The sequence below is a fragment of the Plectropomus leopardus genome, chromosome 11 (genome assembly GCF_026936395.1).
Source record: "Plectropomus leopardus strain MGB_pleo_1.0 chromosome 11, ASM2693639v1, whole genome shotgun sequence".
Lineage (NCBI taxonomy): Eukaryota > Metazoa > Chordata > Actinopteri > Perciformes > Serranidae > Plectropomus > Plectropomus leopardus.
Genome location: NC_142186.1, coordinates 1,916,619 through 2,029,798, shown reverse-complemented (window position 1 = coordinate 2,029,798; position 113,180 = coordinate 1,916,619). Strand labels below are relative to the sequence as shown.

At 39.6% G+C, this 113,180-nt stretch overlaps 5 protein-coding genes across 7 annotated transcripts; all 5 read right to left on the bottom strand.

The window, feature by feature from the left end:
- Positions 1 to 6,216: 6,216 nt before the first annotated feature.
- On the bottom strand, positions 6,217 to 22,442 carry popdc1 (popeye domain cAMP effector 1). Its single transcript, XM_042489479.2, has 8 exons — positions 22,289 to 22,442; positions 18,916 to 19,168; positions 15,240 to 15,364; positions 13,151 to 13,338; positions 12,329 to 12,437; positions 10,414 to 10,581; positions 8,838 to 8,979; positions 6,217 to 8,037 (listed from the first exon to the last, which is right to left on the bottom strand). The coding sequence occupies exons 2-8, from the start codon at positions 19,142 to 19,144 to the stop codon at positions 7,922 to 7,924; spliced, it is 1,077 nt and encodes a 358-aa protein (XP_042345413.2). The 5' UTR covers positions 19,145 to 19,168; positions 22,289 to 22,442; the 3' UTR covers positions 6,217 to 7,921.
- An 840-nt stretch (positions 22,443 to 23,282) lies between these two features.
- On the bottom strand, positions 23,283 to 35,145 carry popdc3 (popeye domain cAMP effector 3). Its single transcript, XM_042490477.2, has 3 exons — positions 34,479 to 35,145; positions 30,856 to 30,964; positions 23,283 to 28,734 (listed from the first exon to the last, which is right to left on the bottom strand). The coding sequence occupies exons 1-3, from the start codon at positions 34,982 to 34,984 to the stop codon at positions 28,456 to 28,458; spliced, it is 894 nt and encodes a 297-aa protein (XP_042346411.2). The 5' UTR covers positions 34,985 to 35,145; the 3' UTR covers positions 23,283 to 28,455.
- Positions 35,146 to 44,248: 9,103 nt separating this feature from the next.
- Positions 44,249 to 56,442, bottom strand: stx12l (syntaxin 12, like). The gene is made up of 10 exons (XM_042490212.2): positions 56,288 to 56,442; positions 54,594 to 54,730; positions 54,397 to 54,466; positions 54,188 to 54,287; positions 50,509 to 50,646; positions 50,348 to 50,391; positions 48,832 to 48,937; positions 48,674 to 48,746; positions 47,806 to 47,888; positions 44,249 to 45,478 (listed from the first exon to the last, which is right to left on the bottom strand). The coding sequence occupies exons 2-10, from the start codon at positions 54,691 to 54,693 to the stop codon at positions 45,386 to 45,388; spliced, it is 807 nt and encodes a 268-aa protein (XP_042346146.1). The 5' UTR covers positions 54,694 to 54,730; positions 56,288 to 56,442; the 3' UTR covers positions 44,249 to 45,385.
- A 17,732-nt stretch (positions 56,443 to 74,174) lies between these two features.
- Positions 74,175 to 85,030, bottom strand: LOC121945349 (CD5 antigen-like). 3 transcript variants are annotated; one of them, XM_088084951.1, is made up of 10 exons: positions 84,858 to 85,030; positions 82,700 to 82,732; positions 82,296 to 82,577; positions 80,198 to 80,512; positions 79,819 to 80,103; positions 78,490 to 78,798; positions 78,115 to 78,396; positions 76,636 to 76,962; positions 75,569 to 75,657; positions 74,175 to 75,444 (listed from the first exon to the last, which is right to left on the bottom strand). In XM_088084951.1, the coding sequence occupies exons 1-10, from the start codon at positions 84,898 to 84,900 to the stop codon at positions 75,337 to 75,339; spliced, it is 2,073 nt and encodes a 690-aa protein (XP_087941077.1). In that variant the 5' UTR covers positions 84,901 to 85,030; the 3' UTR covers positions 74,175 to 75,336. The 3 variants fall into 3 exon arrangements, with proteins under 3 accessions (XP_087941077.1, XP_087941078.1, XP_087941079.1); XM_088084952.1 differs by lacking the exons at positions 82,296 to 82,577; positions 82,700 to 82,732; positions 84,858 to 85,030 and adding exons at positions 80,770 to 80,828; positions 81,047 to 82,181; XM_088084953.1 differs by lacking the exons at positions 82,296 to 82,577; positions 82,700 to 82,732; positions 84,858 to 85,030 and adding an exon at positions 80,770 to 81,022.
- Positions 85,031 to 101,550: 16,520 nt separating this feature from the next.
- LOC148188181 (uncharacterized) lies at positions 101,551 to 102,198 on the bottom strand. Its single transcript, XM_088084877.1, has one exon. It carries the CDS (start codon positions 102,196 to 102,198, stop codon positions 101,551 to 101,553), a length of 648 nt encoding a protein of 215 aa, XP_087941003.1.
- Between the last annotated feature and the right edge of the window lie 10,982 nt (positions 102,199 to 113,180).

Here is a 113,180-nt window from a genome sequence, read left to right as displayed (position 1 = left end):
GATTTTAGGTTACACTAGCTTAGCTTCACTACCAGACCATAAAAGGCTACAGGGACTGTTTGGTAGAGTGTGTTTTTTAAAAATGATTTGATCCTTATTAGATATATTTTTTATTTTTTACATGAAGTTTCATAAATCTGTTCAGTAAGACCTCTGAAACTCTAACATTTTAATAAACATCTATGTTTGAGATTCCCACATCACAGAGCCCTTATGTCTGGTGTGATTTCTCTTGTTACTATCTGTAGGAGGCAAACTGAAAAGGCAGACTGTTTTAAGACACAGCGACATCTAGTGGACTTTTTTTTAGCATAACGTACCTAAACTGAATGGTAGAGATAGCTCAATCAGGTTCAGTGCAACACATTTTTCATGAAGACATAGTGACTCAAAATGTGCTCTTCCAAGCGGCTGAGCAGAACACTAAAGGCATGTTTAAATTTAAAGGAAACAAGATGCTGGACATTTGTTTAATGTGTAATGTTTAATGTACACATTTGACGAGTACAAGCACCTGGGAATCCATGTAGACAATAAGCTGGACTGGACTAAAACCACAGATGCTGTGTACAAGAAAGCCCAGAGCTGCCTGTATTTTCTCATGAGACTCAGATCTTTCAGTGTCTGCAGAACCATGCTGCAGATGTTCTGTCACTCGGTGGTGGCCAGCATCATCTTCTAGCTGTAGTGTGCTGGAGCAGCAGGCTGAAGGCCGCTAATGCTGTACAACTCCTCTCCCTTCTGTAGGAAGAAAAAATGGAGTATATTTTGTGCAATAGTACTTTAATTATGTTAATGTGCAATTTCAAACTCCAGGTGCAATATTGCTTTTTACTTTTAAACATTATTATTAGACAGTTCGTATTATATTTTCACTTATTTGATGCCCTGTTGTATTCTTTTTTGCTACTGTATTTTTGGAGCAATCTGGAACACAAATTTACTTTAGGATTGATAAAGTTCTATCTTATCTTATCTTAAATTATCTTATCATCTTTTTTTATAATTTTATTTTTACCAGGGAGATCATACATAGTCTAAGGTAGTATATAAATCATTTCACATATAAATTATTTTATGAATACATAGTGATGTAAACATCATTCAGATAAATGTACCAATTCATTTGGCAACAAAGCTTTCCTTCCCTTTATTGCTCTCCCTTTCATTTTACTTTAAAATATGAACATCTGAACAAATGAGCAAAAGATGTCACACTCACTGATTTATACATAAAGATCCATTCACAACACACTCTTCTTGGTAATTCAGTAGGGATGGCAATTTAACAAAGTATTTCAAGTAAATCTGGTCTCCGTGGGCTAATGTAACTGACCCATTTTGACCACAATCCTTTAAACTTGTCTGATTGCATTTTTATAGAAAATGTTAGTCTCTCCATTATGTAAATTTAATGGACCATTTTTAACCAGTACTCTAATGTTGGAGCATCTGGTTGTAACCACTTCCTAGTCAGGGCTTTCTTCTCTCCGACAAGTAGTATTCTCATTAAGTATTTGTCTGCTGTAGACTGGATATTCAATGCTATAGTGCCCAAATGTATTGTCAAAACATCAAATGGGATAGAAATTTGAAATACAGTTTCTAAACACTTAGGGACTTCATGGCAGTAGAATATAATTTTTGGGCAATCCCAAAATAAATGATAATGGTTGGCTACATTTGAACCACATAACCTCCAACAATTTGTTCCAACACCTTGATGCCTCTTCTGAGCAGGAGTAATGAAGTACTTCATGATGCTCTTCCACCCAAATTCCCTCCAGCTGTGTGAAAATGTTGTTTTCCATTGCAGTTTACAAATATTTCCCCATTCCTCCTCAGATATAACCATTCCTCCTTCTCTTTCCCATTTACTTTTAACATGCTGTTTGTTTGAATTCAAAGAGTCCAGATAACTTTTACATTATTCAGATATTAATTTACGTGCACTTCCAGATTTAAAAGTTATCACAAAGATATTTAGTATACCACTGTCTACTTTTCCCAATCCCTCAGGCAAAATTTAATTAATCCGATGTCATACTTGTAAATATCTAAAAAAAAAAAAAAAAATCTTGGTTCTCCAGTCCATAATCTCTTTTGAATTTTTTAAAACTCTTTCAAATTCAATTCTGCATAAAGCAACAGTATGCTGTCAGCACTTTACTCTTTCACATGTTGAATCTTGTATCTGTCTTGTTTGGAATAAAATCTATGTAATGTGCACACCATCTGAATTTTTTTTCTGCCCCCTTCAAATTCTACTTTTTAACCACTTTCTACCAGGTTTTTAAAGTAACTTTTATCCAAGGATTGTTTTTATCAGCCAAACTGTGTCAATTTTTTATCTGCTATTGTGGCTTGCAATAGTGTAATCTTTTAAATTTGGCAACGTCATAGCCCCTTTTTCTTTGGATAACTGTCAAGACTTTGTATCTTATTCTTGGTTTCTTACCCGCCCAGATAAAATTGGAAATTAATTTATCCCATTCAGTGAATTGCTGATCTTTTATTTCAGTTGGCAGGGAATGGAAAAGATATAATAGACAAGGTAAAATAACCATTTTAACTGATTCAATTCTTGAAATTAAAACTGACTTTATTTTGGAGTTTAGGGGGGTGTAATTGGCTTCAAATAGTTTTGTGATACCTGAGTAAGATTAATCCTTAAGTACTTCATTGATTTTTTGTCACTTCTCAAACCATATTTAGTGAGAAAGTGCTTGGGTAGATCAAAGTTGAAGGTCAAAATCTGGGTTTTCTGATAATTGACCATATTTTTCCAAGATTACATTAAAGATGGTAGAGATACTACAGGTTGAGTTAAAAAAAATTAACATGTCATCCGCAAATGCATGAACATTTTAATGTAAAGGATTTTGAGAGAGACTGCCATTGATTTTAATTCTAGCTGCTGGGTTATCGTGTATTGTTTTGAAGGCCTCAATAAGTGTTTTGTGAAAGCCAAACTTATCCATCACCTTATACAGGAAGGTCCATCTGACTGAGTCAAAAGCCTTTTCTGCATCCAATCCCTTAAGCATAGCTTGTGTCTTCTTTTGATGTATATGCCACATGATATGTAATGTCCTTCTCAAAGTGTCTTGAGTCTGTCTCTGATGGATAAATCCCGTCTGGTCCAGGTGGACAAAAGACGGTAAGATTTTTTCAGTTCTCCTAGCTAATATTGACATGAAAATTTTATAATCCACGTTTAACACTGAAATTTGTCGGTATTGCTTACAATCTAGTTTGTCTTCACCTCCTTTAGGTATTACTGCAATTATGGCTTCCACCCACAAGGCAGGGATCTCTCCCTTTATGAGAGCCCAGTTACATATCTGGCGTATTCTTGGAATTATCTGTTCACCAAAAGATTGATACCATTCGGCCGTGAAGCCTGGACTCTTGTGTGACTTAAGTCTCAATATCGCTGCCTTTACTTCACTATCCGTGATATCGGTAACCAGGGCTTTATTTTGTTCCTGTGTGACTGTAGGCAAGTTCAAATGTGGTCAAGGTGTGGTTGTGAGTATAGCTCTCTATGGTATTTTTCAAAACTTTGCTGGACCTCTTGTAATTTATACTGTATTTTCTTAGTTTGAGAGCATCTTATTTTATTGAAGGTATTGTCTGCCTTCTGTGTCCTCAGTATATATGCCAGTAATTTCATTGCCTTACTTCCTGCCTCATAATATCCCTGTTTTAGAAACATCCGTTTCTTTTTAACTTCCTCTGAATTTATCTCATCTATCTCATTTTGTATTTTTTAATTGTTACTTCCTTTTCTGGTTCTGCTCTGTTCTTATGTTCTTTTTGTAATTCTTTAAATTGGCGGTACAAATTATTGAGCCTCTCTTGTTTGCGTTTCTTGAGTGATGAGGCATAGGAAATGATTTTCCCCCTTAGTACAGCTTTGTATGCATCCCACACCATAGGAGGGGATACTTCACTTTTATCATTATCTTTAAAGTAATTTTCTATCTCCTTTTTCAATTCTTCTTTTACCTGAGGATTATTCAGTAAGTTTGAGTTAAATTTCCATAGTGTCGATTTTGGGCCTTGAACCGGCCTCTCTTAAATGTGAAAAAATAATCAATCGTAGAGTAAGTGGATTGTGGTGCAGAAAAGTAGGTGTAGCCATGACTAGTTGGGTAGAGATCCCTCTAAACATCAGTAATACCAATTTCTTCTATAATAGAACTTATTTTACTGATTAAGGATTTACTATGTCCTAAACTGGGACCAGATGAATCCATCTTTGACAATCTTATATTCATATCACCTCCACATATAAGCACTCCCTGAGATTTAGTAGATATCATGTCAAATAATCTTTTATAAAAAGGCCAGTCGCTTCCTGGGAGAGCATATATGCTTCAAAGTGTTACCATCACCCCTTCTTTCCTTATGATCATTATATATCAACCTTCCTTGTCTTTAATTTGTGAAATATATTCATATTGGACCTTATTCCAAATGAGAATGGCAGCTCCTCATCTGTGCCCTGATTTATGGGAGGGGTAAAATACATGTTTAAAATCTCCTCTTCTCAGTTTTGCATGTTCAGTTTCTGTTAGATGTGTTTTATCTTATCTTATCTTATCTTAACTCTAACTCACTGAGAATCTGGCAAATATATAATTGTTGTGTGTTGTTTTAATAATGCAAATGTCAAAGGCAGGGAAAGGCTGCAGACAACGGGTTGAGTCAGTGATACATTTTTACTTATTTTCGAAAACAATTAAAAAGACAAAACAGAAGGTGCTGCAGTTATTTTACCCATCATAAAATAAATACATTTGTTTCAAGGTTTTGTATAAGATCGCTGTCGCTGTCATATAAATCATTAAGAGGGATCTGTCATTTTCTGTCCTATTTAGAGAGACTGACACTTCTCAAAAACAACCCTGGGGCCCTGTTTGTCACCTGATGGCAGAATGGTTTCTAGCAGAAGTCTCCAAGGCTGAATAAGAGAGAATGTGCCGTTATCTAAGATGGATGCCTTCTCACTGGATTTGTGGGCTGATGATTAATGAGCAACGACTTCACAGTAATAAACTAAGTATGGACTGCACAGCATGGCCACAGGAGAGCGCTGTGCTCCTACAGATACAACAGCATCACACTTCCAACTCAAAGGTCTAATAATGTGGAAAAGCTAACTGAAACTGGAGATAATTGGTTTGATTTGAATGAATAACCCCAAATTTAGCAAGAAATTTGTTTAAAAAATAAATAAATAAATAAATAAATAAAAAAGAAGAACATTTTAAAATAAGGAAATGACCTGAAAAAGGTGCTTGAAAAATAAAATAATTCTGTAACATAATTTTTAACATGCAATTATTATCATTATAAATGTAGTTTTTCCCTAGATATTTAAAAATAATTTTCTAAATCCACCAGTTTGTGGAACATTTCTTACCAAGTTGCTCATTGCTTTTTCCCCATATTTTAAAAATAAATCGAAGCAATTTGCTCAAGGTTAAAAGGTTTAAACGGCGTCTAAAAGTGCAAATGGGTGACATGGTGAACATCTGGGTTATAAACTAAATATGGACTGCACAGCATGGCCACTGGAGGGCACTGTACTCCTGCAGAAACAAGAACATTACACCTACGACTGAAAGGTCTAATAATGCGGAGAAACTAATTAATCATTCAATTCAAAGAATTAAGCCTTTGGAACCTGAGAGACCCGGTTTTGATTTATTTTAAAAACATGGGAGGAAAGCAATGATCAACATCAGAATTAATTACCCAAAATATAGCAAGAAATTTGTAAAAAGTTCAAGCAAATAACCTGAAAATTCAGGAAAAAAAAGTTAAAAAAAACAAAAACAAAAAAAAAAACAAGCAAATAAGGAAATTACCTGAAAAAGTGCTTAAAACTTATAATATTTCCATAACATAATTTTCAAGCGGTAATTATAATTATAAATATAGTTTTTATCTAGCCTTTTTCCCCAAGCCATTTTTCCCTTGATTTTAAAAAAATAATTTTCTAAATCTACTAATTTCTTGCAGTTTTTGGAACATTTCTTACCAGGTAGCTAATTGCCTTTTCCCCCTATATTTTTAAAAGAAATCAAAGCAATGTGCTCTGGGTTCAAAGGTTTAAACACTTGTAAAAGGTGTTAAGAGGCAGCACAACAACAGTGATGCTGATCCATGTTTCAAAGGGTTAACATACAGTAAAACAACAACGCATTTCACTCAGAATCTTTATTTAACACCCAAAGGGCTCTTTTCTCTGTTTCAGACATTTTAAAAAGAAAACATTGTTAAATAAAATTATATTTCCAAACAAAATCTTCACTAACAAAGAAAACTGTGAAAGTTATCAGTATGATCTGCTGCTCATAAGTGACCAAAGAAAACAATAAATGCAGCTTTAAAATAGCTTGATGATAATATATAAGCCTTGAAAAACACATATACAAAGCAGATATGCACATTTTGCAACATTTTAAAGTGTAAAAATAAACCTGTCAGTGCTCTGTGGAGGACAAATTACATAATGGAGACAGTGTTTCTAAATGACCTCAAACATATAGTCTAGCAGGGGACACAGGTTTCCATGTACCCACATTGCATCTTTTTGACATTTATTTAGGACTCTAATGATGTGTTGTTCACAATGTGCCTATGTGGTTTGTTTGGCGGCAATTTTGAACTGATGTCAGTTTTCATAACATGTGAAGCAGACAACATATAAAGACAGAAGAACCCACTTTTTCATATGATTTTGACACCACGAATCAAGTAGAAATGTCCTCTCCACATTGGTACAACCACTCTTTTTGTTAAAAAACAAGCAAATGTTACATTTTTGGCCCATAACAACACAACTTCCACAATGTTGTTTCCCAGTTGTTTCCTGCAATAGCCAAATGAAACTAGACGAACAAGAAGGAAATCCAGGCATTTCAAAAATGTGGCAAAAAGCATGAAAAAGGAGGAGGATTTACATTAATGTTGTTAAAGCCCTGACGAAGACCGCTAGTGGTCGAAACATGTTGACTTTTTTCTAACGATCTAGCCACTATACTAAAGGCTTTTTAGTGTAATTCCTCCTTGTTTTCTCACATTTTCATACTTTTTGAATGCCTGGATTTCATTCCTGTTTATACTGTTAGTTGCTTTTTTCCATGAGCATCGGACACAAGATTTTGACCTACGTTTGATTGTGGCCTTCAGAGGAACCAGTCATCTCTCTCTTTTGCCAAATGAAACTACTCTATTCTCTAATAACAATTGCAGGGTTATTAAAGATTATTATGGATGAGGTCTATGGCACCAGGATGAGTCAGTTCCATGTTGGTGAGGAAGACCTAAAACCAGACCAGGTGCCTGATGAAGTGGGAATGATGCTGCTGCAATTGATATAGGAGAATTAACTAGTTTCATCTGGCTATTTCAGGAAACAAAGTAACAGAAGTTAAAGGTCTAAAATGTGTAATTTGCTCTGCTTTTGACCAGTAAAGAGTGGTTGTACAATGTCAATGACCCTCCCATTTGATCACTAGTGTCAAAAAACTGCGATTAAGTGCTTTCATTTGTATTTGTTTGTTGTCTGGTTCAGAAGTTATGAAAACTGACGGCTTTTGCCATTTGTGCGGACATCAATTCAAGATGGCAGCCAAATGAACCTCACTGGCCATGAGTTGACTTTAGGAACAAGGAAAATTCTTCACTTGACACCACTAGACTCCTAAAAAAGAAACAGGCTACAAAAAGATGGGGACCTGGGGAGACCTATTTCTCCTGCTACACATTTGTTGCCAACATGTGGGCAGATATCCATATCTGAAGGATAACGGCACCACCATATCTGTGGCTCTGCTGGTTAGCTTTCAGACCTAACAGACCTACATTATGTACATTTGATCTTGTGCATTCTCTACCATGCTGCCTACACTTCATTAGTGGAAGTGCTGGGCATACGGCAAGACTCTTCAAAAACATCATCCTCCATTCCTTCTGCTATGGGCTTCATCTTGGTGGAAGTCTTTGTGCCAGGCGATTTTTCTAAAAAATAAATGGATAAATAAGAATCTTAACTAAATACAATGGTGTAATATGTGTTTTAAAATATTAAAAAAACATTTTCCTGGCTCAGAACTGTGAAGACAAGTGCTCAAGTGTCACAAAAGACACAATTATTACATTTATTGTCAAAATTACGTCCATACACATAAGCCCCTCCCCCCAATCCCCCGCTCCCGAGGCCCACAAAGAATGCAGAATGAGATGAAACCAGAAAAAGCCCCGTGAATATGTTTCCATTATCACGTACAGTTGCTGCATAGAGCTCTTATGCAGAAGAGAAATGGAGCCGCTCCTCACCACTAAAAGCATTTTGAAGAGCAACACTTCACACAGGTGCTTTCAGTCCAAATCCAGGCTGTTACAGACACAAATATTTGGCTTCACAGTGTCTCCTTCAATACAGACGTGATGCTTTTACTGTATGGGAGAATATTAATGTGTGATGTCACTGGGTTCAACAAATATGGGTTGTAGAAGGAAGAAGAGGATAAAAACTATCAAGAGGTCTGTGCCAATGTAAAAACAAATAAATAAATTTAAAAAATCAATCATTTTGAATTTATATTTTCTCACACTGTGATCTTGTCATGATATAAAAACTTCTCAAGACAGCTTTTACAAAAAAGACAGCAAACCCCTGTGCTCAAACTCAAGACACTCACTGATCAAACATGTTTAAAATGCTATGTATATCATTACATACATTCAGGTCTGTTTCCACTGACAACATGTAAACTGGAACAGTTTGAGAACATGTTTCAGGTGATGATGTGACTTACGGAGCGATGAGCCAGTTGATCCTCCTCGTAGGATCTGGTTAAGAACATCATCAGTGTCGCTGGTGCTTGCCATGCTGTTCCTCATCTGCATCATGGACAGTTGAGAGCACAGGCTGGGCTGACGGTCCATCTTCTTCACCGCCTGGGATACATCCAGCACATACAAAATCATCATCATCATCATCACCATCATCATTCCTGTCATCGCCATCATCATCGCCGTCATCATCATCACCACCATCATCATCGCCATCATCATCACAGTCATCATCATCATCATCATCATCATCATTATTTAAAATAAGTGCCTTTGTGCAAAACAGTACACAATACAGGGTGCTTGACAATAAAAAAGAGAAACAACTATATAAATAAACAGTGCAAATACAATATATAATCAACAATACAACAAATAAGAACACAATAAAACAAAGGATAAAAAGACAGGGGAAGAGGGGTAATAAAATATAGAATTATGAAAATGCTAAGCCAAAAAGGTAAGTCTTAAGATTTCTTATAAGGGTGTTTAGTGGTTGGGGCTCCACTGGCAGGCTGTTCCAGAGGACCATAGACACTAAACGCTGCCTCCCCGTAGTTATTAGTCCTCACCCGTGGAACAACTAAGACCTCAGTGTCAGAGGACCTTCGTGGTCTGGATGGAGTTTACATTAAAAGCATGTCTGATAAATATTAGGGGGCTAGTCCATTGAGTGATTTAAACACCAATAAAAGGATCTTAAAATCTATTCTAAAATTAACTGGTAACCAATGAAGGGACTTTAGCACAGGTGAAATGTGGGCTCTCCTTCTGGTCTTGGTTAATACACGTGCTGCTGCATTTTGAATAATCTGTAGTTTATGGTATGCTTTCTGAGGGAGGCCAGAGAGAAGGGCATTGCTGGTGATAAAAACATACATGAGTCTCTCAGTATCTGTCCAATTGAGAAATAATTTAACTTTGGCAATATTTCTAAGGTGGTAAAAAGCAGTTTTAGTTAGGTTATTAATGTGGGATTCAAAATTTAAATCAGGGTCTAGAAACACATGGAGGTTTTTAACTAAGGGCTTGGTATTTTAAGCTAAAGATTTTAAAATTAGAGCAAAGTCTCTCTCTATATGGGTTTTGGCGCCAACAACTAGAATTTCTGTCTTGTCTTTATTTAATTGTAGGAAATTATGTGACATCCAACTGTTGATGTGATCAGTGCATTGAACTAGATAATCAATAGGACTGATGTCATCAGGGGACAATGGGATACATAGTTGTGTATCGTTGGCATAACTATGGAAATTAACACCATGTTGTCTAATGATACTTCCCAGTGGCAGCATGTACAAATTGAACAGTATCATCATCATCATCATCATCATCATCAACATCATCATCGTCATAATCCTCATCATTATCATCATCACCGTCATTGTCATCATCATCTTTATGGTTGTCATCATCATCATCAATACACTAAGGACTGTTCTAGCTGGCATACATCACGCTGTTGTTGATGTGTTAGTACTTCCAGTTTTTGCACCACTAAAGAGCTTTTCATTAATGTGAGAGCAGAAGTGGACGCACCTTGTCACTGAGTGTGGGGTCATTCAGAGAGTACAGTTTGTTGGTGATGTCTTTGCCGATGAGGTACCTGAACACCTCGTTGAGGAAAGCATCTGACTCCAGGAAGTAGGTGAGCCTCTCTCGAGACCAGCACAGGAACTTGCAGTTTTCCTCTGCCATGATGGTAACCTGTCAGTCAAATACAACAGTGGTGTTTCAAGAATTCTTGATTGTGTGATCTATCTATTAAACTGAAATGACAAAGCAGGCAGGTCCTTTTTTTTTTCTTTTTCAACCCAAGGGGCAACCTCTAGGGCTGAAAATGAAGTCAATAATTAAATTACAAAACCTGCAGTTCCTCTAATGGCCACTTGAGGCTGGCTCCAAAACACAGTCAATCACCATAAACCCTCATGTTAAAATGCCTAAATTTAAAGCAGAAATAAACATGTTTACAGCCTCCTACAAAAATGGTTTTGCCCTCAACAGCTAAATGAATGGGAGTGAATTTTTATGTAACTCATCCATTTAAATGTTATTAAGGCTTAAAGTTATGCATAATAAAGAATGTGGCCACTTTGTGTGACGTGTGGGAGGTGTCCACTGATAAGTTCCTACTAAGGCAACAACGTTGGTTAGGTTAACCAAGGCGTAAGCCCAGATTCATAGAGTATAAGTGTAGCTGTTGCTATTTCGGTGTGTTTTCATTTTATGAAAGTTAATTGAAATATTTTGGTAGCCTAAAAAAGTCTTGTTCAAACTTTGCTTGTACTAAAATACAGTGTAGAGAGAAAAATATTCAGTTTTTCCATATAGTGAACTACATTTTGTTTTAAAGGTCCCATGTGTAGAATTTAGAGACATCTATTAGCAGCAATTGATTATAATATTTAAAACTAAATTTTCATCAGTTTATAATAAAATAAAAAAAGATGATGATTAAAAAATGACAAATAAACCTACGTTGTATCTTGTACATTATAATAACCTGAAAATAATAATTGTTGTGTTTTTGTTATCTTAAAATGAGCCATTTATATCTGCATACGGAGCAGGTCCTGTTCCATGGAGTTTACCATGTTATTTCTACAGTAGCCTATAAAGGACAAACCAAACCAAACACTGACTTTGGAGACGGCCCCTTGCATTTTCTTGTAGGCCATAATAGTTCTACAAGCTTGGCACATGGGAGAAGTTCTAGTTCTGTAACCTCACTGCTAAATGCCACTAATCCACACAGCATGTTCCCATCCCAAGTCATCCAACATATTACATTCAAGGTGTCCTTCTGTGTCTGTTTTTTCTGTTCCAGGATGCTGCTACCATGATGTCAACACAAGCACATGGTGGGATGACTATGCACATAGTCATGTTTAGGCAACAACAGCACATGGCAACCAACGCCAGGACGTCAACAAAGACACTTTCTGGCACGGACGGTTTAGGATTAGGATTAGGGGAAGGAAGCACATGGTAAGGTGTTGAAAAAAAACATCGCATTCAGACGGGAAGCGAACACTGAACCTCTGCATGAAAGTCTGGGATTTGTTCAATCCATCCACTGCCCCTCTGGCCTGCCCTATAGGCGCCCTCGCGCTCCTTATGTTGTTACCATCAGAATTTCAACCTGACGTCATCCTGCCACGTTTTATGTGGATACAACTGGTTCAGTCCAGCCACATTCTCAGCTGACACCTTCCAGCAGTGTTTCACCATTTTTGGTGTTGCAATCTTATAGCAAAAGCACATTCAAAGTAGTGATATTTTACATCGTCAAAATGAGAACTGGTCAGTACACAAACCAATGGTTGACGTCAGTGTGTCTGTTATTTTACACACTCTATGGTTTAATCTCAGAGACGTTTAATTCTTGATGCAGTTATGCAGTAAAGAAACGAAAGGTTTGTTTATTTCATTAATGTGATTTCCTTCTTACCTGGAACTTCTCTCCTCGGTGCATTTCAGTGGACCTGAACTCTGGAGAGTCAATGAATGAGTTGGTATAGATGTTGTGGAGGAAATGGCCTCGGTATGACACCTTCATCCTGTCACACAGAAACTTCAAAATCAAAACTCTGATTCATGTTATGAACAAAAATGAAATGTCTTCTGGATGATTTTAAGCCTTAAATCTTTTAGTGCTAAAAAAAAAGTGAAAGCTGCTTATGCTGGTTGGTGAAATCATAGGATGAAGTCTCTTAAAGTCTTAGTTTCTGTGATGACCATCTCGTCTGAGTCCTCAAATACTCACAGAAATACTAGAACAGTCACAAATTCTCTCTCAAAATGATTTAAAAGTTCCAAATTTGCACTCAGATTTCCCAGAATAATAGTCGAGATGATTCAAAAATGTTGAAAATTCTCTCTCAACAATAGTCATATAGTTCAAAATTCACTTTTTAAAAAAATGATTCAAAAGGCAGAAATATACAGTCAAATGATAGACTTTACCAACAAAATTACTAAAAAAAAACCCATATTATCTTAAGAGAAAATGTAAGAGAAATTTTATTGCATGAGGCCCAATGCATGCCATTTTAACTGAACAACCAAACCGTTCTATTACAGTAATAAAAAAGATATAGCATGCACGTAAGAGAAAACTTCCATTCAAAATCCATTCACTTGTGTGGAAGACAGACAGTGTGGTATTTACAGTTCCTGCAGGATAAATCATTATCATTACATAATTATGATAAAGAGACGGTGGACAACACAGATCAACAGCTGCAGTCAGATTCAAACGAACAGCACATACTTTCCTTTGAGCAGAATGCTGAGACGTTCATCCACAGACGTCTTGTCCTCAGCAGCGTAGGCCTGGCCTTTCTTCAGTGTCTGGATGGTGCAGAACTGTCCAGTGAGCCTTTGGAACAGAGCCTCCTGCACATGGAGGGGCTCAAACATCCGCTTGTAGACCGAGCGCAGCTCCCTGTCGATCTTAATCTGTCGGTACAGACACAGACTGAGCTCAGCAGTTGAATGGAAATGTAATAGAATGCACAATATTAACAGAACATCATTCATATCGGCAGATAATGGCTTTGAAATTAAAGACATTTTTGGCAATACTGCAATGGAAATACTTTTTTGTCTTTTCTAGGTCACATGATGCTATGGCTATGTGCTTGTAACTGGCTCCCTCATGATGCAACAGGCGCTACAAGAGCAGTTATTGCATCACAGTTATTGCATCACTTAACTCTTCAAAAGTTTTGAATCCACAATGCCTCTGTGAAATGGAGGACTATCACCTCAGAAATCCCTCATACGTGGCCGCTCCCACGTAGAAGGGGCTCACCTTTCCATTATGGCTCCATAACACGCCTACGTGGCCTTGGAGTGGAAATAATGACGGCTAGCACGGTGGCTGCGGTAGGAATAAAGCTGCTGATGTTTTGAACATCCATCACCATGCTTCTTGGAATATTATCGCCAGAGGAGAAGTCACAGAACATCAGTCAATGGAAACAAAGTCATCTTACAATTGTGCTTCATCGACATTTTGTATATAATCACTTAAGTTTTGTGCAAATCTGTGATGGAAAACAGCCTATTGACTAAGTGAAAGTGTGGCCAAACTGGCTTACCACAACAAACCACAGAGAAGCTCAGATTACAACACACAGAGGGAGCATGACCTAATTCTCTGGACGCCATCACTCCACTATATCTTTACATACAAATGTTGGTTTGCTGCTCTGAACGTTATCTTTATAAGTTCATTATTCAAATGGTGAGAACGATTACTCACAGGTACACTAATATTCCACTATTATTCCAAATATGACAGGGGTTGTGTAAACAGCATATTCTGCTTAGGTGTTTCAATTTAGCATTTAGCAAATGTGGCATTTTCTGATTGAGAGGGGTGGAATATGCTGGTATCATTTGGGTTTTTGGAGCATTTTTGGACATGTATACAACCCATTCAGAATATGTATCTCAATTAGGGTATTTTATGACAGTTTGTGACACACAGCCTTGTCATATCTGTTTACAGTCAGCACTATGCCGCTGTACACAAACCAACGGTTTGAAGGCTGTGGTGATGCATGCCCAAAAGAAAAAAACATATTTTTGGTCAGAAGATGAAACTACTTTTGGACATTATGAAAGACCTAGATATCAACTGGTTTTGGATATGAGCAGATATCACAGCTCTGACTTTTCCAAGAACATGTTTAAAAGAATGAACGAGGGAGGCTGTGTTCGTATGGTCCAACAAGTCTGCCATCGCTGTAAAACTCTGAATAAATCCTGGCAAAAGCTTCAGCTGTTCCATTTTTCCATGTGTTGACATGATAAATGATGAGTATGCATGGCTGCATGTAAACATAAATATTAGTGAATAGCCATCTAAACAGCTGAGCAGGAATAGTCTTTCGGAACGACGGCAACAAGCGGAATCTTTTATGTGTGTGAATGTAAATGTAGTCGCTGTGTGCACACAGGTCAGCTGGAGCACCTCTCTACCAGGAGTGGCAATGTCTGCTGGCTCTGACCTGATTACAGACTCTCCTACAGTCATGCTGCTGAACTGAGTGGTTGAACTGAAGTGACAGAGGAGGGCAGGCCTCCTGCGTCATTATGAAAGTCCTGGTCTGATTCTATCAGTTTGCTGGCCCTCACCTACACATGGATCGTATCTGCATGTCGTTAGCATAAAGCAGAGCAGACCGCGGAGGATATGCTGCTTCCTGTCACAGACACTGAGACTCAACACAAATGAACACAGTGTTCCGCCAACACCCGGAGCCCGTATTTCACTTTAGTGAAACCCTCAAAGAGCCTAAATGTAAAGCGACTGTCAGACTGTGAATGAGGCTCGCTGGTAGAGGACTCACCGGCCTGCGCTTGTACAGCAGGAAGGATAAGTGCATGAAGTTGACCACCAGAAACACCACGTTCCAAACCATCACATCAAGGTTGCACCTGTACAGAGTCGCCCATATGATGAAGAGACCACACCCTGTCAGGAGGACACACACAGCAACGTGAAATTAGGTTAAGATATGTCTAGACATCCAGTGTTAACACTGAAAAATCTACATTCACAGTTGAATACTTCGGTCTAGTTTCATATCCATTCACAAAGATAACATCCTGTATAGCTATTGTTATATTTTCAAGAAGTTCATGTATTGTACTGTGCGTTATTACTGTTGGTTTGTTCTAATGAACTAAAAACATAATTAACCAAATAATAATCATAAAGATCGAATCCAGTGTGGCACACTGAACAGCAAAGACACAGACTAAAGTCAAATTTAAACAATAAAAAAGCATTTACACAAAAATGATGACATGTATAAAACACTACAATGTATAACTACACTCATTTCCAAAGTGGTTAATCAAGACTAAATATTAATCTCCTACATAAGAGATCTTATACATAGGAGATGATATCTTGTACGAAAGATATAATATATCGTATGTGGGAGATAATATTGTACATCAGAAATAACATCTCATATGTAGGACAGAACTTCTCATACCCAGGAGATCTCATACATAGGAGATAATATCTTGTACAAGATAATGTCTCCTACATAGAGGAGATAAACTTCAGGCTAATATTGTCTGTAAAGCAAGCAAACAAAAAGAAATCCATCTTGCCTGTAACGGTTTCTGTATAATTTTTTTTTAAAAATTTAAAAAGCGAAAAATGTTAATATGATTGTGATTTTTCAAATAATATGTGTAAATTACTGAGGAGTTATCAAGTAGTGGTATATTTCACAAAAAAAGAGTAGATCCTAAATGGCAACATAACAAAATAAGACCAATGCACTGACAAGAAAACAAATCCAAATTTGAGACCGTATCTTTCGGCCTGACCCGGCGGGGTGGATTTGAGTCCGTTCAGACCTGCCACACTGCCTCTGCTTCCTCTCTCTTTCTTTCTTTTCTATTACTGCTCTCTGACATTCATATTGAAGTCGTAATTGCTGATCAGTGACTCTAGGATCCTCATTTATCTTATCCTTTTTACTGCTCACCACCTTGGTTCTGTTGAACTGCACTACACTAATCCTGTTGCCTCTCAGGAGCATTCCTGCTCCCTTGTTTCCTAGTTTTCCTGGATCCTGGCCGTAACCTTGGCTGTGCCTGACCGTGGTGATAGCTGTGCTGATGCTGTGACCCTGCCTTTGGTTGTGCTCGTGCTGTGGCTGCACTGATACTATACCCCTGCTCGCCCTGATCGTGATCTGGTCCTGGTTGCGCCAATGCCGTTATCATGCCTTTGGACACCTCCCTATCAACATGTGCATGAGACTTTTATCATCACCCTCAACATCATCATAGAGTGCAATTAATAATTTCACACCTACCGTTATTGTAATATGACATGCGTCTGTTTCTATTATTGCTGTGCCTCTCTCCCCCTCTCTCTTTCTCTTTCCTTTTTTGTCATGAATGTATTTCATTTGTTATTTACGACATCTATTGCTCGTTTGTCCGTCCTGGAAGAGGGATCCCTCATCATCCTCTACCGCTCTTCCTGAGGTTTCTTCCTTTTTTTTCCCTGTTACAGGGGTTCTTTTTCGGGAGTTTTTCCTTGGGTGATGTGAGGGTCTAAGGGCAGAGGGATGTCATACACTGTAAAGCCCTCTGAGGCAAACCACGCTTTGTGATAATGGGGTCTATAAATAAAATTGACTTGACATGACTATGCAAAAGGGATACATTCAAAAGTTTCTGTTGTCATCAAACCAATGAAACGACAACACTAAATGTGGTTTGCAAAAAACTCTCATACAATGTATTCTTTGGTTTTAGAGCCTAATACATTGTTAACGCTTTGAAACCTGAGCAAATTGACTTGATTTCTTTCAAAAGTGTGGGAAGAGATTACAAATTACAAGTGACAGGAAAGCTATCTGGAAGTGAGCAAAAAAGAAAAGAAAAAAAGGTTTAAAAAAGTTAACGAGCAAAACAAAATAATAGAAAATAAATATATAGACAAAACAGTTAATAATCATTACATAATAATAATTGTGGATATAGTTTGTGTGACTTTTTTTGCTATTTATGTTATTATTATTACTAATAGTTTTATCTATTACTTAAATATTCAGGCCATTTTTTTTGCTATTGGTGGGACATTTCTTGTCAAATCACTCATTGCCTTTTTAGCCGCAAACCAATTTGCTTAAGTTTTAACAGTTTAAATGTTTGTAAAAAGTCATTTGAATGCAGCTGATATCAATCCAGGTGCTAAAGGGTTAAATATAATTTTCAAAATGCTGTTTCAAAGCCATCTCCACACTGCTGAAATGGAATGAAAGGCTGTTGGGGAAAACAGTGATTTTGTTATTATATTATTGGCTTCAAAGTTGTAAAAATTAAACAGAAAAAAACTAAAAAGCACTAAAATTACTTAATTCAGATTCAGCGTCTACCTTTTCTTTATCAATTTACTAATAAGGTGAACAAATTTATTTCGTTGTTTATTTTATCTACTGTAGCTCAGTTGGTTTAGTCTTCTTCTTCCTCTGTTTCTGTTTCACTGTAAAACCCTGTGAGACTGGCCTCTTCCAAGGGGCAGTATAAATAAATTTACTGTCAAAAGATCCCATAAATCCAGCTGCTTCCTGCCTCCACTCTGCTTCCAAGCACAAGATAAACATGTTGGAAGTTTTCCACTCTCTCCTTACTTTATCTGCCATTGTCAGAGACTTTTAGGGCCTTAGCTCTGAGGAGAGACTTCTTATTGCAGAACAACTCTTAGAAAACATAAATCTTCCAAATGTTAACTAAACTCAACCAAATCCTCCACCAGCTTAACAATACTTCACTGCACAGGGCACTTCTAATCAGAGTTAAGATCTGTTAACCCTTTGAAACCTGAAAAAAATGGCTGGATTTCTTCCAAAAGCAAGAAGGCAATGATTAATGAAAGAAGAAATTACAAAAAAAGCAAGAAATTAGTTAAAAAAAAAAAAAACTTTTATACCCCCCCCCGACTTTTTTTCTCTAGCTATTTTCCCCTATTTTTTTAGTTTTTTAATTGGACAAAAACAACAAAAAGCTAAAAATACAGAAATAATTTGTGTTACATAACTCCTAACATTCCTTTTAATAATGTTGGAAAATAATGAGAACAACTTAATTTATGAATAATCAACATAAAAAACTGTGAGAAATTGTTTATGTTAAATTGTTTGTTATAAATTGTTAAGTAAACACTTTAATACCTGAGATTGTAGAATAAGAGCTTATTCCACTAACTCAATATAGTGCGTTTGCTGCACATTATTTCATTAGAAGTCTAAAAAAGATTGATGCAAACTATTTTATTTTTTTTTAAGCCATAAAATGTTGTTTTTAGAGTGTGTCAAGTTGCTTATTGCCTTTTTTCCTTGTTTTAAAAGAGACTACAGAAATTTGCTTTGGCTTCTATGAAAGTAGCAAAAGAAAAGTGATGTGGCTCCAGGTTTCAAAGGGTTAAAGCTGTGATTATATTTAGTGTTATCAGCAGAGGAATGGTGTCAGCAGGAGGCGCTGTGGACAGACCTGTCATCAGGAGGAGGCGCAGCAGGATCATGTGCAGGCTCAGGGTGGTGGGGATGACCAGCCCCAACAGCAGGGACAGGCTGCCCAGGTGGAAGAGGAGGTGGTGGGCCTGCTCCCACTCCTGGCAGGAGGTGGCATTGAGCTCCATGGCCGGGATGCCTGGAGTGGCCGAGGGGAAGGTGGGCAGCGTGGTGAAGAGGGCAGTGGGCAGCTCTGGGGCGGAAGACATCCTGCAGCAGGGTCACCTTGAAAACTAGGACGAGGTTAGACACAAACCTGTGAGAGGAGGAGGATGAATGGCTCCGGGCGAACAGGAGACATGATGATTAAAGTGTTTTCTGCTCAGTTTCAGTTTGTTCTATTTGGCAACGCTAACTTAGACTCAATGTATTCAATTAGATCGTTCAGAATTAGATAATCATAAAACACAAGTGGTAAATGGACTGTACTTGTATAGTGTTTTTCTAGTCTTTTTGACCATTCAAAGCACTTTTAGAGGACTTGTCACATTCACCCATTCACACACCGAGGCTACACGCGCACTCACATTCCGATGACGTGGCACTGGGAGTTAATTGGAGTTCAGTATCTTGCCCAAAGATACTTCAACATATTGCCTGAAGGTGCTGGGGACTGAACTGCTAACCTTCTGATTAGAGCACAACCCACACTACCTCTGAGCCACAGCCATCATTCAAGCATGAGGACACATAGATATTTAAATAGATGAAGGGCTTTTTCTATTTTGCAACATTTCAATTATCTTTTAAATAGTTTATCCAATTTAGAAGAGCATTAAATATGGGAGAGGGATTAAGAAAATGACATTTGTGAATTAAATATTTTACCAAGAGAATCAAAGTATTATTTCCATTTTTTTTTGCTCTCCATTTGAAGACAAAAAGTGATTAAAAAAATAAAATTAAGGACATACATGATAGCAGCCATGTAGATGCAGCAACCTGTAACTCCTCAAATCCTTGCTACTTTTTTTGCTACATTTTTCTATTTTTTTCACACCATGGTCCCTTCTACTGAAGCACGACTTTTCTACGATAGAGAAGCACCTATTAACATAAGGGAAAGTTGTGTGGGATTTGAACTGAATGCAGCAGACCATGAGAGGATCCCCACCAACGACATACGCCAAGAGGCCAATCAGACCAGAAGGGAGAAACGAAACTGAAAGTGCCGGATGAAGATAGGAAGGAGAGGCGGCATCAGGGTGAGGCTGACCCGACTTGGACAGAGAGCTGTTCCTCTACCAAGCCTTCTTCTGGATATTGTCCGGCCGCAGGAGAATCAAGTGGATGAGATGTGATTGAGGCTCACTCAGCAACGGGAATCAGATACTGCTCTGCTCACATCTTCACAGAGACATGGTTAATCTCTAACATCCCGGATCAAGCTGTGGCAATGGATCGGGATGGACCTTCTTCAGAGCTGACAAGACACAAGTCACTGATGCAGTTCCAAAAAATGCACTGCAGGAATCGTATGATGCCACCAGCAGCAACATGCCTGAACAACCAGAAGGAATCTTCATAGTAGCTGCTGATTTTAATCAACTCATCCTTTCGCTACGAAGATGTAGCGAAACGAGGACAAATTCTAATTTCAGTTTTTAAACTATGTTTAAAAATGACTAATAAATCTACCTTGTGTACACTGTACTTTGATTTCCTGTTAAGTGCTGAGATCTCTTGTGCACATAGTGAAGATCTTACTGCACATGTGCGAAGGGAGGTCTTATTGCACGTGCGCTAACTGCAGCCCGGCGATCTTAAGCTGTTAACAGTACACATGTTAGCAACACACGTTTGCCTATTTACACACTCATTCATTCATTCATTGGAGTTATGTTTGCGGCCACCTGATCAATGTCCAATATTCACACATCGGTATGATCTTAACAAAAAAAATACTGGCTCTCTGTTTAGTGGTAAATTGGTCCACAGTGTTGTTCATCTAATCACTCACTTTTGCTGCATTCGTGCAATGTAAGCAGAACAGAGAGAACAGGAAATCCTCCCATCATGTTAGTGAAAAATTCTTAGATATAATTGTAGTCACACCCAATATATGGCCTTAATTGCCATTTTTTATTGTGCAACATACTTGCAGAGCTTTTGCTTTTTGCAGCTTTGTTTTAATCATCTGACTGAAGTTAATATGGCTTATATTTACATGTATCTGCCAGCAGTGATCTGCAGTCACAGGCCTGCTGATGTCTCTATAGTTGCAGTAAATCGGGAGACAATGTAGCTGTCTGACAGTTTCAATATCTGTGGCTTGTGTGAGGTCGAAGTGATGGTTTTTAGCCTAAATGCAATTGAAACTAGGTCACCTTTTTACCCTCAGAGCATTGTTTTGTTTTTGTTTTTGTTTTTTTTTAATAAGTAAGTGCCCCTGGCTGGCAGCTTTTTCTTCATTGTCATATAAACTAGTTTCATATAAACTATATTAACAAGTGCAGCTTTAAGGAATCTCCTTGTTCAATACTGTTGCTGGACTTGTTAAAAAATCCACACACAAAAAAAGAAAAGAACGAGGACTATAAATGTAGATAAAATAACATTTGCATCTAAAAGACACTGATAGATTTGCCCCCCTTTTCCTCAAGTACACCAGTGTTTGTTTGTTGAGTGCATCTCAGTTTTTAATGGAAAATCATTATTACTCTGGTCATGAACTTAACTGTATTTATTCAATAAGTTGATTTCTACTTTTCAATTGTACTAATATTTTTTAAATATTTTGTTGTGTTTTCTTTTTAATTTTGTCTTATATTTTTTTTATATTTTATTGCTTTTTTTAAAAAATTCCTATATTTTTATATTTTGTTGCCCTTTATTTATTTAATTTTTTGTATTTTTAGATTTTGTTGCTTTTTCTTCTTTTTTAATTTTTCTTTTCTTTTGTTTTTTTTTTTTTGTTACATTTTGTTGCTTTTTATTTTATTTTCTAATGCAATTTCAATCTAATATTCTGCAGTTCTGGTGTGTTACATTTTTGAAAATGTCAAAATGTCATGTTCCATCCTGTGATAAAGTCATTACAGACTTACACAAGAAATCTCCTTTCAGTATTTGGCTTTATGTGTTCTCCTCAAAGACTACACATTTCAGTAGGCTAGCGTACACGTGCTCACAGATTCATATTCTCGATTTGTTGACAATGAAATATACATTCTGTCCCCTGTGGCAGCTCTCAGCTGCTGTGTGTCTCTATGTCAGGCTGATGTGCTGCAGCTCTGGGAGCTCTCGTGTAAAAATAGCTGTGGGGAAACATGCAGGCAGCCCAGGAATCTCTCTCACACACAACTTTCTAACTGACCGTCAAAGTACGAGAGGAAAAAGAGTCGTTTACTCACCGATACAGCAGCAGCAGCAGCAGCAGCCGGTGGCAGCCTGCAGTGAAGAAGGAGGACTGCTTTCTGTGAAAGACCTGAGACTGAGCTGGCGCCTGCAGGCTGGGACCTCAGATGGGGGCTGGACCCTGAGACGGGCTGCACAGTGTGCGTCGCACATTCCACACAGCTGACAGGGACAGACTAAAATGGGCAAGAAGGGGAGAGCAGAGCGCCTGCAGGAGCCGAGAGCTCCGACAGGAGGAGACAGAGAACAGATGAATAAATGCAGACTGGCTGCTTCCCTTTCAATCGGCTCCGCCAAGCCTTTGAAACAAGCACAAACTGGCTTGATTGCCTTTAAAAAAGCAAAAGAAAAAAAAAAACATAGGAAAAAGGCAGTGAGCAATTTGAGAGGAATATATATATATATATATATATATATATATATATATATATATATAATAAATAATTAGTAAATAATAAGTAAACAAATAAATACGTAAATAATTAAATAAAAGACAAAGAGGTTGACCAACAAATGAGGAAATGAATATTAAAAAATAATATTGATTCTGAAACAAAACATTTAAATATGTAATAATGACAAATATAAACATAGTTTTCTGGACATTTTTCCCTAGCTTAAAAAAAGTCAAGAAGTACAAAATCTTGCAATTGGTGTAGATTTTTTGTGAAGTTGCTCATTGCTCAAAAAAGACAACATTAACAAAGAAACAAGGAAATGCCCTGAAAACCAATCTGCTCAGAGTTTGAAAGCTTTAATACTTGTAAAAGGCATCTGAACAGAGCAAAAACAGGTGGTCAACCCAGGCTTAAAGGGTTAAAATTCTTCATATAAACTATATCTATATATAATCCACCTGTTCAGCAAAAATGACAGACTTATCTGATATCTGTATAAAAGAAATAAAACTGCAGCGTTAAATGTGTTACACAAATCCAACATATAGTTAATTTACTGACACTCCAAATAAGAAAAATCTCCACCATGAAATAAACTCAAGTGTCATTTATTTTGAAATTATAATACATGTTTACATCTTTACATCCACATTTTACATCTGCAGGTTACAGTAACAATAGGAATAACCTGTCTCCATTACACAATACAAGACACTGCAGCCACCTATTTATTTCACTTTATACATTCATTATTTATACATCCAAGTATTGCTGCTTTTAACAAAAAAAATGAGTTAATGCTTCCCTAAACTACAACTACCACCTTCCATTTGCATCTTTGAACCAGTCACTTTGCACTTACAGTTTACATCGATGTCTGTGAAAACATGAACGCTAACACACATCTTCCCCCCGGCAGCACAGAATTTCTCTATAATCAGCACAGTTAACAGATCAGTGTCACCAATTCACTATCTGACCAAACCAGAAAAGTCAGAAAAGTGTTTTTGCAGAACATGATATCACAGTGAAGTTGACATTTGACCTTTTGATATGTAACATCCTCAATTAATTGTTCTATCCATTTAGACATTTATGTGAAAGTTTGTCATAATTAGGTTTGGATTCTTGACCTTTGACCACCAGATTCTAATCGGTTCAGTCTTGAGTCTAAGTTGAGGTTTGTGCCAAATCTGATGAAATTCTGTCAAAGTGTTCTTGAGATATCGCATTAATGAAAATGAAAACGATGTAAGGTCACATTAACCTTGACCTTTGACCACCAAATTTTAGTTAGTTAATCACTGAGTCAGAATGAATATTTGTGCTAAATTTGAATTAATTGTATATGGTGTTCTTGAGATATTGTATTCACAAGAATGAGAGAGACACAATGTTGCAGTGACCTTGACCTTTGACCACCAAATTCTCAAAGTCAAAATGGATGTTTGTGCTAAAATTGAAGAAATTCCATCAAAGTATTTAAGATATTGCATTCATGAGAATGAGACAGATTAGGTCACAGTGACCTTGACCTTTAACTACCAAAATCTGTTCAGATCATCTGTCACCTGGATCAACACCAGTTTTCTTGTATAGCGTTCAAATACTTTTTTTCAAATATTTAAACCTTTAAAAATAGTATTTCTTTCAAGAAAGAAAATGCTATCAGCAACTTGGCATGAAATGTCCTGCATATTGACATTTTTTTTAAGGTGACAAGTAAAGTAAACAAAACAACAAGTATTTATTTTTTATTTTGTTTTAGCACTTTTTAAAGGTCATTTTCTGTTTTTGTTTTGTTACTTTTCTTTCCTTTTTTGTGCTAATTTCAGGTAATATGCTTACAACTGTTTTCTTTCTTCAAGTCTTTAAGTCTCTCTTTCAAACTCGGTGCAGACAACTTTTGTACGATTCTTTCGATTACTGGTTGGATAGAGATGGTATTTTTTTTTGGTGGCACGTCATTGTTTCACACTGGCAAAGGGGTTAAGAGTAGTGTGTCCACTCAAGTGTCACATTTCCATTGCTGCAGGTTGAAGCCAATCAGAGTTGGAGCCAGAGGCGATAAATACCCACTAGAGGGAAGTCGATCGCAACCTTTCCCATTTAATACAAAAGCCAGATGTCAGTGAGTGTTAGTGGGTTTTTGTCCAGTGGGAAATGGGCTTTAGGCCACATTTACACGAGAACGGCCCTACTAAAAATGGAAAAGTCTACCCTTTGCATTTAAAAAAAATCCAATAGTACTGTGAAAATGATCCTTGAGTACACAGATCCAAAAAAAAAAAAAAAAACGCTTTAGTATGCATGTCAGGCCAGTATTTGGTGGTGTTACTTTGTAATGACACACCACAGAAGAACACCACGCACATGTCCGGCCATGATGTCATCGTTTTCACAGGATCCGCATACTGCCGGTTTACACGGTGACAAAAGAGGTGGCATTTTCAAGAGAACTAGAGCCCAGTTTCAAAAGCATTTTCAGGCCCCCAGAATGCTGTCATCATGTGAACGAAAGGCCAAACTGCTACAAAAATTTAACGTTTCATGCAAGAATTGTTGCCATGTAATTGGCCTCTTAGAGACCTCCTCTGGCTGAACCAGCTGAGAATACATATTGGACTTCTTGCTTGAGCTGACTTGACCAATGATTGATTGTTGACTCCTCTCTCTCTCTCTCTCTCTCTCTCTCTCTCTCTCTCTCTCACACACACACACACACACACACACACACACACACACACACACACACACACACACACACACAAAGTCTTTCCCAAACTGGACTCTTACTTACCACTGCCACTCCGTCAGAGTGTAACTCTTGTTATTAACCCCCTTCCCGGCTGAATGTAATACCCTTGATTAATGTGTAGGCTATAAACACAGTGGCAAGCTTTAAGAGGAAGTGCCAAAAACTGCAGTTCCACTAATGTCCTCTTGAGGCTACATGGACCTCCATGTTAAAATGCCCAACTTTACAGCAGAAATAAAGAGTTTACAGCCTGGTACAAAAACACTTTTGTTAGCTAATTAGCTAATTTCAACATTCATGACAACTATACAGGGGAGATTTCTTTTTTTATAACTCACCTGTTTACATTTTATTAGGGCCTCAAAATTCTGCAAAAATTAGGGCAAGGCCTATTTGAGGGACAGGCTGTCGGTGAGGTCTCACCTTGTGTTTTCAATAAAATAAATATGATATAGATATATATATATATATATACACAACATTGTCGTGACTAGACAAGTGTATATTTGATCCTAAATACAATGTAAGTTGTTAACATCTGTATGACGATATTAAATGTATATATTAGTTTGAGCAGTTTGTTTGTCTGGTTAGACACAGAACTTTGAAGTTTGAATACATTATGGTAATATTGCTGTTGGAAGGTTTTATTAACCTTTTCCACTCGCCGATAACAGGTGTGAGATGACCCTACACAGAGTGAAAGTGGTAGGGAGAGGGTGGGGGGGGGTGGTTTGGGAAGAGCCCATGAATAGCATGAAAGGATCTTTGTGACATTTAAGTTTATCCACCATCGAACAGCTGTTCCTTTTGTCTGCGTTGAGTTAAGATGTGCCCTGCGATGACTGTTGTCGCAGTGAGGCTGCCAAGTTTTGTGTCATCATACAAATACAGAGACCAACTGTACTAACAGAGTGCATCTGGCAACCCAAGTCACTGCACAGACATAGTGAGTGGATGAGTAGAAGTCAAGAAATAGTTTTAGCAATAACTCTCTCTAAATACACAAATTGTCATTTAAGTATTTCACAAATATCAAACAAAGACAAACATTTCCCCAAAATGTTCCTTAAAGCAGACATTGGCCATGAAAGGTACATCATCATCACTGGTCAATACCTGGGGATATGTGCACCGCAACTACGACCAGACTTCAGGGGATTACGCACCACAACCTTGTGCTGACCACAGATTTATATACTGGTGCGGACTTTCCCAAAATATGCAAATAAAGGGGCTTTAAAAAAGCTGCTCTGTCAGCCACTGCTTTAGCATAATGGGTTAAAACCTGTTCATTTTAAAATGGATGAGAAGATACATGAATGGGAACAAAAAAATAGATCTGTCTTCATTTTATTGCGAAGAGGTTAACTTTTGGGGATCATTAACAGTGTGCACTGTTTTGTTACATGACAGTAACACAGGTTTTTAAACACTGAGAAAGAATGAAAAAATAGCACTTTATTTCTCATTCAAGCTGCAACTCCACCTTCAACCACAGTAAGGGTTGCAATGGCAGAGTGGTGCTGTTGGTGTTATTCATTGACTCCACGGGCTGAGAAAGTAGCTAGTCAATGTTATTTATGAAGTACTTTTATACAAAATAGGCAGTAGAAATGAGACACCGGGCTTCGTCAGTCTCTAGCTAAGGCAATTCTAAGTGCCCATTTGAGATTTCAGATTGACTGGGCAACCCATCGAGGAGAAAAAAAACGGACTTTTCTTCATTTTATAGCAGGATATCCGTTCAGAAATAATCTGCCCAACATGGTAAAAGTAGGGATGTCCTGATCACATTTTTTGCCCCTGATCCCGATCCAATCTTGAGTATCTGCAGATAAGTCCCAAACCTGTTTTTATTTTTTAGATAACACAGCTGCACTGTGCACATTGTAAGTAGGCTTCTTCAATGAATAGCCTATGCTTGACAGTATGAATAACTGAAAAGCTCTGCAATGCATTAGCCTATTATTGTATGTATTTTACACAATAAAGCATAAAATGACAAAACCTCCCTTTAATCTTATTGGTCTTGTCGCTGTCTCAAGGGAACGACTGTCCCTTTAAGAGATTCTCCAGCGTTTTTGCTTCAGTGCAACGTGTGTCTGTGTTAGCTGAATGAACTGTATTTTAGAGTGTCTGTCTTTGTCGTTCGCACATATTCTTGGCAGATCTAGATTCATTAATACGTAAACCATGTTGGATTTTTGCTTGTGCAGCTTTAATTGTCCTTGCAGTGGTGAGTGAGGTTGTAGTAAGCTCTGCATTGCTTTCCTCTCCTCTTCTCCTCCTCACTACTCTGAGCAGGGCGCAGAAACACAGTGTGCTATAACCAAAGGCAAAATACAAAAGTCTCAAACTGAGCTGAAATAAAACAAGTGCTCAGAACTTGGGTAGCTAATGTAAATAAACAATCTCACACTGTGTTTAATTCATGGTGTGTTTGCTCCGTGTTGTTGCATTAAATTAAAACACCTGCGTGATAGTCGACATAAAACAAAGGATCAGATAACTTTATGAGCTAAATATAGCCGATTTGGATCAGTCAAAAAATGCCTTGATCAGCCCTGAGTCCGATGTTTAAGATTGGATCGGGACATCCCTAGTTAAAAGGCTTCTATCTCAAAGTACATGACAAAAAGCTACGTTCAAACAGTATGAATAACATCAGCCTAGTTGGTAAGGCTACAAAACAGTAGCCCACAGATGTCCCAGGCTGTCTATCAGTCACATGACCCTGGTCTATTCCCCAGAGAGTATCCTCTTGACCTGACACCATGTTTGTTGACAACTGCACCTACCAAATCTACATGTTGAGATCAAATGACAACGCAAGCAGATTTAAGATAACATCACTTGAAACTCACTTACCACACATGGAACAGATAATACTACACCATGCCACACCCAACTGACACATATTCCGTCATGCAAGGAGTCAGTTAAGTGTTTATGGCTTGGAGCTGTGTGTGTGTGTGTGTGTGTGTGTGTGTGTGTGTGTGTACACTCAGGCAGTCCTTGTCCCCTGCACTGGCACTTGCAGGAAGCCATCTGCCTTTTCTAATTCAGTCCCCGGCATGTGGCAGTAACTTGGTAAGCGGAGATCGAAACGGTGCCCTGCCTTGTTGGAAGCCTTGTCATTAAGGGAGAACAACTTCTCTGCAATGTCGTTGCGCACGACCAGGGCAAAGATCTTAGCTATGTAACGATGCTTTGCAAAAAGCAGATAGAGTTTCTTCCTCCTCCACGCCACATATCTGCAGGGGTTATCTGCATGCAGGGTCACCTGTGGAGGATACAACAGACAGAAGAAAGCTGGTGTCATGTGTGTCCATTAAAGGCCTCAAGTTTATTACAACAACTAATCTTGTAGTTGTAATTTCTGTCACCTGGAAACAACTCCATCGGACTAAATGGCCACCATCTTGGGGTCTGGTATCTAGTTATTATACATCTAATGTGTTAACTATATGCATATTGGATCCCAAAATATATAATTAAAAGCCACTCATCGATTTGCCTTCCCCAGAGTTAAAAAAACAGAAGAACATCAAAAGAACAGAATTTGAAAAAGTTTTCTTGATCCCACTGCAGTTTTTGGCAAATGTTATTGCAACAGGAGGAAACAGTACATTTGTATTTTTTATTATGACCGGTATTGTTTTTTCAGGGCCAATACTGCTACCAATTAGTAGTTAATGAGAACGATAACTGATATTTGGAACTGATGTGCATTTACCAAAACATATTCTGTCAAAATTTAGAATTTGGAATACAACAAACTCCAACACAGAACTTTGTGCAAATGCCTTTAGCGAATGCTTAATCAAAACTGCAACTTTTATTTTTTTATTATTTTTCATAAAGTTCAGTGAAAATTTAAATTAAAAATGAATGAATAAAAACAGCTCCCTGAGGTTTTACAAAATAAAAGTTCCTCCCATGCTGACACTTTCTTTGCATATATTGCAGACCGCCTTGCCTGGTGTTGGTTGAGTGTTATACGCACACTTTTGCATTAATTAATTTTACCGGCAATCATTAGAACAAAATGCTGATTCAGATAATTGTCAAAATACCAAATGTTTGCCCCAATAATCGGCTAGACCAATAATCTGTCGACTGTTAATCATAAATGCTATTTACACCAGATTGCATATAAAGATGGACAACATGACAGCTCACTCAAAGTGTAACTTTTCAATCTGGATCGCCCCCTGGTGTCTGTCTGCAGTATAGGTCATAAAGCCCGCCCCTCCATGTTAGTGAATGGACATAGGCCAAACTAAAAACTCAAACACGCCAAAAAAGTTTTTCCCCATAAATGGTTTCTGTCACTGAAGGTAGTTCTCCTCAGTCTGATGTTTGTTCAAGTGATTGTTTTTTATATCAGTTCAATTTTAATAAGTTAATCAATTCTACAAAAAGGGGATTTTCCGCCATGATCGACAGCTGTGACAGCAAATCCTTGCGCTTGTGGGGGCTACTTGTGATTGGTCAGACGGGTGTTTTGCAGGGTTTTGCATCTTCACTGGTCTCACAATTCGATTTGATTACAATAATCATGTCAACAGGTCAATTGGATTAGATTCCATGATGCATCATAATGTATTGCATCATCAGTTTTCTATATTAGTACACACGGTTACTTTTTCATCAATAAATACAAGCAGTCAGCTAGCTCTGCTCTCCCACAATTCAATAAGAAGTTGCTACCATATGGCACTGGTTGCTACCATACGACGCTGGTTGCTACCAGGAAGTTCTCTTGAACTGAAGAACTTTACTGTCCAGCCGCAGCCAGAAAATCAACAAGTAGTGTTACGTGGCTATAATCGATTATGTGCTGTCACTGCATCGATGCAGAATCGTCCACGTCTGCATCACAATGCATCTTAGAAATGATCATTTTAAACACCCCTTGTGTTTTTGCGGGAACTCTACTGCTACTGTGCAGACTCTGGCTCCGAATGACCTCATAAGCACAATATGGCGGAGGCTGTATTCGGGATATTTTAGCTTCACTTAAGCATAGCCGGAGTACGTTGGGGTTCCTCGTCCATCTTTATATACAGTCTGTGATTTACACCTGTGTTTCTCAGACCATGACATGACAAAAATTGCTGTTGTGCGAAAGATCCATGCAGGTCGATGGCACAAAAAATAATATATATGTATATCAGGCTTTGGATGATGATTTGTTGACCACAACATTAATACAGGATGTGAAGTGGAGCCTCTTCCTTTAGCTGCACATAACGCTGAGTAAGACATTCTTGTTGGGCCACGAAGATCTAAACAAAAATTGTGGTTACATACTTGCTGGCACAGGGTTGAATGAATTGACATTCCTGAGTTATTAACGGCTGAAAAGTTATTTTGCACATGCACATGACTTGACATGGACCTGGAAGACCCCCTCCTCTGATGGTCTGAGAGAGTCCCACTCAGGTGAGTCCAGAAACTGGAACGGGTAGATGTAGTGCAGAAACTCTCCGTTCACTGTCACACGGATTCTGTGGGAGAACAGATGCAAAGTTGATATTAACAAACTCACTTTCAAATGGGAAACACAATAAAATAAAGGGCAGGTCAACAATACACACAAAACCTGCTGCTAAAATGGGACTCAGTTGTAGGGTTTCCATTACAGATTTGCACAAAACTTAAGCTATATTTTTCAAAATTTCGATAAAACATAATTGCAAGATGACTATGTTTCCATTGAGTGACGTTATGCAACTTCTCTCGCGATGTTACGCAACGTTCCTCTTGCGACAACATTCCGTGAAGCACAGCGATGCATGTTGCAAATGAAAACATTAGCAGGTTTATTTTTATTGCAGCCACTTGATAAAACCAATCTAATATCGCGGTCATTACTTTGTCCTGTGTAAGCGTTAAGAAGAGTCTCGGTCTCTTCCTCTATATTTTGTAGAATGTTTTGTAATTGATCCTACTTGTAACTATTTAGGTTAAGTGGCGTTTGGCAACCCTAAAGTCACATTGGCGCCAGCCAGTGTTAGACATCATATGAGCTATAAAAGCAAAAACAGTGTTTCCATTGCAGTTTTGCAAAATACGGCTCTTTCAAATTGCCTTAAACACCTCATGTGAGCGTAAGAACTTTTTTGCGTTAATGTTTTGCTAAAATAAGTAAATATGTTAAAATGATATATGAAACATTAAAACTGTGAGCCTGATTAAAACCTATTTAAAAAATAAATAAATAAAATATAAAATAAAATAAAGTAGAATAAAAGTTCATAAAAAAATAAAAAGTTCAGGTGAAAGCCAAACTAAGAATGCAGGTTCTGAGGGAAAACAGCTGCCAGTTCAGCCTTTCATAACTGCACACTGGAATCAATACAGTTCAGCATGCTATATACCGTATGTTAAGTAGTCTGGCAAATATCTACAGGCTGGCAGTGATTTCTTTCCTTTTATTTATTTATTTATTAAAACCTACCTCTGGTGTTACTTTTTTGTAATTTGATGTGATAAGTGATGTTTTATATCATGTTTTAACTAAAAAAATGACATTGTTGTTTGTGTACTTCTTTTTCAAAGGCCTGTTTTGGGCAATGACAGTCTCTGAAGAAGTCTCTTTTCTTATTATTGTACTACGTATAGGCACTCTGGCGCTGTGAGGAAAAACTCTGTTTTCAGTGTCTCTGTCACTGTGCTGCACCGTCAGTCTGCTGCGATCTATCCATCAGCTGTGTGATCAGCAAAATGTGTCATTTGTTTTTATTAAGCTTACTTGTTTTTGTCTGTTGTACAAAATAGTCAAATTAATCTCTTGGGCTCAGTCACTTTAGTTCATACAGGAATGTGCAGCTCGAACTGCACTCAGTAGTATCCAAATGTGCAAACACCTGACTCAGAGTCTGTATTCAGGCGCGTTTCATTAAAACAAAACTATTTCTGTGCATTTTCAGTATGCACTCTTTAATCAGCTGCTGCATGTTGAATGTTCAGGAAAACACAGGTGAAAGTAGTAAAGACTGTGCACCACAGTGTGTGTGTGTGTGTGTGTGTGTGCGGTTTGACCTACAACATGATGATAACCTGGTGAGTTGACAGCAACACAGGTCAGTACATCACCTGACTGTTTCATCTCAGCTGTCTTCCACTTTTGTTTCTTTTGAGCTAAATGACGCCACTACGCTCTGAAGACAGCGCAGCTTCCACCTGACCGAACGTAACCGAACACATGAGCTGTGTGTGTATGTGTGTGTGTGTGTGTGTGTGTGTCGGGACAGAGCCCTGTGTGAGCGGAGGAGATGAAGGTGATGCAGTAGAGACTGAAATATAAATAAAATAAATAGCCATAGGCATATCTGGGGAGGGGTTTTCCTCCAGTATAATGGTAAGGAAACACTGATTACTGTTAACACTTACAAATGGCGATCCATCAGAAGTGTCTGTGCTGTGACAGGTCGGTACGACTACATGTATAATTGTAACACCCCTAAAATTGATATATATATATATATATATATATATATATATATTTTTTAATATATATATATATATCAATCTATCAATCAACTAATCAAGAAATCCTTTATTCCAGACTCAGGGTCCATATAAAACAAAATTTAAAAAGTAGATATATGTATATTTCAAGAAAATGGGACAATTGTAGGCAGACCAAAACTTAAGAGTGTGCACAGAACTCGGTCAGCACCTGTTATGTTGACAGGATTGTGTTTTGAAGTTGCTTCAGCTCATACAATAAAGGTTTTTGGTTACGTTTTTGGTTACATTTTGGTTAACATCAGCGGGCTGTTGAAAAGTGACATTACTGACTGGTATTGGTTTTAGGGCATTCATACTACATTAATAACAGTATTGTGTGAGATAAAAATATCAATTTTCTTTGTGCATACAAAAATGCACAATCCCAGAGATGCCCTGAAACTAAAAGAATTACCAAAAATCCAAGAAATGTCCCAAAATCCTCAAAAAACATCCCAAAATTCTACAAACTTCCTGAAATCATATGTCCTAAAATCCTAGAAATATCCTAAAATTCTAAAAACCTCTTAAAATCCTAAGGCCCATAAATCCAAGAAATGTGCCAAAATCCTGTTAATGTCTTTAAATTCTAGAAAAGCTGTACAATTGTGGAAACAGACATGTCTGGATTGCCGCTCTTCCTGAGGTTTCTTCCTTTTTTTTTCCCCGTTACAGGGGTTCTTTTTCGGGAGTTCTTCCTTGATGTGAGGGGCTAAGGGCAGAGGGATGTCGTACACTGTAAAGCCCTCTGAGGCAAACCATGTTTTGTGATAATGGGCTCTATAAATAAAATTGACTTGACTTAACTTGACATGTCCTAAAATCCTAGATCACCCTAAAATCCTCAAAACACCCTAAAATCCTGGAAACGTCCTAATATCCTAGAAAAAAACCTGCAATCTTAGACGTGTCCTAACGTCCTGGAAACTTTCCAAAATCCAACAAACATCCTAAAATTTAGAGACATACTATCTAAGAAATGTCCTTAAATCCTACAAACGTCCTAAAATCCTCCAAATCTGATAAGGTCTTAAAATCCTAGAAACATATAGCATATGGGGCTGAAGTGACTGGCCCCTGGCGTCCTGTAATTTTGTAAACATGGCCCCTGAGCAAAACCGGTTGAGTATCCCTGAACCATGGATCTATTAGAAATGTGGACACAGCCCGGCCTCATTCATTCCTATGAGAGCGGCCCTGAACTGGGCTCCAGAGATGCAGGATACATGATGTTGACGTGATCACGTGTCATCATTATGCTCCTGGTCAGCTGAATCAGCCTCTGCTGTGTAACAGTGACCTGGTGACCAGTTACTCTGCATTACTGAGGTGATGACAGAGGCAAAACTAAATCCAAACTATTTACAATATCCATGCCGAATTGACAGGACCGGTCAAAAAGTCATAATGTGTTACTTTTTGTTGTTTTTCTTTCACCTTTTAGCCTTATTTATAATAATTCTGAGATGTATGAATGCAGTTTGGCGGAGGAGTGATGTAAGTCACCTGCCGGACAGCAGCACGGACAGCTTGTCGATGGCAGTTTTTCCCTCCACGGCGAAGCAGTGGTCCTTCTCTAAGGTGTGGATGTCTCCGTCACAGCAGGCCACTATCTTCCCAAATTGTGTCAGCGACACCCCGAGCTTCTTGAACATGCAGTTGTAGAGCTCCTGGAACTCTTTCTCGAAGGAGACGCTCCTGAGGCGGTAGGCAACGTGCAGCACCTGCCCCAAACACACACCGAAGAGCGCGAAACTCCACAGGAACGAGTCGGTGGTGCACGCGTCGGTCCACGCCCACAGCGTGCAGCAGAAGAAGCCCAGCGTGAGGAAGCTGAACAGGTAGATGAGGCCATAGAAGCCGCTGCCGCCCATGAAGCCGAGGAAGAGGAAGATGTGAGCGAGGTGGAAGACGGAGCCCTCCGAGGAGTCCCTCCACTCCTCACAGCGCGGGTATGCTGCCTCCGCCGGCTCCACCGTGAAGTTCATGGATTCAAAGTCCGGAGGCTCCATGTCGAAGAAAAGTGTGTAAACTAGCACAGCATTTCACTCAGAGTCCTCCAGAGTCCACCAGAGCCCGCAGACATGTCACAAAACACCGCAAACACAGCACCGCACAGACACTCCGACACACACTTGACTGACTGCGTCGACAGCAGCGAGTTAACGGTTAACGCGAATACAACCGGAAGGTGCCTCGATCTACAAAATAAAATGGTAGGCATTTGTTCATCGGGGGGAAATCTGACCACATACACTTGGTTGGAGGCAGTTTTTTTTTTTTTTTTAAATATATAAAGCCCTATTTATATTCTTTAAAACAAATTATGTACTCTGGCCTCCTAGTTACCTTTCAAAATCTTATATTATTTATTTATTAATTTGGCTTTTGCTGTCATTATATATATATATACTGTATATAGGACAGCTCAAGTCATATATTCCTCAAAAGGGGGGGCAGAGGGGATGACATGCAGCCAAGGGGAGCAGGTTGGAGTCTAATCCACCGTCACTATGGCAAGGATACAGCCTCTTTATGAAACTTTTTTAACTGCCAGATTAATTATGAATTGTGAAAAACAATATTAGTAGCTGTTAGTTATAATTATTGACAACATAATACTTAATAGAGATGGAAAATAGTTTAATGTATGTATTTGAATGTATGTATTTATGTTAACAGTAGTGGAATGTAGAATGTAACTGCGTACATTTAGTATCATACAACAATTAGTTCCGACCAAGCAATTTGATTGGTCGAGAGGCCGAGAGTGCTGATATAGGAGTACAACACATGGATGTATTATAGGTACAACATCACTGGGAATGTTAACTTTTAGCTCAACTGCATGTATCACTCTGCTTCACAGCTTTTCAAAATCCGTTAATTAGTGTAAGAGTGAAAGTGGGATATGTTTCTAGTATGATGTAAGCACAGGTTCAAACAGCTAGTTGGTGGAGTTCACGTAGCTGTCAGTTGGTCAGGTTGAGGGAGGAGAGAGAGAGAGAGAGAGAGGGGGGGGGGGCGAGAAAGAAAGGATGGTAATTTGAAGTGTGTCTCGAGCTGACTGTACATGCACTGGAGCTACTAAAAGTTATGAGGAAGCCCAGGAGGGGGCAGCTGTGACGGACGGGTTTTGGTAAACCGCCGTTCACTGGGAGTAAACCAGCTGTTACAGATGTTGCAAGGATGTGCAGTGAGACAGGGACACACTCGTCTGACATTGTCCACAGCCTGAGAGACACCGACACTCACACACACACACACACACACACACACGCCGTCTGATACGGGACTCGAGGTGACGGAGATCACGGCAGTGAGCGCACTCACACTGCAGCGACGATGAGTCTGATCAAACTAACTCATCTGAATCTCACAGGCCGCCAAAGTGTCTGTGAACAGCCTCTGATTTCACTGAAAACACAGAGATAAATGTTCATGATACTAAGCAGCTGCTCTGTGCATAACATGAAGACCGAGCTAACACAGATTAGCGTGCAGGAAAATGTTTATGCGTTGCTAGGCAACAGCTGTCACGTCCAGCGCTTGCGGACCTATATGTGTCGGCGGAGCCAAAAAATTATTAAACAAACAAACAAATCATAATCTGTTGTCGCTTGTTACTTTTAAGAAAAAAAAGACGCGTGTAGAACTGTTGTAAAAAAGCAATATTACACACGAGGTCGTGTGTTGTGCTGTATATCATCAGGGCTGTGATAATATTCGGCACTCGGCCTGCGGCCTACGACCGAATCAAAGCCGTGATGATAAGGGAACATGCGTGTTTGGCACACATCCTGGGAAGAGTCATTTTTTATTTTTATTTTTCAGTGAAAATGAAATGCAAAAAGTACCATTCACACAAAAATTCTGAATAATATAGCAATATCTGTCTTTATCATTGTAATAGGTTCTCTGCTGCATATCGTGCAGACCTCCAAATATTTGCATACACATTCAGCTGCTCAATTTGTGGGCTATTGGTGAGCCTACCAGCAGATCTGTCTCTGTTGGCTTCTGAGGGTCATGCCAAAAACAATGTCGGTATAAATAACAGCACTTTTATTTTGACAGTCTAAACGTCTAATTTCCGGCATGTCTGTCTCTGTGTGACTTGACACAGCATAATGTATCAATATAAAATAATCTAAAAATAATATTAGTGATCCTCTTGTTCCTGGCAGTTTCCTGAGTCCAAATATGAATGTCATGTAGTGTGTTGAAAAATTAAAAGCAATAAAATAATGTCATATTATTATTATTATTATTATTATTATTATTATTATTATTATTATTATTATTATTATTATTATTAATATATTCATATTAAGTGAGTTAACAGCAGCGGTGAGAGAGGGTCAGAGAGCAAGTGGACTGATTTCTCCTCATTAAGCAGAACTATGAGTGTTATGAGAGGGACCAGAATAGCAGCATCCGTCCCCCGTGCGCCTGGTGGTCAAGGTGACTTTGAGTGTTTGCTGGATGGGAGAAAGTGAGTGTTGGTGAAATATCTGGGGCAGTAGAGAAGGACACAGAACCCCTGGGTGTGTTTCATATCCTGTCAGACATAAGGAGCTATGCAAAACCATTCGCATTAAGTCTGGCCCTGTTTTTTCAGGTGAGGATGAAGGAAAAGCAGATGCCAGTTTTGGAGCTATTTTTTTCAGAGAACATGGTAGAATTGTAAACTTTGTGTATCTGGAGGCGAGCCAGAATGCAGGGCAACATGTCACCAAACACTAGCCACCAGAGAGCTCAGATAGCCACAGTTGACACTCTGTCAATTAGCACTAGTGTTGGTGTGTATGTAGGAAACACGGCCATACTGTCACTGCTGTTGGGAAGCAGATGTGTCACACACACCAGCTTCCCCCCCAAAACACACTCCTTAGAGACACACAGCAATCATGATTCTCCTTCAGAAGACGACCCATGGTGTTTTCTGTCACTGCTCCCCTATTTATAGCTGTCCCTGGACAGAGCTGACTCTGTTGGGCAGGGCAGCAGTTGCAGCGATCCATTCTGGTGCCAGAAGCTCTCAGGTTCCATCTCATAACTGACAGTCATCCGTTTGTGTTGACCAACTCATTTCCAAAACTCCATTACTTGCAGCACAAACACTTAATCAAGATTTTATTAATTTGGTTTAAAGAGATAGTTCAGATTTTTAAAGTGGGACTGTATGGGCTTCTTTCCCACAGTCAGTGTATTACATACAGTAAATTGAATTTGAATATTAAGTTAGCCACCTCAAACAAATGTATAACAGACCCCTTGAAACCTACATCAACATTACTTTTCTTCTGCTGCATTCAGACACCTTCACAAGTATTTCAACCTTTAGATCCAGAGCAAGTTGCTTTGATTTCTTTCGCAATTATGGGGGCAAAGGCAATGAGCCTCTAGGCAAGAAATGAGTCGATTTAGAAAATTATATTTTTGAAAAAGCTAGGGAAACATTTTTTTAAAAAGAAACTATATTTAGGCTATAATACCATAATTATTTATTGCAAGTATATTATTATAATTGCATTATTGATATATTATTATATTTAGAATGATGTTATGGAATTAAAATTATTTTTAGGCATTTTTTTCAAGTCATTTCCGTGTTTGGTTTTCTTTCCTTTTTTAGATTTAAAAATTCCCGAAAACCATATTTATAATGTCATAATTATTAACAATACATTTATATTTATTATGTTACATAATTATAATTATCTAAAACACTTTATTTTATGTCCACCCTATGTTTGATTATGTTTATGACTTTACTTTTTTCCCCAGGTAATTTTTTTGTTCTTTTTTTACCTTTTTTTCCCTCAATTTTTGAGTGATTTCTGTTGACTTCTTTCTACATTTCAAGAAGCAGAAGTCAAGAAGCTGGGGTACTTTTCCATCCAATTTTTTTCATGCCCATTTTTAATTTGCTCATAAAAGAAAAGCCAAAAGTTTGAATAAAATCTTAGAGAGTAGTATTGCAAAAAAAAGTTTACAGGCCCACACTAGGGGGATCTGGAAAAGTTGTCAGTATTCAGTACAATGGAAACAAGTTCAGTAAATCTTTTTGTTGTCTCTGGATGGCTTTTTAACAGCTGATGTCTGCACACAGGACTTTTGCAGAAATCTCCCAAGAGCACACGGCTCAGTTATTAGCTGTTCAAAACTATCTGTTTCTATTGTTAAGTGTGCTTTCTTCATTGAGTGCCCCATGACATTTTTCTGCAGGCCAACCTGCAAGCTAGCGTCGCCCTGGTTAAGATTAGGGGAAGGAGGCACATGGGTAGAAACACATCTCATTCACGTGGGAAGTGAACACCAGACTCCCGCATCAAAGCCCGGGTTTGTTTGACCCATCCACCACCCCTCTGACATCCTCACACTTCTTGTTGTACTTGTTACCAGCAGCATTTCAACCTGATGCTGTCCTGATGCATTTCATGCATACACAGCAGGTGCTGTCTGACTGCCAACCGGTGTATAATTACACTGTGACAGGTTCTGTCTGGCCGCGATCTCACCTGACGCTGTCCAGCGGCGTTTCATCTGCACGCAAAAGATGCTTTTTGGCGTTGCGCTCTTACGTCACTGATCAAGCGGTGCTACTTTAGGAGTTTGGAATGCGAGCAGGCTGAGAAATACAATGTGTTTTTGACTTGTCAAAGCAAAATTGTTGTATGCTAAATCAACGTACTGCTTACAGTGCGTCACTTCAATGCTCTTATTTTTGCATTTGTTTGAAGTTGTCAGGGGAGCTTCCAAGTGAGCAGTCCCTACACAGCCTGACTTTCCCACACTTCTAAGCTAAGTCATTGTAAACCAGGAATAGTCAGGGCAATGCACAATGTAAGTAAACACTAGTGGCAAGATGGCAAATTGCATTGATTACCTAAAAGCCCATGTCATGTTATTACAAGTATCTGCTTTTATCCAAATATCAAGCATGGACCAACTATTAACGATAAGAAGATGTAGAAGATGACATGCAGGACTCCATCTGCTCTTTTCAACCTGCAGAATATGACACGTCCACTGATGTTTGCACTTCAGGTCAAGAAAAAGCTGCTGGTAATAACCTTTTTGGGCTCTAAATAAATGTATTTGTCTGTTTTTGGAAATGCTCCAAACTGGTAAAATTCGGTGAGGGAATGAAGGGAACCTGTTCCAAAGTGGTGGAAAAGGGGGTATCAGGGAGTCCCTAGAACCTTTTGGTCTAAAAATGCCTAATGATAACATGATCGGGCTCACATTTACTTGTTATATCTTTGGGTGTTGGCGGCAGGACATTTGCTCATTAACTCTGAGACGAGAGATTCCTCCATGGCTTGCTTTAATTGACCCTGGTCTTCTCTCCATGTAATGCATTCCTACCTCTGGCAGAACAATGAGACACACTCCCACCTGGAAGACAGTGCACCGCAGCTGAACTAACTAGTCCACAGATGTAGTTTGACAGGCCTGTTGTACCTTGTTAGAGAAGCGGGGACCTACAGGGTCTGCGCAGAGAAAACCTGACATACATGGTGGCTGAAGAGGGACTTTAGGTGGGCTTTAGGCGTAGGAAGACAAGATATGAGGGTGAGATCAGAGATTAAGAGGCAGGTGACGGGAAAGTGGTGAGTGACTACCTATTACCCTTTCCTTAAAAGCTTTTTGAAAGTGTGAGGAAGGCAAACGGTTCAGGGTAGGTGCTCAGAAAGAGGTTGTGTGCTATCTGATCTGAAGATAATATCAAAGAATTTCAGAAACCTTTCCCCCCTTTGCCAAAACCCATCAAACATCCATCCAGAGACATGAAATCTGTACCTCGAAGGAAAAGAGAAGCCCATTCACACTTCATTTCCCTAAATAAAGACAGTCTCTCTTGTCTCCTCTCATAAATAGAGGGAAGAGCATTGTCTCTCTTGCTGTCTGTCTCTCCATCAGTGTAGAACACTACAAATGATGTGTGTTCAAGTCTTTAGAACAGAGGAAATGAAAGTAGAGCAAAGACGATGGGTTCGACCCCCAACAATAGAGGATATGGAAAGCAGATTCACCCTCCTTTTATCCTCCCTGCATAATGAAAGAAGAGCAGACAGGCGATTTCTATCTGGCCTTTTTTTTCTGGGTTACCCTAGAGACGTCTATTCTTTCTGGGAACACAGACTTCCTCTACTCTAAAGGCCACAGGAAGCAAGGAAGAGAAGGCTAACGTTGTTACATGGACCTCTTGTGTGTACTCTTAAAACCACAGAAATGACACAAGCTCAACATGTAAAAGCTGATACATATTCACAAGTACACCATGAACCCAACAGACATTCAATTATATGATCTGAAGATATACTCAGAAATATACAAGTGAGACTATATATGAGGAGACTACATTTTGGCAAATGCATGGACTGTTTATCTGTCGCTTTAACGTGATTGGCAGTCATACTCAGACTACAAACAGACTACAAACAGACGGAAACCGGTATGCTTCCAATACCAAAATTGTATCCCATGGTCTACACGTTCATATACAGCTTTCTTTTTTTTTATAGAAATTAGCTTGTTGCTAACTCTGTCTGTCTGCCTTTTAGTGCCGGCGCGTCAGCTTATTCTCATCTGAATTCGTTGAATACCAGGGCTTTGTCAGTGAGTTCGGTGTCAGACATTGATGATGAAAGCTACCTTTGGTGGCAGCATGATACACTGCTGGGTGGCGTCAGTTTGTAACGTGGCCATATGGCACCTGTTGTGTATGAATGAGACGCCGCCAGTCGGCCTGACAGCACCTTACACGGCAGTATGATATGCAGACGGGTGGTGTCAGTTCATAACAGGGCTGGCATTGAGGGCTTGAGCATTGAGATCAAATTTGGGATGTTTTCTTTTTCGCATTGACATGGGCATAATTGTGTGGATCCAAATATCTTTTCAGAATCAAATCCGGAAAAAAGCGTCCTGTTGGCAAAGTTTTTATAAGTGATCAAACTATATTTGTCCTCCACCTTTCCAGAGCTGGATGCTTGTGATTGGCTGATAATCTATCATTAATAAAAGGCTGGTGAGAGTGTGCTCAAAGTTCACAGCACCATGATGAGTGTTGAGTCATGTCGGTGGGAGAGCAGCTGTGACCTTACAGAGATTCTGAGGACCACTCAGCGCTCCTCCACAGCCCCAAGAAGGTGTGTAACCAAGACAACTCCATCCCACCACTATCTCATTACTACTGCCTATTAATCATTCTGTCCACACTCATGATGCTGAGTGTCTCATTCAGATATTTCAGTGCCGTCTGTCTTTTGAACATGCTGACTTAAAAAGACACCAGAACTCACATAAATAACAAAGGCTACCATATTGTAACCCAGTTCTATCAGCACAGGCAGAGCCCTTACCACAAACATGCTTGTAATTAGAGGAGTCCTACCCAAAGAACTAAATATCTACAGTCGTCAGAGTAAATATTATCATTTTCATCACATCCCAAGTCGTCACATATTGCCATTTTGCAGTGGACTTCCACATCTACATATTACGCTATAGGTATCCTTCTGCGTCTGTTCTTTACGTTCCAGGATGTCATCATAAGCACGTGATTATGTATAGGCAACAACAGCACATGGCAACCAATGCCAGGAAGTAAACAAACACACATGCTGGCACAGAGGGTTAGTATAAAGCAACAAAGTCACTAATGATTACGATTAGGAGGCACAAAGGGATGCTACGAATTCGGAATGAGAATGGGAAGTAAACACCAGGGTACCGTATATAAGTCCGGGCTTTATTGGACCCATTCAGCTCTCTTCCCACCTGCCCTAAAGATGCCCTCCTGGTCCTTATATTATGTTGTTACTGGCAGCATTTCAACCTGACACTGTCCAGCTGTCTACTAGCGTATAATTTAAGCACAACCATTTATGTCTGACCACGTTCTCACCTCCTAATGACAAAGTCAGCTCATATACTATACATATACACTACTATATGATATGTAGCATATACTTGGTTTACGGAGACATATAGTGCCAACATTTTCTCCCTATAACTGGGCTGCAGTATAATAACAGAAGCCACTGCAGAGTGCAGTTTACAGATGGTTGCTGTCGAGTAGACCCAAAATGACAAATCAGCCTTCTGTAGAAGTCTTTTGATGACATCAATTGAAGCTCCCCTTTAGTGGCTACAAGTGCAATTCAGGATTGATTAAATTGGCAATCAAATCATCACAGTGATTAGCTGACCTAAGAGGTGCTCTATGTGCTGCACTAAAAACAGTCTTTAAAACTTTATGTTTCCATGGAAATAGTACACAAAAGACAGCCAGACCTAATTTTGTCTACAGTAAGTCGCTTCACCAACTGTAGAAAATGCAATAATCCTAACTGTAAAAAAGAGAATTTCTTTTTTTATTTACTGATCACATATGTGTTTGAGTCATATTAACCAGTTACTGCAGTGATTTCGTACTGTAGGCATACTTCCATGGAGCTGGACGACTTGCAAGGGACAGATTAAAAATGAATGACTCCTCCCTGCTTTTCCAGCAGCTTTTCTGCCACCAATTTCAGTTCCAAACATCATCTTTTCTTAACCCCAACCAAGTGGTTTTTGAGCCTAAACCTAAACACACTACATCATTGCTGAGAAACATTCAGTTTCAATGTATCAACAAGAAAATTATGTTCAAAGGTAACACAGCTACGATTGACAGAAATGTAAAATGTGAGTTTTTTTTCTGGGCAAGGGGTTGCAGTTGTTATTGCATTGTGTTAAAGTGTTGAGCAGTGTGTGATGCAGACAGAAAACAACAATATACAACACTTATGTAACTTGTGATATTTACATACTCTGTAGATTTACAAGTGTAAGCAGTATGTTCCTTCTGTGGCACTATTACTAATGAAAATAATGGCTAGAAGTATTTCTTTTACTGCTTGGTCTGTTGTGTTACGCAGGTGTACTGCTATTTTATGCTTTTATTCACTATGATTCAAAGAGGTTTTACTGGTGTGGAAACACTAACATCTGCAGTGCCAGAGCAGGATTGAAATAAAAACAAAAAATCTATGTACAATAATTGAGGATCTGCCATAATTTGGTTTATATACACATTGTTGCTGATTGGGGACACCACCGACAAAGGAAATGTACCTCAAAAACCTCAATCTGGAAAACAGCAAAACCTTGCACAGGTTTCTGAGATTGAGCGCCGTCGCTGTTGAATACATCCTGCTGACTCCCAAAATGCTCTGCTGCCCTCTGGTGGACAAAATGAGACAGAACACATTCAGCACTTCAGGTGGAACTGTATTTTATTGTCTGTCAGGTGGGCACATCCTGTGAAACAAACACGTTACTGAGGACACACAGTCTGATAGCTGCTAACAGTCCATACTTCCTTCAACATTCTCATTGGCAAGACACGCAAATTCAAATTCATATAGACAGGGGTACTTAGTGTATATAAAAATGTGCAAGGTTGCATTAGATAGGACAAAGTCCCACAGCAGTGATAAAGGGTACACTGAAGAAAATGCTCCTTTTTCTGTTCCCACCCAAATCAATACATCCACAGTCAGCTACACACAGAGACTGAATACAGGAGGAGAAAACTTTTCTAAGCTTTTTTGTGTTGGAATGTAGGGCTCATTTTACAAACTCACAATAATACACACACTCTCTCTCTCTCTCACACACACACACACACACACACACACACACACACACACACAGAAAGCTAAAGCATTCTTTCCCCTTGAGATAAATATTCTTTGCATATTAAGCCACCATCCCACATTCAGTGGGTTAGTACTATCAGTAACAGTAGTCACACATGAGCTCAGTGAAGTTTTAAAGGGATAGTTCAGACTTTTTTTATTCATCGACACAATATTAAACTGATATTATTGTTTTTAAACAGGTAGCTAAAATATATTAAAATTGCTGACCCCTTCATAGCAGTACACTGTTTATCTTGGAATCCAGTCTGCTTCTCCAAACTGGGGACACGCTGACTGCCATCTGCTGTCTGTAAGACACTGTCTGTGGATAAATACCCCAAACAACCCTGCTTCCAAAAATCTGAACTATCCCTTTAATGTCCCAGAAATAATAAGAAAGTCTTGAAAATATCTCAAAATATCTGCAGATTAATTTTGTTGTTAGCCTCGACAAACCCACAAACACCCGCTGTTGTTCCCACACATTTATCCCAAATAAATACATCCACATTCAGTCACACACACACACACACACACACACACACACACACACACACACACTGACTCTACAAAGGTAAAAGAAGGAGAACTCAATTGTGTTGGAATGTAGGGCTCATTTGTCCAAATCAGACTGATGCACACACACAGCTCTCTCTCTTTCTCCCTCACACACACACACACAGGAAGTCATCTAATGCTGTGCCTCTCCTCTTATTTGATGGCCTGCCAGATGATGATGATGAGGATGGTGAGCACCAGCGACAGCACCATGGCCAGCATGCACATCCTCTTGCGGGACTTCCTCTGCACACAACACAGTATCATGTCAGAGGTTTTACATGAGAGCAGCAGCAGCTGCACGCAGGCTGAGGACAGGACATCATTTTACACTCATTAATTCTCTTAAACCACATGGACCAACAGGGCTGCTGATATTCTACATCAGTGATGCTTAACTTACAGCCCACAGGCCATATCTGACACCTGATTGGGTGCTGGGTGGGCCCCCAACCATTTTCTCATTGACAATAAAAATAAAGTGATTCACACTGGGGATTGTTTTTGTACTTTTAGTATCCATAACGTATAAATCAGCATCAAAATAGAGCTTGTTGATCAAAGAAAGTGCCAGTGGAGGATCCCCCACGCCCCCGACAGAGGCTCTAGCTGAGCCCCCAATGCCCAAAACCCCTAGTAATGTCCTAAAATCCTAGAAATGTCCCAAAATCCTAGAAACATCCTAAAGTCCTACAGATACCCCAAAATCCTTGACACATCCTAAAATCACACAAACAACCTAAAATTCTAGAAATGTCCAAAAGTCTTACAAATGTACTAAAATCTCAGAACCCTCAAAAAATCATGAATATGTCATAAAATCAGAAACATTTTAAATAATAGAAACAACTTAAAAATTATAGAAATGACTTCAAATCAAATAAACAGAGAAATTTCCTAAAATCCTGTAAATGTTCTAAAACCCCCAAAACATTCTAAAATTCTATAAATGACCTCAAATTATATAAACATCATAAAGTCCAAAAAAAGTCCTTAAATCCTAGAAACATCCTAAAATCCAAGAAATGTCCTAAAGTCCTTCAAATGTCTGAAAATCATAGATGCGACCTAAAATACTATAAATGCCCTAAAATCCAGAAATTGTTGTAAAATCAGAAAAATGCCCTAAAATCCTAGTAACATGTATGGGGCTACTGCGACTGGCCCCTGGCCTCATGTCATTTTGAAAAGTGGCCCCCCAAAAAAGCAAGCTGGGTATCCCTGCTCTACATTTTTCTAATGATCACATCATATGAAAAGATCCAAACCAAAATTGTGTTAGTGTGTCTCTAAATTCTTTATGAAGTACCTGCTCTGTCTTCCTACTGAAGACAATATTTTAAAAACTGACCAAAAATGTTTGGTTTATTTTTGAAAAGGAAGAAATAGTGCATTAGTTGAGTACTATTTTCAGCAGTGGATTAATCCACATTTGGTGCTCTAGTGAGAATTTGTGGCAGCAGGCGGGTGTTTGTGGGATTAAATCCAAATAAACAGTGTGTGTGTTGATGCTAATGAAGAAACATGCCATCAAGTGATCCAGTATGGCTCATTAATGTGTTTTTAGCACAGCACAGCACAGGGAAGACATGAGTCTGGGCAGACATGAGGCTATGACAGACACACTGTACTTGTTAGTGGTCAAAAATCATGCTTTGCTATTTTCACAGAGTGTTAGAGGAGGAGGATCGCACACAAAGACAAAGGTTTCATCAAATCCTTTTTTGTAGATTTCAGCAGCACTGTGTTGAATCAAAAGTCATGAATGTGTCTTTATCAGGCACCAAACAAACGTTTAATCCATTTCTAAACAGGCACCCTACTGGTCACATTGATCCCTTCCCTGGTAAGCAGGTCATCATCAGTATCACCTGCTCTGCCACCTGCGCTTCTGCTTCACATCATGGCACCATCTTGTGGTGAAATGAAAACACATCTATCCAGCCAAAAGAACCAAAAATCCATTTCCAATATCGATCCATATGACAAATGATGATTGATTAATCTTTTGATTACCTATTCCTATGATTAGTATTGATTCCATCACTTCAATGGGCTGTAATCAATTCTGTCAGTGAGCTGTCATCTGACTGCTACTTAGTTGATGTGATCAATCTTTCGTTGTGCAGAGAATTGTGGGTAAAAATAACTAGAAAATCATGTTGGCTTTTATACTGCTAAATACGTCCAGATGCAGTAGGACGTCTTGGTATTTTTGGCGTACTGCATTAGGCATACTTTGTACTGGGAGTGGAACACCGTAAATCCTTTTGTTGGCGTGCTGGATAGTGTGGTATAATAGGATCTTGGACTGCAGAGACAGTGCTGTTAAAAAGGAGATGAATGAAACAAACAAGTCTGTGTGCAGTCCTCCTCCTTCAAAGACGAGTTCTAAGACTAGCATCACAAATGGAACGGCTTTCATGTGTTTCTTCATCTAATTTTATGGTATGCAGAATATCAGCAGACTTTCTTTGAAAATAGTGGATTACATATTTTATCAGGACCTGCATCTGCAGCTGACTTTGCAAATGTCTTTCCTTGCAACGCTGCTATATTCCTTTCTCTCTCACCTGGTAATATGCAGCCTTCTGCAGCTGCACGGCTCCTCTGTCGACATGAACCTCAGCACTCTCCACATTGGCCTCGATGCTGTCTGTCAGTCACAACACAGAGAGAGATTCACCGTCAACTAACATGCACTGTCACATCTAAGAATGTTTTCACATGTAGTCCTCTTTAAAAGAGCAAAACCCAGTCCTCTTAAAGTGGACCACAAAGTGGACTAACACAAAAAGGACTCAGTTCTTTAAGTGTTCCCATTGTCGGGTCAACAGAGAGTGTTCAGCTCTGACGGGGTCTCACTCCCCTTTCTGTTCACACTATAGCCTGTATACATCTGCCTCTATCAATCTATCTATAGATAGGGGTCGCAACCCCAAGGTTGGGAACCAGTGTGCAGAAACAGTGGATAGAATACGTATAATTACACTGAGGGGAGAGTTAGTTAATTGCATAAAGTATACTCAGTCATAAAGTACTTTGTGCTCCTGAAGCCTCTCTCTGTCATACTAAAAACTGGAGGAAAACCCTCTTTCTGTGCGTCGTAAACTGTTGTGTTTCGATGTGTTTTTCATTATATCCGGACATGCAGTATCTTCCACAGATCAAACTCCTCCTGGTCCTCCTTCTTACTAGCGGTACCGGCCAACATGGTTCCATCTGTGTGTGGTTTTTTGAGCGTCCCAGTGCAGCAGCATGTGATTTGGGCTGAAATACGACAGCAAAGAGCAAAACGAACCCACAGCTCTTTGTGTTCACAGTGCAGAAATAAAGTGAACTGTACCACAGAACCTGGGGTGGGGCTGTGAGTGTGGTCTGCTTGCTGACTGCCTGGCTGAAGGATCCACTCACTGCTAACCCGAGTTACCCCTGACTTACCAATCATCTCTCCCTGATCGTGGATCATCACAGCCAGGTCCTTGAAGATCTGGTTCACATCCATGATGTTGGCCTGCAGAGGACAGCAGGGGACGGGAGGAGGAGAGTTAACTGGTGAACAGAGCTCCATGGGACAGTATGAGGGGTACAGTTTGTACCTCCAGCTGTTTGATGTTGGTCTCCCTCTCCTTGATGATCTCCAGGTCCTCCTCTGTGATGGCGGGCTCCTCAGTCTGAGTCTGGCTCTGACCCCACTCATCGTCCCTGCACAGTCACACACGTCCAACTTTATCTCACTGTAACATACAGCTCAAAGCAGCATTCAAACAGGCCCGGGTTACAGTCAAAGTTTACGGAGCAATACTCTGGGCAGAAATGTGTCACTAGGAAAGGGATTTGAATGATCTGTATTTGTACAGATAATTTATAATTTATTCATTGAAATTGCTCTACTTGAACATTGCATTGAAAATATGAATCTGAACAGCAAAATTTGAAATTGAATATATTGGTTTGGAACTGGTTCTGAATAAACTTAATACTGGAGGTAAACTGAATTCAGATGCTTTGAAACTAATTTTGATCTCCACTGAGAATTCAGCTCTCTACTTACTTCCACATTCTGATCACATCAGTCAGTTTCTGTTTGCTGAGACACACTTTGGTGGTTAAGGCAGAGCAAGCGAGTGCAGAATCATAGAACTCTTCATGGACTGTGTCAACTGTTTTCGCTCAATGATATCAATCACTGGGAGTTAGAAATTTTGAAAGCCTGAAGTGTTTTCTTTATTCTGCATAACAACTGCAGTTTTATGTCTGGCTTTTCTGGGGAAAAATCCGTTTTGTGCCTGATCCATCGTCATGGTAACCTGAACCCAGCTGGCAAAAAAGTGCTGGCGGGGTAAGAAAAGAAGTGTGGTGAAGTTTTCACAGAGAAATATCTCTAGGATGCAAAACTGCCTTATGTAAAGGCTTCAACTTTGTTCCCACCACTCACTGTGACCCTTTTGAGACATCATAGCTTTTGAGAAGTTTTTTTGTAACTTTGAGACTAAGAACGTTATTTTCTTGTAATAAGATACATAATAAAATTCAAGAGGTGATGCTGCATTTTAAAACACAAAGATTAAACCACAGAGGTCGAATGCCAGCTGTCAGATCCTATCTATTCTGAAAAAAATTGCTAAGGATCCAAATAATAAAAATGAAATTAATTTGAAAGTTTTAAAGTTTTAAAGTTCTACTACAAACAGGTTAAATTACAAAAAAAGGGTGAATTTTTGAAGGTAGCCCACTCCATTATGTCGGTGATTTACACCCTAAAGTTCACAAAAGCCTGGAAATCCCCCTGGTAGACTATCTTGATTTTTTAAAATAAAACCATTTTTCACAGCCCTCTCTTCATATGTGTGTGATTCTATGGACATGATCAACATCTTAAAAACAGTTGATCTAAATAATGATAAATATCTAGTCACAACCTGAACCCAGCTGCCAGAAAAAAAAAAGGTGGCATTGTATGTTTCTGAAAAACAGTGATATCTTAAAATTTGTACGTTATTATGGAGCAGATTCATAGAAAAGTTAGGCATTAGGCACAATAACCACTTGGTTATGATTAGGGAAAGATCATTATTTGAAGGTAAAACATATAAAAAGACTGAAGAAACGTACTTTTCAAATGTGACCAGCTGTTCGCTCACATTGCCTCCGTCTCCCTGTAGACAGGACCAAAGAAGTTTAATCAACATCAGCTCATTGTCCATCATGTATGCAAATATATCAGAAGTCATTCAATAAATCACTGTGTGTCCAATGAGAAAGCTGCTATTCACCAGGACTTTGGATCCAGCGCGAGCTCTGGCCACTGACTCCTTCTCTTTTTCAGCTGCTCTCCGCTGCACCACCTGGAAGTTGTTGAGAGCTGCAGAGAAATCGTTCATCAAACGCTCCTTCTGCAGCTTCTGCTGCCTCTGGAAGCGAAAAAGAAGAAAGCAATACCTTTCATTTCAATGTTTTTGCAGCTAAGTAGTTACATATTACACCTGTAAGTGCAGTGCCATTTACTTGTTTTCAGGTAATTTTCTTGTACATTTTACTAATTTCTTGCAAATCTTTGTTATGTTTTCATTTGTTGCTCATTGTCTTCTTCCCATAATTTTGAAAGAAATCAAGCCTTTAAACTCTTGTCCTTTTTGGCTGCATACGACTCCATTAAGGTGTGTTAGAGGCCATTTAAAACATGTCTAAATATAGTCTATAAATCATAAATAAGAAGACTAAAGCAGCCTGCATATTTGTCTCACTTTTCCATGAGATACATAAATTGTTCAAATGCACAAATAGGTTACAATGTTACAGAGCTTGCTCTATTAATTATCATGCCATAAACTGGCACCTGATTTATGTGGCATTTTAATGCAGGCTGACTCTGGAGAAATGTTGGTCACATGATGATCATGCATCACTGTGAGTTGGCTGTGTGATTCTGCTCTATGGCCATGCATGGTTATTTTATTTTCATTTTTTATGGATTTGATTCACTTTTAAGGTCAGTTGATGGCTTTGTTTGATGCCTGCAAGTTGTACCTCATACTGGGTGCAGCACGTTGTGCCTTCACCTGGAATGAAATGTACTGTGTAAATTAAGTTTTGCTTGCTTGCTCACTTACATACACTTTGTAAATGCCATGGATTGTACAAACTGTATATAAAGATGGACAGCATGACAGCTTCCCCAAGTATAGCTTTTCAATCTGGATCCCCCTGGTGTCTGTCTGCAGTATAGGTCTTAAAACCCACCCCTCCATGTTAGTGAATGGACATAGGCCAAATTAAACACTCAAACCACACGCTAAATACATTTTTCCCAAAAATCATTTCTGTCACTGAAGGTGGTTCTCATCATCCTGATATTTGTTCACATGATTGTTTGTTCACGATGTCACTGGGGCAAGATGGCAGCGGCCGTATCTGGGATATTTTAGCCTCACTCAAGTATAGCGGGGATAAGTGGGAGCATATCATCCATCTTTATATACAGTCTTTGCTACATACTTACAAACGGGAATCTGAATCAATGCTACAGGTTGACGGATATTGTTTTTACATGGCCAATACCGATACAGATTATTAGTAGTAAATGAGATGAATATTTGGAACTGATATGCATTCACAATAAAAAAATAAAAATCTTTCTGTAAATATTCAGAATTTAGAATATAAAAAACTCCAACACAAAACTCAGTTTAAATGCCTTTAGCAAATGTTTGACCAAAACTGACACATTCAACAGCAAGTTCCCAGCATTTTGTTTTAATAAAGTGAAACTTTAAATTTAAAGATGAAGAAATAAAAAATAGCTTTCTGAGGTTTTACAAAGTAAAAGTTCAACTCATGCTGACACTTTCTTTGCACTTTTTGAATAACTAGTTTCACCAGTGATCATTAAAATAAAACGCTGATACAGATTATTGTCAAAATGCCAAGTTTCGGCCCAGATTATTGACCAGGTTGATAATCTGTCAACCCCCAATCAATACATTACAATAATCATAACATCTTATATAAAATTATAAGTGATGACTGGTAGAGAAGTTTTGTTGGGTGGGCAGCATTAGCTGTTGAATTTGCACGGACTACTTCACAGTGTCATGGAGAACCTGACACCATATTTTGCAAAAAAGCTTCAAACTACAGTTTCGTACACTTTCATGTATCAGTTCGAAGGTACCAATACAGTGAAAAGTCAGTCCACCCTTCACTGCTATTATCAACATATTGTTAACTTTACATGATTGTATGTATTGATTTATAACCATTTTAGCTCATCTAACAGTGGCTCAAACAAACAGTTCACACAGTGGTGCAACCCATTTTCTAACAAAGAAGTACAGGCAGCACATGACTCTGGTGTTGCCCTCGTTGATTCTCATCATTTTAATTATTTCAGTCTTTAATCAGTCAAAATGACCATCAGTCTGTGGATCCAGCTTTGAAGACCTCACCTCTGATTGCCATTTTTCATTATTTCTTCACATTATATGGACTAAATAATAAACCAGTTAATAAATAAAAAAACTGTCAGATCCATTGTTAATGAAAATAAAGACAGCATTGGTTTGTAACTGCAACGCATATCAGACTAACTTGAGGCACTTCAAAGACAGAGATTGATTTCTAAGCATGAAATAGTCCAGCCCACTTCACGTGACTGAAACATGTCAGTAAATCAGCATAATTCTCTCCACATTCCTTTAATGATGGCTCACATGATTTGTCCATCATCTTTCCATAATTGATAAATAAAGCACACAAGTTTTGCACGCCAAAGCTGATGTGCTTCAGTGCCTCAGTAGAATCTTTTTTTTCAGGAACTAGTTACAAGAAGTTTGAGAGACAGTAGATAGATGACATGGTTATTTTGCTGTACTAGCTAAATAACCATATAATGTAATGGTAGATTTCATTACAATCCCATGACGGCATTTAGACATTTTTTTTTTAAATCATGATATTGTGAAATTTGATAAAATTATGAAAATTTATGTCATGGGCTGCTTACATGTGTTACTACTACTGTGTAAACTGACAACTGAGCCATACTGCCTGCACAGCTACATGAATTAGTGAAGTATCAGCTTTTAATTGTGAAAAATACAATAGTCAAAGCTCTGCAGTACCAACGCGGAACATCTGTGAGTTGCAGCAGTTCAGCAAGGTAGCTGTCACACGCGGCTCACGCATGCAGTCTTGCCTGGGCGTAATGTTGGCAGGTCTGGAAGTCAGAACTGTTCTTTGTGTTTGCTGTGTTAACAGTGATGTCTGTTAGATTTGGTTAAGTCAATATAAAATCATCCACATTTGCTCATTGCATCTTAATTTTCTTACCCTCAGGTGTGCAAAAATCACAGGTTTTACACTTCTTTTTAAAATACAAAAATGTAAGATTATCGCCTATCAGTATCGGTTGAAAATGAATTGTTGTGCATCCCTTATAAATATACAACACTTTTTGCTATCATTTATGGCAGCAGGTTTCAATAGCAGGTGGGATGCAAAGTGGAGAAGAGATGGAGAGTGTAGAGTTAACATCAGCTGCACTGCACATCACAGTGCCTGAAATCCTTACCAGTAAGAGCACGTGTGTGACAGCTGATGTAGAACAAAGGATCAGATTGGGCTCTATAAGCTCGATACTGCAAATCCCAGTTGGTTAAAACATACCTTGATTGACCCTGATGCTGGTCTTTATGAGCCAATCAGGAAATCCCTATTTCTGACAGGTTTGTAATGACAGATGTATTGCCTCCCAAACACCAATCTGACAATGGAGGATGTTTACCATTGTTTATTTTAGCTCTATGGCCCTCTGAGTCAGTAAACACTACCTTACTATGACTCTACTGAAGGGAAATGTTAATGCTCCAGCATACACTGATATGTTCATTTAAAATATGATAAATCTGAATATAAAGTTTGACTGATACATTATGACAGCATCTGCAGACTGACCTGTTCAGATGGAGACAGTGGTGGGGGCAGAGAGCCCAGCTCCTTCATGTGTCTGTTGGTTTCTTTGGCCAGCTGGTTGGTGTAGTGCTGGAGCTGCTGGCTGCAGGGGAACACACACTGCTGAGACCTCTCTAAGAAGGTTTCACTGGTCACACACTTGCTCAAATATTTTGCGAGTCTAGTTTTTTCACAGCCAAGCCAGTACTTACAGTCTCTCCTGGAGTTCTGAGGTTTCCTGTCTCGTCCCGAGCTGGTAGAGGAGATTTTTGATCTGACCGGCTGTGGAGAAAAGGAACGACATCAGGAAACATGCAGATCTTATGAGGAAGTCATTCATGTACAGAAGTGTTTGCTGGTAATGTGCTCATGAAGAGGCTGTTTTCTGCTCTGTGTGTATGTGACTCACAGTTTTGGCTGATCTTCTGGATGTTGGAGCTGCATGTCCGGATCAGGCTGTTGAAGTCCCCTGACTGGGACCAGCCGCTGTCTGCGCTCATGTAGGACATCCTATCTGTAGAACCACTAGCTCGTCACACACACAACCTAAACAAGAAGACAGTCACAGCAAATTATTTCTCTAATTCAGTGAATTGAGTTTTGTTCCTTTATAACCTAAGTAAACTGTCTTGATTTCTTTTAAAAACATGGGCAGAAGGCAAGAAGCCATTTAAGAAATGGCCCCAAAATTTGAAAGACATTAGAACAACAGAACAGAAAATACAAACAAACAAGAAAATTACCTGAAAAAAGTGCTAAAATTAATTCAAATTAAATGACATGCAGACACACACACACACGCACACACACACACACACACATAATATAATTGTCAATATAGTTTTCATAACACATTTTCCCTTTTTGAAAGCAAAATTTCAGTTAATTTTCTTGTCACCTTTTACTAATTTATAACAACTGGGGGGTATTTCTTAATTTGTACATCACAAAGCAGATTTTGCCAATAATTAAGTTAGGAGATCTGCAAGTTCTGTCTACTTAAATACAAATATGACTGATTAGTTTGCAACCGTCAGAATACAGATAGATGGCAGAGTAAACTTGGTTTACTAAAATTGCTAAACTTGGAAAGATTAATTTAACTTGTCATATTTAAGCTGCAACAACTTAACAGAATTAAGTAAATATAACAACGTTTTAAGTAAGTAACCATTAGATAGAATTTAAATGCAAATTAAGACAAATGGTTATATTCATTTACATTTTTCAAGGCAATCGGTTTCCAAGAATATTTTTTAAGTAAAATTATCTTGTCATTAGCTTTATACCTTTTTCCCCTGAACACTTTTCCACAGCTTAAAAAAATTCTACTCATTTCTTGTATTTTGTGGGACATTTCTTACAAAGTTGCTGATTGCTTTTTTTTAATTTTTTTTTTTTTTTTTAGGATTAAATCCATTTGCTCCAGGTTCAAAGGTTTAAATACTTGTGAAAGGTAGCACAGTAAGTGGTCCAGGTTTGAAAGGGTTACATGTAACATTTAGCATCTCGAATATGTAAAGTCATAATCCTGTTTTCATCCATGAGATGACGGAGTGAGAGCTAAAATTACAGCGGCATGTGTCACTGCGCTTTTCTCCGCTGCCTCCTCATCACTGTACTGCACAGCTGTGTGTTTTCGACCTCTGTGATGGTTTGGCTTGAGAGAAAGATGTAAAGCTATATGTGTGTGTGTGTGTGTGTGTGTGTGTTTTGTTATTTTCCAGAGGCAGGCAGCTCACTGCATTGACGAGCGAGAAAAACAGAGCGCGAGCCAAACCCGAGTCATCACGTGGATTAACCTCGTAACACATAATTCTGGAAAGAAAATAAACCAACCAGCTATGCGGAATATATCACACTAACACAGCACTAAAACCGTCTTTCGCTGCTTACTTCGTCCCAAAAAGCTACAGTAACGTAGCTAACACGTTCAAAGTGTCATAGGATAAAGCTCGTATCGTCAGCGGTAATAACAGGTCGCGGTGTGTGTCGTCAGTCAGCCTCAGCCTGGATATTAGTGTTAAATACAGCCTGCAGCGGGTTAAACTGCCGTCTGCCAGTTAATATAAATGTTATTAATGTTCACAGGCAACTTCTTACTTTGTGTTGAAGATGACGCCGGCTGCGCTTTTGGCTCCTTACGCTCCTGATTAATGTTTCTATATCAGAATTAGCAAACCCAGCCCGTCTGTGACGTCACACGTTCACGGCCCTAATCCGACGTAAAGTGATGCTGCGTTCACTGTCTGGACAGAAGATACAAATTGTTGTTTTTTTCCTGTTTTATGTTTTTTTATTTATATTTTATAATAGCCTGATAATAATACTTATTATTATTATTATTATTATTATTACTAGTAGTAGTTTCATCCTTTTTTCACTCATAATAATAACAACAATAATAATAATAACAATAATGTCCGATCTAAACCCAACCCACCCACCCCCAAAAACCTTTTAATTAAATTTTCTTTTCTTTTTTTTTTTTTTTTAAAATGACCATATTTATTTATTAATAAGGAAAACTTAAATATTTTTTACTCACCTCGTCCTTGTGTGTCTGTACCCCTCTCTATGCATTAACAGGGGGAAACTATTCACGGGGGCTTCAGCACAACATACAAGCTAAATTTTAAAATCTGTCAAATCTTATAAAAACATGGTACTTCCCACTGGTAGTTTTGAAAATCTACAATAACCGAAATTGTTGCTGCAGTGTGATGGTTCAGAATCTCTTCCAATAACCCCATGACTGTCTCATGACTTTCACACCGACTCTAATAATCAGCCTGAAAGTAGCAGAGTGCAGCCCTGCATGTGACTATACACCACTCACTGCATCTGCAGCACACACACACACACACACACACACGCCACTCATTGCATCTGCAGTAGACACTAAGCAGTATGAACCACTGGAGAAAACTGTCAGTGCAGTTACACATTAATAATAATAATAATGATAGCTTCATTGCACGTGTCAAAACAGTGTTACAAAGTGCTTCACAGATTACACAAAATATTACATTTAAAAAAAAGCAAACCATACCCCCCCAAAAAAGAATGAATAAGAAAAAAAAAAGAACAAAACCTCAACCTCAACATCAAACAATATCAAACAAAGTCAAAGTTACAGAAAAGCGAGTTGATAAAGTTGAGTTTTTAGAAGTGACTGAAAAGAAGTCAGTGAAAACGAAAGACAAATTTCAGCAGGGAGACAGTTCCAAAGTTTTGGGGTCCTGAAGGCAGAAGCACAGTTACAGATAAACCTGCTAGAATAGGCTACAGACTGCTTTCCCATTACCAGTGTATGAGGTTTGATTATTGTTTTTCAGATTTTAAGGCAACATTGGCTATTTATTATTTATATATATACAGTATTAACAGCTGGGATTGGCTCCAGCCTCCCTGCGACCCTTGTGAGGACAAGCGGTTATGGAAAATGAATGAATGAATATACAGTATATATCTTAAACACTCTGAAATCAAGAAGGCCTCTGTGAAGCTTTGGTGACCCCTAGTGGGGGTCATTAAAAAGTGCTTCCCCTAATAATTCCTCATGAAGAACTACACACTAGATAATGTTGAGTTATTTGAAAACATACATGACAATCTTATAATAATGAGCATGTGTGAATCCACCATGCTGACCGCTGTCCCCCCAACAACACATTTATATATTTACAACATAATTACAACACATTTACTCAATCAGAATCATCAGAATTAAAGCTCTGCTGGTGAACTGTTTCAAACAAACACCATGTAGACCAGCATTTTTACAGCACATATCACTGCAAAACAACTAAGACAGGACATCACAGTAAGTATTTTTTAAGGTCTAAAATAATCAGGGAATGAAAACTCTACCTATACAATTATTGATGGTCCAGAGGAAAAATTTCATAAAATGCCCCCAAATCTTGACAAAGGTGGAATATTTACCCTGAATTGAGTTTTTCAAAGACAGTAGAGTGTGACAGACCTGCTAGCCAGGCTTGTAAACTCGGTCTGGTAAGAGATTACCAGGATTTGGCTCTGGTGTGTTTTGCTTGGAGTAAACAGTAGATTGTCATTTTCTCATCTGCCTTTAGTTCACAATTTACAGGCAAAATATCAAAAATACATAGTTTGGGGAATACAATTAACTTTACACCTATGGCATGTGATAGGATATCCAATACCTCTTTAAAAAAACAACTTAATATTTGGGCAATCTCAAAGGCTGTGGAACAGTGTGCCCTTGATTCCACATTTACCACATATGTCCCGGGTATCAGGGCTGAATTTAGGGTTTGAGTTATATATGTCCTCATTATCCATTTATAAAGTTTATTATTTTTACATGTGGGTTTTATTATGTCGTTATGTCTTATATGTCTTTTTATGGGAAGCATTTGGTGAATGCAACTCTTTTCATTTCTGAGGAGGTCTGTGAGCCATACATTAGAGTGGTGTTTAACTGCTCTTTTGGCATGCTGGATTTTTAAACATATATGTAAAATGATGCACATTATGTATGAAATGACTTTAAGAAAATTATATGTGAGGATAAAAATGACACCTAAAGACATATTCTCATTATACAATAAAAACAGGCCCACATAAAAAAGCATAGGCCAACAAAACCACATTCAGTAACTTTTTACAGCATTATATTTTGTCATTTGCATTTCAGTTTGGCCTTTGGACTTAAGAAGGAAGTGTTTCAAAAACTAGAAGATAATCTAATGTATCTATGGTACACATTTTTCAAATAAATATGTTTTTATTTATTTGACGGATTAAAGGTGGAGTGGAACTACACATAATCTTGTCTGTGTGTGTGGGATTTTTTCATGTTCTTTTTGCTCGTATGCGCTCACCCAGCCATCTGGCCCTCATATAGCCATCTGGCCCTCATACAGTCAGCATCTCCTGCCAGCAAAGTAATGAAATCAAGGTGCAGATGAGTTCCTGGGAAAGAGATGGAGAGGAGGAGGTGTTCACAAACACTAACAACAAACACAGCAGCTTTTTCTGGTTCTGGTTTCAGTCTGACTCCAACCTCCATAAAAAGACACACTAAGTAATTATCAGCAATATTTCCACTCAAAAAGCCTGAATATGTCAACACCTGTAAATGTCCACAAACTGGGAAAACGATGACAATCGAGAGCTCCTTACCCTCTGAGCAGAGAATGAGATCAGCCGCCATACAACAGAGACAGTAAATGACTGTGATTGACACATTAAGCCATTGTTATTATTTAGAAAGTGTTTTGACACATATATTATAAGTCACACTAGAGGTGGACGCTTATGTGTTGAACATCACGCCTGTCATGCCTCTTTTAATTGCAGGATACCGTGATGCATTGTATAATCACACATGGTGACATGGTGGTGCCAGCATCATGATGCTACCACCGTTTGGTTCTGTGTAAAACTGCAGGGACGGTATAAAGAGGGAACGTCATAGTGCCATCTCTGTGTAAAAGCAGCTATTATCGTTAAAAAGCAGTGGTTTCTGGGTTTGGGGTCAGACTCAAGCTTGGCTTCTACAGAGAGGAAACTGAAACTTCAGGCATCAGACATCATTCCAACACGTTCTCATTCCAGATCTTCACATATCGCTGCTTTGCATTGGACTTCTAGAAGGTAGGAGGTAGATTTATTATCCTTGATCCTGCTACATCTTTGGAGTTGAAGCTGTTCGGCACAGGCCACCAGTGTAGATCCTCTCGTGGTCTGCAGTATTCAGTCCAAACCCCACACAACTTCTCTGGATATTAATAAGTGCCACTCTATCATAGAAAAGTTGTATCATAAAAAAGAAGCAAGGATTTGCGGAGCTACTGGCTACTGCATCTTAAATGAGCTGCCGTCATCATAGCAATGACTTCTTCTTCATCTCTTCTTCGTATTACTTTTTAGGTATCCCTCTGTGTCTGCTGTTCATGTTCTTGGATGCGGCTATCACGATGTCAACACAAGCACATGGAGGGATGATGCTGCATGTGGTTATGTTTATACAGCAAAAGCACATGGCAACCAGCGCTGGGATGTAAATAAAAGTTGATGCTGGCACGGATGGTTAGGTTTAGCCAATATAGACACATGTAGACGGGAAGTAAACAACAGACTCCCTCAGAAAAGATCAAAAAGATCTATCCACCACACCTCCTACTCGCCCTGTAGTGATCTTTGTGCTCCTTATTTTACTTTGTTACCAGCAGTGCTTCAACCTGACACTCGCCTGCTGCATATCATGCTGACACAACAGGTTCTCTCCAGCCGTGTTCTCAAGTGACACTGACCATCCACGTATCATGTGAAGATGGCAGATACTGTACAGCTGTCCCTCGGCGTATGACAACGTGATGACTGGATCTGTCTGCCCGCGTTCTCTGCCGATGACATCAAGTGTCATGTGGGTGTGAAATGTGGCTTTGGGATTGTAAGCCGAAAGCACTGCAAAAGCGGTGGTATTTGACAACTTTGGAGGGATAATGTGCTGTTTACTCCTGTGTTATTATATCAACACAAATGTGGATTCAGAGGCAGCTGATGACTCTTTTTGGACTGAATTTGCATTTATAAACTTCAAAGTACAGTTGTCAACAAAGTGTTGATCACAACATCTGCTGCTGTACCTTTAGCATCTAAAAAATGTAATCCCTCCAGACAGGCCCATACTGAGAACAAGAAGATGGTGCTCACTATTGTTGTCCCAGAAACACTTGTCCTTGGAGTAAAACACCGAGTGGACTGATGACAACAGATGGTCTGAGGAAGTCCTGGAACAATAAAAAGGAGACTTCCAGTACTTTTAAGTGTTCCGTGATTTTGCTTGGAGCTCGCTGAGCTGTTTGTTGTGTGTGTGTGTGTGTGTGTGTGTGTGTGTGTGTGTGTTAGTCCACTTTGTCACCATCTCCAACACTGGAGACACTTTTGGCCTCTGACGAGATAAGTACCCTTTTTGCAAGATGTATTTATTAGTAGCCTCAGAAGCCTTTTTTTTTTTTTTTTTATTTTCTGAGCCCACTGGATGGCGTTCTTGGTTTAAATTTAAAACCTTTGCTGAAAACAAAGCACCATGAAGTGGGCTAATGAAATAAAGAAAATGATTCACGAGGCTTCATTTGGCCATCATTAGTCTTCATGCCTCCATGAGATAGCCATGTTTTTGGGATGTCCATTCCCTTCTTGTAATGCAATGTCTGAAGAAAACATTGAGGGAATTCCTTCAAGTTAACATCGAATTGGACTTGAGAATGAACTGATTAGATTTTGGTGGGCAAAGGTCAATGGTCAAGGTCACTGTGTCTTGTGTCTGACCTTGTGTATTCTTTTGACTACAATATTGAAAGAGGACCTTGAGGGAGTTTTCTCAGATTTGACACAAATGCTGACTACGATTCAGGAAATAACCTATTAGAATTTAGTGGTTGGAGGTCAAAGGTCAAGGTCAATGGTGAACAGCTTTTAAGCCATATATATATTTACATGTAAGCTATACAAACATTTCCCTGCTCACTACTGTGCACAAATGTAGTGTTAGGCCTCAAGAGCCCCTCTGGTGTTGGCAGTGATACCTCCAAAAAGAACCCACATACAGTGAATGGTGGATGGTCCAGAACAAAGCAGTCTATAGGCCTGCTGGTGGATTGCAGTGCTCATCACACTCAGTATAATAATGTGTTGGACAACGTACTGGTTTTGCTGGGGTAGGAGCTTTATCAGTAGTGGGGATAAAACATGTCTTGCATAAAAGCAGTCATATGTTCCATCTGGAGACATTATTTACTCTGGTGATCAGGGGACATGTCCCCCCTACTTTTATTTGGCAGTATGAATTTTGAACTAAAATCACAAGCACACAGACACATGCACACACATTTACATACTCATACTGTACACACAAACATGTTGTTATACTTTTTTTTGCTGGAGCTGTGTAACAGTTCAGACGGTCTCTCTGGGAGAATTACTGGCAAGGTAAGAAGTTCATAAACAGCTACGGGTGGCTGGGTTGCTATTTGTTGCTATCAAACACATTGCAAAACAACACTGTTGCACAACAACTGAAGACAGAAAGAAAGGAGGTGTACATAGATCTGATGCCACTTGACAAATGCAGCACTAAATAAATGATTGGAACAAAGGGCTTAAACATTTTCATGCTCTTAAGGATCAACAAAAAGCATTTTGGGGAAAGAATCTTCATCTGACAAGAACAAGAACTGGAATCTTATTCCAGTTTTGGAATAAGATTCCAAATCTTATTCATCCAGTTGTATGCTCAGGACTTCCCAAACAGAGACAGCTCTCATTGAGGGGAAACGCAACTATCAATTCTATGTGTCCATCATTTCTATCATTCTCATACCGAATTGCCACATATTGCTGCTTTGCAGTGGACATCTGCATCTATGTATTACATTCTATGCATACCTCCGTGTCTGCTGTTGACGTTCTGAGATGCTGCTACTGTGATGTCAATACATGCACATGGTGGGATTATGCTGCACATGGGTGTGTTTAGGCAACAAAAAGACATGCTGGCATGGATGGTTTGCTTTGGTCAAAAGAGGCACATGGTAGAATGCGCGAAGCCTGGGTTTGCGCATGAAAGTCTGGGGTTTATTTGACCCATCCACTGCCCTGCCACCAGATCTTTAGGTGCCCTCCTGCTCCTTATATCATCCTGTTACCAGCAGCATTTTAATCAGATGCTGTCTGGCAGCTTATCATACAAACGTGACAGGTTCTGCCTGGCTGCATTCTCAAGTGATGCTGCCTGCCTGCATATCATGCCACTGGGTCAGGTGACGTCAGACCATCCAGCCATCCAGTGGCGTATCATAAAACTGCGAACAGTTCTGTCTGACCAGGTTCAAATTTATTTATAAAGCCCATTACCACAAACACACTGTCACACAGTTCTATCCAGCTACATTCTCGAGTAATGCCATCCAGCGGCTTATCAGCAAAAGATAGCTTTTGTTGTCTGGATCTTATGCCGAAAGCACTGCAGAAGTAGTGGTATTTGATGACTTCAGAATGAGAACGTACTGGTACTAAAAGTGAAACTTACATATCACTGCTGTCGGGCGTAAACCTCCTATGTCCAAAATTGCTATTTTACAGGTATTAGAAAAAAATCAGTGACTTTAAGAAGGATCCAATGAAGATGGAGGTTTGGTCACAGGCTTTTTTAAATACATTATTGGTTGAGAAATGGTAAAACCCACTGACAGATGCAGAGGGACAGCAATAAATTTAAGTTACGAAAATACATAAAAATTGTGAAATTTGGAGATACAAGGTTTGTCCAATGAAATGCTCAAAATGAAGAAAGTAGTTTGTACTTTGTTTGTGTTAGTTTGGTGTTTTAATGTGTTAGATTGGATCCAACCAATTAGCAATTGAGGCAGCTGTAGACCAGCAGCTCCCGTGTTCAGATGATTAAAGTATCACTTTTTTCAATGCAGTCTGGCTTTTATGAAAGCATGGCGTAAGTTTCACTTTTTGTTCTTGTTCCCGCTAGAAAGGGCTGTCTTTTTGGGAAGCTTTGTTTTGATAGTTTTATTGTTGCCAAACACTGAACTATTTTAATTAATTAAGAATGTCCTGGTTTTGGGTTCTTTGTCCCGAAGGCATGCAAGAAAATCCCCTCTTTTTTTTCGCAAATTCATTGTTACATGGGGGAGTAATTGATATAGGGATGAAGTATTCATTTAAGTTTCACAAGGCTTTCAGTGATGGCACTATATTTTTCAGTCTAAAGAAAATCTAGACTGTAAATCCTTTGCACAACTTTCTAATTACATCAAGATCCTCTAGCTTCTACAAGCTTTCAGTTATTGAGTTCAGTGTCAGTGGGGGCCGAACTTACAACATGAAGAAAAATCAGCCAGTTGGCATTTTTTCCCCCTTGCTGTTGTCGTAAGAGTATGGAAACTTAATGTCTTGAAATTTAGATTAACCCTTTCAAACCTGAGCAAGTTGGCTTGATTTCTTTCAAAAATATGGGAAGAGGGCAATGAGAAACTGAAACAAAATGAAATTACAAAAGAAAAAAAGAAGTAAACAACAACAACAATAAAGAAGGAAATTACCTTAAAAACTGCTTAAAATAATAATTATTTTGAAAGATAATTTTAAATAAGTAATTATGATAACTTAAGTCCCCCCCCCAGCATTTAAAAGAAAAGAATTCTCCAAAACTACAAAATCTTGCATTTTGAGACATTTCTTGCCAAGTTTCTTGTTGCATTTTTCCTATATTTTTGAAAATTAAATTAAACCAATTAGGTTAGGGTCCAAATGTTTAAACACTTGTGAAAGGCGTCTGGATGCAGCACAAGGAAAGTGATGTCGATCCAGGTTTCAAGGGTTAAAGTTTCTTTACTTTCTGAGTGACAAGTGATGCAAAGCTTGATACACAAATAAGCACATTATTTTAACCCAACTAATATAAACAGCACACAACAACATAGCCAAAGCCATTTTTGAGGCAGGGTTATCAGTGTTCAGTTTAAGTATTAGTGCTGGTAATGTATACTGTGCAATGTCAATGGATATAAACTCAGTCTGGCTAATTGAAACTTTGTTAAGCATTCAGCTCTTAGTTAAATAACATCAGGACCATTTCTTCAGAATTTTATTTTTAATTTTATGTTTATTTTATTTTTTTGCATCAGGCAGTGAGTGCTGTGCATGTCTGCAGCTCCACAACTTTTCCAGCAGGGGTTGCAGCTGCCCCACTTTCCCTGGCCCTCGCTGTGACTGCTTTCTTTTGGTTATTTCACACATTTCTGTATTGTTTTTTTTCTCTCTCTTGCTTGTCTTGTTTGATGTGGTGGAGGTCATTTGGAAAAGGTTAGTCATTGATCCTTGGCAGCAGAGTGCCATGCAATAAACATTGGATAGAAGCCGACCAATCATAGCTCACAGCCTGTCACAGCTTTCGTGATGTACAAAGGTGAAGGGTGAGAAGTCTAGGAGCTGCTTTTCTGCTCCACCTGACAGCACCAACCACTTGAGTTTCTGTCTGTAATCAGTGTGCAATGAATGAAAGTGAAGCTGGAGCCGCTCCTGGTCACCAGGGCAGTGAAGGTGGAATCTTAAAAGAGGTTGTGGTGTCGTCACTAAACCAAGATGTCAAACTCAGAGACAAATGGCCAAATATTTCAGTCATACTTGTCTTTTTGTCGCGACAGCCCAGACACTGCGCAGGACAACACCGCAACTGTCAAACCAGACTTTCTCAATTAAGCTCCTCCCTCTCTCGCTCTCAAACTTAGATGGAAAGCTATGGTGGCTCTGACTGTGAAAACACAACGTTTCAGAAAACAAAACAAAAAAACCCAACATTTTCCAAAACACTGCAAAATTTCACAATACAAACATTTTCACATTACATACATTTCATTAGCATTTCTACTACTCATAATCTAGTAACAGCATTTAATGATTAATATCGACACTAGAATAAGCACAATTTCACCTTATTTTTCCCATCTGTCCTTCTCACTTCTGCAATTTTATGTATACCTTGTGCAGATTGATGACTCCATCTGCTTCTTGCTTTGACTTTATGCGCATCAGCTGGTCCAGATGTACGACTTCAAGACGATTTCTGGATGCTGTTTTGATATGATTCATCAAACCGAAGCCTCTTTCACAATCTGCACTGGATGCTTGAAATGTAGCACAAATATCCACAAGATGTGAGATCTCCTTTAGCTCCTTACATCTGAGTGCTGCAGCCACCATATCTGAGAATGTGCTGATTGACCCTTGTCTAATATTTGCTTCATTATGTTCTTGAATTCTGCATATTCACTGTTAATGGCCTCCACCGAATGTGGGTGGTGGAGAATGGCCTCGTACTTCTTTGCCAGTGTAGCAATATCTGTTGTTCCATACTCAGAACTGATGTCTGAGCTCAATGCTTCCATGTCAAATACAGACCACTCCTTTAATACATCTTCTGCATCCAAGTGATCACACAATTTACGAATAAAAGAGTAATCTCACCTCTATTTCGGTCACTCCACTGAACATCCTTCTCATCCTTCAAGTATTGGAAGCGCAACTTCTCAATCTTTGCTCGTGCAAAACAGTGGCCTTCCATCACAGTCAGGTTGCCTTTTTAAAAGAAAGGCAGAGTTGTGCCAGCTCGCCCAAAACATCTCTCAGAGCAGTGAGAGTAACTTTGAACTTTGAATCACTCAGCTTTTTATAGCAGTAATTTGCCACTGGATCTCTGTTATCTCTGGATTCTCTCATGCATTATTCTTCAAGCATAGTGTAGTTCCTCAGAACAGCATTCACAGCTTGGTGCCGCGACAGCCATCGCACATCGCTCAGAGGCCTGAATGACAGTATATCTGCATCCAGAATCTTTGCAAGGTCCTCCATTTTGCCTCTCTTTACAGTGGACCGCGTGAGTTTCCACATATTGCATCAAAGGCACATCTTTCCATGCATCATCAATGCCCAAGTCCTCTCTATGGGCCACGCAATGTTGTTCCGTTAGATGTGGTATTTGCCGTTTTAATAAAGATGCAACTCCGTTGTGCTTTCCTAGCATTACTGAGGCGCCATCAGAGGTCAGCATAACCATTCTCTGCAAGTCCAGTCCATGCTTGGAGTAAAACTGTGTGATTGCCTGCACAATATCATGAGCAGTGCATGCCGTCAGCTGGATGATGCCACCGAACACAGTTTTATAGTTGACATCATTTTTCTCCCTGTATTTAATATACAAGACTAGCATTTTGTGCACTGTTATGGCTGTGCTCTCATCTACTATCAGAGTATGCCAGAGTGTATTTTTAACATTGCACATTGTCTCATCTCATTGATTGAGTTCAGAAATTCAAAGGCATAATTCGCCAGTTTTCTGGTATAATCTGGTATTTTGCCATGGAATCATGGATTTGTTGAACTGACAGCACTGATGCATTCATTTTGATGGGTATGATGAGTGTGAATGATGATGAGTAGAATATTATGAATGAGAACTTTGAACCCGGGGTCGGATTTCTTTTTGTGTGACAGCTCATTCCTCTGCTCTCGATCTTTTCCGCTCTCCTGCAATAATGTACCGATCCCCATTCCCATCTTGCGTCTTCGTACAATTCCAACAGCATTCAAATGACTTTTCTGCTGAATGTGATGCTTGAGATAATCCAACTTCCATTCAGCCCACACTTTTCCCTCCTAAAACTCACTTGCTACTTTGGCTTCGCAGCATGTTTTGCAGAGCAGCCCTTTTTCACTCGAAAAAAAAAAAAAAAATCTCACCCTGTCTTCACCTCTTGTTCTTCTGTTCGCACGTATTGTGACAGCCACTCCACCTTAAAAGAACCACATTTCTTTTTCTGTGTGCTTTCCAGTGGACTGGATAACACTTGGCACACTGTTGCCTCTCACAAGTCGGAAGCTATGCACGCTGCAGCTGCGTGCATAGCTTCCGACTTGTGAGAGTCTGCTGTCTGCTCTTCTCCTGGCTAAGTAGTCTCATAGGTGGGGGTGAGGTGAAGGGTCCATGAGGTGCAGACAAAATCCTACTTCATAGACAACCTGGTTTTATGTAAGGACCCTCTTCATATTGGTAAAATATTTATTTAACTTAATAAATGAAGAATAGTAACAATGGGCAAGATACTAAACCCCAAATTCCCTCTGATGTTGCGCCAACTGTGTGTGTGTGTGTGTGTGTGTGTGTGTGTGTGAATGGTTACTGAGTAGCAGGTGGCAACTTGTACAGTAGCCTCAGCCACTGGTGTGTGAATGTGTGTGTGAATGTGACATGTTGTGTAAGCACTTCCAGTGGTCAGAAGACTAGAAAAGCGCTATACAAGTGCAGCCCATTTACCTTTTACAGAGGATTACAGTGACATTACAGTGGCTGTGGCACTCTGAAACCAGCAGTTTGGTTCAAATATAATAAATAAATAAATAAATAAATGCAAGCCTCTGCAGAATAACAAGTCAGCTACTTCTGCTGCCAGTTCACAGACACCCACAGCAAAATAAAACAGACAAATGGAGCAACTTGATTTGAACTAAATGTTCTGTGACTGTTTGCTCTGATCCTTTCATTATGTTCTGCACTGCCAAACGGGAAGTTCAGTTCTTTAAGTGTGATGGTGGATGTTTGACGTTGTTCCAGGCCGCAAAGCCCAGTTTGGAGACAGTTTTTCTCACAGAGTATTAAGTAACAAATAAAGTGCTTCATTCAGCCACTCTGACTGTTAACAGACAGACCAGGATGAACTGTGCTGCCTGGACTCTAAGAATTAGATTACTGAGGCTGAAGAAAAAAGGTAATTCTCGGTTATTGTTCAGCACTGACAGTAAAGTCACGCGATGTGTACTGCACAGGACTATTTAGTGAGGATTCAACCAAAACCATAGGATTGGCACTTCCAGTTTCCTCGTCTCAAAGTCAGTGGGTTTTTTTTAATGGGTTTTTGTTTAAGAAGTCTGAAATAAGGTCTATAATTAACACAAGCTGAAGAGACTTTTGTTCTACAACATAGAATAAGTCAGTAGATACCCCACTGCATGGCTGGCTGCTGGCATAAACACTGTATGCGGTTGTTTATGGCAACAATCGCTGCAGGGCTCCACACGATCAGTGTGTGATTTGCTTTTTTCTCTCCTCTCTTTATTTCAACATATATTACATCAGTATGTTATAATGCTAAATGGTGTCAGGTTAAAATGCTATCAGTAACAATGCAATACATTATTAAATAACTTTTGATTTTTTGTTACTCGATTACACCCCTCTCAGCAAGAGTTACTACACTAGATGTATGTCCGATGCAGTAGCTAAATTTATGGAATTGATTCCTTCTGCATTGACCTCATTACCATGTCTCAGTGTGACTGAGGACGCTTTTACTAATTGAAGTCACTCTCAAATTTATTGTCTTGTTGATAGTGCAACTGGCTCACTGTGATAAGCTCTTGACTGTGTTGCATCTTTTAAGAGGAAAATAATGAAGTAAAGAAAATGAACTCCATGGTTTAAACCCCAGACCCGCAAATTAAAACAAATATCGCAAAAATCTGAAAGAAGTTGGCACTAAACCAACCCAGAAGAGTCCTGTTTAGTCTGGCAGGATAGTCTTAAAACATACAGAAAAGCCATGCCAGAGCACACTATTACTCATCGTTAATTGAGGAACATAAAAACAATCCCTTTTCTTTTCAACACCGTAGCTAGGCTGACTCAGAGTCACAGCTCTGTAGAGCCCTGTATACCTTTGGCCCTCAGCAGTGATGACTTTATGACTTTCTTTAATGATAAAATTAAAAACTATTCAAGATAAAAATCTATCACCCCTTGCCCTTAACTGACCTGACCTCAGTCACAGGTAGCTTGGATATGGCAGCATGGCCTGGAATTTATTTGTTCCGTTGTTCCCCTATTGACCTTCACCGACTCTCTACTTTGATTTCCGCATCCAAGCCATCAACATGCCTGCTAGACCCCATCCCAACTAAGCTACTTAAGGAAGTTTTACCCTTAATTGACAATTATTTATTAGATATAATCAATGTGTCTTTATTAACAGGCTATGTACCACAGTCCTTTAAAGTAGCTGTCATTAAACCTCTTCTAAAGAAGCCCACTCTCGATCCTGAGAGTTTAGCTAACTATAGACCGATATTGAATCTCCTCTTTGTTTCTAAAATCCTTGAGAAAGTAGTTGCTAATCAGCTTTGTGACTTTCGCCAAGATAATAGTTTATTCGAGGATTATCAGTCAGGATTCAGAGTTCATCATAGTACAGAGGCGGCACAAGTAAAAATGACTAATGACTATTGACTGTCTCTGATACAGGACTGGTCTCTGTATTAATCCTATTAGCTTACACCATTGACCATCACATCTTACTCTACAGACTGGAACACTAAATTGGCCTAAAAGGATCGGCACTAAGCTGGTTTAAATCATATTTATCAGATTGTTCCCTGTTTGTTCAAATTAATGATCAGTCCTCTGTGCATACTGAGGTCTGCTTCGGAGTACCACAACGTTCTGTGCTTGGACCAATCCTTTTCACTTTATATATGCTTCCCTTAGGTAACATCATTAGATATCACTCTGGATTTCCATCATTATGCAGATGATACACAACTGTCTCTATCTTTAAAGCCAGATGAAACTGATTAGTTATCTAGACTACAAGCATGCCTTCAGGACATAAAAGCCTGGATGAACCGCAATTTCCTGAAGTTAATTTCAGACAAAACTGAAGTTATTGTTCTTGGCCCCAAACACCTCAGAAAGTCCTTCTCTAAGGATATAATGTCTCTAGATGGCATTGCCTTGGCCTCTAGCACAACTGTAAGGAACCTATGAGTTATATTCAGTCAAGATCTATCTTTTGCCTCCTATATAAAACAAGCTTCTAAGACTGCTTTTTTCACTTGCGTAACATCTCAAAAATTAGACATATCTTGTCCCAAACAAATGCCGAAAAATTAGTGCACGCAGTCCCTGAAGTCTTTCCAACTGGTGGAGAACGCTGCTGCACATGCACTAACGGGAACCAAGGAAAGGGATTATATTTCTTCTGTTTAAGCGTCTTTGCACTGGCCCCCTGTAAAATCCAGAATCCTCCTCCTTACCTACAAAGCTCTGAATGGATAGGCTCCGTCCCATCTGTCACAGCTCATAGTTCCGCATCAGCCCTCAAGAGCACTGTGCTCTGAAAACACAGGTTCACGGTTACTTGTGGTTCCCAAAGTCTCCAAATGTAGGATGGGAGCCTTCAGTTACCACGCTCCTCTTTGATGGAACCATCTTCTGGGTTCAGTCAGGAAGGCAGTCATCGTCTCCACTTTTAAGGTTAGACTTAAGACCTTCCTCTTTAAAGCTTATAATTAGGGCTGGCTCAGGTTGCCTGGACCAGCCCAAAGTTAGGCTGACATAGGTTTTGTCTGCTGGGGGACTTTCTAGGATACATTGAGCTCTTGCTCCCTCCATCGGCAAACGCTCTTGGCTTTTTACTGCATTACAGTAACTCATTTGCCTCTCAGGAGCATTTGTGCTTCCTTGTTTCGTAGTTTTCCCGGATCTTGACTGTAATCTTTGCTGTGCCTGGATCGTGGTTATGGCTGTGCTAATGCTGTAACCCTGCTTTTGGCCATGCTTGTGTTGTGGCTGCACTGATGCTGTAGTCCAGCTTGCCTTGATGGTGGTCTTGGTTGTGCTGTTGCTGTGGTCCTGTCTGAGGCTGCGCCTTTGTCGTGGGCCTTGGTTGCACAAATGCTGTGATCATGCTTGAGGTGACCTTCAAGTACCATTATTATGCATCATGCTTCCACTATTAATACTATATGCATGGGACTCTTATTTAGGACTGCACCTAATGATTATTTTCTTATCGATTAATCTATCAATTATTTTTTTTCATTGATCTACCTATTATTTTTTTAATACTCAATAAATATAACAACAAATTTACTGTAAATAACATTTTAAAACTTGTCATACACTGCAGGGCATTATTCCCCAACAAAAAATAGCCCAGTCTTAACTGATAATCTGTGTTTTACAGTCTGAAATAGTAAATCAAGTCTCTCCAAAATAAAATTAATGCAAGAGCTTGTTTCACTCAGATAAAAGGAATGTAGTGCAATCTACAATTTAGCAATCCAACAGCAAAATAAATAAAACAATGTAAAGTACAAGTCACTTAACAAAACAGTTACTCTTTGTTACATTAACAAACCTCAAATCTAGCAGTCCAACAAAAGATCTTACAGTAAAATTAGTGCAATTTGAATAACACTATAACTTTTCTCTGAGAGAAATAATTATAACTAGTACATTCTTTCTGCATTAAAGTCCAGCCTTAACTGGGCCTTAAGACATATCGCTGCCTGCTGATATGAGTGCTGTATTTTCATATTTATAAGCACATATTCCACTCATTTATGAAGTTATACAAGCTCCTGCACAGCTGACAACACCGTCCTGTTAATGTTTCAAAATAAAATGCATTGTATCAGCAACTGATGGCATTCTGTACAGAGCCACAGTCAGATAGTTTTTGTTTTGAAAGGGAAGCAAGGAATTTGATGTAAAACAAACATCTTTGTATTTCCTCATCTCTGTAACAGAGAGAGACTTTAAATTGCAGTATAAAGTGGTATAGAGTCAACAAATGCGAACGTCGCACGTAAAAAAATGGGCAGCCACCGTTTCTCTAGATGTGCTGCAGCTCAGACGCACCTGACAAGCGCTGCTCACGTGAGCAGTGTGCACGCTCTAACTTGATACACAAGTGCCGAAACAAAAAACAACATGCCCGGCACTGCTCACGCTCTCATTACGCTTACTGTGTGAAACAGTATAATCGGTTACGTCGATGTGTCACCCCAGCCATACTCTTATCAACACCTGCGATATTTGCACATAAAATCACATGCTATCATGGAGTGCATTTAGTAATTTTATGTCTATCACTATTATTATATATGTTAATGTACCATTATTGCTGTGCATCTCTCACCCTCTCTCTTCCTCTCTCTCTTTCTCTTTCCTTTATGTCATTACTGTAATTTAATTGGTATTTACGACGTCTATTGCATGCCTGTCTGTCCTGAAAGAGGGATCCTTCCTCAGTTGCTCTTCCTGAGGTTTCTACCATTTTTTTCCCCCGTTACAGGGTTTTTTTGGGGGAGTTTTTCCTTAGACAATGTGAGGTTCTAAGGGCAGAGGGATGTCCTATGTTGTAAAGCCCCCTGAGGCAAACTGCATTTTGTGATTATGGGCTTTATAAATAAAATTGAACTTGAAAATTGAAAATATTAGGAGCATGAGTATTCCTATAGGACCAAAGCAGGGGTGGATGGCCAAAAAAACCCTTGACTTTCACCAACAGCTTGATGTTGGCTTCCTGTATGACTCCAGAGCCAAACTTTGATGTTTTATTCTAAACCTAACCATGTACTTTTGTTGACATGTGGTGTTGGTTGTGGTGTCCCAAAACATGAACAGCTGATGCAGGAAGATATTTAGTGCATAATATGTAGATGTGCAAGTCCACTGACAAAGCAGCAAGAAGTGATGTCTTAGCATGACAGCATGTTTCCCTGCACTGTGAGGTAAACAGTAGAAATACATCACTGACATTGCAAAGGAATCTACTGCAGACAAACTCTTGCCCAATAATAGAATTCAGGACTGTCTCACTCCGTTTCCATCTACAGTCTGACTTTGCATCCATTTTAATTGGTGGGGGAGGGATTTCAATTTCTTCTAACTAATCAGTACAAATCTGCACTTCTGCCTGAATCTCATGTTATATGAAATTAAATTTGTGCCAATAATCAAATAAAAACAAGACTTTGAAAGAACATAAAACTCACTAAAGCAAAAAAAAAAAAAAGTTCATTTCATAAATTAAATTTACAACTTGAATTATGTGTTATCATAGAAACCCTTTTCCTTTTGCCATTCTGCTTCTTTCTGACTGGTCAAAGGTTTGTTTTCACTGTCAGATTTTAGTGATATGATTTTTTTTCATTGAACAGTAGTTTATTAGATAAGGGCCATCTCTGTACGGTATTAAATCTGATTGAAGAGCACTTTGGATTTACAGTTAATGAAGTTTAGAAGTATAAATGACAGTATCATCTGCATATGGTTGAACAGAAGAATTAATACAGAACATGGGAAGATCACTGATGAAAATTAAAAAAAGAAATGGATAAAATGTCGAACCCTGGCATATACCTTTTTGTTGACTATTTAAGCCAGACCCTCCCCCTTGAATAACAACAGTTTGCAAAAGTATGCAAAAGATGAAAGCATTTTGAGACAGCCGAACTGCATTCAGCTTGTCTAAGAAAAAGGTAGTGACTGACCAAATCCAAAACTTTCTTGAGATCAAAATAGGCAGTAAATACGTAGGTATGGGTGTAAAGTATGCTTAATACAGACAGGAGATGAGGAATCATATGATTTTGTGTGCATATATTATTTATTTCCTCTGAACATAGTAAATGATAGTGATACATTTATTACAGTGGCTGTCATCATTTACTTATATGTGTATGGAGAGTCACAGCAACACCAGTGACATGAAAACTAAATATTTGGCACATATTTCAACATAGATCTGTACAGATGATGGAAAAGTTCTCATTCTGATGCCACTCAGGTTTGGTCTGGGTGATTACATATTGGTGAGCTGAGGCACATTGTGATTCACATGTATGATTATAACACAAGAATGTATTTAAATTGTATTTGTTTGGCAATGATGAGACCTCTGATAGTTACAACTCCTCCCTGTAGAATAAACTCAACCTTTTATGTATTTATTTATTTTTTTATCTTTATGATGTCTGAAGGCTCCTTCCTGAAGGCTTCTTTTTGCATTGTTTGCGTGGCTGTGAGCATGTTTTATGAAAGATCCTTAAGCACAAAAGTAAGTTAATTCCTTGAGTACAAAATTAACTGAAATTCTTAATAAGCAAAATAAACTAGATTCTTAGTGAATAAGAAGTGTCAGTGCAAAATTTAAAAAAATAAGGGGAATTCTAGTGAAGCCAGAAAAAAAAAAATTAAAAAATGTAACAGTCATATGACATAGGGAAATTTCTCACTTCGCAATTATGTGAAGTTCTTATGAAATATAAAAAATCTTTTAAAAAAAATAAAAAATAAAAAAGAAACTAAATCCAATATTATAAAAACAAACAAATCCTTCAATAAAATTAAGTAAGTCCCTCAAGTGAAAAACTAAGTAATGCTGTTTTAGTCAAGCAATTCCTTATTTAAAAAAAATGAGTACAATTTTAGGAAATGAGCAAAATTCTTAAATATTATAAATAATATATATAAATATAAATAAAACTTAATAACCAAAAGGCAGTTCCTCATTTACAAAATAAATTCCCTTAAGTACAAAATTAAGAAAAAGAAGAAATTGAAAAGAAATTTACCAAATTAGTAAAATTCTTTTAGTAAAAAGTAAAAAAGTGAAAACAATCTACGCATGGACGCACACTTGGCACTAACAATCAAGAATTAACGTGAAATTACTATAAAATCAGAGTCTGACTTTTTTTCTTTACATTATTTGCTAGTTACCTGACTTGATGCATTGATAGTGATGGTTTCAATCACAAACACCAGCAGATTGCCCTCTTTCCGCTGCAGAAACACCCATGTTGTAATAGTCCAGCTGAATGTTCTCCTGTCTGCCTGCCTTCTGCCCTATAATTGCCTGGAGAGACATGACAGCACACAGATTAGACTTGCTGCATCACTCCTCTCTACGGTTCAATAAACACATACTAATTCGTGCTTCATTTCAGTTAGTGGTCTAAACATAAGATGTGTGTCAGTACCTTACGGTAGAAGTACAGCACAGTGTTCACCAACAGCAGAGTCATCAGCAGGATGACCATTTTCATGATAAGGGGTTCTGGATCTGATTCTGAAACACAAGGACAGTCATCGCATCGCATCGCATCGCATTGCATCACAAGCCGTGAACTCTTCCTAGGGCCATTCCTGAGCACTTTTTGCAGCGTGGCATGGCATGGGGTTCCCAGCAAGAGAGATGATCACCTCTTTACACCTGTCAGAGGTTTTAATGTTGTGGCTGATGGGATTTAGTCAGCTTGACTGCATCACAACCATGCATGATGCAGTCACAAAACTATACAGGTGTGTAGTTGCGATCAAATGGAAGGTCAAATTTAAAGATGGGTGTGGTCCAAGCAAAAGGGCTGGAAGTAGAAAGTGAGGAAGGGGCCAAGCCACGGATTGCTGTATCGTAGCTGAAGTGATCCGATAGCAAGATGGTACGTAGTTTGCTGTTGCCGTTTCTAAACTTTGTAAGTTGGGTTTTTATATGACATGTGTAACACAATGACAGTAGTAACAGTGTCATTCTAGAAACAACATGTGGTCAGCTGATCATGTTCAGTCAGTTTGGATGAATCATCTTTTCCAAACTTGCATGTAAACAGCTTACTTTACCTTAGACATTTTAGGTGCTAAATTGTCAGCAACCTCAGTTCAGAACTGAAGATGCCTCTTGGATGAGAGGTGAAACATCTTCACGAAACTCAAGTTCTGTTTGCCCACAATTTGCTTATACTTTAGCACCTAGAATTTAGTGTGATAAAGCACCTAGAATTACTATGACTTAGCGCACTGAAGAAACCTCTTGAATGAGACATGAAAAGGCTTAAACAAACTCAAGTAATTGCTTCAGTATTAACAGGGTCCTAATCTTCAAGCAACTTAAGCAAGTCCAGTTGCCTACAATTTGAACTTGTTCAGAACTGAAGATGCCTTTTAGATTAGAGGTGAAATGTCTACAAGAAACTCAAGCAAGTCCATTTGCCTATGATTTAGCACCTAAGACTACTTTGACCTGGATGACTGAGAATCTTCACCTACTTACCTGAGACAGTGAGTGACAGCAGACGGCTCTCAGAGGAGAAGTTGTGAGAAAAAACAAGGATGTGATAAACACAGCTGTAGCTTCCTTGGTGAGCGGGTTCTGCATCAGGAAACAGGAAGTTGGCAGAGTGATTGACAGCAGGTTGGGTGTACTTTTGTGCTGAGTTGATGGATGTAAAGGTGAGCTGGAAGGAGCCTCCTGGGTACTGTGGCTGGATGGAGCAGCAGATGGTGAAGTTTGACCCCTTGGACACCTGAAACCCCTGCTGCTGGGCCTCGCAGACCCCATCCATAGTGGATACACAGATGTTGGGCTGAAGCAGCAGGTCTGTAAACGCAGACAGATGATTGGCTGAACCAGTAGGTATTTAGGTCTTTAAACACAGGGTATGCTCCATTTCAGTGCACGGGTGTACCACATAACACGCACCAGCGACCATTGCAAAAGAAATAACCACATCATGGACTCAGATAACACAAGAAATATTGGATCAGAGACCAACAAAAACAAAGATCAAAGAGACTCAGAAAGCAGGGCAAGGACACCATCAACCGGGACATGTGGGCATTCATGCTTTCCCACACCTAGGACTTCTCCTCCAGAGACCATCAGATGGTGGGGGGCATGGTCAGCCGGATAGACCTGTCAGGTCTGTCAGGCTGACCACCTCTGGGAAGAACAGCTGATAAGGACATGTCACAGCAGTCAGGTGACGCTTCTGAGGAAGGACAAGTAATTGACAACATGGACCACATTGTTCACAATATGATTTTATGTAAGCCTGGATAACATTCATCAGTTCTCTATCTTATTAATCTTCTTTGACTCGCTGGTGTTTGTATACACCATGCGGTGTTGGTAATGACAACACCGCTCATGCAGCTGAAATTTTGGAACTGATCCGGTGGATGTGCCGGCTATGATAACTATCTAGGTCTGTAAACACGGAGAGATAATAAAAGGTCAGGTTACTCTATGTGCTTTGAGGGGTGGAATATATTGTTGCATATCAGCATCTCAAACCCCTCGCCCATCACGCCTGACAAAACCTGCATGTCTGACGAACCTCTGATACTATACTTACAACTTGCATAGACCTACACTGGTTACACAGGCATCATGCACATGTGGTGTAGCAAAATGGGGCATTGAAATCTGAATGATTCAGTCTAGTAGGTACTGCTTGTACCAAAATAGCACCAGATTTTGGTACCTAACCAACAACAAGACAAGTGACTTGTTTTCACCTGTGGAAGTACAGACAATAGATGGCACTCATGGGCTCTGCTGTTCATCTTGTCACGAGTAAAAACACTGTATGACAATTAAGTACAAACAAGGATCATCTGTTCTAAATGGCTCGAAATATCCTTACCTAGATCAGCCTTGATACCTATCTTTGAGACCAAATCTAGACAATTAAGCTAGAAATATTGCTATCACACATGATGGCATAAATGATGTCAGTGATGGGCTTACCTGAGCAGGTGAGAGTCAGGATGAAGAAAGCGAAGCCTGGTGTTACACTCTCCCTCAGAACAGATCCAGACTGAACAAAGTTATACCTGATGAGCAACACATTTTTGTCTGGGGACTTCTTTCCCCGTCCTACAGAAACAGCAGAGCCACAGTCCATTTCCCCACAGGCAACAGCTGCTTCCTTCAGGGTCCAGTCAGTGTTACCTACTCGTCTCCAGTCTCCCTGTTTCACTTCCAGTGTTCCTGCACAGCGACTCTCTCCTCCCACCAACCTGACAGGCTCTGAACAGAAAGCAGAGAGTCATCAGTAAAAGAATAATGTGAGTTTTTGGAAAACAGAAATGAACCAGATCAAAGCTGCAGCTCCTCTTCTACCTGAGCAGGTGAGTTCAACAGCTCTGTCAGGTGAGCAGGTGTTTCTCTCTGAGCTTCTACAGTCCAGGAGAGCAGACTCATGGCCTTCACACTGGAACTCTTTGGTCCAAACTGGCGCCTTCACTTCTCCATAGAGTGCCCCCTGAAGGACTGAAGGAGCCCCACAGCCAAGTTCCCTGCAGACCACCTCTGCATCCTGCAGGTCAAAGTCAGCTTCACACATCGAGGACCACCTCTGGTCAGACTGGTTAGACTTCACCTCCAGTCTGCCTGAGCACAGACTATTCCCATTCACCAGCCTGATGGAGTCTGAAGAGATAGTAAAAGATAAATCAGAGAAAAATAAAAGACATCAGACACTAAATAAAAAGATGACAAACAACCATTCAGTGATTCAAACTGGACTTTACGTGACAGCATAATTATAACAGTAATTATATGCAGTAATTTTTAAACAATAAAACAACATAATTATATGCAGCTTTCTTATTAGAGACATCATGGCAAATTGCAATCTGGGTAAACTTCCATACTTTATAAAGGACAAAAACAAGAATGAACCTGTGTAAAAGCAAGTGCAACATTCTCTCAGAGAGAAGCTAAACAATGAAGCAAATGAGCGCTACTTTGCAAAATTAAAGGAAATAAACTGCCCCAATCTGTACAAATGAGCGATGGGTCAGGTGGTTCCTGTAAGCTTGTTAGAAAATATCCAGCCCATTCTCCTGAACTCGTCAAATAGCGTCACTCGGTGAATGCTTTCTGCGTACAAGTGTGACGCCTAAAGCCACCTTCCATGTCCACCTGCATTGGGCATGGACAGCAGATGATAACACTGTCGGACACAACTGGTGGCCTTGTTATTGTATGCTGGCAGATGGCCGGAAGGCATTGGACGCGCGTCCACATGCAACGCGCACAGGCGCACATTTGGCAACTAGTCTGGACGAAATTGGTCATGTGTGCCTGAAATGCTGAAAGACAGCATCAGGTAACCATGTAATATTCAAAGCATGGGTGTGCTCATAGGGTGGGTGAGGAGGTGGGTGGATCCCACAAATAACCAACTTTTGTGCGGGAGGTCCGAGTACGCTTCCTGTGTGGATCTGTGAGTGTTTTCTTTCTACACCTTACCATGTGCCTCTTTTGCCTAAACCTAACCATTCCTGACTTTATTGCCTAATCCCAACCATCGTGACAGTCTGACGCACAAGGTCACTGACAAAGCAGCACCATTTTACAAGTTCAGAGTGAGAATGTGTTCATTTGTCAGCCTAGTTACATTGCTGTCAAAGATGACGTCACAGATGGAGTCCCTGTTACACTTACCAGAGCAGGTGAGATTCAGCAAAGAGCGAGAGGAAGCTGATGATAAACACTCCCTCAGAGCAGATCTGGACAGACCACAGTGAGGTCTGACCTTCCACACAGATCTGACTGAGGACTCCACACTCTCTACTGCAGAAACAGCAGAACCACAGTGCAGTTCTTTACATACAAAAGCTGCTTCCTTCAGGGTCCAGACAGAGTTATCCACTGGTCTCCAGTTTCCTTGGTGTTTTACCTCCAGTCTTCCTGCACAGCGACTCTCTCCTCCTACCAATCTGACAGGCTCTGAACAGAAAGCAGAGAGTCATCAGTAAAAGAATAATGTGAGTTTTGGGAAAACAGAAATGAACCAGATCAAAGCTGCAGCTCCTCTTCTAACCTGAGCAGGTGAGTCCAACAGCTCTGCCAGATGAGCAGGTGTTTCTTTCTGAGCTTCTACAGTCCAGGAGAGCAGACTCATGGCCTTCACACTGGAACTCTTTGGTCCACACTGGTGCCTCCACTTCTCCATAGAGCGCCCCCTGGAGGACTGAGGGAGCTCCACAGCCAAGTTCCCTGCAGACCACCTCTGCATCCTGCAGGTCAAAGTCAGCTTCACACACTGAGGACCACTGCTTCGACTGGGGAGACTGGTTAGGCTTCACCTCCAGTCTGCCTGAGCACAGACTGGTTCCATTCACCAACCTGATGAAGTCTGGAGAGATGGTAGAAGATAAATCAGAGAGAGGTAAAGACAGCAGATGTAGCGGTTCTTGTACTCCTCTTGTGTTGTGTATTTAATGGCAAGGCAGACTTTTTCACCGTTGGCAGCTGTTTATTTCTCATCTGGCATGGAAATTCAACACACAGTCAGTCCAGCTCGCCCCATACATACACATACACGGCCCAGAGGCAGCGAGGTCCGACTGTTCAACCAGTCCACAAATGAACACAAAACAACACAAAGTGTACCTGGCATGGAAATTCAACACACAGTCAGTCCAGCTCGCCCCATACATACACATACACGGCTGCAAGAGCAAGATGAAAAGAAAGTGCAAGTTAGCTAACATGTGTAACTTTAGCCATTTGCAAACAGAAATAAAAGACAAATATCGTCAACCTTTCAAAAAAAAGGCTCGACCGTACGGGAGCTTCATGATTCAAAATACAACTTAAACCACTCCTCAACATCAAAATGAAAGCAATTAATATAAAATAAAGAAAGAGGTCATACTCATGCACCTACCCCGGAGGCAGCGAGGTCCGACTGTTGTTACCCCCCGGGGTGCACAACCCCAAACCACAGGGGTGCTGCCTCCACTTACAATAGGAAACCCCAGCTCCCGTGCTCCGCAGTGTGTTCCATATGGCAAGTGGGATCACATTATCGCTTAACTCCGTTACACAGACACAAAATAAAAAGATGACATTTAACAACTTTTCAGTTATTCAAACTGGACTGCTCAATTTCAGTATTACTTCATCATTAACAACAGAGCACATCTTTATAACATCATAAACCGCAGCACATATACAATCATGTGTTAGCATAGATAGAGACAAGCTAAAGGCTAACATGCTAGGTTATGATAACACGCTATGGACATAATACCATGGCCCCTTCTGCTCGACTTTTCTACTATATAGAAGCACTTATCAACATCGGAATAGTTGTGTTAGGTTTGGACTGAATGCAGCAGACCATGAGAGGATCCCACCCAACGTCATACGCTGAGTGACCAGTCAGACCAGAGGGGAGAAACCAAACTGAAAGCACGGGATGAAGAGAGGGAGGAGAGCCGGAATCAGGGCTAGGCTGACCTGCCTTGGACCAAGAGCTGTTCCTCTACCAAGCCTTTTCCTGGCTAATGTCCAGTCGCAGGAGAATAAAGTGGATGAGATGCGATTGGGAATCGCTAAGCAGTGAGAAATCAGAGACTGCTCTGCACACATCTTCGCAGGGACATGGTTAACCCCTAACATTCCGGATCAAGGTATTGCACTGGATGGGCAGACCTTGTTAGAAGCCATAAAGACACAAGACCCTGATGCAATTTCAAAAAATGCACTGCAGGAATTGAATGATACCCAAGCAACCGGATGGAATCGTAATAGTAGTTGCTGATTTTAATCAACTCATCCTTCAACTCCAAAGATGGAGTAGGATCAAGGACAAATGTAATTTCATTTGCACAAATCTACCTTCTACTTTCTACTACCAGTGTTTTGAGATGACTGTTAGAGACAGCAAACGTCCGATCGCATCATACCACCTAAGGTATAACAGGTGGTGTGTTCCGCATGTTATCGTACCACTCAGTATCAGGACTATTGGAAAACTCAGTCACGCCCGTGATTCTGCACCTGATTTACAGAGGCAGCAGCTCATCAGACTGCGATCGCTGCCAGAGTAGGTCCACTGCCATTCTTGCTATTGCATGTGTGTGTAAACCTGAGTGCTTTATTGTCATAGATGATGTCACTGATGAGCTTACCAGAGCAGGTGAGATTCAGGATGGAGGAAGAGAAATCGTATGTTACACACTTCCTCAGAGCAGATCCAGACTGAACACAGTTTGAGCTGATCCTCCACACAGATATGATTGAGGACTCATCTTCGGGTTGTGCAGAAACAACAGATCCACAGTCCAGCTCTCTACAGGCAGCAACTGCTTCCTTCAGGGTCCATAAATGGTGACTCACTGGTTTCCAAACGTCACGTTTCACCTCCAGTCTTCCCGCACAGTGACTCTTTCCTCCCACCATTCGAACAGACTCTGAACAGAAACAGAAATGTCGTCACTAAAAGAAGTGAATTTAATTGAGCAAAAATAAAACTAAAATTTAATTAAAAATTGAGTTTAATTAAACTTTCTTTATCTTTTGTCTCTCCATTTACCTGTTGAGTTGTAATTTCCATTAGCCTGGAGTCCTGACGAAAAATACACAAATAGGAAAATTGAATTTAGATATGAATAATACATTTTAAGACTTTCTTGCAGTGGCTTGATTCACAAATCTATTTTTTTCAAAAGGTATTGGCCAATCAGATGTCCCCCTCCATTTCATCCACTACCATAAGCGTAGATTCTAAGTGATGATTTAATGAGATGCCACAAGGTTACATCATCATACATTATGATTTATAACACAAGGACCACAAAGAGAGACAAAATGACCATGATGCAAAAATGACTACAAAGGATCAGAATCAGAACTAGTTTCTTTGCCAAGTAGATGTACACAAAGGGTGGATTTGCATCAGTGTTTTAGTGTGAGACAAAGCATGTGAATACCATTAAAACACGTACCCTGTGTCTGTATTAAAATGAAAGACCTGCGCAGAATGTGTAAATACAAAAAAAAAGTGCAGGAAATGTTCAAAAGTTAATAGTATGAAAAATAAAGAATATACAGTAGGCAATGTACTGAGATAAAAAATCAGAAAGATGTGCATGGAAATAATGCATGAGACAAATGGGAAGACTTCAGTATTGGGGTATGGGGGTGGGGGTCCATGGCCTTTTAATTTTTTTATTTTTGTATTTTATTTTTTTTGAAGATCATTTCTTTTGGGCTTTTTTAGCCTTTAATGGATATGAAAGCTTAAGCATGAAAGGAGGAGAGCGAGAGGGCATGCAGCAAAGGGCTGTCAAGCCCTTAGGCCTCATTACCAATAAGGGAAAAGCAATAACTCTAAAGTTAAGTTTTTGTGATCCTTGGCTTTATTGGGATCAGGTCCTGAGTTGGGCTGGAGCTATTCATCAACATAATCAATGTCATCAAATACAAAAAGACATCGATTTACAAAACATGCCATGGCACTCAAGTCATTTCCAGGTCACACTGCCTGGAAAAACAGTGCTTGATGGCTTCTTTGCTGAACTGCTGCAGCCCGTAAGCCTTCTTTAGGATCAAGGAGATAAACTGTAATAAAAACCAGCAAGGCTGAGAAGGAAGATTTCCACTGAGTCAGTACTTTCAGACCATTTTCGATACAAAGTCATCAAATACTGCCGCTTTAGCAGTGCTTTCAGCGTAAGATCCGAACGCCAAAAGCCACCTTTTCTGTCCGCAGATATGCCGGACGGCATCACTTGAGAATGTGGCTGGACAGAACTGCAATGTTATTATAAGCTGGGAGAAAAAGTATTTTTTATAATAGGCTTTATAAATAAAACACTGAAACACTGCAGGACACAGCATCAGGTGAGAATGCGGCCAAATAGAAGCGATTGCGGTGTTATAAGCTGGTAAACGAAATGCTGCTGGTAACGAAATAATACAAGGAGCACAAGGGTATCTATAGGGCAGCAGGGAAGGATGATGAATGGGTCTCTTAAACAACTGACTTTCATGTGGGAGTCCGGTGTTCACTTCCTGCCTGACTGTGATAAAACTTTACCATGCGCCTCCTTCCCCTAATCCTAATCATCCCTGCCAGCATCATCTCACCATGTGCTTGTGTTGACGTCACAACAATGGTATCCCAGAACGTAAAGAGGAGATACAGAAGCATACCCAAAGCTTTATGTGGACGTAAAAGTCCACTGCAAAGCCGAAACGTGACGAGTTGGGATGAGAACGTGTAGGATTTGGCTATAGGAGAGTAGACAGGAAACAGTGAGGCTGATCAATCACATCAAGTAACAAATGGTAACACTGCATTACATGCTGCATAACTTTCTGTCTATAAATCCATGTTAGACCTAGCTGCCACCAATCAAAATAACACTGCAAAGAGGGGAGATTATCTATAAAAACATGAATGTTGCAGAATAGAAAAATAAACTAAAAAAAACCTGTTAAAATGAAATCAGAAACTCAGCTTGACGCAATGAAAATCTGAAGTATTATAGCTTTAATGTGTAGAATATTGCAAAGTCCAATTTTGTCTTTTCTTCCTTTCATTGAGAAGGTGTGTGTGTGTGTGTATGTGTGTGTGTGTGTGTTTTTATAAAAGTGATGTTAGTGTATATCATCAGTTTGTTCTCTGATTTAAACCTTTGATACAAATATTTGAATGATATCATGTCATCTTTAAAGCAGAGTCCTACCTGAGCTCCACAGCATCAGCAACAGCACCAACAGGTGAACCATGTCCAGGTAGACCGTCTCTCTGCCTGTCCGCTATCTGCTCTGATAATCACATGTGCTGTGTTTATCAGTACATCTGCATACAGGAAGCTGCAGAACTTCTCTGGAATATATCTGATTTTGTTGTCCTTATTTTTAAAAAGGGTATTTATACTTCTCTAAACTGCATTTCTGGGAAACTGATAACTGACAGAACTGTGGTTTCTGTTACTATGACAATCAGGGTAGACTGAGATCTTAAATACAGATTAATGTTGCCAGTCTTCTTATTTTTTCCGGTTGATGTCTTAATGTCTGCAGAGAGTCATTAAGATGACACTGAATTACAGCTGCATCTAACCTTTGTAAATTTATGTAAATGTATCAAGTATGTTTTTCAAGTAATCACATCACTGAGTTTATAAAACGTCAGTCAGCAGTGAAAAATGTGCAGCTCAGTTTATCAGAGTTCAAGGTGATGCCTTTAAATATCTTGTTTTGTCCAAAACCCAAAGATATTGGTTGATGTAAATCTCTACAGGAAGCTCAGGTCTGTCATTTCCTGTTGGATTTCCTTTAATTTCTGAATTCAAACATCTTCCCAAAAATTTTTAGCAGAAAACTGATGATCAGGAATGTTGCAGGATGATATTTGAGTTTTTCAGTGTGTTGTCTCTGTGTTAACTGCAGTGTGTTTGCTTCCTGTCACTTGGTGGGTTTCCATTAACCCTCAAATTGCATAAATTGAAAATGCTAATATAATATACAGTACGTCTAATGGAAACGACAGACAAAAATGTTTTTATGCTAGCATGAGGTGGTATTTCAGGCTATTAGAAAAAGCTATATTTCACAAAACTGCAATGGAAACACTTTTTTGTCTTTCTTGGTCAGATGATGCTATGGCTATGTGCTTGTCAGTTGGAACTGGCTCCCTCGGGCATGATGCAGCAGGTGCTACAACTCTTCAAGTGGGTCATCCGGATGTTTTGAATCCACAATTTCACTGTGAAATCATGGACTATCACCTCCCAAAAATCCCACCACTCCGACATACAGTATAAGGGGCTTTTCTTTCCATTATCTCTCCATAATACGCCTATTTGACCTTAGAGGGCTAGTGTGGTGGCTGCAATGGAAATAAAGCTGGTAATGTTTTAAGTAATGGATGAGCTCCTATCCAAAGTGGTTAGAAAGGGCTACATGGTCGGTCCATTGTCAAGATCCCCATCCTCCATCTTCAGAATGAGCCCTTTAGGCATCGCGACCAGGACATATTCAAACAAAAAACGTCTCATTATTGATCTCTCAGGTCCTCACGACTCGTCCATTCCGAGTATCAACAGTGTAATTCCTCTGGACCCTTTTTCCTTGTACTATGCTTCTGTAGATAATGCTGTCTAGATGATTAAGTCGGCAGGGGTTGGTACTTGGCTGGGGAAAGCCGACATTAATGACGCCTTCAAAGTCATGCCACTTCACCCCTCACAGTGGCATCTTTTCGGCGTTAAATGGCGTTCAAAGTTCTGTTTCTCCGTTAAATTGACCGTAGTAGCCCTCGCATTTTTGACACCTTGTTGGAGGTGTTATGCTGGATTCTGTACATCTGCCACCTCCCTTTTGTTTTGCATCTTTTGGACGATTTTTTGGATGTTGACTTTCCCTCTGCTCCACCAGCCCGCAGCATCTCCACCGCCAAAAGCCTCCTCTATGAGTTAGGTGTACCTCTTTCAGATAAAAAAAGAACATGGGCTCTTCCATACGTTTAGATTTTGAACCTTTGATAGTGTACTTATGCAAGCTTATTTGCCACAACACAAGTTGTCCTGCATCAGTGATGCTATCAAATCTTCCTCCACTGTTGCTTCTCTTTCTAAAAGAGGTCTTAGATGACGGCTGTTGCTTGGATCTGTGTTTTTGGTCCCTGCTGCTATAATGATTTAATGTCGTGGAATCTTCTGATTCTCTCCAGTTTCTCACTGATGTTGTTGGTTTGGGGGATTCTATAGTAATGAGTGGTTTGCAGATGTCTGGCCAACTGAAATTAAGTCCCTCAACCATTCTAGATCCACTTCACTTTATGAGCTCTATCCTATCGTCATTGCCTGCTTATTGTGTGGTAGCCAGTGGTCCAGGAAACAAATCATGAAGTTCTGTGACAACCCTGCTACGGTCGAAATAATCAATAAAGGCCGCTCAAAAATACCATTAATAAACAGTCTTATGCATCGTTTAACTTGGACATGTATTCTAAATAACTTCATCTTGTGAGCTACCTTCATTCATGCAAATTGTGTAACTGATGCACCCTCTCGATTCAAATTTCAGGAGTTCAAAACTATGTGTCCTCAGGCCAAGCCATCAAGCCTGCCATGCCTTCCATTCAATCAGATGACTATATATTAAGAATGTCCAGGCCCCTGCAGGATCTTCTGTGCTCTGCCGCCAAGTACATGAGACTGGGTTTAGCCAAAAGCATCATTAAAGCCTATGATTCAGCTTGGTTTTTCTACTCCTCCTTTTGTGCCAGCCTCTGATTTAAACGTGGAAGAGCACATGTATTCCGTATTCCTTAAACACTCCAAGACTGACAGATCTGACAAAGGTACTCAAATCATCTTTGCAAAAGCTAACACAACCTGTTTTCCTTTCTCTTCCATGATAAAATTCCTACATCGTCGAATGAATCTGTTCAGTTTTGGGGATTCAAGATGTTTTGCTCATCACTCCCCAATATCACTATGTAAACATATCTGCGGGGAGTGATGAGGTCGGAGCCTAGACGCCAAATTCTAACCCCAGCAACCACCTGTGGGCTCCGACGGGTGGGGTTCAAGATGTTTTGCTCATCACTCCTTAATATTTCTATGTAAACATATCTGGGGGGAGTGATGAGGTTGGAACCCAGACGCCAAAGTCTAACCATGTTTTGCTGCTCTAATAAATATTTGAAATGTGAGTTGTCTGACTGAACAATTCTAAATGTGTATGCCCCCCCCGGGAGTGATTGGGTATTTCATAGGACCATTTTTGGTTTAATGGTGGATTCACAGGACACAGTTGTCTGTGGGGGAGACTTCAATTTCAGATTTAACCCCAAACTTGATTCGTCTAACCCAGGCATGTCAAACCGGTCCACAGGGGGGCCGGTGTGGCTGCAGGTTTTGTTTCCAACCAAGTAGCAGCACACCAGACTTGACTCATTTAATCAACTGATCTCCGTCTTCAGACAGTTGATTGGTCAAACTGTGTGCTCTTGGTTGGTTGGCACAAAAACCTGCAGCCACACCGGCCCCCCTGTGGACCAGTTTGACATGCCTGGTCTAACCCGAATAGTCAAAATAACTCACTCACAAGAAAGGTTAAATCTAACATTGAAGAAATCGGCATAATTGATGTGTGGAGAGAGCTGTGCTTCTCTATCAGAGACTAGTCCCACTACTCAGATTGATTTACTGTTTATGCTGGATAGATTTAAATTCAGAGACTGTGACATTTTAATGAGGGATTTATCAGACCACGGCCCTATCTCTATGTCCTTGCTTGTGACCAGGAAGAAACGTAACACCCTATGGAAATTGAATTCACATATTCTTAATGACCCTGCTATAGTTTCTAAACTGCAGAAGAATATAAAAGAACATTTAGAAATTAATAATATGGAGGAGGTTTCACCAGTGATGTTATGGGACACGCTTAAAATGGAAATTAGGAGATTACAGGGTGATATCAATGATATTCATACACAAGAGGCCCAAAAGAATCTGTTTTTTCTGAGGCAGAGGTACTATGAGATAGGAGGGAAGTCAGCAAAATACCTGGAGTATAAATTGCGTAAGCAACAGAAGAGTGTGCAATTTATAAAATAAAAAAACCCCAAACTAACACATTGGAAACTAAAATGGAAAAAACTCAAGCGTGTTTTGAGGTCCTCTCCAGGAAGTTGTATTCCCAGCTTAATGCCTCTGAGGAGGACTACATTGATGCCTTTCTTGTCTCACTAGACTTACCCTCAGTTTCAGGACCACAAAATGAAGATTTAATTAAGCCAATCTCAAAAGAGGAAATGAATGCAACTATTACTAGGTTAAAAACAGGAAAGGCAGTTGGTCTGGACGGGTTCAATGCACAGTGGTACCGCAGCCTAAAGACAGAGTTAGTCCCACTACTACACAAAACATTTAAGTGGGTTCTATCAGATTATTTCAGTTATTCCAAAAGGGAGGAAAGATAGACAGGAATGTGGGAACTATAGACCAATTAATTAATTTAGATGATAAATTATTCACCTCGATTTTTGCCCGTAGACTGGAGAAGGTATTACTTGTTCTCATCAGTCTAGACCAGACTGGTTTTATTTATCATAGACAGACCACAGATAATATAAGGAGGATTCTACACATCTTAGGAGAAATATAAAAGGAAAAAATCCAGTCAATCATACTGAGTCTAGATGCAGAAAAAGCCTGTGACTCTGTCATTATGCACTTTTTTATACAAGGTGCTGGGGAAATGGGATTCACGATAATTTTATCAGTGTAATCCAGGCATTGTATGATATACCTTCAGCTAGTGTCAAGGTTCATGGTGATCTTTCTGCTGTTTTTTATATGGAAACATGGTTGTAGACAGGGTTCGCGCAGTCTCACCACTCCTCTTTGATTTATTTATAGAATCATTGGGCCAATTAATAAGGCAAAATCACAACATCAAGGGTTTTGCAATGTCAGGAGTTGATCACAAGGTAGCAATGTTCACTGATGATGTGTTGGTTTGCCTGGGAGAGCCTGAGAGGTCATTCAGAGAATTGATGTCTATCTTTCAAAATTTTGGCAAGTTATCTGGATATAAAGTTAACATTTCAAAAACCCAGGTGATGATTCTAAATAACACTGCTTCAGCGACTCTACAAAGGGAATTCAAAATAAATTGGGAGAATGACAAAATTAAATACTTAGGAATAAATACTGTATAATTAAGGACCTCTCAGGGCTCTTCCGGACAAATTATGAAGCAACTTCCTTAAAGATGAAAGCAGATCTACACAGATGGAGTTTGGTTCCTTTCTGAGTCTTAGTTCCAGGGTAAGTGCAGTCAAAATTAATATCCTCCCCTGATTACTCTACCTTTTTAGAAACCTGCCTATAGAGGTGTGTGATAAGCAATTCAGTGAGTGGAATAAATGGATTTCCAAAGTCATTTGGCAGGGACAGATACCAAGAATTAAACTTGCAACTCTTCAACTAGCCAAGGGTAGCGGGGGGATGGGCCTTCCTTGTCTCAGAAATTATTACTATGCTGCACTGATAGCTCCCTTGTTATATTGGTGTAATGATACATATGTGGAAAGGTAGAAGAAACTAGAATCCAGTCTATCAAATTGGATCCCCATCTAAGCTGTGTTTGACAGGCAGGGGTCTGATGTGCCGTTTGAAAAGGATGGGGAACCCTTGGATAAGCCACACACTACAAGTTTGGCAGAAAGTGATTAACGTGTATGGAATACAAAAAATGTTAAGAGTGTTCAGATGGTTTGTTTCTTTTCTGGAGCATAGGAGAGATATAAAGCTGCTGCAAATACTCTTGGTGATTGGATGATTGGATTAGAATTATCTTAGAAATATTTAGAATGGAAAAATTAACTTATTTAATAAGAACCCAACAGGACAAATTTTATCAAATTTGGAGCAACTGGATAAAATTCATAGCCTCAACAAGACTTTGTATGATCTCACTGGTTTTGCAGATTTATAACCTTTTTGTTGGAATACTTTTTTGATTATTTTTATTATTTTGATGACAGCGGCAGCAGATGGCCCCCTCTGGGTTTTGGGGTTGTTGTTTTATTTGGTTCTTGGTTCTGGCAAATAGTTCTTTTTGCTGTTTAATTGTATCAGAGTGGTATCAGTGTGAGTGCAGTCTGTGAATAAGAGTGTTTATGAAGGCTATTTTCCAAAGGCACTATATTACTATGTCCTAATGAGTACGCTGTGAGTATTACGTTGAACATGAATTGAAGCAAAGGATGACAAGCACATTTTTTGAACTCTTCTGCCTTGGTTTGGATGATGCTCCATTTATGGACTTTATATACAAAAAATGGAAAGGGAATGCATTTTTGATGGTGCTATTTTGTTATATTTAAATGGACTATGGTAAATGGACAATACTTGTATAGCGCTTTTCTAGTCTTATTATGTGCTAAAGCACTACATGTCACATTCACCCATTCACACACACATTTACACACTGGTGGCCGAGGCTACCGTACAAGATGCCACCTGCTACTCAGTCATCATTCACATACACTCACACTCTGATGACACAGCATCGGGAGCAATTTGGGGTTCAGTATCTTGCCCAAGGATACTTCGACATGTTGTCCAGAGGAGCTGGGGATCGAACCGCTGATTAGAGGACGACCCACTCTACCTCTGAGCCACGGCCGCCCTTCCCTAATAAAGATACAATTTTAAAAAAGTGAATGTAGCCGGGCAGAAACTGTTGTGTCTGTATGAAACACAGCATGATGGTGTCAGGATGAAATGCTCCTGGTAACCATGTAATATAAGGAGCATGTGAGCACCTATATGGTGGGCGGGAGTGGCAATGATGGGTCCAACAAACCCCAGACTTTCATGCGGGAGTCTAGTGTTCAGTTCCTGTTTTTTTTTCTAAACCTTACCATGTGCCACCTTCCCCTAATAATCCTAATAATCTGTGCCAGCATGTGCATTGGTTGCTATATGTTTGTGTTGTCTAAACATAACCACATGCAGCATCATCCCACCATGTACATTTGCTGTCATCACAGTAGCAACATCCCTGAATGTCAGCAGATGCAGAAGGATACCTAAAGCCTAACATTTTCCCCGCCATTGACAAGATCGGTTTCCACTGTCATAGTGTCAGGGGTGCTGTTACAGCTGTTTGCAATAGAACAACATTTCTGTGTCCAAAAACAAACAAATAATAATAATCCAAGGTCCCAGGGTAACAGGAAGAAAGAACTACTAACATGTGGACTTTATCACTATTGAGCACTTTTCAGATCCTCTCAGCGACATTTTGCCTTTGAAAAGCAACAAGAAACACATTTAACAACTTATTCAGATCATTGGGGAACAGGGAGGATATTATATTTTCATTTATTCCCATGCTCGCTGCTCAGAATATCTGCAAAACACCGCTGTCAGCTTCCATCAGGCCAGTGTCCCTTCCACTCTCCTCCTGCACTAGGTGTGTGTGTGTGTGTGTGTGTGTGTGTGTGTGTGTGTGTGTGTGTGTGTGTGTGTGTGTGTGAGGTGACAGGCAGGACAAGAGGAGACGTTTCTTGCAGTGTGAGTTCAGATGTAGAGTTTACAGCTCGGTTATTTTGAAAGAATTAACTGATATCTGATGTTTGATTCCTTCCAACAACAAGCAGAATAACATGTAAATATGCAGAGATCACGACAAAGCCGTTACTTAGGGACTGTTCTGTAGCTGTGGTGCCTCCTGACATTTTGGGGAATGTTCCCCTCTATAGTTCCACTATACCTTAAACAAAATATTATTTTCTGTATTATTTTTGTACAATTCGAGTTAACATAAGAAAATAATAGGAAAAAAAGTTTTTTAAAAAAACATGTAAACATAAAATTGATTTTGCTCTTGGAAATGACTTTGTTTTACAAAAATGCTTTTTGTCCGAAATGTTGTTTTTTTTTATTAAAATGCACAAAACTGATATAAAAGGAATGGAAGAAGCAAGAATAAAATGTTTTTTTTTTATACATCACAGTATAAAATGACCTATAGTGACCTCAAGGATAATTGCAGTCTCATTAAACTTTACAGCCACAAAGCAGACGTAGATCATTCAGAGGATGAAATGAGATGGTTTCTCATCAGTTTCCACAACAGATCATTCATCATCCACAGCATGGATTTTCTATCGCATTCATCAAGGTCATGGGTCTTGGTGTCATAATGTGGTGTTAAGCATATTTTAATTCCTGCTGCTTTCTTTGTTTATATGATCATTTTTAAGTCTCTGCGTTTTACTTTGAGATTGATCTGAAACTGTGCATATGTGTTGTTTTTAGGTGCCAGTGCCTTGTACACCAACTGAGTGGTCCATGTGGTTGTAAATCAACAGATCAATATCTCTGATGAAGAGAAGCCACCTCACGTGGTTGTAACCACTTCCTGTGTGTTGCCATGGTGATCCAAACACGTGAGCATCACAGTTTGATGTTTCTGCTTCATGATTTTGGAAGTTGGAAAGGGTTCAAGAAAACCACAAGTGCCACTCACAGGCAGATAAGTTAACCCTTTGAAACCTGAGCAAATTGGCTAGATGAGTAACTTAAAAACAGCCCAAAAATGAGCAAGAAGTTGTAAAAAAACATAACAAAAACACTAACAAAAAATAAGGGAATCATCTCTCTCTCTCTCTCTCTCTCTCTCTCTCTCTCTCTCTCTCTATATATATATATATATATATATATATATAAATATATATATATGCATTTTGCCAAGATGCTCATCACCTTTTCCCCCACGTTTTTAAAAAAGAAATCAAACCGATTTTCAGGGGTTTTAATTCTTGTGCCTGAATGCAGTAAAGAAATAAGCAAAGGTTCATTTTTACATGACTAGAATTTCAGGTAAGGCTCAAATCTGGTAGACAGTCAGAGAATCAGCAGTTTTATTACTTTTGGTGTCGCTCAATTTTTGCATCACTCAAGTAGTAATACTCTTAACTTGATTCTGGTGGTGGAATAGGTTTTTCTGACTCGGTCTCTGTCTCATGTCAGGTCACTGTCTAATGAAATCTGAAGTGACAGCAGCCTGTCATGTAATGTTTGTGCTGATGTTTTTAGCGCTGCTTTTTTATAAAGAGTTAGTTTTTTCAGCTTGTCCACAGTGCAGACAGACATGGAAACAACAAATAAGTTGCAACAAGAAGTTAAGTATTAAACAAAATAAAAATTGTTGTAGACTCTGAGTTTCTGGAGGGGTACAGGGCCTTGGCTGGGTTCTGCAGGAACAAGACGTCTGGAGTCTTCTTGTGTTGTGTTACAGGATTTCCTTTTGGGGCCAAGGATTTTTTTTTTTCACGGCATGATAAATCACATGAATATTTATTTATTGTAAACTGTATCTGCTCAAATGTGTATCACTGAGACCTATTTTTATACTTTATACACGGAATGTATTGCTGTTGTTTTTTTACTGTATGTTTTTCTTTCATGTATTGTAGTGTGTTCAGGTGAGAATGAGGCTGAGCGCTCTTTGCAGGAAAAGGGGAAAATCCAGGGACGTGGTTATGTGGTGTCTGGGAGTTTTTGCAAGTTTCCAAGAAGACCATGGATCATGGAGCTGGGAACAGGAAGAGCTTTCAGCCTTACCGGCAAACAGGCAAGACTGGAGGTGAGCTGGTGACAGGATTGCAGGGATCTGCACACAGAGAATATAATTTAGTATTAAAGCAGCACAACAGGAGCAAAGGGAGAGCCTGACTTGAAATTAGGGACATGAATCATTCACATTGGATTAAAATCACAGACATCTTTGCAATTAGTATTAATTACTGGCGGTCCCCATGCAATACTAGTCCTGTGCGAACAGGGTTTAAGGTAATTCACCACTATTTATTTGTTAAAAAAGTTATTGCTTTCTCTTTCTGTTTCTTGCTGCTTTGGGATGAAATAAATCTGTAGTTTCTCTGACGACTGTTGTGCCAGCCAACAGCACAACATATTGCGGGCATACTATATGAACATTTTTTTTTCATTTTGATTTCTGTTTCATCATACCTCCGTCGTCTTCTTTTCACTTGTTTCTGTGGTTTGCAGTGTGTGTCACATGGAACCCAAGCAAATTGCATGTCTGTCTCTCCTGGGAGAGGGATCCTTCCTCCTCTTAAGTTTTCCTCCATTTGTCCCTGTTAAAGGTTTTTTGGGGACTTTTTTCCCAGTCTTATCATTATCTGGGTTGAAAGGACATTGTGTGCTGCACAGATTGTACAGCCCCTTGAGGCAAATGTGTGTTTTGATACAGGGCCATATAAATAAAATGGACTTGATTATTCATAACTTAATTTAGTTCAGCATTACTGTTCCTTCTTGTTGAGTCCAATTCCTTGTGTGTTTACATACTGCCCAATATAGCTAACTCTGAAATGTACGCTGGAAAAGAGAAAGGAGATGGCGGGCGAGGCCTCTGCATGTATCCAGACAAGATGAGGGGGAATACAGCCTAATTTTCTAGCAGATGAGTTTAACAGATGAGAAAACACACTTTACAATAACTGAGGAATAAATAAAGTATAAATGTAATGTCTTTGAGTGAGGTTGTAACTGAGGTTCCGTACCTGAACCACCTCCCAGACAACTGCACAAACTCAGTCTGCTCATAAAGTTAAGATTATTTTGTAATCCTGTTGTTCACAAACTCAATAATGTAAATATGCCGAAATTTATAACAGCTGATTGTCATATAATGAGTTCATTCAGACAAGAGTTAAAGTTAAAAGTGCATAAAAAGTAACAGCATCAACATAAAAGAATCAATGGAGACTGGCGTGTGTGCCAAGTTAATTGTGGTTAAACAAGGTTTTCTGTGGTGATTCTCTCTCTTTTTTTCAATTAATTTGGTATTTGTGCACTAGCCACATTACTCCTACAAAGAGCATAGTGTTGGATCAGTGTCCCATCAGAATGTGTTATTAATTTACTACCTCATATAATGAGGCATGAAATTTCAGACACACGAGGTGCCAGTGTAGCCCATGTACTGACCACTTTGATGTACTGCTACTGCAGTACATCAAAGTGGTCATGTTGTGATGCATGTTGTGATGTGCTGCATGTTCTTGTTTGTCAGTTTGTGTTTGGTTTGGGTAGATTATGAAATTGAATTGGCCTATTGGGATAAATAAAGTTGTCTGATGTCTGAAGTCTCTGTCTCTCTCTCTCTCAAAGTCAGACCGAAATCCATTCACACAGTAAAACTAGACAGTGCTGATTGAATATAAATCAAGATTATGTCACTGCACTGTCTAGTTCTGTTTTCAGACACATATTTTATTGCAATATTTAGCTGTAATAGCGAAAGTTTAGGAACAGGAAGTGGGCAGCTTACTGCTTCGTTTCCAGTGAAATGGAGGCCAAAAAAATGGAGATCAAACAGCAAAACCAAACAGCGTTGATCAAATATAAACCAAGATTCTGTTGCTAACATATAGTTACATAGTTACGTATATCTGATGATTTCAGAAACATGTTTTAGCTCACTGTTTAACTGTGATACAAGATCCAGCTGCTTGCCTTTTGTTATAGCCCTGTGTTCTGAAACTGTCAGCTGAGTTTACCCCATTAACTGTGAGGTGGGACTTAATAGCACCAATAGTATGTAGTTTTAATGTTTACGCTCCTGTAAACTCTATGTGCCCACGTGGTATGTGCATGGTTCAATAGTGAGGTCATAGTACACAACAGGTTGCAGATGACTGCCACTAACAGCTTTACTGTCACTGGTAATAATGCTGACTTGGCAACTGGGGGCAGCATTGGTTGCAAAATGGAGAGAGTTGGGGGGTGGGGGGCTGCTGAGGAGAAACCAGCACCTGATTCCCATTAACCCCCTTACATGCAGCTGCTGTTAAAATGGTGGTGAAGCCTCAGGAGATGAGACAAAAAAGAGTGAATGCATGAGTTTCAAATGTTACTAAATGAAAGTAAAAATGAAATGTAGCAGTGATCTGCGTTAGACTCTCCTCTTTCGCAGTTTCATTAACACAAAACAGAAGCAATTCTTTGGAAATTAAACTGGAACATATGCACTGATGATAAAGTTTTTATGACTGTAGATGCAGCACTTTTCAAATCTAAAACTACTTTGTGCTTTGTAAGAAGAAGGAAGGATAAGACAACAAATAAAGCAAGTAGAATTAAGTTTACAATACATAAAACAAAAGCTCTAGAATCAAGACACAGCTATAAATCAAAAGGGTATAAGCATGTTTTATAAAGCTTTACAAGTGTCCTGAAGCCTCGATGTAACAAGTTGTTTTGAAAAATGTCACTGGCGTCATATTTTAGCCTTGCTGGAGCCTTTAGCCTTTAGCTCCTATGTGGGAGTACACATACTTGTGCAAGTCCAGTAAGAGCAGTATCTGCACACCAGTGTTTACATGCAATCCAGATGCCCCCCTAATGTTTGAATGATGGATTTAGCGAATTACTGATGTGAGAGGTGTTCTGCTGAAGAAGCCGATCTGTTTGTGCGGGAGGTGAAGGCGTACGAGCAGATAATTTACGGAAGCAGCAGATATCCACCAACAGCAACAGAGGTAAAGCAGGAGTAAGAGGTGATGCATTTTTTTGAACCTCCAGAACGGCCTTGTGAGTGATGTGAGGAGGATGGGTAAAAAAAAAGCTTCCCACACAGCATAAAAATCAAGCAGAAACGGGAGGAGCCAGCTGATCTCTCAGTGAGTGTGCTGCTGTTGGCATATTTGGGTTAACTGGCATCAGCACCCACAGTTCAGCCTCACGCTTTCCTGTGTCCTGTAATGTGCCCTCAATTATGTCCAAGAGACATCCATGAGGCATATCAATGTTGTGCAACACACAACAAAGAATGCTCCGACTGTGAGGGCTGTATTGTGATGTCCCACCTGACTTATTCAAACATCTGAACTTCATGCAGGCGCATCTGCTATCTGAATATTCCACTCTTTAAATATCACGAAACAGACTGCACCTTTGACTTCAGAGCAGCTTTTATTTGGCCAAAAGCACATTCACTTTCTGTTGCCTCAAAATAGCAATCCGCCAACAATGCGTCTGACCATACCTCACTTTAAGACCAACACGCCCAGGGGCGCACAGATGGGCGCACGTACATTTGTTATAAGGATGTGGGTGCTGGGCGTGAAATTACAACTGTGCTGATCTGACACTAGCAATGACACTTGTGCTGTGCTGTGCGCCACCTTGCACCGAGCATAAGATAGAGCCCCTGGAGTTGGCAGCGAGCAACAAGTCCCTTTGTTGATTTTAAACTGCTGTGTGTAGCAGAGAGAAAAAAGAACTAAAAGTAATTAATGTCGCAAACAAACTAATAATTGCATTATTACATAGTTGCAAGCATGGGGCCACTATGTAATTGTGTGTGACAATGTCTACGCTTAGTTAAGGGCCTTAGTGGATTTGTGCACAAGACCATTGCAGTCACCTGTTGCAATGACACACTGCACAACATCCACCTCACTCAGGGACAATCGACTGCCAAACCTGCATTCTTCTGCTACTTGATACTCACAGCAACACTGATGTTCTTAATGTTCCTGCTGTCCTGTAAATGTCAGCTCACTCCCTCTGCATCTGTCCTTTGAAACTTCACTCATCTCACTTTCATTTCTTCTCTTTTTCTTGAGCTCCCATGTGAGTGCAAAATTCTCATCTCTGGTTGCTGTGACATGAAAGACAAAATAAGAGAAAGAAAGTAAAAGGTAAGGAGAAGGACAACCTTTCCTTTCCAGAGGCTTCTGCAGAGCAAATGACTCAAATTGACCAATTTAGGAATATTGTCTGTTCCAATTGTGTTATTGGATATTTAGATTTTTAAGGAATTTATATTCTGAACTACTCACCCAAGAGCAAGTATGCAAAAAAATGTTTTTTTTTCTGTAATTCAGTGAAATATACTATTACATTATTTTATCAGTAGAATTATCCACACATCAATTTGTAATTGTTATATTTGACATATTTATTATAGCTGCATGAAGTCATGAAGGCCACTTGGTGGTGGTGGAACTAACTGAAAACACAACTTTGACATATTGGCACCCTTTGAATTTGATGGTAAATGGTAAATGGACTGCACTTGTATAGTAGTCTTTCGGTCACACAGAGCACTTTCACGCTACATGTCACGTTCAACCATTCACACACACATTCACAAACTGGTGGCCCACCTGTTACTGATGCACCATTCACATGCACTCTGACTCTGATGTTGCAGCAATGGGAGCAATTTGAGTTCCAGTATCTTGCCCCAGGATACGTCGACATGTTGCCTGGAGGAGCCGGGGATCAAATCTCTTGACCCTCCGATTAGAGGACAACCCGCACTATCTCTGAGCCACAACATGGAATATGTCAAAGTGTTGAGAAATTACTCATCCAGAGGACACACAGCAACTTTGAAATCTATGTTAGTCCAACAGTCACACTTTTAGCTCTGGTTTGGGCTCCGCCCACTGCTGAAGAAAATATCTGGACCTTTTTCTGCTAAAAGCTCCAACATGCTCCCCAGCGAGAAAGCCTGAGCAAAGCTGTGAGAGGGCTGGAAAACCAAAACAGTGAGCCACGAGTCAGGCTGGGGTGTGTATATTTAGGGGGAAGAATTGCCATGGTTAGATGATAAAATTAAATGTCAAGGACATTATCGGCTGACGGAGATTGTGGCAAAGGCTAGTTGGATAAACTTAGAGTCAGTTAAGTTTCCATATACAGTTCAGTGGAGCTATGTTTAGAGCTAAGTTAGGACATTTAAATGGACTACTGTCCTTGTCCCACTATATAGGCAGAGGGGTTAATTTGTCTCCATCTTAAGGCGCGTTTCCACTACATGGTACCCACTCTACTCTACTCCGAAAATCCGACCAGGTACTATGAGCTGACCAGGTACTATGCGGTACTTAAAGGTGACGTGGAAACACTGCAGACCGCTGACTGGTCAGAGAGAATCATCACTGCATCATTGCATCATCAATGTGCAGCACGCACGGAATACCCTGAATAGCGCAAATCCATGCCCGCCATTTTTTAACAGCCAAGCTATTGTAGTGGCAGCAGTTTAGTATCATTTTTGTTTTCTTTCCTAAAATGGCAACCGGAAAGACCACGCCGTGGTCATTCGAGGAAGTGCAAACATTCCTCACCTTGCTGGCCGACGGAAGTTTTTTTGTTTAAAGCTCAGCCGTGTTTTCTTTAGTTGGTTAGTGTTGTTATATGCAAACTTAGAACAACACAAACATGTAACACAACAAAGCCAACACAAAGCAGATAACATTAGCTAGTGCTATTGTTGTGCTGAGTGTTATTGTTTATGTTTAGTTTTTCTAGAGTTTTTGCTATTTCTTATTGGGTTGCAGTAAGTCGTGTGATTGAGAAGCTTGTAACAAGCCTAATCTTGTAACGTTATTGCTGTAAATCATATAATATATAAATTATATATAAAACAATATAAATCATAAACACTACATATACTATTTACTCCTGGTCAATATCCTGTACATTCATCTCATTCTGTATTTCATATCTAAAATTTTATCTGTTGCTATTCCTTTCACCAGAATATATTCTAGGTTTTAATGTTACATTTTTCCTCTATCGTAAATTGTCTTTTTAATATTACTTTTGATTACTTGATTTTGTGTACATGTTTGACTGCCATGCACCACAGCAACACCAAGTAATCTCATAGACAACTTGGCAATAAAGCTGATTATGATTTTTATTCAAGGTGAATTTTTGACAAGTGAGGAGGGTTCCTCTGGTGATGACGCCCGATCTGTACCATCAGCATTGACACCAGCACCATCAGAAGCTTCAACACCAACACCCTCCAGCGCCATGACACCTCAGTGTGTAGTCACAGGTAGGCATGGCAAAAGCGGTACACACCTTATGTTGTGCTTGTACAATGCAAAAATACCATCTCAAAAAAGCAGTGTGATCAGTATCAGTATCAGTAGCTGTATTAACTCCAGTGGAATTAATAAATCAGGAGAAAAAACTTCAACTTCTTGTAGCCTGTAATCTGAGAATCTATTCTTTTCACCAAAATTAAGAAAAGTGGATTGTCTCAGGCCCCAAATTGAGTTTTTAAGAATTGTTTTTTCTTCATTATTGAGCAGGCAAGAGGAAATGTGGACAGGACCATGTCATGGTCCTGCGGGACATGCAGGCGGCTGATATTGAGCAGCAGGAGTTGAACCAAATACAGCAAGAGTGCCAATTTCATATGGTCCTTGCTGATGCCGTCCAGGTGAGGGAGCAGGAAGCAGCCCTGAGGAGGGAGGAGATCGTGGCAACCGTGGCCTTTAACCAGACATTCCTGGGAACAGGAAGCTTGTGCAGGCGTTAACTGGCCAGCGTCACCAAGTTCCTTAACTCCTGGAATGAATCCGGTTCCTCTGCCCTGCGGCTCTTAGTCTTTTGTATCTAGTTGTATAGATGTATATTTTTGAATATAGTTTGTATTATGCAAGTATTATATGCACTGCAGTGCAAACCTTTGCTTTATTTGCACATTTGTTTTTCTGTTAAAGTTTTGTAAATTGAAACACACATTTTCAGTATGATTTCCTTTTTTAAGGGTTTAGCGCTGAATTGACCAAATATTAAATCTTTAACTAAAAAAAAGTTTGACAAAAACAAAGTTGACATTTATACGTGGAAAGATAGTATCTGATCTATTTATGTTTACACAAAACTAGGGTTATAAAGATTAAGAAAAGGTATTAAATTCTGAATTCATGAATGAAATTAAACGTACTTTCAAAAGTGTGCAGCAAACCTGTGCAATACACGACAGGGAAAATAGTTCAGATCTATCCTCATACAATTTACAATGTGTGTAAAATACACAACAGGAAAGAAAAATGTATATTTAGCTATTCAGGTAGCGCATCAGACCCTCTTGTACATCCCTGCCCCGCTCCTCTGCAACCTGTGCCAGTGCCACCACAGGCTCTGCTGCTGCATCCCACTCATTGTCATAGGTCTCTCCATGACTCTTGCAAAGGTTATAAAGAGCATAGCAAGTCAGGACCATCGTTTTGACTAGTTTGACATCACAATCATTTCTTTTCATGAGGCAGTGCCACCTTCCCTTCAGTCGACCAAAAGCATTTTCAACCACTACCTGTGCTCTGCAGATTTGCTGTTCTGCTGTCAGATGTCCAGTGTCAGGGAATGGTTTTAAGAGCCAGCTCTGCATGGGATAAGCAGAGTCTCCTAGGATACAGTAGCCAACATTCACCTTAGCAATATTCCTGGTGTAAGCTGGAAAGTGGTCGCCATGGCTTGCCAACTCCCACAGTCTCCAAACCTGAGCATCACGCAAGCTCCCAGGTAGGCCTGCAAACACGTTCCAGAAAGGTCCCTTTCCATCTACAACACCTTGAAGGATGATGGAGTGCCAGCGGTTGAGGTAGTCGCAGTGGTACTCCCGTGGTGCCAAGATGGGTATGTGTGATCCATCAGTAGCACCAATACACTGCGGGAGCCCCCACCTGTTCTCATTGTAGGCCGACATTTCCTCAAACTTCATCTGGTCTGGGAAACAAATTTGTTCTGGTACCAAGCATGTCTCAGCAGCAGCAGCACAGAACTCTTGCACACCAGCACACAGTGGTTGTGCTTATGCTGAAAAGATGGTACACAGCTGCAAAATGTTTCTTCAGACATCCTGAAGTTCTGCACCCAGTAAGGGCCAGTGAAGTTGGGAACAATTAACTCGGTAGCTCAGCTGAAGGCCTAAACAGAAGGTCTGCGGTGACTAGCAAGGTGTGATAAGTCTGAAAAACACATACAAAGCATAGACATTGTAATATGTAGTATTGGTAGCATAAGTTCATTAAATACTTTAGAAAACTGGATATAATTTAAAAAACTGAAAAGACACATCTAAATCTAAAATCAACTCATTGTGTATGTTAAAAAAAAAAGTAGTAAACCACTTGTAACGGGTGTAGAGTGAACCCAATGGCAGCACAAATGAACCAGGTTTGTTGAATTAACAGTCTTTATTCAGCAGGTTAATGCAGGAAAACAGCTAACCACAAGATGCATCAGAGTAGAGCAGGCAGGTATGGCAGGATTTGAGCCCAGGTCTCCCGTGTGGCAGTCAGGCAGGTTACCATAAGACCAATGGTGCAGGCAGGGAGCGTGTGGGACTCGTGAGCAGGTAATTGTCCAAAAGTTCTCAAAAGGCTCAACGAGTGTGGTTGAGGGGAAATAGCACAAACTCACTGCAGATTAAAGTTTTCCTGGAAAGTGGTTCAGATGAGGGCTGGGAGTGGATCCGGACCTTGAGATGGAGTTGGAGAGGCTGATGGCACCAGAGGAGAGGAGCGGGCGAGGTGAAGCTGACACAGTGGGTCTTTGGGCTGAACAGGAACTGGCCAGCCACAGGCAGCCGAGGAACAGAAAGCAGGCAGGCAAAACACGTAATCGAGGACAGAAGGCTCGTGGATTTACCGGGGCTGAGATGTGAAGCAAAGGTCAGAGGCGAGTCGGGTCAGTACCAAGTAAGCAGTCCGGGAACAAGTGCTGGAGAGTCAGGCATGAGAGCGAAGACGATCTGGCAAAGAGTGAGTGGAGTGAAGCTGCATATATATTGGCTTGATTGGAGATGGTGAGCAGGTGACAGCAGCAGGTGGAAGCAGTGAAGCTGATGAGGGGTGTGGCTGAGCAGCAGAGCAGGAGAGGGGGAGAGCAGACTATGACACCACTCAAAGACATTGAGGTATTTTGTTTCCATAACTTTTTATTAAAACACAGGATGCTGTGAAAGTTTCAGTTGTAAATGAGCATATTCTTCCATGGAAAAATAAAAGCCCTCAACATTTTCACTTAGGGGGTATCTTTCATACTTCCTCAGATTTGTTCTAAATATGAATGTAAAACCTTTTCAAACAGTAACTGATGTCAGTAACAGGGTTGACGAAGCGCATAACACACATATACATGATTATTAACATTACATGTGAAAACATTACTAAAAAAGATAGATAGCCTGTGATGGCACGGCACATTTTTCTGAGCAACAAAGGACCTACCTCATTGAAAAGGGGCTTACGGACAAACATTAAAGATAAGAAATGGCAGGGTTTTGTAAACACATATGCTAATGTTAGCTACCAGTGTGTGTGTCTTGTTGAAGATGACATCACGGCAGTTTTGCGCGGCATCGCTATGACGACCAGCTCCACTGAGGCGGTGCTATCTTGGAATGGAAAACGACCCCCAGAAAAGTACCTGATACCAAAGGGGAGTAAAGTATGTACCACGTAGTGGAAACGTGCTATTAGAGTAATTTTGAATGCTTTTGAAGTTTTAGATTAGAGCTAAATTTCAGGATGAAATTGATATTTCTAAACTTGCATGTTATGCACTGATTCATTGACAGATATATGTCCAACTCCACCACAGCTGGGGGAGATTTGCCCTCTTTCAGCTCTTAACAGAAAATTAAGAGAAAATATCAGAGAAATGACAATGCTGCTAAATTCTGTTACAACAGCTCTATTTTGCACAATTTATTTTTCACAATTTACTTGCTTCAAATTGTGGAAGTCCTGATTCAGAACTACAAAGTTGGACATCTAAAATCACAGATATGGATTAAGATTTAACAAGAGCCTAACACCGTAAATCTGTCTGTTTGTCATGGAACAGCTTTTACATCAAACAGTTATTTGATGGGTTTTTGACATAAGAAAACTTGATGAGTGCAGCTGCAATGCTCTATTACAATTGAAGTGTATTGTAGTGAAATGTTGCTCTGCAAGATGAGAAACCCAAATTATGCCTCCTCTCTCACAAAGTGCGCATTGTTCATCAAAGTGCTTCTGCACCAGCAGTCACATTTCACTGTCTGAAAAGCCAAGGGACATGAGTCGAACTTGTCTGGCCACCTTCTCACACTCTTTGATATTTAAATGACACACGTTGCTGCACAAACGGGGCCTGCGACCGGGGGACTGAGGAGAAATTCAAAGGAATTTCTGTCACATGAACAGAGGGGCCCTGACATCGCAGAGGGAGCAGCAGGAACAATGCAGGCACGTTGGTTCCAATGTCACGGTAGCTGCAGCGACGACGGGAGTCCGTGTGAGGGGAGTGGCCCCACCCTGCTGGATGTGGTGTGGTGGTGCCGAGCCGACGCCACCTTTGATGTAACAGAGTGGAAGATCTCATGACTCTGAACCTGAGGCCCAGGTATGACTCACTGCAGCTAGACAATGAAGTCCAACAGCCATGTGCATGTGATTAGCATTTAGCGAGCCCTGAGCAGATGCTGACAAGCTTGTTAATAAGTGATACTCAATTTATGGCCCTCGGACCAAATCTGGCCCCCAATAGGGTGCTGGCTAACCATTTTCTAATTCAACATAAAAATTAAGTGATTCACACTGGAAATTGTTTTTTTAAATTATTTTTAATTTATATGAGTGCATAAAACAGCATCAAAATAGAGCTTGTTTATCAAAAAAAGTGCCAGTTGAGGATCCCCAACATCCCCCGACAGAGGTCCTAGTTAAGACCCTCATGTCCTAAAATTCAGAAATGTCTTAAAATCCTAAAAACATCCTTAAGTCCTACAAATTTTCTTAAAATTGAAGATACATCATACGAACATCCGAAAATCAAATAAACATCCTAAAGTCTGAGAAATGTCCTGAAATCCTAGAAATGTGCTAAAATCCCAGAAACAGCCTAAAATACAAGTTATGTCCTAAATTCCTAGAAAGGTCCTAAAATCAAAAAAATTCCCAATAATCCTAGAAATGTCGTAATCTCTGAAATTGCCGAAAATCTTAGAAATGTCATCAAATCTTAGCACCCATCTGAAATGCTGGAAATGACCTAAAATATTAAAACCTACTGAAATCTTGGAAATGCCCTGAAAACTGAGAAACGTCTTGAAATGTTAGAAATGTCCTAAAATACTAAAAATGTCCTGAAATCCTAGAAACTTCCTTAAATCCAAGAAATATCCTAAAATCTTAGAAACGTCTTAAAATCTAAAACTTTATAAAATCCTAGACATGTCCTGAAATCCTAAAAAATTCCCCAAATGTGAAACATGTATGGGGCTGCTGCGACTGGCCCCCCGGCCTCCCGACATTTGTGGTCCCAAAAGTGGTCCACAAGCAAAGCAGGTTTAGTATCCCTGTAAGTGCTCTAAGTGGAGATAATGGCTGAATCTCTGTTCAGCAGAAGGGATTAAGTGGAGCTTTGTGGGTTGTCAGGATATCGACAGGACACGATCACTTTTTATTCCTTCCCGAGAGATCAGGAGAAATTTCATGAACCACTCTTGGCCACCAGAAATCAGCTTCCTTGACCAGAAAAGGCCCTTTTTCATCGTTGCCCTCCCTTTTTCTCATCAGCTCAAATTCAGCTCGGCTCAATTTGAAGACGGCATGAATGATTACATTCATCATATCCCACAATGACCATTCATGCCCGTCCCTGTGACGTGATCCACTCAGATCGCTGCGTGCCAGCAGGCGACGTGAGACTTCATCCGATCAAATCTCTGCCAACCGGAGCCCAGGCTGGTTCCCCTCCCAACCCTCTTCAGCACTCTGCACACCCTCCCCCTCTCCGGTGGCCTACGTGCCGACTGGCAGCATCTCAGCTCCAGACTCTTTCTCCTCTCAATTAGATTCTGACCCCCACCCCCACCCCAGCCCCCGCCCCTCACTGTGTGAGTTAACATCACCCCATATTACCCGATTTTCACCGTCACAGTGTTTACGCGCACAGGCACAATTGCATTACAAATTCACACACAAACCGATGGTTGGAGGATGCGCACACACATACACATTGTTGGAAAGCTGCAGCCACATTAATGGTAATTGTATGCAGGCTGCGTCAGCAGCAGCAGAATAGTCTCCAGGCTTTTTTAGAGTACCCATTCAGATGTGTTTGAAAACAGTGCAGCTTCCCCTCAGGATTCAGCCTTCACCCCGCCCCTCTGAGTTCCCTTAAACTCACCTGATTTTGTGTTTCAGCTTAGGAGCACTGTTTAAAATTAATCAGAATTTGATCAGCTGAATCATGACTTAATTTTTCAGTTGTACAACATTTCCAGACCAAATAATAATAACAGGTGTAACAAGCTCCTCAAAATCCTTAGTTCCTTAGTTTTTAAAAAAACACACAAAAATACTCCAAAGATTGTTTCTGTGTTTCCCACTCAGCTACAACTCAGATTAATTTGTGTCAAAACAGAGAAAATTAAGGTCACTTTGATTCGCACAATAATGCAGCCTGACAGAACCTGTCGTAGCCATTGGAAATGTTTGGCATCCTCTGGCGTCCTCCATAACCTGACACGGAGCTACTAGCTTAAAAATACAGGTAAAGTTTGCAGATGTAATGGCTAAATCTGTATATGGAAAAATGTTTTTATTCAGCAGATATCTTAGTCATAACAAGACTGAGCAAGCTGAGGATTTTTGTGTTTATATCTGGTGTATTTATTTAGATTGGGAAACCCAACGATCTATAGAAAGCATAAGCACAAGTTGGCCAGCGGACTCAATGGGGACTAGAAAACATGTCTGCAGGTCATTACTAAGAGTTCACCTGCTAGCTGGAGTCGTAAACTGGGTTTTATTACATATATGATTCGCCACTGATTGTTTTCCAGTTATAAGTGGATAACAGGGATCACACTCCCCAAAAAATGTTTTCATTTTGAGAGCTAATTGCCCTAAAACATGAGTCCATTTTGATTATACATTTTGATTTTGTTGGTAATAGTTTCATAATTGCAATATTACACTCAAAGGTGTGCTTTAATGTCATTTGAGCACTTAAGTGATGTTTGGGGACCTCTGCATCACCAAGCAGGTTTCCATCACAGATTTGCACAAAAATTAAGCAATATCTTTGAAATGTCGATAAAACACAATTGCGAGATGACTATTTCCATTGAGTGATGTTCTGCAACTTCTCCTCTGGCGATAACATTCTGAGAAGCATGGTGATGGATGTTCAAAACATTAGCAGCTTTATTTCTATTGAAGCCACCACACTAGCCGTCATTATTTCCAATCCAAGGCCACGTAGGTGTGTTATGGAGCGATAATGGAAAGGCAAGCACCTTATACGTGGGAGTTGCTACATATGAGGGATTTCTGGGAGGTGATAGTCCACGATTTCATGGAGGAATTGTGGATTCAAAACTTCTTGATGATCAGCTCAACTTTTGAAGAGTTCTGCCATGCAATAACACTGTTAAGCCACAAACTGAAAGATCCTTGTTTTCTTTCATTTTGCTATGTCCTAGTATTATGTTAATTAATTTGAAGAAAAGACTGAAAAAAAAGGAGTAGTGGTGAGCTGATCAATAGGTGTAATAATGCAGGCTACCGGTGATACCGGTAGAGAAAGAGAGAGAGAGAGAGAGAGAGAGAGAGAGAGAGAGAGAGAGAGAGAGAGACGCTGCCTCTCCCAATGTAATTAATATCAGCTGTGTGCGCGTGGCCTTAGCTTGTCTCCTGCAAAGAGGAACAGGTTGGAGAAAAGTTTTTATCAATGTTCAGACAACCAAAGAGACGCTATTGCTATGTGTATGATTTTATATATTTGTTTACCAGTAAATAACATCCGATGGCAATCAGTTGTTTATGTTGCCTTGTTTGTTGTAGTATCATTAGGCAAGCCTCCGTGGCAATCCATTCATTTATTCATTTATTCATTCATTTTACTTCTGTGTTTGGTGAGATAGTGCTGCGTTACGCTTAATATGATCGTGATTGGTCACTTCGCCGTTAAATTCGATAATCTGTGGTTGATCTGACTCCTTTATTTATAAGATTTTGTTTGTGCCTGGGCTTATAGGTTTTATCACTATACTTCAGAGTTTAGGAGTAAATGAAGTGACTGAAAGGACTAGTCCATGATTTCAGTTCATTTATACAAATATCTGATCAAAAGAGTAAGTGATTCATTAATGTGGGTTATGATTATCAGTTATTAACACTGATTGACGGTGCTTAACAGTAAAAGTTACATCAGAATGATTTAACAATTATTGCAAACATTATTATGAGAGAGCATAAATATTTAAAACCAACCATAAATATTTAAAAAAAAAATGTGTAATATGTTTAATAAGAATGTGGCACGGCATGATATTGATTAAATCAAGTACGATATTCAACAAAACAATGTTGCTTAATCATTTGATAAAGTTAACTGACTTTATTAACAAAATAGATCAATGTACCTGACATGATTTCGTTATTTATGAGATTAATTTATTGACTGAGTGAGCTGACATGATTTATTTTCTCTTTTCTTTGAGATTTTCTACCTAAGGTTCATACATCAATAATTATTTCAATAAATTGAGTTGTAATGAGTGGAGTTGTCCTGCGTCCTGTGTAGTTCTCTACGCTTGTTCGAGTTCAGGCAGGCACTGAAGTTGAAATCCAAGAGAAACTCGACAAACACCTCTTGTAGTACCTGCTGCATCATTCCCGAGGGAGTCAGTTCCTACTGACAAGCACATGGCCATAGCATCTTGTGACCTAGAAAAGACAAAAAAAGTGTTTCCAATGCAGTTGTGTGAAATATGTTTTTTGAATTGCCTGAAATACCCCCTCATGCAAGCATAAAAACTTTTTTGCAATAAATGGGAATTTTTCAAAATTGAAGTTTTTCCAATTTGGTGTATTTCCAATTTGACGTATTTCATAGGTGCAATTCGAAGCCCAGCTGTTGTTGTTCTTAAATGAGGTTAAAGCAAACCCACTCTTGTTTAATATAAAAAGTTGAGTCAGTTTCAAGGAAATTAGCTCAACGACTTGAAATGTCATCTTCCTGCTTCCCCGTTAAAAAGCCACAGATACGCTGTTCCTCTATAGAGCCACTAATCCAACAGGAGGCTGGAGGAACTGTTGGATAGTGCAAGGAAATGTCTTAACTGGCTCTGACAACATCTTGACAGTACAACAAATGTCCTTAAGCAGTCCCCCAAAAGTGGACTACATTGCTTCTCTATTTGTTTGCAAGTCCCGGAGCTTGACTTACCCTTTGACATGTGATCACAACACAGGCAGTAGAACGTATTAATACCAGGTGTAAATGCAAAGGCCTGTGACTCAGTGTCATGATTCAAGTTTTTTTTTTTTTTTGTTGTTGTTTTTTTCAGATACACATCATGTGGAAATTGCCAACTGGAAACACACAGTACATCACATGAAGATATACATCACATTATCATGCAGTGGCAGGATGTTCAATAATTAAAGCCAGGCAGTTAGTGTTATTTGCAGCCTGATAGAGATCATAGAAAGTGAGGGAGTTTCATATGTTTGGGTTTGTGCACGCACAGCTGTTTCAATCAGCCTAAAGTTTTTACACATTACTTATATTTTCATATGTGATAAACAGCCTGCTACTAAGGTTTAAAAGATTTAATGTAGGAGTCTTTCAGTTTCTTAATTTTGTCTCGAACACAGTAATATTGCAGAAAGGCAAGGACTGCAGAAGAAAAGGTCACTCAGCATCAAAAAATGAGCTGTGCTGTGCTCTAATAGGCCAGTAACTGCGATCACCATGTCTGCACAGAACAGTTCGTATGATATCCTACGAAAATGCACACACAACAGTTCATGCGATATCCTGCCAATTAGTGCCCCACAAAAAACATGATCCCAAACATGATGACCACAGAACACATGCATGCAGCAGCCAGTAGCTCCTCAAATCCTTGTTATTTTTTTTGCTATATTTTTATTTTTTTTAACTCCTTGGCCCCTTCTGCTGAAGCAGGACTTTCCTATGATAGAGAAGCTCTTATCAACATCAAGAAAAGTTGTGTGGGGTTTGGACTGAATGCAGCAGACTGCAAGAGGATCTCCACCAGTGCCATACGCCGATTGGCCAGTCAGATCACAGAGGAGAAATGAAACCAAAAATGCTGGACAAAGAGAGGGAGGAGAGCCAGCATCAGGGCGAGGCTGACCAGCCTTGGACCAAGAGCTGTTCCTCTACCAAGCCTTCTTCTGTCTAATGGCCACCCGCAGGAGAATAAAGTGGATAAGATGTGATTAAAGCTCATTCAGCAAAGGGAATTCAAAGACTGCTCTGCGTACATCTTCACAGAAACATGGTTAACACCTAACATCATGGATCAAGCTGTTGCACTGGATAGGCAGACCTTGTTCAGAGCCCAAAGGACACAAGACTTTGATACTAATTAAAAAAAATGCACTGCAGGAATTGTATGATGCCACTAGGAGCAACATGCAGCAAACGGATGAAATTTTCATAGCAGCTACTTAAGTGAGGACAGGCAGAACCTCGCTGACGTATCCCGGCATGAGCACACTGGTAATGTGTGTGTTATGTCTGCAGGTCCTCATAAACCCTGTGACTGGTTCAGACTGAGCATCTTCAGCCTGTCTGCAGCTGGAACCTCTCTCAGCAGGGGGAAGAAAGGCTCTGATACAAAAACCCCTCCTGAGCCTGTAGCTTTCGCTAAAATATCATCAGTCAGGAATGATTATGGGCCTCCTTGACAGGTTTATCACACAGAGGGAGCAGACCGGAAGTGAGGACAACTTGTTATACCAATGTGAGTTTGTATGACCGTCATCTCAGTGGAGGATTTATTAGGTTATCATTAGGGCATTTTGTGAATCAGACAGCATAAATAAGATCCCAGTGTTTCAGATGTTCTGTATACTGTGTATACAGGCCGTAAAAAAAGTGATTTATAACACTGGGTTTGTTATTAGGCATTGGTGGATACATTCATTCCTTTTTCAGGAAGTAGGGAGCTGTGTGTGTGCTGCAATTACTTGGAAGAATACAAGAAGAAACCTTAAATTTCTCTATGAATAAAAACATATCTATAGAATACACAACATAAAGAATATGAAGAGTGCAACATATATACAGTTAACTACACCTCAGCAGTACATATTATAACTTCTTCTATTTTTAAGAGAATACCTTAATTAACATTAATTTAAGAGAATACCTTTTTTAACATGTATGTTGTTATTGTCTTATGTTACTTGAAATCGTCTGTATTGCATGGTAGCTTTGTGGGAGCACCCTCAATTTTGTTGTACCAGTACAATGACAATAAAGTTCTATTCTATTCTATTCTATTCTATTCTATTATATTATATTATATTATATTATATTATATTATATTCTAACTAGTACTACTAAATTATAACAGATGTCCCAATGTTTTTATCCAACAAAATATTCTGCTACAATGATGTTCCATTTTGTCATGGCTTGCTTGAGTCCTTGGAAGACATAATTTGACATAGTGTACTCACTGTCTGGCATGATACACCATGCCCAAACCAAGAGGAGGGCTGTCAAAAAAAAAGCAGTTGATACCAGCTCTCAACTTGAATAACAGGTTAGTCCTGACACTGCTTACTTCTAATAGAACAGGCCATCCTAATTCCAAAGTTGTCTGATTCTGTCACTTTTGCAGTGATTTCGGTGTAAGAAAGCCACCTTTTGCATCTGCATGATATGCCGCTGGAAGGCATCAGCTGAAAATGCTACTGGAGAGAACCATTTACAGTGTTACTATACACCATCAAACAACACGCGTCACGACAGCATGAGCGGACAGGCAGCATCAGTTGAGAACGTGGATAAATGGAACTTGTGGCGTCTGCATGATATGCCGCTGGACGGCCTCAGGTTGAAACACTGCTGATGACAATGTAATAAAAAGTGCATGAGGGTCACTATAGGGCAGGCAGGGGAAGGGCAGTGGATGGGCCCAATAAAACCTGGACTTTCATGCGCAATTCTGGTTTTCACTTCCTGTCTGAATAGGATGTTTTTTTTCCTACACCTTACCACATGCCTTTTTTGTCTATATTTAACCATGCCAGGCTTTGTTGCCTAATCCTAAGCATGTGCTTTAGTTGACATCCCATTGTTAGTTGCCATGTGCTTTTGTGGTATAATCCTACCATGTGTTTTTTTTTTTTTTTTTGACATCCTGCCATCAGAAGCAGCACCCTGGAACTTCAGAAGCATACTTAGAATATAATATCTGAAGGTCTAGTAACACAGCGGCAAAATGTGATGACTTGATGTGTCTCGGCAGGCCACTTGTGTTTGGATCACCGAAACACATGTTGATACCAGATCTAAAGAGGCTCAGTGTGACTCACTGATGTGTGTGTTTTCAAATAGTTTTTGGATTCCCAATTAGTTGGTTTTATTGCACAGAGGAATATGATCTGTCAACATTTGTTACTGGGATTAATTTACTGTTGGTTTTGGTTTGCACAGGGAATTTGCTAATCCAAAGACAAACACAGGCTATCAACAGATTTAAACTTGAATCTTTTATGACCTCAGCTGTCATAGTGGGTCATTAAAACAGTAGAAAGGAAAAGCACACTGCAAAGAAAACATGAAAGAACAGAGATCTCTACAAAAAAGACACTAGACAAAATTTGTTATGTACTCTTATGGGCATAAAAGAAATCTGATAAT

What these genes read in the sequence shown, in the direction of transcription:
- popdc1 (XM_042489479.2), bottom strand. Translation starts at nt 19,144, where the DNA reads ATGTCTTCCGCCCCAGAGCTGCCCACTGCCCTCTTCACCACGCTGCCC. An exon ending in TGCTGTACAAGCGCAGGCCG is followed by an intron (nt 13,339 to 15,239) that starts GTGAGTCCTCTA and finishes CTGTACCGACAG; the next exon opens with ATTAAGATCGACAGGGAGCT. An exon ending in ACCCCACACTCAGTGACAAG is followed by an intron (nt 8,980 to 10,413) that starts GTGCGTCCACTT and finishes GATGTATCCCAG; the next exon opens with GCGGTGAAGAAGATGGACCG.
- popdc3 (XM_042490477.2), bottom strand. Translation starts at nt 34,984, where the DNA reads ATGGAGCCTCCGGACTTTGAATCCATGAACTTCACGGTGGAGCCGGCG. An exon ending in TCCGTGCTGCTGTCCGGCAG is followed by an intron (nt 30,965 to 34,478) that starts GTGACTTACATC and finishes GTTCTCCCACAG; the next exon opens with AATCCGTGTGACAGTGAACG. An exon ending in CAGAGGAGGGGGTCTTCCAG is followed by an intron (nt 28,735 to 30,855) that starts GTCCATGTCAAG and finishes TATCCTCCACAG; the next exon opens with GTGACCCTGCATGCAGATAA.
- stx12l (XM_042490212.2), bottom strand. Translation starts at nt 54,693, where the DNA reads ATGTCCTACATGAGCGCAGACAGCGGCTGGTCCCAGTCAGGGGACTTC. An exon ending in CCAGAAGATCAGCCAAAACT is followed by an intron (nt 54,467 to 54,593) that starts GTGAGTCACATA and finishes TTTTCTCCACAG; the next exon opens with CCGGTCAGATCAAAAATCTC. An exon ending in CAGCTGGTCACATTTGAAAA is followed by an intron (nt 48,938 to 50,347) that starts GTACGTTTCTTC and finishes GTGACTGTGCAG; the next exon opens with GGACGATGAGTGGGGTCAGA.
- LOC121945349 (XM_088084951.1), bottom strand. Translation starts at nt 84,900, where the DNA reads ATGGTTCACCTGTTGGTGCTGTTGCTGATGCTGTGGAGCTCAG. An exon ending in CCTGAATCTCACCTGCTCTG is followed by an intron (nt 80,513 to 82,295) that starts GTAAGCTCATCA and finishes CCATCTCTCCAG; the next exon opens with ACTTCATCAGGTTGGTGAAT. An exon ending in GCTGTCACTCACTGTCTCAG is followed by an intron (nt 75,658 to 76,635) that starts GTAAGTAGGTGA and finishes CTTGTGTTTCAG; the next exon opens with AATCAGATCCAGAACCCCTT.
- LOC148188181 (XM_088084877.1), bottom strand. Translation starts at nt 102,198, where the DNA reads ATGTCGGCCTACAATGAGAACAGGTGGGGGCTCCCGCAGTGTATTGGT.